At 33.2% G+C, this 137,204-nt stretch overlaps 15 protein-coding genes across 18 annotated transcripts; 6 read left to right on the forward strand and 9 right to left on the reverse strand.

The window, feature by feature from the left end:
• Positions 1–465: 465 nt before the first annotated feature.
• Positions 466–3,741, reverse strand: LOC108198859 (7-deoxyloganetic acid glucosyltransferase-like). Its single transcript, XM_017366634.2, has 2 exons — positions 3,177–3,741; positions 466–1,727 (listed from the first exon to the last, which is right to left on the reverse strand). The coding sequence occupies exons 1-2, from the start codon at positions 3,685–3,687 to the stop codon at positions 787–789; spliced, it is 1,452 nt and encodes a 483-aa protein (XP_017222123.1). The 5' UTR covers positions 3,688–3,741; the 3' UTR covers positions 466–786.
• A 12,564-nt stretch (positions 3,742–16,305) lies between these two features.
• LOC108198385 (uncharacterized) lies at positions 16,306–17,310 on the reverse strand. Its single transcript, XM_017366136.2, has one exon. It carries the CDS (start codon positions 17,308–17,310, stop codon positions 16,306–16,308), a length of 1,005 nt encoding a protein of 334 aa, XP_017221625.2.
• Positions 17,311–20,426: 3,116 nt separating this feature from the next.
• On the reverse strand, positions 20,427–22,382 carry LOC108197767 (7-deoxyloganetic acid glucosyltransferase-like). Its single transcript, XM_017365463.2, has 2 exons — positions 21,799–22,382; positions 20,427–21,627 (listed from the first exon to the last, which is right to left on the reverse strand). The coding sequence occupies exons 1-2, from the start codon at positions 22,379–22,381 to the stop codon at positions 20,684–20,686; spliced, it is 1,527 nt and encodes a 508-aa protein (XP_017220952.2). The 5' UTR covers position 22,382; the 3' UTR covers positions 20,427–20,683.
• An 11,713-nt stretch (positions 22,383–34,095) lies between these two features.
• On the reverse strand, positions 34,096–36,578 carry LOC108197849 (uncharacterized). Its single transcript, XM_017365569.2, has 2 exons — positions 36,075–36,578; positions 34,096–34,459 (listed from the first exon to the last, which is right to left on the reverse strand). The coding sequence occupies exons 1-2, from the start codon at positions 36,428–36,430 to the stop codon at positions 34,231–34,233; spliced, it is 585 nt and encodes a 194-aa protein (XP_017221058.1). The 5' UTR covers positions 36,431–36,578; the 3' UTR covers positions 34,096–34,230.
• A 961-nt stretch (positions 36,579–37,539) lies between these two features.
• On the reverse strand, positions 37,540–40,763 carry LOC108198843 (transcription factor MYB1). Its single transcript, XM_017366623.2, has 2 exons — positions 40,435–40,763; positions 37,540–38,695 (listed from the first exon to the last, which is right to left on the reverse strand). The coding sequence occupies exons 1-2, from the start codon at positions 40,673–40,675 to the stop codon at positions 37,935–37,937; spliced, it is 1,002 nt and encodes a 333-aa protein (XP_017222112.1). The 5' UTR covers positions 40,676–40,763; the 3' UTR covers positions 37,540–37,934.
• Positions 40,764–41,497: 734 nt separating this feature from the next.
• On the reverse strand, positions 41,498–45,645 carry LOC108197347 (uncharacterized). 2 transcript variants are annotated; one of them, XM_017364935.2, is made up of 3 exons: positions 45,526–45,645; positions 42,716–42,962; positions 41,498–41,733 (listed from the first exon to the last, which is right to left on the reverse strand). In XM_017364935.2, the coding sequence occupies exon 2, from the start codon at positions 42,957–42,959 to the stop codon at positions 42,726–42,728; it is 234 nt and encodes a 77-aa protein (XP_017220424.1). In that variant the 5' UTR covers positions 42,960–42,962; positions 45,526–45,645; the 3' UTR covers positions 41,498–41,733; positions 42,716–42,725. The 2 variants fall into 2 exon arrangements, with proteins under 2 accessions (XP_017220424.1, XP_017220425.1); XM_017364936.2 differs by having other exon boundaries at positions 41,652–41,733; positions 42,698–42,962.
• Positions 45,646–47,681: 2,036 nt separating this feature from the next.
• Positions 47,682–50,848, reverse strand: LOC108198386 (O-fucosyltransferase 19-like). The gene is made up of 8 exons (XM_017366138.2): positions 50,098–50,848; positions 49,846–49,918; positions 49,662–49,735; positions 49,369–49,457; positions 49,052–49,184; positions 48,713–48,945; positions 48,078–48,554; positions 47,682–47,994 (listed from the first exon to the last, which is right to left on the reverse strand). Exons 1-8 carry the CDS (start codon positions 50,704–50,706, stop codon positions 47,790–47,792), a joined length of 1,893 nt encoding a protein of 630 aa, XP_017221627.1. The 5' UTR covers positions 50,707–50,848; the 3' UTR covers positions 47,682–47,789.
• A 4,779-nt stretch (positions 50,849–55,627) lies between these two features.
• LOC108199851 (large ribosomal subunit protein eL33w) lies at positions 55,628–57,693 on the forward strand. The gene is made up of 4 exons (XM_017367849.2): positions 55,628–55,797; positions 55,982–56,246; positions 56,337–56,379; positions 57,464–57,693. The coding sequence occupies exons 1-3, from the start codon at positions 55,766–55,768 to the stop codon at positions 56,376–56,378; spliced, it is 339 nt and encodes a 112-aa protein (XP_017223338.1). The 5' UTR covers positions 55,628–55,765; the 3' UTR covers position 56,379; positions 57,464–57,693.
• Positions 57,694–57,832: 139 nt separating this feature from the next.
• LOC108199849 (probable sugar phosphate/phosphate translocator At3g11320) lies at positions 57,833–60,146 on the forward strand. The gene is made up of 4 exons (XM_017367848.2): positions 57,833–58,981; positions 59,065–59,168; positions 59,300–59,528; positions 59,675–60,146. Exons 1-4 carry the CDS (start codon positions 58,535–58,537, stop codon positions 59,819–59,821), a joined length of 927 nt encoding a protein of 308 aa, XP_017223337.1. The 5' UTR covers positions 57,833–58,534; the 3' UTR covers positions 59,822–60,146.
• A 947-nt stretch (positions 60,147–61,093) lies between these two features.
• On the forward strand, positions 61,094–62,769 carry LOC108199039 (probable sugar phosphate/phosphate translocator At5g05820). Its single transcript, XM_017366799.2, has 4 exons — positions 61,094–61,602; positions 61,699–61,802; positions 61,919–62,147; positions 62,420–62,769. The coding sequence occupies exons 1-4, from the start codon at positions 61,156–61,158 to the stop codon at positions 62,564–62,566; spliced, it is 927 nt and encodes a 308-aa protein (XP_017222288.1). The 5' UTR covers positions 61,094–61,155; the 3' UTR covers positions 62,567–62,769.
• A 2,659-nt stretch (positions 62,770–65,428) lies between these two features.
• LOC108199512 (LIM domain-containing protein WLIM2b) lies at positions 65,429–68,793 on the forward strand. Of its 2 annotated transcripts, none has more exons than XM_017367346.2 (6): positions 65,429–65,585; positions 66,034–66,196; positions 67,033–67,132; positions 67,220–67,254; positions 67,361–67,450; positions 68,332–68,793. In XM_017367346.2, the coding sequence occupies exons 2-6, from the start codon at positions 66,062–66,064 to the stop codon at positions 68,539–68,541; spliced, it is 570 nt and encodes a 189-aa protein (XP_017222835.2). In that variant the 5' UTR covers positions 65,429–65,585; positions 66,034–66,061; the 3' UTR covers positions 68,542–68,793. The 2 variants fall into 2 exon arrangements, with proteins under 2 accessions (XP_017222835.2, XP_017222838.1); XM_017367349.2 differs by having other exon boundaries at positions 65,447–65,585; positions 66,027–66,196.
• A 1,748-nt stretch (positions 68,794–70,541) lies between these two features.
• LOC108199511 (transcription factor DIVARICATA) lies at positions 70,542–72,909 on the forward strand. 2 transcript variants are annotated; one of them, XM_017367344.2, is made up of 3 exons: positions 70,542–70,836; positions 71,181–71,586; positions 71,914–72,909. In XM_017367344.2, exons 2-3 carry the CDS (start codon positions 71,201–71,203, stop codon positions 72,356–72,358), a joined length of 831 nt encoding a protein of 276 aa, XP_017222833.1. In that variant the 5' UTR covers positions 70,542–70,836; positions 71,181–71,200; the 3' UTR covers positions 72,359–72,909. The 2 variants fall into 2 exon arrangements, with proteins under 2 accessions (XP_017222833.1, XP_017222834.1); XM_017367345.2 differs by having other exon boundaries at positions 70,542–70,973; positions 71,914–72,484.
• A 2,237-nt stretch (positions 72,910–75,146) lies between these two features.
• On the reverse strand, positions 75,147–78,728 carry LOC108200034 (coronatine-insensitive protein 1). The gene is made up of 3 exons (XM_017368093.2): positions 78,134–78,728; positions 76,656–77,127; positions 75,147–76,223 (listed from the first exon to the last, which is right to left on the reverse strand). Exons 1-3 carry the CDS (start codon positions 78,613–78,615, stop codon positions 75,408–75,410), a joined length of 1,770 nt encoding a protein of 589 aa, XP_017223582.1. The 5' UTR covers positions 78,616–78,728; the 3' UTR covers positions 75,147–75,407.
• A 6,252-nt stretch (positions 78,729–84,980) lies between these two features.
• On the forward strand, positions 84,981–92,089 carry LOC108197196 (hypothetical protein). Its single transcript, XM_064082397.1, has 12 exons — positions 84,981–85,060; positions 86,727–86,806; positions 87,797–88,113; positions 88,494–88,925; positions 89,514–89,783; positions 89,869–90,185; positions 90,270–90,449; positions 90,535–90,639; positions 90,727–90,805; positions 90,892–90,993; positions 91,078–91,168; positions 91,828–92,089. Exons 3-11 carry the CDS (start codon positions 88,111–88,113, stop codon positions 91,162–91,164), a joined length of 1,575 nt encoding a protein of 524 aa, XP_063938467.1. The 5' UTR covers positions 84,981–85,060; positions 86,727–86,806; positions 87,797–88,110; the 3' UTR covers positions 91,165–91,168; positions 91,828–92,089.
• An 8,429-nt stretch (positions 92,090–100,518) lies between these two features.
• On the reverse strand, positions 100,519–106,713 carry LOC108199381 (uncharacterized). The gene is made up of 4 exons (XM_017367167.2): positions 106,228–106,713; positions 105,231–105,346; positions 102,116–102,359; positions 100,519–102,018 (listed from the first exon to the last, which is right to left on the reverse strand). Exons 1-4 carry the CDS (start codon positions 106,570–106,572, stop codon positions 100,687–100,689), a joined length of 2,037 nt encoding a protein of 678 aa, XP_017222656.1. The 5' UTR covers positions 106,573–106,713; the 3' UTR covers positions 100,519–100,686.
• Positions 106,714–137,204: the final 30,491 nt, after the last annotated feature.

The following is a 137,204-nucleotide window of genomic DNA, read 5'->3' on the forward strand; positions in this document are numbered from 1 at the left end:
GTATGTATTAGTATGTGGAAAACTAATTATAATTATTCTTATCAACAAAATAGAAATATTTCCTACAACCTCTCTAAAAGTAATATATTCATCTGTTGAACATTGGTTTGGAGGTTCTACTATAGTATAGACAATCCTGTTTACAACCCTACCAAACGTGACAAACAAATTATTTTTAATTTCTGTTAACAAATATCTCATGGGTTAATATCTCATAGGGAATATAATGCTAGGATATTCCAAAGGCTTTTGCAGAGTGAACAAATGAAGATGATAGATTGACAGGACCTTTGAAGAGTTCTCCAAAGTAACAGAAGTTGAGATGCTTGGACCTCGTCAAGCTACCAGTACTCAACTACCAGGATAGTTTAAGACATACTTTATTTTTCAGGGGTGGATTTGAAGTTCATAAAGTTGTTTGATTGACAATAATAAAGAAGATGTAAGTCTTCGGGGGAATTGTGAATACCCTTAAAATATGAGAAGTTGCTTACTCACGCCTCCCTTGGTAACTTACAATTACTCCAAGGAGTGACCTCTCACACGGCTACCAAACACAATTTTATACTTCCTGTTAATTGCAACTTTCCTACCATAAACCGAACAAGCACTAAATCCTGATATAAAAGGAAAGAGATTCCAGAACTTTTATAACATTCAACACAGTGTTTTGATGAATTTTAAGCTTAACATTGCACCACATCTAAAGATATCTGAACCTAAGTAAGATATTCCAATCTATATATAATCTCCCACATGAATGAGTTCTCCTTTGCTTCCTTGTGTTTATTGCTGCTCCTTGTGCACCACGCCTGCTGTCGCCTTAATGTCTTTCACCAGACGTTCCAAGTTGGAACAAGAAGACCCGCCTTCACTCAGACTCTTCTTTGCCAACATAGCCATCCGATCAGCTGATTTTGTGAACTCATCTTTCCTCTCGATCATCAGTTCTTTGACCATCCTTTCAACAATAACTCTGTCACAAGTATCCTTCATATCAAGGCCAAGCTTCCAAACCTCACTCACAAACCTACTATTCACTTGCTGATCCATAAAATAAGGCCAGCATATCATAGGCACGCCTTCAATAACACTCTCCAACGTCGAGTTCCATCCACTGTGAGTCAAAAACCCTCCCACTGCATTGTGAGCAAGGACCTCCTCTTGGGGTGCCCACCCTACAATATACCCTCGCTCCTTCGTTCCCTCCAGAACCTCAGCCGGAATCTCCCCATCTCCTGATATAGAATCCGGCCTAATGACCCACAAGAATTTGCATCCACTTTTAACAAGGCCATACCAAAATTCCATTAACTGGTCCCTAGTCACAGTTGCTATACTTCCAAAACTAACATAAATCACAGACTTATAAGCCTGGGAATCCAGCCAACTCATGCAACTCCTGTCTTCTTTTCTCAAACTGTTTGATGAGGCTGTCCTGTAATAAGATGTTCCAGCTAGCTTCTTTTTGAGATGGGCATGAAGTGGTCCAATGGTGTAGATATTTGGACAGGAAGCATGTATGTGATCGAGAACAGGTCCTTCTAGATCATCAAATGCATTGAGTATTAGGCCTTGTGTGCGTGCATTTTCTTGACTCTCATTTTTGAAGAGCTGAATGCTTGGATTGGACAGAGTATTGGACCTGCAGAAGCTAGGAAGATCGCGGCGCCGGAGAAAGTTCTCCATTCCAGGCACACTTTTGATTGGAGTGTCCAGATCATCTCCTGAGAAGACATGTAGAGATCTTGATTAATAAGATGGTAAATATACCCTGCAGCTGCAATACTGTTGCATATGTCTTGAGGACTAATATTTGCTCCCCTCCAAAATACTAAGTACTCTCGTGTCTTTTTTTTTTTTTTTTTTTTTTGAAACCAAGTACTCTCGTGTCTTGAAATATAGAATATTTTTGCACATTCTAAGTTATTTGAATGTATATTATTAAATAACGATTATAACCGCATTGTTAAAAAATTTAGAAATGCGTGTTAAAAAGTTAAGGTGACCTGTATAATTGAATTTCGAAAGGAAAGAATAATAATTCACATATCACCCTGTTTTTAGAAATTGAGATCGAAATTAATCGGTTGACCTATCCATTCACGATTTATCCGATATTCAAATAGGAGTGTAATCCTTAAATTGGTAAAATACATTTTAAAAATTATTCAGAGATCAATCAGAAATAATTTAATAAATCGAGAATTTTTAGATAAGCATATGTCCATTGATATGTTAGAGCATCTCCAACCATCAAAAACCCTTAGCTAAAAGATGAGTTGACATACTTAAAATAAAAAAATTTAGCCAACAGCTCGAAAAACTCAACTCCAACCATGCTCAGCTGTTGTCTATAAATTTAGCCAACCTCCTATAAATACAGGTATGTAAGAAATCTGCAGGAAGATTGCACATCATTTATTACCATATTGAACTGATATATTCTATTTTAACAATCTAAAATATTAATAACATACTATTTTTAAATTATAGCCAACCAATATAGCCAACACCGTTGAAGCAAAATGTGTTACAGGTTCAGTAGGTTCGACAAATTTAGCCATCCATAGAAGGTTGGACAACAGCTGAGCATGGTTGGAGTTGAGTTTTTGAAGCTGTTGGCTAAATTTTTTTATTTTAAGTATGTCAACTCACCTTTTAGCCAAGTGTTTTAGATGGTTGGAGATGCTCTTATAATCTGAAAAAATTCTTATTAGGAATAAAATCTCCGGAATCATAATATTACCATCCTAGAACACGCGATCCTAAAAATATAACGGTACATATTTAGTAAAACAGGTATAATATACAAGATATATCAAAAAATGACTTTATTTCTAATATAGTAATAGTCTGATCCATATGTACCAGAGAATAATGAACCTGAGATTAAAACAAAATATTCGAGAATAGTGAATACACCTAAAAAGTATAACAAAATATACCGGTTTGGTTAACTTTTTAATTTTTCAGTTTTAAGAAATAATGAAAATACCATATACTTGCATCGTTTTCCATTTTTACTATGACTCTACAAGCTTTTAGAAATGATGACTATTCCGAATTTTGTCTCAAAATTTTTTTAAGAACTCAAAAATTTACGAAGAAAGCCTTGTATGGAATATCGAAAAAACCCGAAAATAATGGTAGAACATCAAGGAAAAATGACATACCAGTAAAAGGAAGCTCTCCTGATTGAATCATCTGAGGCATCGAAAAGAAGATAGACAGAGAGCTCGGACTGAGCGTGCGCATAGAAAACATCGAAATGTTAATTTCCTTAGCCACATCAAAAACAAAGCTCATTAGTCCATCCGCAATAACACACGTAACCGGTCCACGTCCCCCTTGCTCCAACTCGCCACAAGTCAAAAGCTCTTTCAGAAGAGCCTTGGAATTATATTTCATGGAATCGAACATTTCCATGTACCTGGCTCCGCTGCGCTCGTGTCCGTCTGGCAAGCCATCGGATATCGAGCGCAGCACGAAGCCAGGGTACCGCGACATGACATTGGTGTGGCGAATGAGGCGGGAATAAATGTGTTCGGTCACCAAAAATGTTATATTAATTTCTGAAATACAGAGGAGTTCCGCGAGTTTTAGCATCGAGTTTACAGCACCTTGCAGGGGTAATGGGAAAATGAGAACATGAGGGGAGGCTGAGGCGATGTTTTGCGATGGCATTTTGGTGATTTTGGGTTGACACTGAAATATTTTTTGTGTTGTCGTGTTGAATTAGTTGATTACAGCCAGTTTATATAGGGAATTGTGGGCTTAATATTTTTTTCATTCGTCATTTTTTTCGTCATTATGTGACGTCGTCGTGGCGGTGGTCTACCTTAAGAGGTGATTGCACATAAAATATTACGGCTCTTTTTGGGATCTTCAAAGGAGATAAAATATTTGTTCCTTTTAGTATCTTCCAAAAGAGCAGCAGAAGATTTTCTTAAAATCTTTTGTTATCTTTACCAAATATTTTAAATATATTCTAAATCGTATTAGTATCAAAAAATTTCCGTGCCATCATTCTATAGAAATAATTGTGAAGGTGAATACACGAATAAAATCATATGTCTAAACTTTTTCTTTTTTTTTAAGATATCATATGTCTAAACTTGCTATTATACTACTCCCCTTCCCTCTCATCCAAATATAGAAAAATGAGGACTCGGAGTTTATACAAATTATATGAAACAGCGAAAAAGAAAGAAAAATGATAAAGTATAATTGGAATTTACTAGTATAATGTTGGAGAGGGTAAAGAACAAATCTTATACTCCCTATGTCCCTCTCATTTCTTTACATTACCATAAATAGTAAGTTTTTTCAATCATTACACCCACTATCTTCCCCCACTATCTCATATTTAACAATAAAAACTACTATTACACCCACTACCTTCCTCCACTATCTCAAATCTATTATTAAATATTGACGGGTCCCACCATTTTACCCACTTTTCATCTAACTTTACTCATTTTTCATACATTGTCTTGGTCTCCGTGTCCCCCTCCAATGTAAACAATTGAGGGGGACGGAGGGAGTACAAGATTAGAGCATGCTTGTTTGGTTTTGATTAGGAAGATATTTTCGACTTTAAATTAAAAAATTTATAAGTCAAAACTCGGCTTAAAGTTAGAAACAAATCAGAAACTGATTTAAAATCAGAAGTTAGTTGATATACTTTTTCGGTGAATAAAAATTCTTATATTTTTTATTTGATCAAAATTATTCTTAAAGCATAAATTACCATAAATCACTTTTATTTTTATAATTATATTTTTGATAATTCATAGGTCAAGTTAAAATCATCCCAACATTTTAAACTCACACCTTATTACCGTAAGTACATAAACTCAGTCACACATCACAGCATTTAGATATGACAATTACATATGTTGCTGTTGCATTAAGTCGTTTCTTTTACATCACTGGATAACGTAGCTAAACATGACAATGGCTTCTGATGTCAGCTTAACAAACATATATGATATATTAATGATGATGTGCGCCATGACAATGGCAAATATACATCTATATATTTTTGCCCAGTTGAACGATAATCTACCAATCGTTTAAGTTGCTTTCATACATGACATGTACTAAGAATAGCACATGGATTTGTTTAAACTTAGCAGTGAATGTAACAAACAGAATTTGATTAGGTGCGCGTATGTACACTCTAATTTTAGATATAAAATAATCTTTGTTTATTAAGTAAGACTTACTATTAGCTCTTCATGGTCTTATAATATTGATCGCGTGTTACATGTACAAATCCCGGTTTATAGGCATAGTTTGGGAAGACTCTGGGGTAAAATTGCAGGCGGGCGATTTTGAGTTCATAACAAATTGAAGACTTGAATATTGAGTTGATAAATATTATGTGAAATGAATAATCTTGTACACAATCCATAAAGATTTATAATCTTATGATAGTTTGAACTTTGAACCCATATGATTTACTAACTTATTGTTCATTTATGTAGTTATAAACTTTTTTGTTTAGGAACCAAGTCCTCAGAGAAGATGAGCACCAAGAGTATAACAATACATGGCGTCAAAAAATTATATCAATTTAATAAAATTATGGATGTAACTAAAAGATGTGGGGCCGTTTGACTTCTCTTATTTTTGAGATAAGGACTTATTTTTGAAGAAAAGTACACAAAATATTACTTTTTTCGGCAACAAGCCATTATCTTTTCTCTCAAATAAGGAATATGAAACACCTCTTTAATATTATAGCCGAAAAACACATTTTTTTTAAAAAAAAAATAAGGACTTGTTTTTCATTATTAAGTATGGCCTACCAAGTACTCCCTCCGTCCTAAAATAAGTTTCATTTTGACTTTTTTCACATAATTTGAGGTGCAAAAAAATAAACTTCTACATATTATTTTTCAAAATTTTCTTTTCTGAATAAAATTTTAATAATTATATTTTTATTCAGAAAATAAAAATTTGAAAAATAATGTGTAGAACTATGTTTTTTTTACAACTTAAATTACGTGCAAAAAGTCAAAAGCGACACTTATTTTGGGACGGGAGTACGTAACAAGATATTCACAAACAATCAATATACTTATATAAAGGAGAAGCGAGGGGCGTGTAGGTGGCGCCTCTCAGATAACTCCGTTCTATTTTTCTAATTTTTTAGAATTTTTGGATGAAAGATATCAAAAATAAAAACTATTTTTTTTGTTTCAAATTAATTGATATGGTATATATCTTGGCATAAATTAATCTGCATCTGTTTCAGATTATTTATGAAATATAATTGCTTGCAAGTAGTAATCTGATTTCGTTTCAGATTATTTATGGAATATAGTAGCTTGCAAGTTTTTTAATCTGATTCTGTTTCAAATTATATAATTATGGAAAAGAATAGCACACAAGTCTCTCTGCACCTATAAATACCTTTATAGGTTGTCGGGATTGGGATCATCTAAACGCAACATACACTCTCCCACTACCACAATGATATATGTTTGTTAGTTATTCTTTTATAATATTTGTTTTGTTCATCGGACGTATTTGTTGTTGTTTGCGAGCTTACTGTGTGTTTTATTGGACGATCGATGTATATGGCTAGATGTCATTAATCAGTTCGGTTAAAGAGCCGTATGCTTTTTATATGCAGGGAGTGTTGTATATGTCTATGAAGTAGTATTTGGAAAAGTTAATGACAATGTTAGTCAAGAACATGATTACTTTTCAAAAAAAAAAATACACAATTAAAATTAAGATTTGTCGTGCTTTAAATCGTTAATTACATGTTAGAAATTTATTATTTTTTTTGAAGGAATGTTAGAAATTTATTATTATTTTTTCACTCATGAATTATAGTCCAATTTGGCAATTTTAAATATTAATATTTGTATTGCATCGAGATGTTTATAATATAAATATATGTTTGTTGGTTATTGTTTTTTAATATTTGTTTTGTTCATCGGACGTATTTGTTGTTTGCAAGCTTACTATCTGTTTTATTGGGCGATCGATGTATATAGCTAGATATTTATATGCAGGAAGTGGTGTATATGTCTAAGAAGCCGTGTTTGGAAAAATTAATGATAATGTTAGTCAAGAACATGATTACTTTTCAAAAAAAAAAAGAACACAATTAAAATTAAGATTCGTCGTGCTTTAAATCGTTAATTACATGTAGAAATTTATTATCATTTTTTCACTAACGAATTATAGTCCAATTCTACAATTTTAAATATTAATACTTGGTATTGCATCGAGATGTTTATAGTATAAAATTTATTTTATTCTATAAATATTAATTTTAAACCATTAATATGATTTTTACAAGTCGCCGCAAATTGATTTTATTCTACAAATATTAATTTTAAATCATTAATATAATTTTTATAGGCCACCGCAACGCTTGACAAGAATGGACGGAGTACTCGAGTTCCGCGACTTTCATGAATTTCGGGGGATTTATGTTATGTGTAATACTTTCTTCGTCCTCTTTTACATGTATATTTTGATTTACTTTCTTCGTCCTCTTTTACATATATATTTTGATTTTCAAAAAAAATCAAATTAACCATTTTTTAACTAAATATTACAAATTATCTATTCATTATTTTTAAAATCTGAAAGTTGCATAGTAAAATAGACTAAATATACTCTCTAATGATATAATTTATTTATTTTCAATTATATGATATATATGTAAATTTCAGTCAAAATATGATCAATTTGATTGGTCAAAAATCAAAATAAACATATAAAAAAAGACGTAGAGATATGAAACACGGGTTTAATAATTTATTCCGATACATCGAAATTTAAACTTACACCGATTAGGCGATTATTATAAAACTAGCATAAAAGCCCGTGCGAGGCACGGGGCTCTAGTTTTTGCTGTATTTTAAATAATATTCATATGTCATTATATTGTTCTTGTACGGACCTTGAGTTTGTATTATGTTTTAAATAATATCCGTGTGTCATCATATTGTTTCGAGCGTAACTATTACGTTTTACTTTTTGACAAAATATGTAAACATGAAAAATGTAATATATGCAAGCTAATATCATTAATAGTAATAATAAGTACTATTCCCTCCATTCCATTTTATATGACTCTTATTCTTTTTTGAGACATCTCTAAAATAATGAACTTACTATACTTACTATTTTTAAACACTACTTATCACTATTACACACACTACTTCTCTATTTTATACTCTTTTATATTAAATAAACACTATTACACTCACTACTTACCATCACTATCTCAAATCTATTATTAAATTTTGATATATTCCACCACTTTACCCACTTTCCAACTAAATTTCCTCTTTTTTACTACTTTTTTCTTAATCTCCGTGAAAGTCAAATAAGGTCACCTAAGATAGGACGAAGGAAGTATATTTTTAAAAAAAATTATAGATCAAAAACTACATTTGAACTGATATTTCTATATTCAAATTCGTTAGGATATAGAGACCATCATCATATTATCAATGTTCAAAATTATATTCGAAATTAATACTGAAATTTTAAATTTTAAATATATTATACCTCATTAAAAGAATCTGTAATTTATTGTTGAAATTATTAAATTATTTCAACTAATATACCATGATTTTGATAAAAACCTGTTTTTGATATGTGAATTACGATATCCTAAATCATGATTAAATGAAGATGTGTGGTCCGCGTTGCCCTACATTTATTTCTTCTTTTTTGAGCGTACGTTTGCATAATTATTAAAGTGATACATGGTGGAGCAGATCATCAACACATTCTTTTTAGCATATGTTGCACACATTTTGTATAAATAAAAATTGAAACATGTGTTGTACGTAAAAAGACACGTACCTTATTTTATTATAAAAGTATCAATTGAACTACTAACCATATAATTGCACCCCAAAAATTTCTGACACCTTTGATGTGTCTTATCCTTTTATTTTTCATATCAATTATATAGTACTTCAATGTATTATATTTTTATTGTTAATTTAAAAATATTTGATGAATATTACTTTGATACAGTATGTTATAACATTATCTCGTTATAAAATTTTAATTTTCTATAATTAGTTTTTTGAGCTTGTCTATTAAGATTTTTAATGTAATCGTTATAAAACAGATCTCAAACAAATGATTTTATGGAATTTCAAATAGCAAAAAGAGAGTAGATATGAGTTAGGCATCATGAAGTTCATAAAACCATAAAATATTTAGTTCAATTAGTCGTGTAGTTACTTTTTTAGCTTTGTGCAAACTCACATTTTTAATATTTTGATACTCGTATTTATTAGGAGTGATCAATATGGCATATCATGTTCAATTGTTAAAGATCAAGTTATATATTCGATATTTTGAATCATGAAAAAACTATTCTTGTTCTAGTCCCGTTTAACCAGATATTAGTTTCACCGTATCGCATCAGATTATCCGGTTCAGAATTAATTATATTTTATTAGTTTAATTTGTAAATGATTAATTTAACTGTAGTTTGAATCATTTTATTTAACTGGTATGTTATATATTGGATGATGGCATATTAAAAATTATAGTTTTAAGACTTTAATATATATAACTTATTTCTCTGTGTTATTTTATTTAACAAAGTAAAATTTATAACTCAAATATTTTTAGTAGTTCTCGTAAACGCGTTTTATTATTATGTGGTTGACTTTTGATGAACAATATAAAATTTCCTTAAATTCACCTTCATATCACAAGTTATAGTATTTCAAATACATATATCATCAAAATTATATCATTTAGATATATTTTCCGACACCAAATTTGATGTATTGTCACTATCCTTATATCTATAATTTTTTTAAAAAAAGATTTAGTTACACATCAAATTCTGAATTCATAAGTTTAAAATAAAAAAAATATTCTACATAGGAATATTCTTTCAGTCACCTTATTTCGTGTTCTCCAAAATATTGTAATCTCTTTGTAAATTGCCTTTTATAATAAAAGAAATTAATATGACATATCCCATGTTGAAAGCCCATCAATTTTTCCTTTCAAAGATGCTCGCTTAAACCTCAGTTTTTGTACTTATTTCTCACATTCATGACTTAAAATTTCTATAATATTGTATTGGTGCTCGTTTAAACTATTAAGTTAGATTTGAATTCGAATACGAATTATATGTATTTTTTGAAATCTGAATCATGGCACGAACCCGATTATTCATATTTTTTTTAATTTTAAATTTATTTATGCAAATAATTAATTTATAGATATTAATCTATCATGTAAACAATATATGAGACTTAACTGAAATAATAACTCATCTCAAATAAATAAGATATTGAGACGAATATAAATACAAAAGTTTTAAAGTATGTGATTAATGCTTTTGAGTAATAAACTAATTGTTTATGTAGCTCAAGTGGTTTGAGTGATGTATTTGTATTGGAGAGATCCCGAGTTCGAGACTCATGAATAACATTTTTTTTTTATATATATGAGAAGATGTTAGGTTCGGAGTTAGGCTCAGGTTCGGAGCTAGGTAATTTATTTGCTCAGGAGGGAGGCTTGACACGAACCTGTTGGGCTACTATTATATACTTATATATAATAAGCGTAAGGGAGATAATTTGGTCGCATGGTCACATAGTCCAAAAGTTTATGATCCGTTGGATCGTATACTGAACAAATAAGTACCGTTAGATTAGAACAAAATTAACTTCTATTTCTATAAGGCAACTGATATGCATGTTTATAATTCCTTTTCTGAATCCAAAACAAATTCTGTCTTTCACATGTTTATGATTTTTTTAATCCAAGATAAATATTTTCTATTAGCTTTAATTGTAGAATCATATAAATTGCAACGTCACAAAATTATTTTTATCTAATATATTTTAAAATTAATAAGCCGGATATTTTAATTCAAAATAAATATTTCCTACCAGTTTTAATTGTAGAATCATATAAATCGCACTGTCACAAAATTATTTTTATCAAATATATTTTAAAATTAGTAAGCCAAATTTAAATCATATTATAATAATTCTTATATAAAATACATTTATAAATATAATCTAATGGAAGTTGATGTCACATATTCTTCTCAATATATATTAAAATTTGATAGAAAAAATATAATACTTTGGCATGATACATAAGAGAAAAGTAATGGCTTGATTACAATAGTTTACTTGAAGCCATTAATGAGTGTGACGGTGTATTTTATACCGCATCGTCGGATGATCCAACATTTGTAATCAGTTTTTTTTACAGAAACAAGTAGAACCTATATATTTTTACAATAGTTCTGACTTACAAACAAATCATAATTTCAAATTTTATTTAAATGAAAATTTTAATTTATTATTTATAAATTAAATTCTTTCACACCACTTACAATATATTTAAAAAGTTTATAAATAATTAAAAAGTTCCCGTGCCTTGCACGGGCTATAAGCTTATATATATAAGTAGATTAAGTTAAATATTTCATGAGACTCGGTGCAAATAGCCAAATACTGCCACCAACCACAGACCTGTCACCTCCTGTACAGATAGATGCAAAGCTCAAAGCTGGTTAACATTTGCTCCTTGACCCTTGTCCATCTCATATTTTTTTTCCTTTTTTTATAGTATTATTAAAAAAATATTTTAAGACACATATAAAATATATTTAATTTATTTTTAAATTCGTTTTTCATAAAAATTTGAATATTAGATTTTTATTCAGAAAAAAATTAAATATAATTTATCAAATTATATTTTGTGAGAGAATTAACATATGTACCGAATCACTCATCCTCATTGTAAATAATTAAGATGGAAGAAATATTTTGTATCCTAAAAAGAGCCTCTGGATAATCGAGATACACGTTCAGAGAAAAGTTATACTCGAAAATATAACCCTACAATGTATATGACCTACGACCATCACCGTCTAACAAGGTTTTTGGCGCAATATACTTTTTTTTTCCCAATCATTTCTTTATGATTTCATTTCTTTACGTCTGTCCAGTAAATAACTCATTTGATTCAGTTTTATAATTAGTGACTCGATACATTTGAATCATATGTCTCTTTATTGTGTCTTCTTATATGTTCTTTTTTTTTTATTGGTCAATTTTTTTACTTTTTACGTGATCTCTCTCTTTCAAAAATTTATTAATTTTAATTAATATATATTTAAAATATTGATGCATAATACAAATAAACTACTTGGAGAACATGTGTATATCTCAAACTCTAGTATATCAGGACTACTGTTTCTCAAGTATCGCCACTTGAATTTTGAGGATTATTTTTTGAATGATCAAAATAGTCCGCACTGTTGTAATATACTAGCTATAATAATATCAGAGAGCAGCTATTTAACAGAGACAGAGAGAGAAGGAAGAAGAGCAGAAGTAGTATTGCTCGGTGCAAGTTTACATTCATCTTTGGCAATCTATTTATAGCCAAGTGAAAGCACTGCAACAGACAAGTGAATCAAGGCATGACAAACATTTCTACTCCTATATCTATAGCCATACTATTTAACATTTGACCACATGATAAATGGCAATCAACTTATAACACTCCCCTTTGATTGTCATTATCGTATGGATCATAGACTGCCTCGTTAAAATCTTGTCAAAGAAAAATCCAATGGGATAAAAACTTTGACGAAGGAAAAAGAGTACAATCTCCCCTTGGAAGAAAAACATTAATCACTGAAATTTTGTTGCAGCATATTCTTGAGTCGACGCATTCCAATGTTGTGTCGCAGCTTTGTAAATATTGAATTCGGTAATGATTTTGTGAATAAGTCTGCAAGGTTGTCACATGATTGAATTTGTTGTACATCATTTTCACCATTCTTTTGAAGCTCATGGGCATAGAAGAATTTCGGTGAAATGTGCTTCGTCCTGTCTCCTTTGATATATCCCTCTTTGAGTTGATCTATGCATGCAGTGTTATCCTCAAACATAACAGTAGGACTTCTCGTGATGTCCGACAATCCACACGATTCTTGAATGTTCTTGATAATAGATCGCAACCAAACACATTCTCTACTGGCTTCGTGAAATGCAATTAGTTCTGAGTGATTTGTTGAGGTAGCCACTGTAGTTTGCTTCGTGGATTTCCAGGAAATGGCTGTACCACAATATGTGAATACATATCCAGTTTGTGATTTGCCAAAATGAGGATCTAACAGATATCCAGCGTCTGCATATCCAATCAACTAAGATGTCGAGTTCTCTGGAAAGAATAACCCAAAATCAATTGTTCCACGAAGATAACAGAATATATGCTTGATCCCATTCCAATGTCTGGCCATTGGAGCAGAGCTAAATCTAGCCAATAGATTCACAGCAAAGGCAATATCTGGCCTTGTATTATTCGCAAGATACATAAGTGCACCAATTGCTCCCAGATATGTGATTTCAGGACCAAGAACCTCTTCATTATCTTCTCGTGGTCGAAATAGATCTTTATCTGGTTCCAAAGATCTAACCACCATTGGAGTAGTCAACGGATGAGATTTATCCATGTAGAATCTGCTTAAAACTTTTTCTGTATATGTAGATTGGTGGAGGAAAATTCCTGATGACAAGTGCTCGACTTGTATACCAAGACAATACTTTGTCTTCCCAAGATCTTTCATTTCAAACTCTGTCTTTAGATATATGACAGCTTCATCAACCTCTGTAGCTGTTCCTACAAGATTTAAATCATCCACATATACAGCAATAATCACAAAACCAGATTGTGATTTTTTGATAAAAACGAAATTTGATTACTAATATACCCATTCTTTTGTAAATAACGACTAAGTCTGTTATACCACATACGACCAGATTGTTTCAATCCATACAATGATCGTTGAAGTTTAATGGAGTATATATGACGAGGTTTCTTGAACTCATCCATTTTTAATCCTTCTGGGATTTTCATAAAAATATCACTATCAAGTGATCCATATAGGTATGCAGTAACAACGTCCATAAGACGTGTTTCTAATTTTTCTTTAGATGCCATACCTAATATAAAACGAAAAGTAATTCCATCCATTACTGGCGAGTATGTCTCGTGATAATCAATGCCAGGCCTTTGAGAAAACCCTTGTGCAACAATTCGGGCTTTATATCTCACAATTTCATTCTTTTCATTTCATTTTCTTATGAATACCCATTTATTCCCAACAGGGTTCACACCGATTGGTGTTTGGACAACAGGTCCAAATACTTCTCTTTTGCGCAATGAATTTAATTCTGTTTGAATTGCGTCTTTCCATTTTAGCCAGTCTTTTCTTCGACGGCATTCATCCACACTCTGTGGTTCAGGATCAGAATTTATGTCGACATCCAATGCCGCTGAATACACAAATACATCATCGATTATGGCTTTACTTCGATCCCATAATTTCATATCATGCACATAATTTATTGAAATTTCATGATTGTTTAATCCCGAATCTTCAGGGACGGGAATCTCTTCAGGAGATAATACCACTTCAGGGGTATTTGCTTCTTCTTGAGCATGTGCCACTTCAGGGGCAATTTTCTTTGTCTTTCTTTTTCTTGGTGCAACATCTTTTGCACCGACCGGTCTACCACGCTTCAGGCGTGGCTTTGAATCTGTAACCAATTCATTTGTACTTGATTTTTCAATTAGTATATCTACTCTAGCTGGAGTATTTACTGCAGGTATATGAGATTTAATTACATTTCTAGAATCGTTAAATGCGTCAGGCATTTGGTTTGCGATATTTTGCATATGGATGATTCTTTTAACTTCAAGTTCACATTGACCGGTACGTGGATCTAGAAAATGTAACCCCGATGCATTCCATGTTATGTCAGGATTAATCTTATTCACATGTTTATCTCCCCCTAAGGGAGGAAACAAAGATTCGTCAAAATGACAATCTGCATATCGTGCAGTAAATAAGTCTCCAGTTAGTGGTTCAAGATATCTGATTATTGATATCGAATCAAAACCAACGTAGATACCTATTCTTCTTTGAGCTCCCATCTTCGATCTCTGTGGTGGAGCAATAGGTACATATACAGCACTTCCGAAGATTTTGAAGTGAGAAATATTAGGAATTTGACCAAGTACCAGCTGTAGTGGAGAATGTTGGTTATAGGCAGTTGGTCTAATCCTAATAAGATTAGCAGCATGAAGTATTGCATGACCCCATATAGAGGTAGGTAATTTTGCTTTCAATAACAACGGTCTTGCAATAAGTTGAAGCCTTTTGATAAAGGACTCGGCTAACCCATTTTGTGTATGTACATGAGGAACTGGGTGCTCAACTGAAATTCCTACAGACATGCAATAGTCGACAAAGGTTGCAGATGTAAACTCGCCGGCATTATCTAAACGAATTGACTTAATACAATGGTCTGGGAATTGAGCTCGCAACTTGATTATCTGGGCAAGTAATTTTGCAAAAGCATCATTACGAGTTGAGAGAAGACAAACATGAGACCATCTAGTTGAGGCATCTATTAGTACCATGAAGTACCTAAATGGACCCGATGATGGGTGGATCGGTCCACATATGTCGCCCTGTATCCTTTCTAGAAAACTTGGACTTTCAAGCTTAACTTTAGTAGGAGATGGCCGAGTAATCAATTTTCCTAATAAACATGCTGAACATGGAAGGTCATTTTTAAAAAGAACTTTAAGATCTCTAAGAGGATGTCCGGTAGAATTCTCTATAATACGACGCATCATAGAGACTCCAGGATGACCTAATCTTTCATGCCAAAGGGTAAATGATTTTGGATCTATGAGTTTGGAAGCAATAACATTGTGTGACTCAATGGTTCTGATTTTCATCATATATAATCCCGAGGAAAGTGACTGAAACTTTTCTAAGATTTTCTTGTTGCTAGAATTAGCAGAAGTAATAAGGAGATATTCTTTACCAGACTCAGAAGTGGTTTCGATGTGAAAATTGTTAAATCTGATATCCTTAAAACTAAGAAGATTTCTAGTGGACTTACTAGAAAATAATGCACTTGGAATATGTATGTGTGTACCATTAGGTAAAACGAAACTAGCTTTTCCAAAACCTTCGATTATATTAGATACGCCAGAAATCGTTCCAACTTGAGCTTCAGTTTTGGTTATATGGGTAAAGTATTTTTGATATTGTAGAATCGTATGAGTTGTACCACAATCAGCAATGCATATATCTTCAGAATCCATTCTGTATATAATTAAGAAACATGATTTATTTGATAAGAACATAACACATCAAATAAAGCACACAGTACACACTAGTAACTATAGTAATTCGGACCATTAATGCTCATTCCTTCGGTTGCTAATAATGTTATGAAACTAATCCTCAGCCTCCCACATGGGAGTTTCGTTAGTCTCATTAGGACCATTAACGCTTATTCCCCCGGTTGATATTATAAGAGAATCATCTAAGTTGTTGGCGAAATTGGTTTCCACCATTTTCCCTTTTGATCTTTTAGATGACTGATATAAATCAACAAGATGTTGTGGGATATAACAATTACGTGACCAATGTCCTTCCATTCCACATTTGTGACATAAATTGTCAGTTTTCCCTCCTTGTGGTGCCTTTCTTTTGCTCTGTGTTTCAGGTTGCCACTTCTGGTGACCAGAGCTATTATAAGGACGAAAATGCCCACGACCACGGCCTCGTCCATGGTAGCGACCATGGCCTCGTCCACCTCTATGCCCTTTTCCACGTACATTCTGCTGGAATGTCGTATTATTTACTTCTGGTAAAGGGGCAGATCCCGTTGGACGGGATTGATGATTCTTAATCACCAATTCATGATTCTGCTCGGCAACAAGGAGGGTTGAAAGGAGATCCCCAAACTTGATAAACTTGCGCTCCCTGTACATCTCGGCTAAGTTGATATTATTGGGATGAAAGGTGGATAATGTTTTGTCGATCTTTCTTTTCTCAGTAACAATCTCACCACACATAATGAGCCTAGAACTTATTTTGAATAGTGCTGAGCTATATGCCCGAACACTCTTAAAATCTTGAAGCCTTAGATTAGCCCAATCATTTTCAGCCGCAGGTAGATAAACTAGTTTCTGATGATCGAACCTATACTTTAGATTTTCCCATAAAATAAAGGGATCCTCAACTTCTAGGTACTCAGATTTTAAATCTTCATGCATGTGGTGTCTGAGAAAAATAATAGAGGTAAAATTTTCTTCAACAGTGGATGTGTTTTCTGCCTTTATTGTGTTGCTTAATTTCTTTGAACCCAAGTGCAACTTTACATCTTGTACCCACGATATATAATTCTCCCCAGAATTGTCCAACGCAACGAACGACAAGTTTGTAAGATTTGTCATTATAATCTGAATTTAACACCAAAATTATTAACTTAAACTATCAATGTAAATATTACATAAAATCCTACTGAATCGGATGCGTTAACAAGTAAGCAATAATAAATATGTACATCATTATTATCATCGATATTATGAATAGATCTATATATAAAATGACAAATGGATTTTCACCCGCCATACGGACGTCTGCGTATACAGGTTATCTCCAACCAATAATATATTTAAGTGGAAAATCCTGCATAAGTTAGTTAGGCACAAAAGAATTATTATCCGATAGGCAGGTAATTTATAAATTAAGGTTCCCACTATATTTCGGTTTTACCCAAAATTATATGGTACCGTAAATAGGCGGTGCTCCGGCCATATGTAGTTAAAATATTAGTAGAGGGTATAACCACGTCTATTCCGGTTATATATATATATATATATATATATATATATATATATATATATATATATATATATATATATATATTATTAGTAGAGGGTATAACCACGTCTACTCCGGTCACATATATTTAAAATATTTGTAGAGGGTATAACCACGTCTACTTATATATATGTACATTTAAATAAAATTATACCTTCTCAGTTCCGGCAGGGCTTCGTGCTGATAACGTGTTGTAATATACTAGTTATAATAATATCAGAGAACATAATAATATCAGAGAACAGCTATTTAACAGAGACAGAGAGAGAAGGAAGAAGAGCAGAAGTAGTATTGCTCGGTGCAAGTTTACATTCATCTTTGGCAATCTATTTATAGCCAAGTGAAAGCACTGCAACAGACAAGTGAATCAATGCATGACAAACATTTCTACTCCTATATCTATAGCCATACTATTTAACATTTGACCACATGGTAAATGGCAATCAACTTATAACACGCACTTCTTTCTTTGTGGAGTTTAGATATTCTACCTCATTACAAACGAGTACTTGAACAAGAAAGAATTTGAAACAGAAGAAAAATATATTTGCTTTTCGGAAAAAATTCATTATTTAGAATTTAATTTTAGTATATTAAATATTATAAAATAAAACATTTTAATATTTGAATATAATTTTAGTCAAAAATAAACTATTTTTTGTTATTTCAAAAAAAACTATTTTTAATTTAATAATTTTTTTGGTTGATTATGTACTATATAAGAAAAATATTTTAATAAAGAAAATGTCCGTTAAATAAATTTGAAAAATTTTAACAATGAAAAACTATGCGAGAAAGAATAAAGAGAAACCAAAAATCACGTGCAAAAGTAAGAAACCGGTCAATAGAAAATAGAGTACAGAGCTATTGCACACCGATAAAAGTCGGTAACTAACGTTCAGTTAAATCGTATTTTTTATATTTGACTAGTTAGTCAAGAAATAACCAGTAATATATACCAAGTGCTAATTACTTGTCTTATATGTAGTTCTCTTTTATATCTCATACATAATAATAAATGATTTTAACACAAGATTTATTTAATTTAATATTTATTATATTTAAATAATCATATAACAATTATTTGTTTTAAGTTTTAGAATACCGCCAACACAGTATAAGAATAAATGAATCATGACATTTAGTCATTGAATAAAGGCAACCACGTCAGAGTGTACATATTATTTTTATTGTTTAATTCACAGAAATGATATGTGATTGAGGGCTGTTTGGGTAAACTTAAAAAAAAAAAGTACTTCTTATCTAAAGTAAAAAAGTAGACTATGAGGCTGTTTGAATTAACTTAAAATAAATGAGTTATTGCTTATAGTAAAGAAGTGAAGTAGAAGTGAGAAATAAATAATTTAATAAGGTGTTGGGAGAGAAGCTAGCATTCTCAAAATTTTAAAAGTGATTCTACTTCTTTACACAGACAGGGTCAAGAAAAGCATAAGCTAGGAGTAGTCTCTGCTTCTTACAAACAAACACCAACTTTAACTGATTAAACTGTTTCGGAAAAAAAGCAGAAATCCACAAACAAAAGGTAACACTCTTAATATTTTTTTATAAGTATTTCTGTCTTTTTACATAACCGAGTAAAAAAAAAGTAGAAAACTGACTTTTTATCAGAAAAAACTATAATTACTTGTGCCCAGCATTTAGGGGGTGTTTGGCTCGGCGTAAAAGCTCAATTTATGTAATATTTCACTTCTATGTTTTAGCAAAAAATCATTTCATTTAAACTCACTCAAACGGCCCCAAATAAGATAACATGGACAAAGACCAGATTTTTTAGCTTCTTAATATCAACCCCCATATGTATTATTTATAATGCTTATACTTTTCTATAACTAAAGTATTATGTAAAAAGAATAAATTTTTTAAACATAGGATCGCATTCTATGAATTTGTGAGAACAGTGATAACACTATTGATATACTGCACAATAATATTACTTTGAAAAAAACTGCAAAATAATTGTTATGCGCTTTTTAAAAAATGCAGAACAATTACTCTCATCATTTGCACGAACAAAATGTTCTCGCTTGAATCACTGTATTTAAACATATATTAATTTTATAGCTTAATATATGATCAACTTATTTAAACAGCTTTTAAGTCATAAGCAATTTCTTAAAGATTATTCAAAGGGCCGCTTAATCTGATTCATCATACTGGAAATGCTGCAGGAAACAAACTTCTCATTTTCCATTGCAGTTTGGTGGCTAACGAGAGTTTTGAAAGTTCTTGTTTCTGTAGAGCAAGTTTATTTAAAAATAAAGAGCAAACTTCAAAGTTGTTACCAAAGTCTACACCGATTTTTAAAAAGTTGGTCAAAGTTTCAAATTCTCAAAAAGATAGCCAAATTTTGGCTCCGATTTTTAAAAGCGTGGTTCCCGTTAAATGTATTAACGGAAGCCTAACGGGAACCACATTTTTGAAAATCGGACCAAACTTTGGCCACTTTTTTGACCAAACTTTGGTTTGCTTTTCAAAAATGTGGCTGCCGTTAGGCTCCCGTTAGTGACATTTAACGGGAGCCACACTTAAAAAACCGAAGCCAAAGTTTGGCCATATTTTTGAGAATTTGAAACTCTAGCCAACATTTTGAAAATCGATTTAAATTTTGACCACAACTCTGAAGTTTACTCCTGTAAACGTGAGCCCAGATGTTTCAACCAATACTGAAGGCTGAAACCATTTCTCTGCAAATAGCCAAATATGCTTAAATTTAAATAACCATAGCTAGAGATGATGATTAATTATGCAGACATGTGACTTTAACTACAAGTCTTTCTAGTACGTGCTAATGAATACACACTCACGACTACTTTTGAATTTTGATTAAGACGGAGGATATTGATTGGCGGAGACTTTCTGGTGTGGTGTGTATGATCATGGACGCACATTAGAAAATCCGTTAATTATATCATTCCCTAATTCCTACTGTTGTTTCTTTGCCTCCTTATGCACCACACTTATTGTCTTAATATCCTGGATCAGACGTTCCAGGTTGGAATAAGAAGAACCACCCTCACTCAAGCTCTTCATTGCCAAATTAGCCATCCGATCAGCGGACTTCAAGAACTCATCCTTCCTCTTCACCATCAGATCCTTGACCATCCTCTCCACAATAACCCTGTCACAAGTATCCTTCATATCAAGACCAAGCTTCCAAACCTCACTCACAAACCTACTATTCACTTGCTGATCCATAAAATAAGGCCAGCATATCATAGGCACCCCTTCCACCACACTCTCCAACGTCGAATTCCAGCCGCTGTGAGTCAAAAATCCCCCCACAGATTGATGCCCAAGGACCTCCTCTTGAGGTGCCCACCCCACAATATATCCCCTCTCTTTCGTTCCTTCCAAAACCTCCTCAGGAATCTCCCCGTCTCCCGCGATCAAATCAGGCCTAATGACCCACAAGAATTTGCACTCACTGTTAACAAGGCCACACCAAAACTCCATAAGCTGGTCCTTTGTCATAGTTGCTATACTTCCGAAACTAACATAAATCACAGACTTACAAGCCTGTGAATCCAGCCAACTCATGCAACTCCTATCTTCTTTTCTCAAACTGTTTGATGAGGCTGTGTAACAAGATTTTGCGGCTAATTTCATTTTGAGATGGGCGTGAAGTGGTCCAATTGTGTATAGGTTCGGACAAAAAGCACGTATGTTTTCTAGAACTGGTCCTTCTATGTCTTCAAAGGTATTGAGTATCAGGCCTTGAGCGCGCGCATTTTCTTGATTCTCGTTTTTGAAGAGCTGAATGCTTGGACCGGAAAGAGTATCCGAGCGGCAGAAGCTGGGAAGATCTCGACGCCGAAGAAATTTCTCCATTGCTGGTACACTTTTGATTGGGGTGTCCAAATCACCTCCTGCAAATATTATAACACGGTTGTAAGAATACAATATGATTCTGGTATGCAAGTGGAAGTAAATATAATGAAATACTCCGATACATTTCGGGTTTATAAAAGGTAGACTGAAACTATTTTTATTAATGTGCTCCCGAGTTAGAAACAAGAAGACTGAAAAATATGACATACCTGTAAAGGGGAGCTCCCCTGCTTCAATGAGTTTAGGAAGCGAAAAGAAAATAGAAAGAGAGCAAGCACTGAGAGTGCGAGTACAAAAAATATTGACTCCGATGTCATTAGCAACATCACAAACAAAGCTCATGACTCCATCAGCTATAATACATGTAACAGGCCCGCGTCCACGGTCCAGCCAGCCAGAAGTGAGGAGCTCTTTCAAGAGTGGCTTGCTGTTGAGCTTCATGGACTCGAACATCTCTATGTACCGCGAGCCACCGCGCGGGTGCTCTTTCGGGAGTCCGTCGGATATCGATTGGAGAACAAAGCCGGGGTACTTGCTGAAACGCGAGACCACGTTGCTGTTTCGGAGCAGGCGAGAGTGGATGTGATCCGTGACCACAAAGGTGACGTTGATGTCGGAGATACAGAGGATTTCCGCGAGTTTTAGCATGGAGTTTACGGTGCCTTGGAGGGGTAATGGGAAGATGAGGACATGAGGGGAGGCTGGGGCTGAGGAGGAGTTGGTTTGCATTGGCATTTTTGTTGTGTGTTTTTTGGTTGATGCAACCTGCTGAGATATTTGAGTGTCTGGCATTGCTGGCTGGTTAGGCACCTTATATAGAGAATCCTGAGTCTAAAACGGGAGGTCGGATTTAGGTGCCGTTTGAGTGAGTTTAAAATAAGTGCTTATTGTTTAAAATAAATAATGCTTATTGTTTAAAATAAATAAGTGGGGTAGAAGTTAGAAGCAAGATATGACTTATAAATGATTAAAGTGTTTGGAAAATAAGTAGAAGCCCTCAAACAAAAGCTAGCGTTCCTAGCTTTTTTTATAAGTGCTTCTTGACTTATTACACAAACGGTACGAATAAGTGCTTCTAACTTATAATCCCAGAAACTGGACTTATAAGTGTTAAACAAACACCCACTTAGTAAGAGATCTGGGGCATATGTTTTATTTTTTTAATTTATACTTTTTTTATTATTCAAATTTTTAAGAAATTTTTAAATTGATTTTAAGAGATTTGAAAATTTATAATTATATTTTGAAATTTTGTTTGATGTCTACTAAAAAAAATCAATTCTAAATCCATCCCGCACTGTCATATTTTTTTTGGTTCTTTTTTTGCTTTCATCATATACGGTAGGTCGGTGTGTCATACTGTCATGTGTAAGTTGTGTTCTTGACATATTGAAAAAATTGTGAAAGTGATATGCAGGAACATTGAGATGCTAATCCAGGCGCAACAGGACAATAGTCTATTTATGGGACAGAAATTGCGTTCTTTCCTGTCAATGTTCAGTGACACCGATGTTTTTGAGATTAATAAAATAAATATACTCCTCTGTCTCTTCTAGTCATTCATTTTTTATTTTTAATATTTTAATTAATTATTTTTAATCAAAATTTAAGAATAATTTTTTATTTTAGAAGCTGAAAATTATATTTTAAAATAGATTGTATTTTCTAGTTCCGCCTCTCTCGTCAGCAACTTATAATTTAGAAATACGCAAGCTCAATTACATGCGTCTTAAATCCTTCCGTTCATATTTCTAGTTGTTTCCATCAATCCGAACGCTCTAATAGATGATACTGTACTACGTATTGGACACGGGCTGGCCGTTCATCTTTGGACGAACACGTCCCCTTGCGACAACTGAATATCGACCCATGTTTGTGTGGACAAGTACAAGTTGTGAACATTGTCTCTGACATTTTTAACGTGTCATGTTTCAGAATATTTTTTTATTACATGTGACTCTGAGTTTCACAACAGCACATGTATATCTTGCCCTTCCGTGACATGTAGGTGAGATGAGATTATGATGTTTGCCATGACGATTTCATTTGCTCCATCGCAAATCACACTCATTGTGTCGTTGACGTTTCTACGTGCGTAGCACTGCTCCCATCATTCAATCACGTCAGACTTGAGTTTACTGTAAAATTAGTTAACGATATTCCATAATTAAGGATTTTTAGATTAAGATGGGGAATTAGAACGAAGAGTATGCATGCAGAAGTAAAATCAAGAGATACGAAGATGTAATCAAACTAAAACGAGTAGAACACTGTCAAGTCTTGGCTCGAACTCCGATTAAAAAAATTTGGAACCCGACTGCGAGTTCGACTAAGTTTTTAATTTTAAATTCGATACGTTGCTGATACACAATTCCATAGGCTTCAGTTTGGCTCGAAAGTTCGAATCGTGTCACCTAATATTGATAAAAACTCGTAATATAACCGGTTCAGCTTGAGTTCGATTCGATTCAATTAAATATAAAATATAAATAAGCTATTAAATATTTTTATGAAATTATATTTATAATAAAAAATTAAAAAATAATAGAGACTTAATAAGGCTTGCGAATATTATGAGCCGAATAATTTGAAGTTCCAACTCGAGTCGGTAAAACATTTAGATAACTCGAGCTCAACTCAATTATTATCCAACCAAATTCTCATTTTTAGTGTCAACAGAACGAAGATCTTAGAAGGGTGCATGTCTTCTCGAAAGCACTCCCGGGCATAGTAGCCAAGACTCTCCACGGCTGCTCTTTCAGCCAGCTCTGGGCAGGGCGCATATACACGAACCCACTTTTAGTCGGATCCGAGGCAAAGATAGGTGAGTGACACCAAGGTAATTCCAGCACGAAAGAAAGTCTTTATGTTACTTCTAATATTTTTTTGCATGAGATATATGTCGTTCATGCCATCGTGAATGAATGGACATATGGTGTTGATGGTCAAATGGTTAGTATTGGAAGGGAGATGTGGGCGAAGTTTAACAAGTATTGGGGAGTTCCAACCAAAATGAACAATCTTTTATTCATTGCGGTGGTATTTGATCCAAGGCACAAGTTACAATTTGTGGTGTATATGCTAAAGCACATGTATGGAGAAGAGGTAGGGGGAATGATTGGAAAGTCTTTGGAAGAAACATCGTATAAAATGTTTAATGAGTACAAATCTAAAATGTCTAAGAACAACGAAAGAGATGGGGCTAGAGAGAAAAGAAGAGATGACAACATTGGCCAAGTGCATCCATCTCAATTGTTGAGGATGCAATTTGAGAAAGATATTGGAATGATATCAAGTGATGAGAGTGCATCGGATTTGGAAGAATATTTGAGTGAAAAACCAAAGACATTTGTGGCTTCCGATGGGTTTGATATTTTAGAGTGGTGGAAAAACAATTCGGCAAGATTTTCCGTTTTATCTCAAATGGCTCGGGATGTTTTAGCTTTTCCAATATCCACAGTAGCTTCGGAATCGGCATTTAGCACGGGTGGTAGAGTTCTTAATGATTTTAGGAGTTCTCTAACACCTAAAATGATTGAAGCACTTATTTGTGCTCAAGATTGGATGATACACGCCGTAAAAGCTATAAGTGTTGAAGAGGATCCCGAGGAAATGAAACAACTTGATGAAGGTAAATTTTTATGATTTCTAGATACTAATATTTGTTGGTTATTTTAGTGTAAATTGAATTAACTAGTTGATCAATGTAATCATAATATTACATCGAACAAGTCAGGAGAGTACGGAGTGTATGCTTAGTTCGAGTTTATTATGATTATTAGTGCTTATGAGGCATGTTCATTGGCATTAGACACATCTATTGGAAGAGAAGTGTCTATTGGCATTAGATTTATCCATTGACATTAGACACATCTATTGGGATAAGATGTGTTTATTGCCATTAGACAAATCTATTTGGTTGAAGGTGTGTCTATTGTCAAAAGACACATCCGTTGACATCTATATATAGATGTTGCATTGATCATTTCAAGAGATATGGTTCATTTGAAATACACAACAAAACACATTCTCTCTTCTTGCAGAATTTCTGATTTTATCCGATTGAATTATTTGGTGAACCACAAATAACTTCAATCTGAAAGTGTTCACACGACTTCAGAAAAATCCAAGTTACTACCAAATCATACAACAAAGATTGAAGTTATTATATTCTGAAGATGACGAATGGAGAATCTGCAAAAGACATGACAAGTAAGTTTGCAAAATTGGACAAGTTTGAGGGTCAAGATTTTCGAAGATGGCAAAAGAAGATGCATTTTTTGTTGACCACGCTAAAGGTTGTGTATATTCTAAGTACTCCCATGCCCGAAGAGATTGAGAATGAAACTATTGAACAAACAAGGCAACGCTGCAAATGGGAAAACGATAACTACATCTGTCGCGGTCACATCCTAAACGGTATGTCTGATTCCCTCTTCGATGTATATCAAAATGTTGAGTCAGCGAAAGAATTGTGGGATTCTCTTGAATCCATGTACATGGCAGAAGATGCTTCTAGTAAGAAGTTTCTTGTCAGTAATTTTATGAACTATAAAATGGTCGATTCTAGACCGGTGATGGGACAATACAATGAATTGTTAAGGATTCTGGGACAGTTTGTTCAACACAATTTGAAGATGGATGAATCTATCTCTGTTTATGGTGTTATTGACAAACTGCCACCATCATGGAAGGATTTTAAACACACCTTGAAACATAATAAAGAAGATATGACATTGGTTGAACTTGGAAGTCACTTCCGAATTGAAGAGGCTTTGAGGACTCAAGAAAATGAGAATAATCCTAAGGGCAAGAACCAAGTCGGTAATTCTCCTGTGAATATGGTTGAAGATGGTGGATCTTATAAGAATCCTAAAACCAGCAAGGGTGATAAACGGAAATTCAAAGGAAACAACAACAACTTTTCCAACAAGAGGCCTAAGATTGCATGTTGGAAGTGTGGCAAACCTGGACATTTCAAGAAGGATTGTCGGGTTGGTAAAAGTAAGCAAGAAAGGCTTAATGCTGGTCCAAGTGGATCCAAGGATCCAGAAAAGCAACAATGTCGGATTTTGATCAAAAATTGTAATTCTGGTCAGAATTATGTATCATTGATATCTGATGCATTTTATGTGCAGGATGATAATGTTGCTTGGTGGATTGATTCTGGAGCAACAAGTCATGTATGTAAAGATCTTCGTTGGTACACGGAATTTCAACCAATTGAAGATGGATCTATCTTAAATATGGGAAATGTTGCAACTGAACCGATCAAAGGGCTAGGAAATGTTAAGCTAGTGTTTACTTCTGGAAAATGTATATATTTGAATAATGTGTTGTATGTTCCTGGGATTCGAAAGAATCTCTTGTCTGGTGTTGTATTAAATAATTGTGGATATAAGCAAGTCTATGAAAGTGACAAGTATATCTTGTCAAAACATGGCACTTTTGTTGGCTTTGGTTACTTATGTAATGGCATGTTTATGTTGAATGTAAATACTCCATTTAATGATGAATCTTCTTGCATGGCTTCTACTAGTACTAGCCTAAATTTGAATAAATCAGAATTATGGCATGCTAGACTAGGACATGTACATTATAAAAGAATAAAGGATATGTCTAAAATGAGCCTCATACCTGCTATTGATTTAAACAATGAAAAATGTAAAACATGCATGTTAACAAAGATAACTAGAAAGCCCTTTAAAGTTGCTAATAGGGTGTCTGATGTATTAGAATTGGTACACAGTGATTTGTGTGATTTTCATTCTACACCATCATTAGGAAATAAAAAATATGTGGTTACTTTTATTGATGATGCTTCTAGATATTGTAATGTATATTTGTTGCATGCGAAAGATGAAGCTCTTGACTCCTTTAAAATATATAAAGAAGAAGTAGAGCTACATCATCATGGTACCTTGATTAAAAATCTACGTACCGATAGAGGAGGTGAGTATTATGATCCGGTATATTTTCAATCTACTGGTATAATACATCAAACCACGGCTCCTTATACACCACAACAAAATGGTGTGGCAGAAAGAAAAAATAGGACTTTGAAAGAAATGGTTAATTCCTTGTTGTCCTACTCGGGTTTGAGTGAGGGTTTTTGGGGTGAGGCTATGTTGACAGCCTGTTATTTATTGAATCGAATTTCTAGTAAGAGGAATAAAATTACCCCTTATGAACTCTGGTATAAAGAGTCACCAAAATTGAGTTTTCTGAGAGTTTGGGGATGTAGAGCAGTTGTAAGACTCACTGAACCCAAAAGAAGAAACTTGGGTGAACGAGGTATAGATTGTATCTTTGTTGGTTATGCTGAGCATTCCATCGCATATAGATTCTATGTGTTAGAATCTAATGACTATGTGCCTGTGAACTCGATTATCGAGTCAAGAGATGCGATCTTTGATGAAACAAGATTTACATCTATACCTAGACCGAGGGACATGCTTCAATCTTCTTCTAGTAGGAACTCAGTTTCTACTGAAGATGTTCATCAACCGTCTGAACCAAGGAGAAGCACTAGAGCTAGAAAAGCAAAGTCTTTTGGAGATAAATTTCATCTTTATCTAGTTGAGGGTTCTAGAGATGAAATTAAAGATCAATACCAATATTGTTTTATTATTGAGGAGGATCCAAAAATTTTTACCGAAGCTATGACATCGAGAGATGTTGTATTTTGGAAGGAAGCTATCCAGGATGAAATGGATCCTATCATGAATAATAATACATGGGAATTGAGTGATTTGCCCCCTGGCTGTAAAGCATTGGGGAATAGATGGATCTTCAAAAGGAAAATAAAGGTGGACGGTTCGATAGATAAGTTTAAAGCCAGATTGGTAATCCAAGGCTTTAGACAAAAGGAAGGGATTGATTATTTTGATACTTATGCTCCTGTTGCTAGGACTTCAACTATTAGGTTGTTAATAGCACTTGCTGCTATACACAACCTTGTCATTCATCAAATGGATGTAAAAACTGCATTCTTGAATGGTGAATTAGATGAAGAGATTTATATGAAACAACCTGAAGGGTTTGTTGTGCCTGGTTGTGAGAACAAGGTGTGTAAATTGAAGAAATCAATTTATGGTCTAAAGCAAGCACCTAAGGATTGGCACGATAAATTTGATAAAGTGGTCTTGTGTAATGGTTATGTTATTAACCAAGCAGACAAGTGTGTATATAGCAAATTTGATTCTTCTGGTAAAGGAGTTATAATTTGTTTATATGTGGATGACATGTTGATTTTTGGTACAGACCAAAATCAAGTGGATAAAACCAAGAAGTTCTTGTCATCTAATTTTGATATGAAAGACATGGGGGAGGCTGAAGTGATTCTTGGTATAAGGATCAAGCGTGAGAATAATGGTATTTCAATTTCTCAATCTCATTATATTGAGAAGATTTTGAAAAGATTTAATTTTAAGGATTGTTCTCCAGTTAGCACTCCTCTTGATCCTAGTATTAAACTCCTACCAAATAAAGGTGTTTCAGTATCTCAACTTGAGTACTCAAGGGCTATAAGTAGTCTTATGTATGCCATGATAAGCACTAGGCCAGATATTGCCTATGCTGTTGGAAAGCTTAGTAGGTACACTAGCAAACCAAGTTCACATCATTGGCAAGCCTTAAGCCGAGTATTTAAGTACTTGAAAGGAACCATGGATTATGGTTTGGCGTATACTGGATTTCCTTCGGTTATTGAAGGTCATTCAGATGCAAGTTGGATTTCCAATGAGGAAGATCATTCTTCCACAAGTGGATGAGTATTCCTCCTTGGGGGAGGTGCTATCTCTTGGTCATCAAAGAAACAGAGTTGCATTACCGACTCAACAATGGAATCTGAATTTGTGGCATTATCAGCTGCTGGTAAAGAAGCTGAATGGCTAAGAAATCTGATATATGAAATTCCATTGTGGCCAAAACCTATATCACCCATATCAATAAGGTGTGATAGTCAATCTGCCTTGTCTAATGCTTATAGAGAAGTGTTTAAAGGCACATCTAGACACATAGGTGTTAGACATAGTATGATTCGTGAGCTTATCACTCACGGTGTTATATCAGTGGAGTTTATAAGAACTCAACATAATTTAGCCGATCATCTTACCAAAGGATTGAGTAGAGATCTTGTGCACAAGTCGGCTGTGGGGATGGGATTAAAGTCCGTTTAAAAGTCTCTCATGTTGAGAAACCCAATTCTCACCTAAGATTAAATCAGGTGTTGAATTCAATGTGGAAACTTAACATCTAGAGACTGGAACACATTAAAGCATCATCCCAAGTTATGTGTTCAGACCTGCAAGATAAGGAGGTTGAAGTCTATCTTCTTAATAGTTCTTTTGAAAAATCGCATATGAAGGTGCGAGAATAAAAGAACTACCTATTTGAGCATGAAGTTTAGCCGCTTCAAGAAGCTTGGACTTGGCTTTGATATGCTTAAGAAGGATTGGGACACAAGGCTAGTCAAATATAGTGTCAAGTAAGAAAATTTGAGAATGTAAAGTTATGTGTATATTATCTTCATGTATTCATTATGAATAGTAGAGGTTCAATCCATCGCGATACCTTGATATTCGAATATTTGAAATGTGTATTTCATTTATGCATAACTTTGTTATTTGTTGTGATTTTGTTTAGTTGATTATGGATTACACTAAAATGGGGGAGGATTGTTGGTTATTTTAGTGTAAATTGAATTAACTAGTTGATCAATGTAATCATAATATTACATCGAACAAGTCAGAAGAGTACGGAGTGTATGTTTAGTTCGAGTTTATTATGATTATTAGTGCTTATGAGGCATGTTCATTGGCATTAGACACATCTATTGGAAGAGAAGTGTCTATTGGCATTAGATTTATCCATTGACATTAGACACATCTATTGGGATAAGATGTGTTTATTGCCATTAGACAAATCTATTTGGTTGAAGGTGTGTCTATTGTCAAAAGACACATCCGTTGACATCTATATATAGATGTTGCATTGATCATTTCAAGAGATATGGTTCATTTGAAATACACAACAAAACACATTCTCTCTTCTTGCAGAATTTCTGATTTTATACGATTGAATTATTTGGTGAACCACAAATAACTTCAATCTGAAAGTGTTCACACGACTTCAGAAAAATCCAAGTTACTACCAAATTATACAACAATATTCTGATATTCTGCATTAATTTCTATGATTTCTAGATACTAAATTAGAAATGTATTTATAGAGATTAATGATGTTTTTTTTTCATGTGTAGCACTAGAGGAAATGAATGTTGATGCAAGTTCAACAGCGGCATCAACCACTGGAGCAAGTCAGGCAACTTAAATGGTACATTTCTGCCTCTCTGTCACTCTGTGCAAGAATTTCATAACTAATGTATACTGCTGTGTCACTACTGTATCCAACTGACCAGTTTTTTGATTTACCACACTTAATTTTTACAATAGTTGATTACATCCTATATATGAAAAACACAAATTGGTAGTCTGGTAGTTTAAATGGTTATTTCAAACTGACTTGGTAGTATTTTACTTTTTTATATGTGTTTGTTTCATGTCTGTACTTGGTATTTGGGTGTAAAATGATTCACTTCAGTTTAGCACTTGATCCTTATGAGACTTGAAGTGTTTGTTTTTTAAAAAGTCGCAGGCAATTAATTAAGTCAGGACAGTATACTTTATTTGGCTTTGGACGTAACTAGTGCAGGAAGGCTAAATGGTACTCCCTCCGTCTCTTATTACTTTTCTCATTTGCCTTGGACACGTTTGCCAATGCACACTTTCTATCGTTAATATCTTTAGTTTCATATTAGTGTTGAATATAAAAACTTCATCGTATTAAAATACTCATAAATACGAATCCAACAAGATCACTCATGACTATATTTGGTCTCATAGATTTGGCGTAAACTAATCATTTGTCTCATGTTATGAACAGTCCCGACATCTCAAACGAGCAAAGTAAAAAGAAACGGAGGGAGTACTTTTTTTGCAACTAGCTCTGAGCCTCTGACTTAGTATGTCAGAAACAAAGGGAAGCTGTATCTTGTAATTTTTATATATTAGGATGCCTTCTCTGTAAAATACTTAAAAGTAGTATATATAGGATATCTATATAGCAATGAATGGTATTATAATTTATTACTGTTTTTAGTTTTATGTTCATTTAGGCTACTGCAATTTGCTTTGTTTTTGTTTGGATTTTGGATTGGTCAGTAGAGTTTTACTAAAATTTGATTTGAAACATGATTTCATTCTACATGACTAAGATTGGGAGAACAGAATTGACTGCTTTCAGTCTGACCAAGACTTGATTTTGTTAAACAACGAGCTGTGTCTAGAACTCATCAGAATTCAATGTATTTTAGTTGATAACATAACAGAAATTCTTTCGTACTAATTCAGTGCTTGTTTTTTAATTTCAATGCAGCCTTCTCCGACCTCCTTTGTCAAGCAAGTAAAGCAACTTAGCAAGCAGAGCCTCTGGAGTCTGTACTGGAGCCTGGACTTGGTTGAAGGACTTTGAAGTTGGAAACTTGGAGTTGGAGGCAGATTAGCATTGGCCTCTCAACAAATTTAAAAATTTTATTTCTATATTTAAATGCAACTTCTGGTGGATGAATGTTTATTGGATGTTTTTGGATTGTTAAGTTTCTGGATTGTTAGTTTGTAACTCGTGATAAACTTAAATTCTGAATATTTTTCTGCAATGCAAGCTATTTTTATTAAATTTCGGTTTAAAATTTCGGTTTTCGGTAAAAACTGAAAATAAAAGTTCGGTTCGGTTAATAACCGAATAATTTTCGGTTCGGTTAATAACCGAATAATTTTCGGTTCGGTTTTCGGTAGTGGTTTTTACAATATTTCGGTTTCGGTTAACCGGAAAAAATCTCGATTTCGGTTTCGGTTGACCGAATGCCCAGGCCTAGTTGTTATCACGCGCCCGGTACTGTCTTATTGATTCACCTATTGTCAACCAGATTGAGAAAAAAATTGGAAACAATTTTTGAATATCTATTATTTTTTAAAATAAATGTTATGATTTCTATGAAGTATAATTCTATGATTTATTTTTTAAGATACTATTTTAAAATTTTTTAAAAAGAAATTTAAACATTATAGAATTTTTTTGAATTATTTTAAAAATTAATTAAACCATATTTTATAAAACTTTAAAATTTAAATTTAAACAAATTTAAGATTTATTTTTTTCAATAATCCTCATCGCTGCGTAATTTTTTTTCTTTTTTTAGTTAGTTGTTTGATTTATTAAATCTTTTTTAATATGTCTTGTTCCCAATTCATTTAAATTCTATTTTATCTTCTTGATATGTTGGTATAATACATAATCAAATCCAACAAATCAATTAATTTTTGTTAACTAATTTCACACATTTGTTAACTTATGAACTACACAATATTAAGAGAAAAAGCCATGTACGGAAAAATTCTTGTTGTAAATTATACACTCCTAATTAGTAATAAGTAATTGTTGGGCCTTAGCCTGAAAGTGAAAGGAGCATTGGACTTGAGCCTACAAGAGTACAAGGAGCAAAGCCCTCGAGTCAGTCTAAAAGAGAGTCCTATGAGTAAACGAAGAGAGAGCTGAGCAAAAGCTTGGAAAATCCGAATAAGAACACTACTCGTATGAGCGGAAAATATGAAGCAAGAATCAATCCCGCTCGTATTTCTCAATTAATTAATAAATATTGGCCCTGTTTGGGAATTAGCATTTCTCCGGAGATCCGGGTTCGACTCTGGCTCATCCGAATAAGCCTCCATTGTCAAAAAAAAAAAAATAGCAGTTGAGAGGATTAAATTAGATGTTTTGACTAACTGAAGGGTCATGTTCAAGAGAGAACCATTAGAGAGAGAACCTATAGAACCCTTACCTTATTTCTAGTATTAGTTAGGGTTCTACAGCAGAACTTCACATGCAAAAAATGTCAATATCTATGTATTATATTTTAAAATTATTTTTGAACACACACAACGATTGAAAAAACATATATTTAGATTTAGATCCTAAAAATCTATTTAAAATTTAGGGTTCTGCAGCAGAACCATAGTGGTTCTATGGTTTTATTTTAAGGACCGGTTCTCTCTTGAGCGCGACCCTTGAAATATATGTTTTGACTAGCGGATTGAATTAGCGGTTTCTTATAACACTGTTTGGTAAATATCTCTTTGATTAGCTTTTCATGACACATCCAAAACCTCTAACTCAAAAAACTCCTTAAACTAGCTTTTTGAAAATTAGCTTTTTGAGCCCAAACATCTCTTTCAATCCACTAACTAACAAACACTCACATTAGCCGATATTAGCGGATTGAAATGATCAAACCTTTAAAACACTCCAAACCTCTAATTTTATCCCAAACCACTACCTTCCAAACACCCAGTTATAATTAGATATTAATTTCTCAAGATTTTTCAAGATGACATTCCAAATCCAAATTGCAATGCACCGATCGGTAAAGCGAGTATAGTACACAAAAATTCAGGCATGAAAACTAAAGGGCAATACTACTAAAGCATGTAAACAAACAGGATGAAACAACTATAAACAAAACACAAGTAGCTACGGCCAACAAATACAGAATAACATATTTCTAGAAGCCAAACTTATAGAAATCATGAAGGAACATTAAAATGAAACAACCATGAGATGACAAACGCAAACACCATACAGGCCAGCAAGAAGTTGAGAAAACGATGGCCTTGCCAGAAGTTTCGAGTCTCTGTGGAGGACAATGGTAGAGCTATGGTAGCAACATCATTAGCTTCATTCCACTGCTCTAGCAACTCTGCCTCATTTGCGCAGGAGACGTTTTCTGCAACTGATCCACAAATTTCACAAGTTCTGCAGTTGAGAAGAGTGTAGTAAAATTAGGATGACAGACATAATTTAAAAAAGTAATTGTGGAAGTAGTAATTACTGAAATATTTATATTTATGTTGTTTTCTTTTCTGGATTCAAGATGTTTCGATCTGTGTTTACATAAGTAGATTTGATCTTATATAAAATGCAAGGAAAAATGCAAATCGCTGAAATAAATTGCTCAAATTAGTAAGACATAGTTCAGAGCTAGAAACTTTGCAGATTGCTACAATGAACAAGACCATGGAAAGAATATATAATGAGTATGATATGTAGTATCGTATTAATATAAAGATGCAACACAGCAACAGTAATCAAAAGCATTGGATATGGAGTTTTAGTAATTAGTGTATAATGAAAGGCTGGAATTGAAGAGATAGTCCAGAATTGACGCCTACCTAATATTATCATAACTCATATACTACAACAGCAATAAGAAACTGGGGATTTACTGAATCAGTCAAAATGTCAAATTCACATCCTTCCTATGGTTTGATACACTAAACAAGATTTACCCATTTGACAAAAAACATGCACTTTCTAAATTCAAAACAAACAACCCGAGTTGTGGAGTTTGAGCTGAGTTATAAATAGGAGATATGCCCGGGGTGCACTTAAGGAAGCTTTAAACAATGAATAGGCTAAATTTTGACACCAGATGGATACTAATCGATCCCCAATACTCAATTCCTGAAACAACAGCCAGGAGAAAATGTCGGTTACTGTAGTAGAGGAGTTTCGGGCACTGTCGTCCACTTCATATAAAATGATCCAACTTATCATCTTAAGCTTAGGTGAATCCAATTTGTTAAACGCCCAGTAAAATCCACCATTACAGAAACTATAGTTATGTCAACAGAAGACAGAGACATTATTATTCCAGGGGAAAGATAAATCAAGGAATCATTATAATCATGTCTATATGACTTCAGATGAACAGCAACAAGTGCCATACACAGTATACTTTAATCAAAAAAGCAGCAAAAGTAGTGGAGTGAGGCAACTTAAATTAAGAAAGTGGAAAGTGAAAGAGACCAAACAAGATTCACATGAAGCTAGAAATGTAGAAGAATTTTCAATATGGTTGGCTATAGATGCAGGGTTGCCTGATTATAAATGTTTTCCTCATTTGATTCTTGAAATTTTGTATAATCTGCTTTTCAACTTCCATGGTTGAGTTATTCTTTCCCACATCAAAGCAATTTGATTCTAATATATAATGTTTATACTATTAAGTGTCATATACATTGAACCTAACCCAACTTCAGATACATAGGTTGGACAATTCAGCCATCATTATTAGATATAAATACACAATAGAACTACTTGAACAAGAAACTCTATTAAATTCACATTTAAAATACAAATTAATATGAGAAAGAAAAAACAAGTCTTGAATCCACATATTAACTTTAAAAGCCAGAACAGGATAAATAATGAATCTCAACATTCTCTATATGTGATCACACATTCTGACCTGAAATTCGATAAATTAACAAAAGGGCCACTAAAATTAACACTAACAAGTAAATGGCTACCTTCAAAATCAAGAAAAACTAAAAACCAATAAAAATCTGAACTTTAACAAAAAACTTACTTGTTGCCCTTAATCTTGAACCAGGTTTCAGCACAGTGTTTATGTGCAACAGCCAGATCATCTTTACAACAACATCCCAATTCCATAGGCACTCCAGATTCTTGATAAGAAGAATCTAAAGTCATATGACAAATCCTACAATCCCTCTCACATTTTGACAAATGCAGCTTGGTATCATGGACCCCACTTTCCAGATCCACAAGCTCAACTGAACACTCTGAAACACAAGATTCTCTCCTCTTATCTGCAGCCCCCAGAATCTCAGAAGCAGAAAAGCTTGAAGCTCTGTGAACCTCTTGAGCAATAATGTTGGATTCTTGAAGATCAACATGAGGAGTGTTGCTCAAAGTTGTCATTACAATCTACAAGGATATAGACAGAGACAGTGAGATAGATGAAGAGGAGAGGATGTGTCATGAGTTCATGGATGTTGTTAATAAAGTACTCTAGTAGGTGATTTGTATGTTTGCTTTGTTGTTTGTCAGTCCAAAGGGCATGGACAGTACTTAAAAGAACTGTAAAATATGAATATTTATATGTGTAGGACTAGGAGTCTAGGACTAGGACCAGAACTGTGGTAGTTTTTACAGTGAAGGTATTATGATAAATAATGCATGTAGTATGATACAGGAGCAATATTCTATACACAAAGAAACAAGTAGATAGAACTAGAAGTCTATAAATCTGCAATGGCAGATTTATTGCTTGTCACTGCAGTTTCTGGATTCAAGAAAGATTTTTCATTTTTCCCGCTCAAATATTTATCCTTTACTTCTGCTGCTTTCTTCACGGTTCCAACTTCCACCAGAGCATCTCAAAAAAAATTTCTTAAATATAGTATAAAATATATGTTTTTACTAAACTTCAGACTCCAACTATAACTCTTTATTTATTATATTATATTAATAGGTCTTTCTAACAACAACTAATATTTATTATTAGTTGACCGATTTTTTTATTGCGCGGAATATTAATTAATGAGATCGAAGTCAATAAAATTACAAATATGATTGTTAGTATGTCTCCTACAGTCATTAACTAAATTTCAGCGTCAAATATTCTTTTATACAAGTATGTCTGTTAGGCTGCAGTCTGCCGAGGCCTTGTGATATTAAACTACTCTCACACAGTCTTTAAACAAATGCAGGCACAGATTACATTTCTGATTAAAAATTAAAAGAGTAAATTACAAAGTGATGGCCGAGCTTTACTCCCTTTTGCATTTTGGTGGCTAAAATTTCAGATTTGCAATAAGGTGGCCAAATATTACTTTAACTCTTCGAAAAGGTGGCTAAGAGCCACTTTTTAAAGAAAAAATTAGTTTTTTTTCCTCAAAAAAGTGGTCCTTAGCCACCTTTTTGAAATTTAAAAGCAATGTCCAGACACTATATTGCAAATTTGAAATTTTGGCCACTAAAATGTAAAAGCGGGTAAATTTCAGTCACAACTCTATAACTTTATCGGATAACCCAACCTAAATGTAACTTACGGTAAATTGAATACTTTAAGTGCTGTTTGAACAAATAGCAGCTTCCTGTAATGAGACATCTGATAAATCATTATCACAAAAATATATTATACTTGCAGAATTTATAGTAGTCTCATACAATGAGTTGAACTCAGTTTTGTTAAATCTTGCCACTCATTGATGAGACCCCCTGTGCTTTGAGTATTTGACTGAACTTTCAACTCGAGCCCATAGTAAAAGAATTGGATGTGCATCTGCGTGTCTCTACTTGTACCCGTTATTTAATTTCAGCCGTGCAAGAGATGATGCCTAGTTTCTATGCTATGTTCAGAGTTACCCTTTTCTATAGCATGATATTGATGTTACCTAAGTGTTTTGACAATGTTCAGCGCTTAAGCAGTAGTCCCGACGCCACTCTTAATCCAGGCGATGTTGTTCAGATCAGTGACTAGAGCTGCCAACTCTTGATTGGTAGAGGAGGGAATTTCCTGGTAATCAACAAATTCAGGTCCCAGCAATGAGCTTTGACAATTGGCCTCGCCATGAGATGCACAGCAACCGTAACCACATAAGCGTGGAACAACAGGATCACCACAAGAATAGTTAAGAACTTTGCTGATACCGAACTCTGGTCTGGAGGCTTGGAGCAAACTCCTCTGCCCTGGGGTTGTCTTTGTAATCATGGAACCAAGAGTGTTGTATACAGCAAATGCACCAACATTAGCTACCGGACGATAAAGTGTAGAATCACTGTTAGGATTGTCTTTCTCAGGATTATGACGACACTCGTCTTTCTCTTTCTCTGGAACATGATGATGCTCCTCCATTTCAGGAATAACCGTGTCATGAACATTTTCAAAATCAACAAGTCCACTAGGCGTCATGCTTGCCTTTCTCACCTCAGGAGGTTTGATAAAATTAGGGTGTCCATACGAAGCTTGTGAGGATGCTCTGGACGTCTCTAGCAAGCCATCGACCAGTGTGTTGTGAGATGCTGGTCCAGGCTTACTGAGACCCAAGCATCTTCGCTTTAGCGTAGCATTCCAGTGGTTCTTGACTGCATTATCAGTTCTCCCTGGTAGTAATTTTGCGATTACAGACCATTTGCTTCCATGTCTTTTGTGAGCTGAGATAATAAGCTGATCTTCTTCCTCTGCAGGAAAGTGATGCTACTAATGACATTAAGAAACAAGATACAGGTATAGCAACAGAATAGTCTCCCTAAATAAGAATAAATTCTTTTAAAGATATGCGCACATTTTTGCAACCAACTTTTGATTACAGAACATTCACACAACACTACAGATAAAGACAATCAGAAAGACATTAACATAAGAAAAACACATTCAAGAAGAATGTTAACCATAACAATATGATTGGCAAGCATTAATGCATTACAACATCAGCAACAATACTACACTCCAAACTTCCTTTCAGCTCATTCAGTGATTCAGGTAGTTGTATTGGATATGGTAGGGTTCAAGTGCTCAGAGGTAATAACATATTATCTATACACAAGTGCACAACTGAACAGAAAGTGCATATGTTTAAATTAACCGTGATTGGTGTGTCTAATACATCTTGCAAGAAAATAGGTATATTGTAGCACATGCACAAATATTACCCCTTGCATGTATCTCATTTTCCAAGTTCCAACAGGTGTTCCTACAAAACCAAAACACAGGGCCCTTACTGTATGACCCTTAATGCATATAGAATCAGATATTAACATACTTTCTAGGAGCATCATCCCATTGACGAGGCGTAAACTACTGTTTCCGTAAACACATAGGTTATAGAATTATAGTTAGATACAAAGATTTTTGGGTTAACACTCACACTTTGAAGAAAGGCACAACCAAATACACAAAATGAATTTCTGACAAAGATCAGATTATATTATGCTTGATTGTGTATAAAATGTTATAATGCGGTTGCAAAAGAGCATTGTACTAGTTTGTGAAAAAAGATGCATTTTAAGCCGAGTATTTTCCTAATATAACAGCAGGTGACGGAATAGTTACGGGGCCAAAAGGATGTCTATCTCAATGATCAGGCAAGCAAAAGCAGACTTTAGAAACAGAGGTTGCAGGGAAAAAGAATGGCAGTAATTAACAACTGGAAATGATGAAGGGGGATATAAGAGAAGAGCACCAAGTCTATCTCATCCTTCACATTATTACATAACTCGTACCAATTCTTATAGAGGTACTCGTATAGGCGTATGCCATTTCCATCAATAAGCATTCAGTGATCGATTAATCCTTCAAATCTCTTACCTTTCCATATCATGATACAACATCTAACAATCAACTCACAAAAACTATATTTTTCAATAGAAACTGTGAGTCTGTGACATTACTCGCTACTCATTCCGTATACAACTTCAGAAGACAGGAATTACAAATGTAACTAATGCCAATTCATTTTACATGATACACCTCAAGCAACAATGGAGCTATCAAAGACCTTTAAAAACATCATTTAGATTCAATAACCTTACTTCCTAGCTGTTTAATGACTTAAAACTGAGATAGAAAAAGAAAAATCTGAATATGCCATAGAAGTTCAAAAATGGTATAGTTGAAATTTCAAAGGATACCTATATAGTATATACCATAGAAGGTTACATTTCTTTCCAATTTTCACAGAGGATAGTTCAATTAGATTTTATTTTTTTTATAAAAAAAAAATCACTAAGGAAACATCTTAGGTTAAGTACCAAACATCAAAAAACAAGAAAGAAAAACACAACTTCAATATCATCAAAAGCGTAACCACTAAACGCAAATATCATACGCAGCAATATCAGACACAACCCGAAACCCGACAAAAAAAAATGCAACTGCATAGGATGACAGGGGTATTATGAGAAAGGCAGACAGGACTAACCAGTAAAAGGGATGCGTTTAAGACCAGGGTCAAGCTGATTACACCACCTAAGACGACACGACTTGCCAGACCTACCGGGAACGCCTTGGGCCAACACACTCCAGTTCCTAGGCCCAAACTTAGTAACTAAGTCTGTCAAAGCCGCGTCTTCTTCATTCGACCAACTTCCCCGAACTGATCGCATTTCACCAGCCCTGTCTTCGTCGGCGACAACCGCCGCCTCGCCGCCGTAGGGGATCATGCTGTTTGTTATTACCAGAAGTAGTTTGAAACAAAAGACTGATGAAACTTTTTAACTTCCTGGCAGAGGTTGTTACTTATGCTGATGACCCCACCACTCCCACAAAGTGTATGTAACAAGTTTTTGTTTTAACTGCATAGATATTTTGATAATAAATTATTGTAAAAATCGAAAAGATTAATTATAATTAATGAATGTGCATAAAATTCTATGGCAACCGCTTTTCATCATTATAAAATTTATAACTTTACGATCATATTTTATAAAAATTATTATTTAATTAAAAAATTTTAAAATCATACATATTTTATAAACTAAACATTACTAAATACTGTTCTGCAAAATATGTTCACTTAGATTTTCGATCAAATTTGACATGATTTGTAAAGTAATAATTTTTTAATATTTTGATCGTAAAATATGTATGATCTTGGATTAAAAAAACAGTCTTTATATATCTTAAATATATACGCACACACGAAATTATCACAAAACTCTTTTTTATTAGTCTATATAGATGTTTAATCAAGTGAAAAGAGATAACTTTTTGAGTTTGTACATTTATATTTAATAACCTTTTTTATTAGTCTGTTTAAATTTTGAAATAAGCAAAAAGAATTAAGTTTTTTTTTGAGTTTGTACTTTTATATTTAATCCCCCTTTTAAATTAAATTTGTCTCTTGACTAAAATTTAAAGTTTTTCTCTATTTGTTCAAAAACACATTTCTTAATTGACATCAAACAAATGATTATATGTTTTCTGAGTACATGAAGCCCCAATCTAAGAGGGCTCATTGCATACCATACATCTCAAAAATAAGCTGCAGCAACCTAAATCAAATGGAACTCTAAATAAGGTTGGTTCAACAACACACAAGCAATCTCTGTATTCATGACATTTTCACATTCCTACAGCTTGGGAACCTGATGATAATCTTACAATGATAACCAAACGTAATCTTCTATAACATCCTGCTGTGCGGACAAGTATGTTCTGGTGCTTTCTAAAGTATCCTTTTTTGCAGACTCCTGGTATAAAGAGTCAAACATCACGAAACCTGCAACAATTCAACAGATGTATAATACATAAGCATGTAGATATAGTTCATGACGCTGAAACAGTGACAGCAGTCAGCTTGAAGGCTTAATATACAATAGAAGTGGAGAAACAGGTTTATCAATGCATTTGCAAATCGTACAACAGAATCCCAACAAGAGAGAACGGGATTTAGTTACTGGCTTCGTTATTTTAATTGTTAATAGGCATAAACTTGCATATGGATTCAGGGTCCGCCTGAGCTAGTTATTCACTTCCAAGTTCCAAGAGAGGTGAAGTACTAGAGCAGGGACAAAAGATCGCATTTTAATTTCAAGCATTTCTTATGGGACAAAATATGAGTTCTACCAAATATTATAAACTAAAAAGTACACATTAGCAAATAATAATCAACAAACAGTAATGTGCTAAAAAGAAAGATGTTTTTTCTATAAGCAAAATAAAGATTTTTTTCTATCCAGCAACTAAACCTAGCCACCTGACTATTAGTATATACTACTTTATCCACGATCTTGATTTCACAGTGTAAATACCTTTACTACTAGCAATATGCTTTATTCAACTTCTAAAACAGAGCAGCAAATCTAATCATGTAAACTCGGCCAATTCTCACACAGGATTTCTAAATCTGCTCTCATCTTAGAGCCTTGCAATCAACAACAAAATTGAGTTTGTTTACACAAATGACGGGGAAAGTATTCCCTGTGAACTGCAGGTCTAACTATGTAAAATTGTCCAGATATCAAACAGGCTTTCAAACGTTTTTGCTCCCAGAGCCTTGTAATCAACAACAAAATTATGTTTGCTTAAACAAAAGACAGGGAAAGTAGTCCCTGTTTTATTCATATGCTATAAATCTGCTGCTTATATTTTTTTTGTGAATAGATATTTAGAACTAGGTACATAACTTCTTAACAATTTTCACTTCAGCATCTTATCTTAAAAAGAAAATATAAAGTCGTTACCAGGTCAATGACACTTACGCCAGGATGATCATCCAGAAACTAGCTTCACAACAATGCAAAGGGAGTTGAGCATAATTAGTAGAACTCTCAAGTATTGGGTTGCGTATATGAGACCAATTAGCTGTCCTTTAAATGAATTTCTCTTGACCCCTGAAAATTCCTGGAAGCTCCACCCTCTAGGTGCAAGAAAGCGGTCCTCATTCAATATTGCCAGTGCATTTGCAAGAAGCAGACAGCCTTCTAGCAATGTCCACAAACCCATCACCTGCATGATTAGGAAACTAGCCAATCAAATTTGCTCGAGGATAAGTACAGCACATTAGGAAGTTCATCATCATTCTTTTAACAGCAGTAGGTGGGTTGAAAAATTCTTGAAAAGCTATATATTTAACTAGGTGCACTCAACTGTTTCATAACAGACCATCATATTCAGTTCCTTAAAATGCCTAATTGCCCACTGGCCGCAAGCCCGTCACAAGAATGGCAAAATATAATGAAGACGAGTAGCATTAGAACCAAAATCATATCCTAAAACAATGTCATCGCGACAACGAGAACAGGACTGAGAATAGCAGCATGACTGACTAGTAATTGATAGATCAAAAAGTGACCTACATGCAGTTACTAGTAAGCATATAAGATCTTACGTTATTACTTAATACCAAACAATATACTCAATACATCCCATTTGTCCGTGGGGTCTGCAAAAGTTAGACTATTTGCACCCCACCCCTACTCCAGGGAGTGAAGGTGAAGACCCCCATATTATATCACCACCTGGCTAAGTGGTTGGGCCCAAATATCTAAAGTGGCCCCAAATATCAAGGTCACAAAGAATACAAGTACAAGTGGAGAATGGAGAACTAGTAAAACACAGTTAGTCAGGTCGACGTCATGGCTGAAAATATTGACTAGGAGACAACATAGACAAATACTTGTATCGTCTTCAATAACGGTTTCTTCAAATTCCTCACCTCTCAAAATAAATCCTTGATCCCTAAGCATATTTTTTGGGGGGGTTAAACTGTTTTCATAAGCTAAATTCTCAAAGCCCCGTGACCACCATGTCCAACTCATCGTGTGTGTATCTATAGAAGCTCTATGTTTTGTGCTCACCTTGAACTCTGGTTTAGTTTTTAAGTGGTCAGAAAGGGCATTGAAATGGTCTTTGCACCAAAGCATTCAGATACACAATCAGAACTGGAGCTTAAAAGTGTGGTAATTTCCAGAGAAAACAAGTAAATCTCGTGAGGTGCAATCGAAAGTAATGGCTAAGAAATGATCCATTAATTTAAGGGCAAAGATGAAAATTCTGTATTAAGAGAATGCTTTTGAGCTGCATGAGAGCGAGGTAGAAAATATGGCACGCTGATGAAGGGTCTCAAGAGTAAAATGAATCGAAGGCTGAGCTTGCCTGGATGGTGGTGGAAGGAAGGGTATGGGTAAACAAGGGTTCCAAATGCAAGACCAATTTCTAGAATAAATTCAATGAACACATAGTAAGTGAGGTATGCTTGAAAAGTCTGAGAGATACAAGTTTGAAAACAAAAAAAAATTAAAAAAATTATTAATCGCCAACAATACACCCAAAAAGATGAAATGAGAGTTTTTATTTCATAACATAATATGTTGATTCTACTTTTTTCCTATCAAAGCCACTGCACTTTTTCATTACCACATAAAAAAAAATATCCATCTATTGAACCACAACCGGTTTAGTTGTGTGTGCATTAATGAAAATTTACTTATCTCCTGTTTGAGGAGTGATGCGAGACTCCAAAATAAAACAGTAAGCTATTTGAAATATTGAGTCCCAACCTATGAAGCAAATAAAATTAACCCTTTTAAATTTTTTATTATTATACAAATCTAAAAATAGCATTACATTAAGATACAAAGGACAATGAGGACAAAAATATGTGTAAAAAATATACACTACCCAGAAGAGTAATGTACAAAAGAACAAAGTGATCTTATGTTTCTAGTTTCTACACACTGCGCCGATACCATTTCGGCTTCTACTTCCCGGCTTCATAAGGAATGTGTTCGCTATGCAGGTATTTTTCATCCAAAAATTCACACTACTATAATCAATATCGGAAAAACGTATTATATTCACAATTAATTTAATTGTAAAATAAGCATATTTGCATCATTTACATTAAGAAGCCTTATTGGCTTTCCAGGATAGAAACCTAAACCCTTGCCAGTTTATAACCTTCTGAATTACTAAATATGAAGTTAAAGAAGATAATTAGGACAAAACAATGAGCAGAACATATGCATTACACAAGACAAGAGAGTAGTGCACAAATGAAGACAGTATCTTATATAGCTACATGGGCTTCCACCTTCTTGCCTGATCAGCAACATATTCTTAACGTAGTGTGATCTCATCACAAATTTGACCCTACTACAATCAATCTCGAGAAAATGCATCACACCGATCTATTAGTTTAAGCGTAAACTAGCCAACTGTATATCACTGCAATCAAGTCTTACATTTCTGCCGAGAACCTAAAACCCTGTCAGTTTACCCTCAACCCAATTCCATAAATCAACTAACAATCTAACTTGCAAATCCCATCCAAGAACCAACTTGGATCTGCAAAATAAAGCAAATTTTCACACAAAAACAAGAACCCATATAATTACATGATCAAACTAGAAACAAAACAACCCCGCAAAGAAAAATCAACACTTTAGTTCAACGACACATGTAAGTTGCAAAGTTATAGTCCATGCCAAAATTAAAGATTTCTTACAGATTAACAAACACAGATCTACAAAATGGAAAAACCAACAAGAAGATATGTATTGTATGTTACCTAGCAAAGATATGAACCCCCTTAAGGATGAATCGAAGCAAAGCTTGGTACAACACAAAAAGGGAGCGCTCCGATTGTGATTTTTGCGAACCAAGAGAATGCGGTACAGGAAGATGGGAATTGGGATCCTTCAGTTATGTTATACAGGGGTATAATTGTAATTTTAATATGTATAAGCCACATTTAATTATTTTTTTTGTAAGGAAGCCACATTTTATTTGAATATTGATAATTTACGGGGTTTTTTTTTGAAAATACTGCATAGTTGATGTTCCAAAAAAAAAAGTTGATGTTTGAGTTAACCGACTAATCTTTATTCATTTAATCAATTTTGATTTGAGGGAGCTGATCACAGAATTTTCCTTTGACAGTTGATTAACTGATTTTTTGTATTGATTTAGGTTCATCTACTTGTTAATTTTGAGTGAATAACTAATCAAGATTTGATTAAATTTTATATATATTATAATCAAAAAAATATTAAAAAATTATATCAATATAAAATACATACAATCTATTTTTAAATATATTTTTACTTTTTACAAATAATAAAAAAAATGGTTATAAATTTTGATGGGAAAATGTCAATTTAATCATAATAAATAGATTAAATAGTTGATTCTTGATGCATAATGCAATTTGTAAAAAATATTTGTAATTATTATATTTTATTGTAAGGTTGTTTTACAATTTTATTGGTTTGGTAAAAACATTAAAAACAACGTAATTTTTCTAGCTGTAAAAAATATGATGAAGGTCAAGCTAGGCCTGTCAATGGAGCAAATAACCGATCCGATCCGATCCGATTCGGGGTCATTTTAGCGGATATGGATTTAACAAAAAAAAAATCCGATCCGAAAAATGATCCGATAAAAAAATTCCGATAATAAATGGGTTGGATATGAATTTAGTGTGATCCGATCCGTTTATAACCCGATCCGGTTAATAATTAATTATTTAATTAAATATATATATTATATTATATAATAATATATTTTATTCCCGATGGTATTTACAGAATGAGAGTTATTAGTTAGTTATATTTAATTCAATTACTACTGATTAACATAAACACTTACAATGAGGCTAATATACAGCAATGCAGTGATAAAGATTCTTGTGTAAGCTTGCTGGTCCATGATATAGTCTCTTATGTCTCCTGCCACTCGCTAGTGTCTTCTTTATATATTTTTGATGTTTACCTTCTTTATATATTTTTTCTGGTATTTATCTTCCAATTTTGGTATTGTTTTTTAAGATTAGACAACTAGACTTGGCCTTTCATTTTTCCTTATTTCGTTTAATGCATTGTTTAATCTTGTATATAATAAATTCATTTTTATATGATTTAACATGGAAATAAATTCATTTCTACATGATAAATTCATTTTTTAGCATTTATTTCTACATATAGTAAATGGATCGGAAATCGATCCGAGATCCGTGATCCTAATGGATATGGATATGGATCGGCTTAAAAAAAATCCGGTCCCGATCCGATCCGAATCCGAATCCGATGAAATAAACGGATATGGATATATGGATTTAGATTGATCCGATCCGAACCCGATCCATTGACAGGCCTAGGTCAAGCTGCCTGTACTAGGATAAACTTGATTTGTCAAGGTTGTGTTCACTTGACGTGAATGGAATGTAGGAAGAATGGAATAAATTTTATACTAAAAAATGGTGTTGGATCAAAGAAAATATATACAACTTTCATTCCTTCAATCATTTCATTCCTACTATTTTAATTATAATTCTTTTTTTTTTTGTCATTATTTTAACTATAATTCTAACCCAATGCTCATTCCATTTCTACATCATGTTTTCTCACAATCTTTCTCACAAAAAATTTGAATACATTCATATTTTGTTACTATTATCTCATACTTTATTCCTTCTCCTTAAAATTTCTATATAACTTTTCATTCCATTCCCCCTCATTCTATTCCAAAATTACTATATGAGAAAATGATATAGGGATTTTTCGGTTCAGGGTTCATCATTAATACTTCAAAGTGTTGCAATATTTGTGATTCGGATCCATTAGGTTCTTGCAATCCTGTGCAGAGCTTGTTCAGAGATGGTTGTACAGATAGTTGTAGTGAATGTGATCATCATAGTGACAGTTCTATGCATGCTAAAAAATGGAGCAAACTGGTATGTTTGAACACATGTCTGTGTTTTTACACAAAAATGGATTATCTTTGATCTGAATTCTATGAAGATAGTTATTATGCATGCGGATTTTTCTAGTCTTGCTATTGAGCTTTCGAGGGCACTTTACAGATGCAGCCCGGCAAAGGATTTGCATAAAAACTTTGTTCACGTTTAGGCGTCACGCCTGCTACTCTATACTTGGGTGCTGCAGTCCTATTTGCATGAATGTTCTTAATCTGTGTCGAAAAACCTTCCCAAGATAGCTTACCCTCATCCAATGCATCCACAAGTTTTGCAAAACTGCGTCTGCAAGAATTTCAAAAGACATTTAGATATATGAAATGCTACAATAGAAGGGTTGCTGAATTTGCTGTGATGTTTTGCATTACCTGTCAGGATCAATGGTTTTGCGAAAGCCTTCAAACATTCTGTGGCCACGCACTGCCTTGGCCATATTTCCGTCGTAAGTGTACACAAATACATCACTCTCCACCGCGACCATGTAGTCTAATGCTGCAAGCTTATTGTGCCTGCCTATAAAAGGTTTCAGCTCCTCTTCTGTAGCTAATGTTGAGTGATCAAACAGTTTTGGGTACTTTTCGATGAGTGCATTTAAGCTGTTTTCCCCATAAATCTTGCCTGCAGCTATGTAAATTTTAGTCTCTGAAGGATATCCCATTGCTTCAAGAAACAGAGCTGCCTCTCTTGGTGTCATGGGACAGCCACCTTTTAGTCGCCGCTGTTTACTTTTAATGTGTTTTTCTTTCCAATGCTTTACTTCGTATCTCATCTTCTTAAGCTCCGCGGACTCCTTTGATGTCAGATTGTGGTTGCAGCCTGTGAAGGCTAGCATATCCTTCTCATATCTACAATGTTACTTTCTATGATAAGAAAAGCAAGACTTGCATATTTTAAGAAGGATTAACTGTCAGTCGCAGGAAAAAATTAATACTGAAGAAGATGGTTTTTGGCTAGGTAAATCAAGAATTACTTGCAAATTATAATTAGAAATGAAATAATTTACCTTAAATGTAGAGCAACATAAGGGTCTCTGTCGAATTTAATTCTGTTAACTAGTTTATTTCCTAGCTCAGTAATATCATCCGCGAATTGAAGAGCTTCATACATTGCGCGGCATCTCAGCCTCTGGATTGAGTTTGGGACTTGATTATTAGCAAGGCGTGAATTGGTATGTGTAAATTCTATCACTTTGTTCGTTTTCAATAACGGAAGTATCTGCTTTTTATAATAACTGGGCTGTAAACGAAAAAGAAGAAGAAGAAGCAGATTGTTAGGAATTTCCTCCCAGCACATTTTACTTCTAATATCTTGACAGAATTTCATAGTCACGTCACCTACATACCTTAGACCAAGAAACCGGGGATTTCACAAGAGGCTTAACAGCTGCTAAGTCCGGAGGAAGAGATTCCACTACATCCACATCCTTTAACAGAACTGTCTTGAAGACCAACCAGTCAAAAATATCCTTAAAATCACTGAGAAAAATCAGTCTTAGATCAACTATGTTATTCAAAGTACATAAATGATGAGTTTACTTTGTTTTTTACCCATCTTGAGTATTTGTTTGAAGCATGATTAAACATTCTTTCATTACATATTGTACGTGGCAAGATCATCTGGGAAAAAAAATCATGCAGTAGGATAGAGAATCAGAGGTACCTCGGGTCAGTCCAGAAGGATGAGTGATCCAAGGAAGGAATAACCAGGGTAGCATTCATTATTTTAGCGATTGCAACCATATCACTTATCTACAAGAACCCAAAAATGGAGATTATTACACCAAAAACTACAATAATTTATTTATTGAAAGGCAAGCAAGTGATCTCAGACACACATGCCTCAGACGAGGCTCTAACCCCAATTTGCTTATACAAGAAAAGGAGGATATCCGCTAGGCTATAAGTGCTGGAAATTCAAAAGGAACATATAGATCGAGATTTGTTTATGCTTACTCCAGTTTTCATCTGATTCAGCCCCCCGTTTGAATGAACTAGTATGTAGCCATTTGTGGCGGCATTTTCATTAGCTGAAAACATAATATAACAGCAAGGACATAAAAGATTTGATATATTAGAACAATTAGACAAAATTACAATCGTAGCTCCTATTACTTTAAGCTGGGAAGCAGAAACATACCGATTTCTTTACTTGACCTATCTATGCATGGGTAGTAGTCATCAGTTCTGGGATTCTTCCAAATTTCTGGAACCTGAGATAAAAGATAGGCCAAATTAAAAGCTAACTGATACTGAAATTAAAAAAATAGTTATTATCTTGTCATGGTCTAAATTTCTTAATCAAATTACAATTAGAAAATACATATTGGAAACTAATCAAATGTGACAATTGTTTCAAAACAGTCTGCTAAAATGAGAGAGGGATTCTGACCAGAAAGTCCCTCATAGCTTGTCGAACTTCATTACTATTTTCTTCTGATTCCTCCTCTGCAATGTACTCCTGACTATTGTTCACTAAATCGGTATTCAACAAGAAATCTTTTTTCTTCACAGGATGAATCAGAAAATCATTTCTCTTCATTGGATGTATCAAGTGATTTCTTTTCTTGGGATGTATCAAAAAATCATTCCTGTTCAGGGGGTATATCAGGAAATCATTTCTCTTCAATTCTGCAGTTTTTGAATTTAAGCTATGCATTAGCATCATTTTCAAAATTATAGTTGTCACAATCAAAAAAGTTAAAGCGCCAGAAATCCAGCTTCTTATGTTCTTCTTCTTCGGCCTCAAATTCAATAAAGACCTCATTTTCCTCCTCAACACGACACCACCATCCACCACAAGCAACCCTGAGCGGTGGTGTATCGGATGGCTGTGGAGGTGGTTACGACTGCTGCCTGCATCACTAGTGCCCCCTCCACCGCCATCTTCATCATCATCTTCCTCCGTAGATTCAATGGAATCTTTTGGCCTTCTTCTTGATCTCGACGAAGATAGGGGCAGGAGTGTATGCACCGAGCTAGCTTCAGCAATAGGTGACATTTAACGTGGAATTGGAGCTTCTTGTGTGAGATAAAATCAAAAAGTTTGCTTTAATTGATTATCTTGCTCATTCTTTTGTTGTATGTTCATGCACTACGTGAAAATTGCCTACTTGTTTTTTGTATGGCTTTTCTGATTATGTGTCCTAAAATTAAGGATTAACACCCATCTATCTAGAACCCTGTCTTTCTTGCTCTAATTGAAGAATTTTTATTCAGCTAAGACTAAATTAATTTCTAATTTTAGCTTAAATTCAACTAATTTTCAGGCTACTTGTAATAACATAAATCATGTCAAACCGCAGATTTCCTTTCACCAAAAAAACAATTAGCAACCAGTCTTAAGGCATAAAAGTACTGTAAAATTGTATCTTGGTTTCGAATCTTGATCTCACTTCATCTGCATAATCATTAGAAATCGAACAAGAACTAAGATAATCATGTACTCCCATTCCTCTCATTCTTAGTATTTATGTCTGTTTCCTGCCCACTGCTGAATTTAAGCTCTACTATAGCCTCATCACAAGTCTGTCATAAAATCAGATTTTGTATCTACTCTTGCAACTAGAGCTTCATATAAAATGCCAGACCAAAACTGACACACTGGATTATACACTAATTTAATAAAATAATATAAACTGGGCATTTGCCTTATTTGCTGTGGAAACAACTAGTTCCAAATTGCTACAAGTTTTTATAACTTGCACCATTAGTATCTAATTATCTGCATAAAATATATGTTATATAAATTAAGACAATGTTCTACTACTTGTTAGTAGTAGTAGAAGATGTGACCCTTTTCAGTGTTACAGTATATACAAGCAGGGAGCAGCATAATGCTAATACAATCCACACATTTGCCTGGCTGACATGAAACTTATTATTTTAGTTGGACCATCTTGTGTAAACTACTTTAGGATAAAATGGCATTCTGGAACTGTGCTGGAAATTGATATACAAACAGCGGGATTAAATCAGAATGATGCTGACTTTCAGCTGCTGATATCAAAGTATCTTGGATCCTCTGGAAAATGATATTCCACATTCAGCTGCATTGAGTAAACAATATATCTTTAGTTAAACATCTTTTGAGTGACACGTATTAAGAAATTCAAAAATTTACACTAGTGACTAGTCTTTTCATCCCAAAAAAAGTTGTCATCCAGAGCCCTAACTGAAAAAAGAAAAAAAGAGTTTTTAAGACCGATTTCAGAGGAATGTTCCAATACAACTTCTGTTATCATCTAATATTCTATATATATTCTAATTAGACGGTGCAAGAGTTAAGTTTCACTCTGATTTGGCCATTTTTGCACCCTGTGATAGTTTCTAGCAGGAGTTAACCTATTGAAACTGCCACTGGTTAATTATAAACTAATAAAATCCAGCTGTACTAATAGCACACAAGGACAAGGCACTTTTGAAATGAAGGCTTGTGATCAGCAACTTACATAGACCGTCATAATCATGCAATTAACGCCACAATCAGAATGACAATCACAGTAACATTAATAAGGGACTATGATTCCCCTAACAGGCAACTTCATGTGAGCATATAACTTAATAGGCAACTTGACACAAGCATATACTAATGCCCAAGAAAAAAACTACACCATGTCAAAGAACTAAGATAATTGAATGCACTTGGAACTATGAAACGAACACAACGCACCTTTCCTCATCAGCGACAGAATGGCGCTGAGAGAAAACCACCCTCAGATCGTTGTACAGATAGATTTTCCTCTCTTCGTTATCTATTTTACTTCGCAGCTGTGACAGAAATTTAAATTTGCCTTTCTCAACTGATCTTGAACACTTTCTAGGAGAAGGGCATAGAAACCGGATATGAAGAGCATACCGCAGTGCACCTACACTGCCAGGATTCCAATTGACCTTGGAACAAACATGAGCAGATTTCAGGTCAGGTAGATGTCACCGATCCAACCAGTCAAAATCCTTGCCACCAGTCCTCTGTTCTACATCAGTTTTACTGCTGGTCCCAAAACCTTCACTAACTCTGACAACTTCATCAGATTAATACATCTCCGAAACTTGCAGATTTTCATTCTTCATGTCTAAAGTTTACCAATGCTCTTTCTTGTTGCTTTTTGCAGTCATGATATGATCATCACGATATAAGCCGGTTTACACTTGTTTATACCATGTAAAACTTCATCTTAGACTTCTCTAGCGTCAATGTACTTCAAGCTTAAAATCAAGCACAGTTTCCGGCAGATCCACTTGCAAATGGTTTGTGCTTTACATTGTCTATAGTAGTGAACTATATATATCATGCAAATTCTCAGTAGTCAGTACAGTTGAACCAGAGTAATAAAGTAGACAAAAGATCAGATCACATCAGTTACTACATTATATGTTGAAGACGCAGGGTGAATGAGGACTATAACTGCATGGCTGTAAAAAAAACTGTCAGGACTGACAGAGTGACAGGGAGATGTTGTACCTCGTTCCAATAAATTCTAGCTAAAATGGCTGTCTTTTGACGATTACATAAACGTTAAAACAATAAATAGTCACAGATAAATAAATGATTGGTGATACTTGTACACATGCCAAAACCCAATATCCAGTCATCACTTTGGCATTACATTTCTAGTAGAACTACAGAAGAGGAAGACACAAGTTAAGCCTAGAGTACGAAGTATTGGCAGGAAAATCATCTAGCACAGCAATGCACAGAAAATCATTAGTTAAAGGAGTTGGTTAAAATGTTAGGCAAAGGATCAAGATTGAATTTTTCATGACAGCGTATAAGTTATAATAGAACTTTGGCACTATAAAGAACAAAATACTAACAATGGGCTGATTATCAGTGTATTTCACAAACTACACACAAACATATACCATATTGCCAATGGTCATACACTTAATACTTCAACTCCGTAAAATAAACATAATACTTCAACTCAGTAAAATTTACTGTTGCTTGTCTTGGTTACTGATAATTGACGAACTAACCTCTAGACATCCATTATCCCAACAATCCAACACCTCATAAATAAACTAATAAAGACTGATGAGATAATAAAGGTTACAAAAAAAATAATTATCCCTGTAATCATCTATTTAAATTTAAGTTATCAGCAAACTCAAAAATCATACTTCACACATTTTCTAAGGACATTATCTAGTACCATTGTCTCTTCCAGTTGATTTGCTCCATTATCATTTCTGGTGTGACTTGGCGCACCATCACCGTCTTTCTCTTCATTCTTGCTTAAAAGAGCTTCAAGAAGCATACTACAAGAACCATCTTCAATAATTTAGTCAAAAAAAAAACCATCTTCAATAAGAGGCCAAGCGTCAGATTCACCACATACCTAAAATCGGACATAATCAAGGATGATAATGTGTCCTAAAGCTAAGGATTAACACCCATCTATCTAGAACCCTGTCTTTCTTGCTCTAGTATCAAGAATTTTATTCAGCTAAGACTAAATTAATTTCTAATTTTAGCTCAAATTCAACTAATCTTCACGCTACTATGTAATAACATAAATTATGTCAAACTGTAGATTTCCTTTCACTAAAAAAACAATCTGCAACCAATTAAGGCATAAAAGTACTGTAAAGTTGTATCTTGGTTTCGAATCTTTATCTCATTTCATCCGAATAATCATTAGAAATCGAACAAGAACTAAGATTATCACATAGATGAAACAGAAACTTTATTCACATATAATTATTGACTACAAAAATAAGGAGTTTTTATCCCATCAAAGGAGCTAGAGCATGAGACATATTTATAGTGACATTGCCGGTGTGCGGAGGAGAGGTGACACTAGAGTTGGATGCATCACAATAGCCGCGAAGAATGTCACCCTCTTCAGAGGTGAACCCGAGTGAGCCAAGCATCGAAGGCCAGCAATCATGTCCAATAATCCTTATGGCACGACAGCAACTCGGGCCTAGGTAGGCCTCTCCATTGAGGAAGAAAAGAATGACTTCCCCGGTGCAGGACTGGAGCTTGAACAAAGAGTCCCAACAAGTAGATGAGCCGTCTTGGTCGAGTTTTAGCCGGGTTGCTAAAGATGAATTTGAGATCAACAATGGCCGGGGCATTACAATGGTGAATATGTAGCATGATGCAATGAACATGCAGAGAACTAGCTTGGAAGAGTTGGCCATAGTTTGGAGAAGAGGAAAACAAAATATTTTGGGAGATCTTTGTAGCTCATTTTATAGGCAGATGAAGATAACTGAAGTTTTAAGAGGGCAAGCCAAAGTTCACAAAACTTAATTGCTTCATCAAGTTTTTTAAGAGGGCAAACCAAAGTTTACAAAAATTAATATTTAAATATTAATTGGTTGATTAATGTTTCAAAATATCTCAAAAGTCCTATTATCTATTCTCTCATTTTTTTAGACTCTGCTTCATACTTTTTGCCTATAAACATATACCAAGTTATTTGATGAATAAATAATTATGGCCTTGTTCGACTATTAGTATTTTAAAAAAATAAGTTACTTACTTTATTAAATAAGTAAATAATGTTTAATATTTAATATTTATTTAATATTTGATATTTAAGCAAGGTCTAGGATCACTAGAAAAAACATCTCTTACAATAAGTTAACATAATGAAAAAAATTCAATTATTTAGAGTGGCTTTCAAAACAAATTTTACCGAAGGTCTCATTATTACTAATTTTATAAAAAAACACCCGTTTAAACAAATCAATTTAATACGAAAAGCTTGGTTATTTTAAACGGATTTCAAAATATTAGGTAACTTTGATTTTGATGTGAAGAATGATTTAAACTATCTGTAAAGAAAACAATTCAACATTGCTTATATCAAAACGATTTTTTTTTTAAACCATAATCCCAGCCCAATAACTTAAACACCCAATATGGGCCTATCCATAAATCTTTAGAACAACTAAAAATCCCGAGAACAGGAAAAACCAGCTATTCAGCCCATACATATACACACACATTCTATATAACCAACATATGAATTAGGGTTTCTTACTTCTTCTCCGCCAGCATCCTCTCAGAGTATCAGGTAAGCGGCACCTTCTCAATTCAACCAAAAATGGTCAAGGGCAGGCAAGGCGAGCGTGTCAGGTAACATCCATATCTCTCTCTCTCTCTCTCTCTCTCCCCCTCTCCCTCTCCCTCCCTCTCTCCCTCTCTCCCTCTCCCTCCATCTCTCCCCTTATTCTCTCCCTCCTCTCTCTCTCTCTCTCTCTCTCTATCTCTCTCTCTCCCTCTCTCTCTCTCCTGAACTGATAATGTTTGTGCTTGGCAGGCTCTATGTGCGAGGAACAATCTTGGGCTACAAGAGATCGAAATCAAACCAGTACCCCAACACATCTTTAGTTCAGATTGAAGGAGTGAACACAAAGGAAGAGGTCTCATGGTACCAAGGCAAGCGCGTGGCTTACATTTACAAGGCCAAAGTTAAGGTTAAGGGGTCCCATTATCGTTGCATTTGGGGCAAGGTCATTAGGCCTCATGGTAACACCGGTATTGTTCGTGCTAAGTTCACCTCCAATCTCCCACCCAAATCCATGGTAATGTATAGATACAAGCTGCTTGTATGCATAAGCTGTTGAAATGTGAATAAGTATTGATTTTTTGTTGTTGGTGTTGTTTCGGTGTAGGGATCGAGGGTGAGGGTCATGATGTTCCCGAGCAATATATGAGGTACTACTCAGCTCATTGTGTTTCGTAATCTTGAATGGTTGTTTGAATTTATTTGATTTAATTGGCTGTTAGTTGATGAAGTTAAGTTGTGTTGTTGCATGTATGTTCACAATTGCTAATGTACTGCACACATTAATTTTTTTAATATTGTATTGTAAAAGGTTTTTTTTTGTTGGTTGCAAATGTTGATCCTTGACTATATACTGCACCCCCCTCCCCACCCCCTAAATTTTGGTATAACAATAAGTCTGTAATAGGATTAGAAGGTTAAATTGTGTTTTACTGTGGAATTTGTTAAATTGTGTTGTAAATAATGGTTTGTTGGCAAGTCTAATATATTTAAATAAGGATACTTGAATGTGGAGGCTTTTATACATTGTTCTTGACAAGCCACCGTTATGCTCTACTATGTTGATTGGAAGCATTTGGAATTTACTTGCATTTGTGGGGAAGAACCTATTAGAGCCGATAAATAAATCATGTTCTATTACTTGTATCATGTTTGTCATAGTAATACAGCAGGGAAACCAACTGCTTAAAACAAATATGTACCCACTGAATTTGTCAGTACATGTCCTTGATATGTAACCTTGCTCTCTGGTTTTAGGTAACAGTTTTCCCCGGTAAGGGGGATGTCCTGGTGCTTTAGAGCATTTTTTTTATTCAAATGTTGTGTTTGGTCCAATTTCAATGGAAGTAGGGAGAAGGGAATGAAATATGAGATACATTCTTGATTTTTTTTTTCCTTCCTCCCTTTCATTCCTAGCAAATTGAATTAGAGCTTAAACTTACTGAATTAAGGAGAAAAGCTCCGATTTCTATATTACTCACTTTTTTCATACATCAACTTAATAAAATTGACCTCGTTAAGTCGTTATATTTACTCTTCCTTCATACCTCAATTTTTTCTCTTATAGTTTTGTTCACAATTCCCATCTCATTCCATTTCAATTTATCTCCCTGAACTAACAGAGCATTAATGTTTCATACTGCATGTGTTTTTTTGGTTCTTATATGCACATGCACATACGTATTTGTTTGATGAATTTATTATAACTCACTGTAATTTTGTCTCTCATATCAGGATCACTGTACTGGTGGAAACATGTCATTGCTTGCTTTGGAAGGGTTTTGCTGACCAGGTCGAAGCCAGTGATGTATTAGATAGATTTTTTTCCGGTGCAAACTTAGAATCTAAGACTTTGGTTTTATGTAATTTCTGGGTGTTGAGAAAGACTAGTATTTGGCATAATTTTTGTTCATTTAAATTGCGATACTTGAAATCTTTGGATGAGAATGACCATTTTATTATAACTTTGTGGATTCTTATCCTCTACTGCTTTTTAAAACCAAATTAGACTGAATAGCCAGTGAATTAGCCTAAGAGATATGGTAATAGTGGTTTTGGTTTGCTTCGTGTCTGCCTTGCAGAAGTTGCTACAGATTGTTTTTTGTAGTAGATTGTTTATACTTCCTATTTCTGTAAGTTGATTAAGAGGTTTTTTTCCGTAAAAATTAGAAGTTTGTTGAGTCGCTCATCAGGTCTGGATTGGTATTTCATTTTTACCTAAAATCCTGTATGATCGTTGTTTTGATTCTAGTAATACTTTTTCCCCAAGACCTTGAGATTCAGTTCGAGAACACACACTCTTTTAGTTTGTGTTGATGCATTCGAACATAATAACAACCGTTTTTCAAGTCTAATGATTTAGTTTTTCTGTTTTGTGGTTGCTCATATGATCAATAGTTAATGTATGCTGACTGTTTTGCCGTGTTGATTCAATTGCTTAAGACTCTCTACGAGCCCCATTTTCAGGCTAAAGCACGCTTTGCTTGTAATTGAGTTCTATATTTTTCTGTAAAATGCGTTCTTAAATCACATGTCAGTCACCTTTTATACAGGAATTCCCTCAGAAATGTGGAATATCTAAGAATCAAAGTCTGTGATTACATAATATAATTCAACTAAAAGTCTTATGATCACTTTGCGTATATCAGAATGGTCAACACACCCTCCATTCCAAATTCAGATCTTTTCGTCTTGGAAGAACACACACATTGAGTTCTATTACATAGTAATGTATATTCTACAGCATCAATAGTTCTTTGCATCGTCTTCAAGTTCAATCTCCTTATTTGAACTGAATCAAACTCGATGTTGGCAATAACGGGGAACCGATTCTATACAGTAGGACTCATATCAGCCTGGTACTCATCAAACATTGGGATTTTATTGTTGAACAAATATCTGTTAAGCGACTATGGATTCAAGTACCCGATTTTTTTAACTATGTGTCACATGACAGCTTGTTCATTGCTGAGCTATGTTGCTGTTGTGCGGATGGAGCTGGTTCCTATGCAAATGCTCCGATCACAGAATCAGTTCTTTAAGATTTGTGTACTCAGTTTTGTCTTCTGTGCCTCTGTTATGAGTGGAAACATTTCGCTCAAGTATCTGCCAGTGTCGTTGAATCGGGCTATTGGAGCTACCACGCCATTTTTTACTGCTGTGTTTGCGTATTTGATCACCATGAACACAGAGACTTTGCTCGTGTATGCTACTCTTGTTCCAGTAGTCATTGGAGTCGTAATTGCTAGCGGGGTACGAAAAAGATGAAAACTTGTTTCATGTGTTATATATTCTGTTTCGTTTCTCATTCTGTTTGATGTTCACTGATACCTCAGGAGGAGCCAAGTTTCCATCTCTTTGGATTTATAATGTGTGTTGGAGCTACGGCAGCTAGAGCACTCAAAACAGTGCTTCAAGGAGTTTTGCTTTCTTCAGAAGGGTAAAATTTCTTTCATATTCGTTTTACTATCCCTGAATAACATATGGTCATGCCAACTAGCCAAGTACCAAATTCTACTTCATTTGTTTGGATTTCTGTTGAATCTTTTTTATCTCTATATATAATTCAAGGGAGAAGATGAATTCTATGAATCTCCTCCTATACATGGCTCCGGTAGCTGTTGTGCTACTACTTCCTGTAACACTTTATATGGAAGGAAATGTGGTAGAAATCACATTAGCTCTCTCCAGAGTAGATTTCAGGATCGTGTGGTACCTGCTATTCAACTCCGTGCTTGCATATTTTGTGAATTTGGCAAACTTTTTAGTTACGAAGCACACCAGCGCTCTCACTGTCCAGGTATCCTATCTTCCTTTCATTTTCTCAAAGTTAACCAACTGATTGTATAATATCAGAGAAAGTGTAGCTTAATTGAGTTAGAATGTGGCTTCATTAAGTTAGCCTTATTATTCACTATCCAGTAACAGAATCGTTTGTTCTTCCAGGTCTTAGGAAATGCTAAAGGAGCAGTTGCTGTGGTTGTCTCCATTTTTATTTTCAAAAATCCTTTATCAGTAGTAGGAATGTTTGGTCACGCACTTACAGTTCTTGGGGTTATCCTCTACAGTGAAGCCAAGAAGCGTAGCAAATGAGACATCGCTTTAACATTTGTACACTGCACCTTATGAAAAAAACTTCTTTTAACCGGAATGTAGGGGGTCAGAATCCTGAATGAGATGCTGTATGTACTGTTCTACAGCTCTACCACCACAGAAGTAAAGATGAACATCTCTTTTTTTTTTTTTTTTTTTTTCCGTTGTCATTTATTTAGAAAGATTTTTTTCTGAGCAAGGTGTAAAGTTGTCACACTTGCGCTTGACCCAGAATACGAGGGACTCAGGGAATGAATGTCAGACGAATTTATTAAGCATAATTTATCATCAATTCATCATAAATCATAATATTCATTGTTTGTTACTAAGTCACATTGAATCTCTGCACTGGATAGTAATGGCAAAACATATTTGTATTATGCTGCAGTTAATCCAAGGACAAGTGAATTCCTAGATACTGTAGCTTTATATTCAGATCAAGTTTAATCTAATTAAGATTCAAGGTCTTCTGGACTTTCATGGTTAAGGGTTTGCATTTGAGCTTACCACACAACATGAGCTTTTAATCACTAGTTAAGACCCTGCAAATTAAGTTGACTTGATATCTACATGCTCTATGTGAGAACTTGCCCCTGATCTGTACAAGTATATCCACACTAAACCTCTTAATGACCTCTTTGGAAACATGCATTTTATTTGAAATAATGTATTCAATCAAATGACATGTATACATAAACAAAATAATCAGGATGCAGAATTTTGTTGGAATCTGTATCACTTGAATATTACCAGAATTTGAAATGAAACTCAAATAATGTCATTTGAAACGAACTTTAAAACAAATTTGGAATTTTTTTTGCCAAACTTGTACATTTGACTACCATGGACACTCAAAATCCGCAAAATTCATTCATATAACTCATGTACAGAGATATATTAGCCTCAGTAGACCACGAGGTTAATTATTTAAATTTTCAATCTTCCGGATGCTATACCATAAATATACAATGTATCAAGCTTGCTGCTTATTTTGATTCAATTCCTTCAAGCTCAAGCCACATTCAAACAACTTTCAAGCTAAAGCACGCTTCCCTTGCGATTTAATTATATATATTGCTGCAAAATGTGATCTTAATCACATGTATATCTAAGAATCAAAGTCCAAATCTGAGAACTGTCTGAGTGATTGCATTATCCCATCGAAAAAAGAGAGTAGAATTTGATTAAGCTACAAGTCTGTGATCACTTTGCGTATATTAGAATGGTCTACACGCCCTACATTCCAATTTCAGATCTTCCACTGAGTTTTATTACATAATATCTTGTTACAACATCAATAGTGCCTGCATTTTCTTCGAGTTCAACTTCAAACTATGTCAGCAATAACAGAGAGCCGATTCTATACAGTCGGACTCGTATTAGCATGGTACTCATCAAACATTGGGGTCTTATTGCTGAACAAATATCTGTTAAGCAACTATGGATTCAAGTACCCGATTTTTTTAACTATGTGTCACATGATAGCTTGTTCTTTGTTGAGCTACGTGGCTGTGGTGTGGATGGAGCTGGTTCCTATGCAAATGATCCGATCACAGAATCAGTTCTTTAAGATTTGTGTGCTCAGTTTTGTCTTCTGTGCCTCTGTGGTGAGTGGAAATATTTCGCTTAAGTATTTGCCAGTGTCGTTCAATCAGGCTATTGGGGCTACCACGCCATTTTTTACTGCTGTGTTTGCGTATTTGATCACCATGAACACGGAGGCTCTGCTCGTTTATGCCACTCTTATTCCAGTGGTCACTGGAGTCATCATTGCTAGCGGGGTATGAAAAAGATGAAAACTTTTTTCTTTTATTATAAAATTCAAGAATCCTCTACGACGTTTCTCATTCTGTTTCATGTTCACTTTGTTACCTCAGGGGGAGCCTAGTTTCCATCTCTTTGGATTTATAATGTGTGTTGGAGCTACGGCTGCTAGAGCACTCAAAACAGTGCTTCAAGGAGTTTTGCTTTCTTCAGAAGGGTAATTTCTTTCTCCTTTTCACTATCTTCAAAAATGCATATGGTAAAGCCAAGGACCAAAAACATTTTCCTATGTCTGGATATCTATTGAACCTTTTTATGTATATTTCATTCAAGGGAGAAGTTGAATTCCATGAATCTCCTCCTATACATGGCTCCTGTAGCTGTCGTGCTACTACTTCCTGTAACAATTTATATGGAAGGAAATGTGGTCGGCATCACATTAGCTCTATCTCAAGTTGATTTCAGGATTGTTTGGTACCTGCTATTCAACTCCGCGCTTGCCTATTTTGTAAATTTGGCCAATTTTATGGTCACGAAGCACACCAGTGCTCTGACTCTCCAGGTACATTATCTTGCTTTTATTTTCTCATTCTTTTTAAAAATAAAATAAAATTTAAGAATCATTATCAGGGTAATGGAAGGAACTAAAGTGGTTATGCATGAAAAGCTTAATTAGAAGTAGTGACAATGTAACTATGATACCGCCAAGCTACTTGTACTTGAAATAATAGCAGAGAGGTTGTTTCTGCAGAGACCCTGACTCGAATACAAAGTGGCTTCGTTAAGGGAGTCTTTTATCCGCTATCCGGTAACATAATCTTTTTGTTCTTCCAGGTCTTGGGAAATGCTAAAGGAGCAGTCGCTGTGGTTGTCTCCATATTGATTTTCAAAAATCCCGTATCAGTCATAGGAATGCTTGGTTACGCACTTACAGTTTTTGGGGTGATCCTCTACAGCGAAGCCAAGAAGCGTAGCAAATGAGACATCGCTTTAATATTTGTATACTGCACCTCGGATAAAAAGAAAATTCCTTCTAACGGGAATGAAGGGGATGAGAATGACGAAAGCCTTATACCAGCACCGAAGTAAAGAGGAACATGTATTCTTTTTGTTGTTCTTTAAGATTTGTTTAGAAAGAGATTTATAATGTGGAAAAATATCTGAATTCTTTTATGTCAATTACATTAACTAAATACTCAACATTTTTCCGTTTTGTGGTTGGATAGCCCAAGTGGTGGGTTTATCCTCTGTTGTTTTCGGAGACCGGGTTCGACTCTGGCTCATCCGAAAAATATAAGAACATATACTAAATTGTAAGGCATGAGCTTCTAGTGAAGATCCAAGATGCAAATCAAATTGGCTTGATACATAGATTTGCATTAGCCATTAGGAGAGCATGAGGTCGGGCACAATCTGCGTCACAACTCATGAGACGTGCAAATCACTGTTTTTAATTGCACTTGAGAGTTTTATAATTTGAAACATGACTAAAGTTAAAGTGCATGCCTACCTTCTTTTCGCATTCTATCGTGCATCTACCGCACGTTTGTGAGTCTAGCAATTTTCCACCCCTTCTATTGCGTCAGAGTATCTCCCTAGATCATTTTCCAAAAAAAAAAAAATATATTAAATATTGTCCAACACTAAGTTTTATATTTTTTATATATTGTTATTATTTGAAGAAAAAAAATTGGAGAGAGAATAGAAAAAAGAACGAATAAAATAAGAGATGAGTGAATAAAATGGAAGGAAATATTATATAATAATAATAATAATAATAATAATAATAATAATAATAATAATAATAATAATAATAATAATAATAATAATAATAATAAGTTAAGAGTACGATAGGGAATATAGAAATCATTGGAACACAAATTTATAACATTTTATTAAATTAAAAACGTTTCTTCTATGGTGCGTCCATAAACACATGTTAAGTACCAAATTTTATGTATTTGACTCGTTTTGATTGGCTACTACTTAACCCCGCAGCATATCCAATTGGTCCACCAACCAAAATAAGCTAAATACATCAAATTTAGCGTCAAATTTTATGTATTTAACTCATTCTGATTGGCTATTACTTACTCTTACCGCCTCTCAATTTATAAATCCTTTTTAAAAAAACACGCATACTAAGAAAAAGGTTGGTTATACTCCCTCCATCCCACAATACATGTCACTTTGACTTTTTTGCACATAATTTGATGTGCAAATAAAACATACTTCTATACATTATTTTTCAAATTTTCTTTTTCAGAATAAAAATATGGATGTTATACTTTTATTCAAAAAAAGAAAATTTGAAAAATAATGTATAGAAGTATGCTTTATTTGCACATCAAATTACGTGCAAAAAATCAAAGTGACATGTATTTTGGGACGGAGTGAGTATATAATTTTATCTTATCTAATGTGTGCATTGAAAATGAGAATAGAGTTGAGTTTCAAAAAATTACAATAAATATAGAGATTTTGTGCATCAAATTTAGCGTTTAGTATGGATACATGAGTATGACCACACAAGCCAAATTCAAAATTAAAAACTTGTAATGCTGGGCATTTTATAATAATTTTAAGGGCGCGTAGTTTCTAAAATTTATGGCTAGAATTTAAATGATTATACAAAATTTCATCAACTATAATGATATGTAATAACGAATTTGTACCTATAACAATAGATTCATATCTTAAAACTATAAAAAAAAAATAATTTTTTAATAAAAACATATTTGAAGGATAACATTTTAAGTTAGTAAAGATTGACGAATGCAATTATATTTGTTAAAGTAATTTTAATCGATAAAATTACGTTACATCCAAGGTTGCCTAACCTATGTATGGTAAGCCCAGTTGGATTTAGTCACTTTTAAGTGGCCGTCGGACAAACTTAAATGACAGACCCACCTCCTTTTAATAGGACCAATTTATGAAGATTAATGACATTTAAATACAAATTTATTATTATATATTTATATCTATATTTACATTCGATTCATTGTGCTGTATACCTGCGAACACGTGTTCATTATACGCAACTTTTATTTCTCTGTCTAACTCATTTATTTCATAGAGTGAACACGAAAATTAGTAAGAGAAATAAAAATTGCTAAAGTTTTGAGACTAATCATTCAAACAAAATTAATGGTAAAATTAGCTTTAAATTAATTAATTTATTATTTTCAAAAATATATATGATTTGATACGAATATTTAGAAAAAATATGTAAGAAATTAATTATTACATATCATATGCAATGTTCTAAAAATCCCCAATTAATCACCTGCAATGTTGTCGAGCGATTCGATTTTTGAAATCCGATTAATTCTTATAAGTTTTTCTTTATCAAAGTATATAAAATAATTTATTAAAATTAAAATAATGCATCATATTAAATATGAACAATTATAAAATTTATGATATAGTAAAAATTATGCTCTCTCCGTCCCGATGAATTGTATACATTCACTGTTTGTACGTATTTGAGACTCTTATAAATATAGTTTCATAATATTTTTACAATTTATTTTTCTAAATAATAATTCAAACATCAAACTTTTATTTTCAAAATTAATTTAAAAAATATATTATAAAACAATGTTTTAAAAAAAAAATTAAAAACGTATCAAAAATAAAGCATACAATTGAATGGGACGGTCGTAATATAATTTTAGCATATGATAACTTTTGCGAACTAGTTACGAGTTTGAACTTCCTACTGAATTATTATTTTTTTGCTGAAAACAATTTTCAATTTTCAAGAACAATTATCGGCTCAAATTAATCAAAACACACTTTTCGCTTTATTCTTTCCTTTCCATTTCTTTATAAAAATGTCACTCCTTTCATTCCATCCTACAGGCTACATATCTCTGAACGGCTCTCCGCGAAAAAGACTATCTTTTTCATATTCTCTGCATTCCCCACATACATATTTCTATATACACCAATTTGCAAAGCCTCATTCCTGGATTTTCAAGCTTCATCAACACTTGTGAGCTCAATTCTTCAACCCCTTAACTCTATCTAGCTTTTTGCTTCACTCTATGCGATCAAGATTCATATTTACACTTTCTTGCACATGGGCTTTGTGTAAAATTACTTGTTTTAACTATATACTCATTGATCATACTCATACATGGTACTTATCCAAAAACAATTCAGCAAGAATCTCGATAAATGAATAATCTCGTCTGATAGAATAATTTTTTCCGTCCCAACATAACTTAGATAGTAGTGTATTTTTAATCTCGTAGATAGTGTATTTTTAATCTCGTAAATGAAAAATCTGGAAGATTAAGGGATATTCATTTATTGAGGTTTTAGTGTGATTAGTAAAGACTAGACCTTTTGTGTTTGCATTACATGATTTTTATTAGTTAGTGTTTGTTGTTGTAGAAGCTTAAGATTGTTGTGTGTTGGCTTTGATTTTGAGGTACAAGAAGGGAAAGATCAGATCTAAGGAAAGAGATGTCTTTTACTGGAACCCAACAGAAGTGCAAGGTCTGTGAGAAAACTGTTTATCCAATGGAGCTTTTGTCTGCTGATGGAGTTGATTTTCACAAATCTTGCTTTAGGTGCACTCACTGCAAAGGCACCCTTAAGGTCATTATTTTTACTCCTAATTAGTCTGTTCTTGATTTGTTTCATTTTTCGGTTTTAGTGTTTTTGTGTTTGAATGATCTCTTTTCGGGTGATTTTTAGAATGGAACTTATGTTTAAGCATGCATTTCTTACAAATATGTGGGATACACTGTGGATATTGACATAGATCAGCCAAATGTGTGTACTTGCCATTTGGAAATGCTTTGATATAGAATAGAAAAGTTGAATTAACACTCACTTGAAAAAAATGAATTATGCAATCCTGGATTCTGCTTTCTGTAAATAGATTAAAGTACTAATTAGCTGGATAGTTCAACATGTAAGACCATTTCTCTCTATTAAAGTGTGTATTACTATCTTAAACGGAAATAAATTAAGAAGAATTGTTTCTGAATGCTGGTAATATTGGTTCTGTTGTAATTGTCTGGTGATGTGGTAAGCTTCCATTGGTGATAGGTTTATATTTGATGAAAGGCTTTTAACAAAGATAGAGGTTATTTCAGAAAAAAAACAAAGATAGAGGTTATTTGGCAGATGTTCTAGATCAGTGACAAGAACAATGGCAGTTGTATGATAGCCACCATAAGTTCTGCCTCGTGTGGTACTAATTTTTTTTAATTTTTTAGTACCTGAATCTTCAGTAGTTTTATGATGCGGCGATGCAGGGCTTTCTCTGGTTTCAGTAATATAGAAAGAACTCCAGTTGATTCCTTTACGAAGATACAAAAAGCTACTCTCTTCCTGTTTCATTTTCTAACTTACTTGATAAACAGAAATATTGTGACTATGATGCCTATGAAAAGATATGAATTGTTGTTTTTGTTACTATTCTGCAGCTGGGCAACTACTCGTCAATGGAAGGTGTTCTGTACTGTAAGCCTCACTTTGAACAACTCTTCAAGGAGTCAGGGAATTACAACAAAAACTTTCAGTCACGTAGGCTTTCTTCATCCATACAGTAAATACTATAATTGCATATCTGAAATAAATTATCAAGATCTAATTCATTATGTTTTCTTTCAGCTGCAAAATCAGCGGATAAGTTAACTCCAGAGCTGGTAAATTTTCATCTGCCGTTACTTATATCTGCAGAAAGACTATATGTCTGTACTGAACTTCTTGATTTACCCAAGCTTATGTCACCTTTACTCTATGGATTTTCAGACAAGGTCACCTAGCAAAGCTGCCGGAATGTTTTCGGGTACACAAGAAAAATGTGCAACTTGTGGTAAAACAGCATATCCACTAGAGAAGGTATTCAGCTATACTTTTATAAAAAAAGGGAAACCAGTTATACTAGTCTGCAAGGTCCATAATGTAATGCTCAAGTTTCCTAGTTAGGTAGTGTTTAATCAAGTACTTGCAGTAGACATAATTTTAGGCCATAGGTGTTATTGAAATACATTCTTCTCAACAATAACTACATAAAAGCTGGAGCAACCTAGATTCTTTGAGCTATAAGCCTGGCCTCCTCACATTCATCACACACTCTCTCATAATATGATCAGTTCATAGCAATTACAAGCAGCATGCGCCAATTGTTTTGGCCGAGTTACTTTTAGTGATTGAACTGTGCTTACAAGAAACAATGCTCAGAATACAGCAAAGAGCTTTATAGAACTCCGTCTTTCACTTTCGAATGTTCTTGTTTAATGTAGTTGCAGGCTTGCAGCCCTTCGCTGGGATAGATAATGCATGTAGAAACCAATATTATTGTGCATGACCTTTCACTTGCTCTCGTGGTATTGTTTGAGTTGCTGTAAGATCTGAAGCAGTAATTTGACATATAGACCATTATACTCGTTATCTACTTTTCTCTAGTCCCTTGTATATCAGGATCTACTTATTATCACAAGGTATACAGAAGATTCCAGATGTTGATAATGCACACGGTACTTAAAGGTAAGAAATTTTATAAGCCACTAGGAAACAGAAAAAGGAAAAAAGGGCATATTGTAGAAACATAAATGACTGTCCAAGTGCTGCCATAGTTAGGTGAGTTATCATGATATCCGCTTCAAGCCTGACATAGCTGTCTACCTGTCTGGTGAACTACTACTTGGATAATTACTCATGTGCAGGTGGGCCGGTAATATGTCTTATGTACTTGTTTCTGTTTGTGAATATAATGTCAGGTAACTGTAGAAAACCAATCTTATCATAAGACATGCTTCAAGTGCTCTCATGGTGGATGCTCCATCACTCCGTCAACTTATGCAGCCCTTGAAGGCATTCTGTATTGTAAACATCATTTTTCCCAGCTGTTCAAGGAGAAAGGCAGCTACAACCATCTGCTCAAGTCTGCGTCAATTAAGCGCCCTGTAGCCTCTGTTCCTGAAGCTTGAAGCTTCGCACTCCACTAACCTTTCTTCCACAGCCATGTGTACTTGCAACATGCGTTCTTCGAGTGTCTTTTCCTCTGGAGACCTTTTTATCATTAAATCGAAATATTTGTTCATTGAGGAAACTTGTTTGTCATGTTTTATATGGGATAACACAATCCCAAAAGTGTGAAATGACTCCATTTGGACTTGTGTGCTTGTTTTGTTTGTAGCAGTCATTGTCAGTCATTACACTGGTTTTATCTTGCTTGGACTTGCTCATAGTCAATCATAGATTTTTAGAGGGCGCATAATTGAAGTATTACCAATACGTCTGGTGATCACGACAAACTATCTTAACAAGGGCTGAACAAGGGACTTGGGGTGAATAGGTTTATTCAACCAAATTTTTAATTCTGTGAGGCCATCATATAACTTTTGAGGAAGTTCATCTATGAACTGGGAATTTCGTTTTCATAAGCTATATAACAAACGGTTTGTCTAGTGTGTGCTCATGAGCACATGCTAACTGCTAAGTACTAATTGCTTGTTTTGATTTCTGGATTATTTCTATTACAAAATTTCATGCAGATTTTATCGGAAGTCTTAAGTTGGATATTGAAGTGCCTTTTCAAGAACTGTTCGGTACCAAGCTACTCTATGAAGGAAAATGTTTCATGCACAAAATTGGGTTTCTAAGAAACGAGTCGAGTCAACTTGCACAGGTCATGGTAAGTGTACTGCTGCAGGAGATATAACCTAAGGTGTTGCTGGTTGTTGTGAATAGAAGGTTGGTGGCTATACCAAGAAGATGACCTGAGATGTTGTTAAGGCAGGGCAAAAATGAAGAATGTTGGGACACTTGCTTTACTGGAAGGTTGTGAACTGATGGTTCAATTGATTTTAACACATTTTGCGCAGACCTGGAACTGGAAGAGCTTTCATTTGTTATTGTGCTCAAGTCCAAACTATCTTATTCTAGCTTATGTCAGTGTATTTAGTACAGTCAATTCGAGCTTCAATCCTGAGTTGGAGCGGATTTGATTTTTGACGAGCAAAGTTTCCACAAATTTTTACATGCTTGATTCGACTCAAGCTCGATCTTGAACCCAAGCCTTTCCCTCGTGCACATGACTGATATAATTAGTTTATCTGTTGTAAAATCTACAGTAATGCCTGCCATTCTTTATGGGAATCAAGAAAGATAAGCATCATATAAGAAATGCATTTCAGGCAGCTTTGATAAAGTTTAGCAGATACTTTAAAACTGATGATTGGGGCTTAGCTCCAATAGGCGCGCAAACCTCTCGCAGAGAAGCTCAAGTATTTTATCAAATGAAAGCCAAAAGATGAAACATGTCTACAGAATGTGCGACCTTATCAACTCCTCACTCATTTCTTGCTTTCTCTGAAAGGCCATGTTAGCTGATTCATTATGCACTGGGATGCTATTCTGAAAATACCTTTCTTTTTCGCAACAATTTGAATCCTTTATTGAAGCCATGTTGAGTTATATATTCATCTGCACTACAACAAGTTGGCTTTCGAGCTAATGCAGAATCTCCATCTCACACTCCGCTCCACGTGTATTTCAATTATATGTCCTCCTATCCTCATGCATAGATTAATCTCCAGTAATAAAGGAATGTGATATTTTTAAGCACAGCTTTCACCATTTTCAGTAATAGACTATGGAGGACTCATTGGTAGTCTGATGACAGAACTCGGCAACTGAGGATCCGTTACAATTGATAGCCTCGGAGTTGGATTTAATTCTGCAGTTCTGTTCTTGAGTAAGAGAAGACCCTGCTGTTCTGAATCCAGTAAGAAATGTTCAAAATTTACCTTAAAAAAAAGGATGCCGACAGAAAAAAATCTAACAAGAAGTGAACAGTTTCATAATTGCCTTACTTTTCTTTGTGTATTGTTTACTTTTCAAAAGTTCTATTGCCAAAAGATTGTCCAATAGCAAGCTAAACTTTTATTTGCTGACAAAAAAGTATTTTGATTTCCTTAGATTACACATTGGAGCCAACCCTTCTTCCTTCACCACCCTATAATAAGTGAAAAGGCAAGTAAATATGCTTGTGCTGCAAAAACCATAAGTCCCAATCGAAATCAGCCACCTTCCGAATATTTAATGCCTCCCCCTATTTTTCTAAATCTCTAGTAATCTGGCTTCATCCATGACCAGAGTACAAAACTATGCACCAGCAGCTTCTTGATTTTCTGATATTCTATCTCCCAATATCTTTTTCGAAGCACGATCATTAACTTGCTTCTCCTGATTCTTTCAAATATATCCCTTCTCTCAATCTGGTTAGATCTTCTCGTATTCTTGTGATATAGTTTGAAGTGTTGAAATTGTTTTTTGGTCAGATAAAACAAGTTCTGCAGCATAGTTAGTTCAGATTTTGTAATTACATGGTTGGAGGAATTTTTGCATTGTTTTTCTAGTAAGACCTTTTGCTAATTTTTCAAGATTCTAAAACGGTTGTTTTTTTCTTCCAATTATTTTGTCAAAATTTCCAACTTATGCAGTACTAAAGACTATTTTGATTCCATTGTGTAGTTGTTTTTGAGGCCCTCTTGGTGTTTATAGACATCATCATATTTAAATCTGTTCCCTGAAAATCATACTAAATCTTGAAAGTTTTAAACAGGCTGCTTGAACTTTGCTGATATGGAGACTTTGAATCCTTCTTCTCATACTTTCACTTCAAGCTGGTTGAAGCAAGGGTTTCAAAGAGCAAAGTGGACAACAGAAGACAACAAGATGTTTGAGAGTTGTCTTGCATTTATCGATACAGAGACCCCTGATCGATGGTTAATGGTGGCATCCATGATTCCCGGGAAATCAGTCTTAGATGTGATTGAGCAGTACAAAAAACTGGAGGATGATATTAGTGATATTGAAGCTGGTCTGTTTCTAATTGAAGAAAACCTGCAAAACGACTCTTCCACGGCCAAAAATCTGGAGCTCAATGAATTTGGAAAGCGTCCTTTGGCTTGTAGATCTTCTGATCATGAGAAAAAGAAAGGTGTGCCTTGGACAGAAGAAGAACACAGGTGAATCTCCGTATAAGTGTTGTTTGAAGTTGATCAAATTATTAGCTTATGTTATTAGGTACTGCTATAGTCTGTCATAGTTCTGAGGATTCGTTGATAGTCTAGTGCCGAGATCATGAATTCTAATCTTTATTTACCCCTCCTAGATTAAAGAATCTTATATTGCATAGGAAAAAGATTAAAATTGGTACTATAAAGCCTAAAATCAGTATATGACAACTTTATTTCAGATTATCAGAGACTACTGTTTCATAATAATTTTAGAAATATACACACTCTTCATCTTTATTCTAATTGTACTAGTGTTTGTTTGATGGTAACCTATAGGCAGTTTCTGATGGGACTTCGAAAGCATGGCAAAGGAGACTGGAGGAACATCTCGCGAAATTTTGTGATCACCAAGACATCAACTCAAGTAGCAAGCCATGCTCAAAAGTACTACTTAAGACAGCTTTCAGAAGGAAAAGAGAAGAAGAGGCCTAGCATCCACGACATCACAACTGTCCATTTGACAAATGCCACTCAATCCGAAAAACACAAACTTTCTGCAGACAACAAATCCACAGTCGTTCCACAGCCAGAGAAGTCCATTAGCATGCCAAGATATACTCTAGACCGGAACAACACAGATTATGGATCGTCGATGATGTTTAATTCGATGCATACTAATGCATTCATGCCATTTAAGTATGAGTATGGTGGTCATGGTGCTGATATCAACCCTCTGAATTCAGGATTTCAGTTCCAAGCACCCAGACATCAAATTTGGTGAAAGCCCGATGGGAGCTAGGGATCCGAATTTCGATATGTTGTGGTTAGTTTGTTCAATGAATGCTATAAAAACATAGTTTACTAAGTCAGTATTTATGAAATGGTAATATCTGATAGTATGGCTTGTCAACATACCCGTGTCAGTAAGCCCTCTTCCTGACATCTCGAGATTTCAGGAGAACTGGTCACTTAACATGATATCGGAACTCAGGCACCCGAGATTTACAAGTTGGTTGAGAAGAATCGAATCCATGGTAGTGGAGTGCACTTTAAAGGTGCTAATGACACAGCACATTACCTGCCAGTTAAGTAGTGACATGGCCAAATGGGATAGTGAGCATATCAGCCGACTAACTCGCCATGCATGATAAATATTCAAAGTAATGGGGACGACTCGCTTTTGCTTATAAGGCTAGTTGACTCACCAGTCATCACCATTACCTCTGGTGTTGAGTCTGACTCTGCTTTCCACTCATTTATTTAAACATTAAGCATCTTATTATGCACTTGTTCACCACAATAATCCAACTTAAAATATGCTCGTCCTTGCCATCATTTCTCCTGTAATCTTTGTTTAGTGATGCAAATTAGAATAAGAGTCCAAGAGTACAGTCAAGAAATTTATATTTATGCATGAAGTGGACGGAAAATTAATTGTACAAGGTTTAACATTTGACTTTAGCATCCAAACCAAGCCTCTCAATTCATGGCATCAAAATTAACTCGACAATATCATAATGCAATAAATTCAAATCGTAATCATGACCAAGAATATTATTTGAGAAGTAGAATAATTTGTTTTCCCGTTGCTTAGGTCCGAATATTCTGATTTTTACGACAACTAGTACTTAACATGATACGAGAGGTCGGAGCTTTATCATCGACTTAAATTTCAAGGTACATTAATTGAACAAGAGAAAACTTTATTCTGCTTAAAGTAGAATAACTGCAGCCTCTTTTCTGTGTTTTAAAGAAGACTTCATCTTAGGTCTATTTTCTTTGCTTCACATAGATCCTCGATCAGCATTTTCCTTTCCAGTATAGTATTGCTTTTTACTGTTCATTTGAACAGATTTGAAGCAATGGGGCTGAGTGTTAAGATTGCCGATTGAAGTGAAGTGGTGAAATGCTGTGAATGTGAATATAGTAATTTCCCTGATCCTCGGGAAAATTTTCTGCAATGAAATTGTTGACACTTGCACCTGAGGATTAAGAATTTTGTGAATAATGCGCAACTGAGGCTTACTGATTAAGTATACCTATCTGATTAAGTGTGTAAGTAATGCTATCTGGCTCAGGTAAGAAACCGCAGGGCTGTAACATGTCTCAATTTTTGTTTATTTCCGAAAGTTGTACCTTTTTTTTTTTATCGGGTATCCGAACCAGCTTGCGCGCACCTCGACTCATCCGGATGGCACTAGCCCCGAGCATGGTATACTTCTTCTTGTTCTGTTAAGCATATAGCAGTATGGAGTTAGTTGAGGTGCCTAGGTTTATGCAAAGCGAGAAGCTGTGATTACATTTCTCAGCATAGATGCCAAGCTTTGATCCGTCTGTTGCCCTTGTCAATGTCACTATACTAGTGACAGTATCCGACAATAAGAACGGTGAATATAATCTGATTTTTATTAAAGATTAAATTCATAAAATTTAATAGTCAGATTTAACACAAACATAACTTTCATAATCTGACTATAAAAGTTATGAGTGGGGTCCCGTTTATTATTTAACTATTGTGGAAGATGCAAAAGGTGGGTACTTTGGGATAAATTGAATGGAGTTGGGTAGATTGGGAAAAGGGAATGGAAAATGCGGTAGTCAGGGAATGGATTCCACTTTTCCAACGCTTATTTACCATCTACAAACGATTAGTAGGTGCCGGACAAATCACATCAATTACACACTTTTCTGTAGCACCCATTTATCATTTACAAACGAGAGACTAGGTCGAGACACATCCATCGGATAGAATTGAAGAATTGGACAGAAACCCACCTTTCAAGATATAAACAAATGTTGCATTCTCTTTTTTTAAGAATTTTGTAAGAAATACTTGCTTTTATTCCAAAGTATCTATAAATAATGATAAAATAGAAAAGTTGGGCTACGAGAATTGAAGGTAATTGTTCAATATTTATACCCGAACACAACTTTTACTTAGATATATAGCGTTTCAGTTGCTCCAGATAGATCCGATCATCCGAAGTTTAGTGCAATACCAACAAGGATAAGACACAACTTTGGCACACTGAGGTTTTTGTAAAAGCATAAACATAGAGTCAATGATACATTACATTTTACTATATGCAAAACAATCTGCTTAATCAGCCAAAAAGAGACCTGCTTCTGGAATGACATGGATGAATCTGTTTGATCCCAACACATTGTCAGCGAGTGTTCTGTCATATTGCCACGAATATATGCTGTAAATACGGAATATAATCATATATCTGGCATCTGCATCCGAGAAATGCTGCTGGCAAGTCACTTGTTAAATATGATATAAAAGATTCACTTTTTAAATCCATCTTACACTTATACCTGGGGGCTGGGAATATGGGGGGAAAAAAAACATATCAACAACAGCACAGTAAAATTGATGACCAATCTTTTGTGTGAGCACATAAGCACAGGCAGAGGCTCAGATAGAATTACTGCAGGCTTGGTCGAAGCACCGAGCATATCCTACTAGGAAATGTTACTAAGTTAATGCAGCAATGGTCATCTAGCTTGCTTGATGGTGTTAAGAAGTGACAAGAATTTGACAGATTGTTCGGCAACTTTAACTGTTAGGGTAAAAGAAAACATTTACAGAACTGATAAAAATCTGCATCCGACGAACACATGCAGTACTGTACAACGCTTTTTAAAATAATCAATTCAATCAAACTTACATGTCGAAATCAATCTGAGATCGAACCATTACACTAAAGAGGGAAAACAGGGGGAAAAAATCTCTCATCAAACAGAAAATACACAAACCTATAAACAGGATACAAGCCCAGCGGTGAAAGGCAGGCTAACTCGTGGAAAGGATATACGCAGAGCTATTAGGCATTTGAAGAAACTGGACTTAAAGGGATGACTGAATCTGGAAAATCTGTTCTTTGTCCAGCTAAGGAATAATAAGCAAGTATATGTGCCGGTTGTTCAGTTTCGACAGGCTCTCCAAGGGCACCAGCATGAACGTCGCGTCTGGTAGGTATCAATTCAATATTCCAGAAAGGGCGAGCCATGGCTAAGAGAGCATTACTTGTTTGGGATCTTCTATATCCTTGCACCCATAAGTACCTTAACGAAGCTAGCTGCAATGCAGCACTGGCAATTGCACTTTCGCTGAAGGAACAGCCCCTCATTTCTAGCTTTTGCAACTTAGGGCACCCTCTAGATAATGCCAGAAGCCCAGCATCAGACTGTCCTACATAACCTAGAAGCATCCATCTCACATTTTGGCTGTATTGGCCTATAAAACCAAGACCGGCATCTGTCAATCCCCCAAGCCGAAGATATAAAGCAAACCTTCTAAGCTCATGGCAACCTCTTAATAGAGCTTGAACTCCGAAGTCAAGTGGTAAATCGGCTACGTTTTCTTGTTGATCAAGCAAGACCAATCGAAAATCACAAAGTTTTTTCAAATGTCTGCCCATGCACTCTAAAGATTCATTTGTAATATCAGTAACATATACAGCCAGGTACTCCAACTCGAGACATCCTTCTGCCAAAGATATTAATCCTCTCTGTGTCACAACGCCTTCCACGTCTTCCATTTCTTGTTCATCTGCACCTCGCTCAATCCTAAGCCTCCTTAGTTTCTTGCAAGAATTTGCAAGAACTCCCAATCCTCTATCACCAATAACGTTTCTGGTCTGTTTGATAGAAAAGAAGGGCAATGATGAAAAAGATAAAGACTAGTACTATATAAAGTATAATTGTACATCATCTTTATCCGTATTATATATGGTATATTGTTACATGAAATTAGTAGGCATATTCAAGGTCCAATCTCATGGATAAGTATCCGAGAAATCAGAACCGAAAGAGAGACATATAACTGTAAGAAACCAGGATCTGAGCTATTAGCCTAATGACCTTAAACATGTTCAAAGATTCAAACAAGTCAATACACGGAGGAAAAGCACACTTTTTCTTGACCTTTTTATTATGTATATGCATCTGTTTGTAAAAATAAGATGGCTAAAAGGAAACAAGTTCTATATATAGCCTCTTATCTAAATATCAAAGAAACAATATACAAATATGTGTCAATGCAGAGAACATGATAGAATTTATGAGTTTACCTCGAGAACTTCCAAGTTGGGACACCTTTGAATCAATAGGCAATGGTCCTCTGTGTCGAGCAGAGCATAGAGAAGATCTATTTTCTTTATTCGGGATGCAAAAGGAAATACATGGGGTAATTCATGCTTCCCCAAGTATGTTAGGCCCAAGATACATAATTTTGGGGGAACGGGTACACTTTTATACTTGTCTGGCTGGTCATTAAAGGAACCTCCACCAAATTCTTCCAGTGCAGATACTGCCCCGAAGAAGCCAACAAGGTCCAAAACTTCACAATCACTAATTTTGACAGAGACTAAAGATTTACAGTTCTTGGCTATGAGTTCAAGGTCGTGGTAGCTGACTTCAGAGAGCTCAGTCATATAAAAATTAAGAGTTTCAAGAACTGTGTTGTGCAATGCAAGCTCGTGCAGCCATTCTCCACTGTTTTCTACAATTGTGCTCTCTTCCATATATAAAGTTCGTATGTTTCTGAAAAGTTGGTAGTGCATCAAAGACATACGCATCAGACATCCATATTACGAAAAAGCTTAGAAACCAAATGATCACGCACTCTCAAGTAGTGCATAAAAACATCCTAGTTTGTTTGTGCTTAATTATAGTAGTTCAGAGCTTGACTTAGCATAGTAAAGCATTCCAACAATCACAGTCTAAGTAACACATAGATAAGAGTTTGCATACTTGGTTCTCTTTACTGTTAATTCCAGTAACATGGACCACAGTCTACTAATACTGTCAGTTAAAACTATTTATACCACTCTACATCTCCTGAAATGAATATCATAAATGACCAAGCTGGTAACCGGAGATAATTAGGACTTTCGAGGATTGAAGATCGGTGGGCCCCAAAAAAATTACCATAAGAGTACCAAATGTCCTAATCTTTCATTTTAATGAGTTGATTCTGCAAGTATATAGGAGTATCAAACAATGAAACTAAATAACTGATATTCCGAGGTTTCCAAGGTTTCCCAGACAATAAGCAAAGGTAATTCCAACTATCCAGATTTATCTCTCATTGGAGCCTGAAACTCATCTTATGTTTTCGTTAGGTGAGGCGATTCTACACATGTTTTAAACACTACAACTTTTCACATTAAACACTTTAAGCCTGCTTTGTAACAACCGTGCCAAGTTCTGATACATCCCCCCTTGTTAGGCTTTTGGCAAACCACTTTTCCCCCAAAACCACCGACCTATTTCCTCATCCCATCAAACACCTTATCTATTCCTTTCCATTCATGTAATCATATACATTATCTCAGATCATAAAAGTTCTCATTTAACTTTAAACATCAAAACTAACTAATATAAACTCAAAACAGGTACCATCTCCTCAAATTACAAGCCTACACATAAATTGCCCAAATGTCTCTCGCTCATTATTTATTTATCAGAACAGATACTAATTTGCAAAGCATATAACGCTAATTAATAAAAACAAAAGAAACAAACAAGCATAAAATCAGAAATAAACCTGCAAGAACGAGTGATATGCAACAATCCATCCGTAGAAAAGCCAGAGCACTTATCAAGTCTCAGGACCTGGAGCGTCCTGCCACGCGCCTTCGCAAGCAAGACCAGATCCTCATCCTTAACAATCATGCGCCTAAAGTGAAAAGACTTGAGACAAACAAAGCTCCTGGAGAACTCAAGCACCCAGGAGCTAACATAGCCTCCCCAGTCCTCAGGAATCAAGTTGAACATAGCCGCACGTGGCTTCCCCTTGAGCTTCACAGACTCTATGTGGCTGAATCTGTGGAGTAGCTGCTTGGGCGTGCATGTGTAGCAGAAGGCGATTGTGATGTGCTTTCTTGTGAGCGCGTCGAGATGGTACCATCGAGAGCAGACGAGAGAGACGGAGTCGCGGTCCTTTGGATCGGTTATGTAAGGGATGACGCACTCGAAGATTGTGTCTGACATGGTGGTGTGGGTTGGGTTTGTTGTACGCTCGTCCATGGCTGTAAGAAACAGAGAGAGATTAGAGAGAGAGAGAGAGAGAGAGACTCTGTGTGCAAGTTGTGCGGCGCAAACGTAAGAAAATCAAAAGGGGATATAACAAATCCAAAAGATAAACAGTGGGAGTGGGGAGATGCTGTCATAATATTATTGTAGCGCGGAGTCGGAATTAGATCGGAACTGATACATATTTTTCTATCGAGTATTTTATATAATATTTTTATATAAATGGTTTGAACTTTTAGCTAACGAAATTTGTTTGATTGGACGGATTGGTATTCAAGAGTTGAGAAAATGTTTAAAAATAATGGAGGAACAGAAGATATTATGGTAATAATTGTGGGAGGACTGGACAAATAGTTGTGGAGGACTATGATTAATGAAAAAACATTGTTACAGACTAGTAACAGGAGTGTATGGACGTAAAGGTAAAAAAGTACTGTTGATTGGTCTATGCAATAGTACAGTAACGCGGTAAAAAATTACTAATGTTGATGCTGAGTTGATTACTTGATTTGATGGAAGGATCTGGTTTCACTTTTATGATAACGGTAAATTATTGAGATCTGTACATGTTTGTTTTTATCTAGAGTCGACTTCACCATATTATACAGTGATATTCCTTAATTTTACTACTACCTCCGTCCCATTTTAAATGCTTTTGACTTTTTTACACGTATTTTAAGATGTTAAAAAAATCACATCTAAATATAATTATTTCTTATAAAATTTATATCAAATAAAAGTTTAGAATCTAAACTTTTATTTAATATAAGAATTGAATTTTTTTATTAAGTGTAGATATTGTTTTTTTACACCTCAATATACGTGTCAGAAAGTCAAACATCAGTTAAAATGGGACAGAGGGAGTATGTCGGTTTGACTCGTAAATTTTTAAAAACCCCCTTCGTATAATTTGGATAATCATTCCAATTTATACGATTTTTGTGACATTTTATATTATTGTTGTATGATATTTTTCTTACTCTTTTACGAGAGAAAGAGTGATTTGAAAATAAAGATTTATTTTGAGAAATTTGTTTACAAATATATTTTATTTTTCAATAAATAACAAGCAAGAAAATTTTAATATTCTTTATTTGAAATAGTTTATATTTTTAAAAAGTTATATTTATATATTTTTTAAAGTATAAGTAAATTATATAAATCAGATAAGTCAAACGGTCATTATCATCTTCCAAGTAAACATCAAGTTTTAGTTTTTTAATTAACGGTTCTCTTATGATGTGTTCATGTACACACGTTGATGCTGAATTTAAGTTTAATTTATTTTAATTGATTCATATTAATTTTTTCCCTCTCATTTTTAACACTTTATCTCAACTGCTTGATACGAATTATAAGGTGCATATAAAGTATAGATTTACAAAAAATTTTAAAAGTTTTATTGTTCCGTCTAAAAGTTCAAACATTAAATTTTTAATCAGAAGAAATTTTTTTAAATAATTTATTAAATTATGTTTTATATGAGACTTAAAATGAGTGATAAATGCTCGTCTTTCAATATTAAGAATTGAGAAGGACGAAAGTAATACTCTTTTGCGAATAAAAAACCATGCCAATCGATAAGTTATATAAATAAAATTTAGTATATGTATTCTTTAGTTAATTCGGTGTTAAACTTGGGTAACCGAAAATAACATGCCAATAGCCAAAGGAACTTCCCAACGCCTTCCCTCCTACTTGGATTCTTTTTGTAAAGTTACCGCATATTCTTGCTGTTTCATTTACTCCTATGTTAGTTGACATTTTGTGTACAAAGTTTTCTATATAGTTGCTCATCACTTTCCGGTATTCAAACTGCATTTATTTCTTTTAAATAAAATAAACAATTTATCTGCAATGTAGCCAAGAGAAAAGTTTAATTTCGGCAGTCTGTTCGAATCAAATATTGAAATAAATAATACATATGTACTATTCTTCCACCTGCATCTTAAGAGTTGAGACTGAAATAGTACCAACAGAATCGACATTTCGATATGATATATGCAAGAATAGTCTTGATTTTTGTAAAAGTAGATTATAAAGATTTTATTTTTTTAAAAAGAGGGTATCACCTTTTTTTGTCTTGATCATAAAAAAAATATGTTAAATAGTTGATCATATATTATGCTTAAAAATAATAGACTATTTGAGTTTATTTTATTTGTTAATACTTAAAAATAATTATATTTATACTCTCGCTCGGAAATGGATGAATGACAGAACCTTCAAATTGGAAATTGCAGCCATGATTGTGACTTGCACAATTAGTTTGCGTCCTTTCATCAATTTTATACTAAAAATTAATGGGTCTCCGGTGTGCCAATGAGCACACGTTCACACTAAATTTGATGAGTTTGGTAGATTTTAATTGGTGGACTTGGTGTAAATGCAGGGAATATGTTATTTATGATTGGATGACCTGCCCCAAACTCATAGAAGTTTGTGCTTATTGTGTGCTAATGGGTACACCATACTACCTCCATCCCAAATTAGATGAGCTCCTTGACTTCGGGCACTCACTTTAAAGTCCATTGACCGCATAACTACATTATTTATTTTTTAAATTTTATTTTTACAAATAAAAATTTAAATATGAAATTTTCGTTTACAAAAGAAATATTAAAAAAATAAATTTCGAAACTAAACGGTGAATGCACCTTAAGTTACGTGCCCAAAATCAACTAACTCATGGAGGGAGTAAAAAACTGAAAATTAATCATCATACACTTATAGTTAAACATATATATAGATATTTTAGAATTTTATATGCGAATGAATTTTTTCTACACCATATTTATGTCTTTATTGTAAAAAGAGCATTTCTTGCGGACACTAAATAAATTGAAACCTTATTTGATTTAATATGTCGATGTATATATATACTTAAATATATATTTATAAAGTTTTTAATTCTAATATGTAAACAAAACAAGTAATAAAATATAATATTTGAATATCTTTCATCAAATAAAACATTTGAATATCTAAATATATAGATTAGACACGATATTAGCTATTTAATATGCATTAAACATCATGTAAATAATGTTAATTGTTAATATAATTCTCAAAATTTGAATCTAACTTCTATAAATAAATTGAAGAAATTTCCACTCTTTTTGCCCCTCATTATTTTAATATATGTCTATATACAATATATAATTACGGACGAAACATATAATTACATATAGTGACGGATTTAGGAAATTTCATGTAGTGTACACAAATATCACTAGTACAGAAATGATTTTATGCGTCGCACTTTAGGCGTCGGTTTTACAGGGAGGCGATGCCTTAGACATCTTTATGCGTCGGGTGATAATTTAACCGACGCATATTGACAATTTCTCTGGACTTTCTGCGTCGGTTTCACAGTTAACCGACGCCTTAAACCATTTTATGCGTCGGGCTTCAGAATGCCGACGCCTTAGGGTAGTTATAGCGTCGGGTATTGAAACGCCGACGCTATAGAAGTGCAGTTGGACTGGAGCTTTTGCGTCGTGCTTCAGAATGCCGACGCCTAAAGTGCCAGCGTCGTCTTTGTGGAACGCCGACGCCTTAGGTAAAGTAAATAAAAAATATATAAATCTATATTATACTATAATAAGCCAACATAGGTATATTTTGTAGTCTAATCAGCCGACATGGGTATATTTTGTAGTCGTACAAAATTTTGGTTTGGTCATGTTGGTTTGGTGATTCACTTTATAACTAAAAGTCTGCTACACGTAGAGTTCTCATAGTCTTACATCTCTAAACAGTTTTATATACTACAAGATAAAAATTACACAATTATACTTTTAAATATAATTTATAATTAGTTAAAAAAATAAAAAAAGTAAATTTACTATCATTAATATATATTACTATGATATAATAATTATTAATAGATGCGTAACTTATAATAGAAAATATAAAAAAATATTGCAAAAGCACAATTTTAAAGTGAATATAACCAATTTGTTAATATAATTTAATAAAAATTTAAATTCATTAATATAAAAACACGAATAAAATGATGTTAAAATTTAAATTATATATGATACATTTAAAATTATATACTATACTATAATAATTAGCCAACATGGGTATATTTTGTAGTCGTACAAAATTTTGGTTTGGTCATGTTGGTTTGGTGATTCACTTTATAACTAAAAGTCTGCTACACGTAGAGTTCTCATAATCTTACATCTCTAAACAGTTTTATATACTACAAGATAAAAATTACACTATTATACTTTTAAATATAATTTATAATTAGTTAAAAAATAAAAAAGTAAATTTACTATCATTAATATATGTTACTATTATATAATAATTATTAATAGATGCGTAACTTATAATAGAAAATATAAAAAAATATTGCAAAACCTCAATTTTAAAGTGAATATGTCAATTTGTTAATATAATTTAATAAAAATTTAAATTCATTAATATAAAAGCATGAATAAAATGATGTTAAAATTTAAATTATACTAGCTTATAACCCGTGCAATGCACGGGCGGTTAACATATTTGTTATTTTATTGTATATATTTTAAATTTACCTAATTTTATTGTAAAAATAAAATTATGATAGAATAATGTAGTTAAATAAATGTTTTATTTAATAGTTGGAAAAATTCTTCATAGTTTAGTTCGTCAAATGGCTAATTAAAAATTAGGTCGAACATATATATTTTAATGAGAATGTTAAAATATTTTTTTTACATGTTATAATTTAAGGAGGCCTATAAACTCAGATATAAACTAACCAATCAACCTTTTAATATTTCATTATTAACAATTAATAATATGGTATAAAACATATTATAATTTAAAGAGACGCATGAAATCAAATACCAACCCTTCATACTATCCTAAATTTAATGGTTTGGTTTAATAGATAATAAAAAATATACTATAACATGTTATAAATTCAAGAGCTCCGTGGGTCGAATACCAACCGATTCACCAAACTCAACTAAGTAACCAACAATTTTTTATTTTCGACTTTAATAGTGTAATAATATATATAACATATAATAAATTTGTAATATTTTTTTTAATTTGAGATCATTAGAGTATTTAAAAACAATGTTATTAATGTATTTTGGCTGAATAATATCACATGTCATTTATCAATAATTATATATAATGATATTATATTTTTATATATATGGCGCCCGTGTAAATTGTAAAAGCTCGGTTTTTTAGTTAGAAAATCTAAAAATGAGTGCGTTTTGATTAAAAAAGCGATTACTATGTTGCTCGAAATTATTTTAGAAGATTGAGTTTTTTGAGCTAAAAAATATATAAAAGATAATTTATTTTAGTTAAAAAGAATAATTGGTTATAGACATAGATAGGCCCGTACTTCGGTCCAAGTACCGCCCGACCAATATAATAATACTCCCTCTATTTTTCATTATTTGACATTTAGACTTTTGGCACACATCTTTACGTATGAATATGTCGCCCATGTCTGTATTAATTGTAAAAGATTAATTTTTTAGTTAGAAAATTTATAAAAAGATAATATAATTTAGATAAAAAAGTAATTACCATGTTTCTCAGTGGTATATTAGAAGATTGAGTTTTTTAGTCAGAAATATAAAAAAGGTAATATATTTCAATTAAAAGGATTAATTGGTTATATAAATAGGCCCGCATGTTGGCCCAAATTAAAAAGAATAATTGATTATATAGATAACCCAGAATAATTGGTTATATAGATAGGCCCGTATTTTGGCCTAAGTACTAACCTACCAAACTTTTTATGTTTCGGTTTTAAAAAGATTATTATTAATTTGGTAAATAATAATTGGTTATATAGATAGGTCCAGAATAAATTGTTATATTGATATGCCCGTGTTTTGGTCCAAGCACTGGCCTACCAAACTTTTAATGTTTCGGCTTTAGAAGGATTATTAATTGGTTATATAGATAGCTGTACTTTGGCCCAAATTAAATAGAATAATTGGTTACATAGATAGGCCTAAACTAATTGATTATATAGATGGGCCCGTATTTTGGCCCAAGTACCGACCGACCGATCAAACTTTTAATGTTTCGGTTTTAATAGTATAGTATAGTTTGGCCCAAGTACTGGCCTATCAAACTTTTAATGTTTCGGCTTTAGAAGGATTGACACCAAACTTTTAATGTTTCGGCTTTAATAGTATAGTATAGATATGATAAATTTAAAATTAGATAACCGCTAGTACAGTTAATATCAAAATATAACCCAGAACATAAAAGGAAAAGAAAAGAAGTTGTGCGCGAAAAGCAGTTGTGCGCTTCCAAGACTCCGGACACGACTCTGGACTTCGTACTCGACTTCTCTTCCGTCTCGTTCGATTAATCATTGCAGGTGTCAATCTCACTTTCTCCCATCTCCATTCTCTTCTCACTTTTCCATTCTCGTCTCTTTTTCCTGTCTAGTTGTCGAGGGATCAAGGTCTCTTTCTTTTCCGTTTCGAGTTATTTGGGTGTATGATTTCTCGCTAGGTGTTGGGCTGGTTGTTGGGTACTGAATTTTCAGTAGAAAGCCTTTGCTGGGCACTTAAGTTTGTTACTACCCATATACTTAATTTTGTTACTGCATTCCAGGTGTTTGATTCATTGCTCGGTGATGGGTGTTTGAGTTATTTTGCTAGGTGTTGGGGGCTGGTTATTGGGTACATAATTTTGGTTGTGGGTACTTAATTTTGAGTACAAAGTCCTTGCCGGGTACTTAATTTGATGTCAATTTGATGTTTGTAGCTTTGTTTAGTCATGATGTGATTATATAAAATGTTTAGCTTTACATATTGCAGTGTTTTTTAGTATTAGTTTTTTGTTAGTATTTTGCGCCATTAGCTTCTTTCAGTTTTTTGTTGGTTTTTTGGTCTAGTATGTTCAGTTCTGTAACATCAATGCTGTGAATTTGAGTTGGTTTAAACTAGTACTGTAGTTGATGATGCACTTTTGATTTGACTGTACAGTAGCTATTGCTGCTATCAAAATTGTGAGTGTTTGATGAATCAAGTGATCCCAAGTTACAATATTCAACATATGATTGTGATTGCCTCTGTCAATTTGATGTTTGTAGATTTGTTTAGTCATGGTGTTATTATATAATATGTCTAGCGTTACATATCGTAGTGTTTTTAAGGATTTATATTTTGCGCCATTAGCTTCTTTCAATTGTTTCTGCCGTACTTGTAACTATATGACTTCTTGCAGCTCCTCGAGTTTTTATTTATTTTAAAGTTAAATATATTCTTTTATTTATTTATCTTTTTATTCACAAAGTCTTTGTGGAAACACTTTGTGCCTCAGTAAGGTAAGGTCGGCATGGATTCTACCTGACATGTATGTTATGTTTGCTTTATGATAATAAGATTAGTCATTTCTTGCAAAAATCTGTCAAATCTTAGTGTTTTAGGTGTACTAATGCTTTTGCTGAAGTCCAGGAAACTTCAGGGGTGTAGTTTATTATATGTATACCTATGTCGTGAAATCTAGGTGCTGATAATACCATGATATTTGTTTATTTTAACCCAGAGCCTCCTGGGCTGATTTCGGCCGATTTACAAATATATGTTGATTGTAGTTTTCTGCAAGCACATGCAAAATAATATGCCTTGGCTTGATATTGCTTTAGTGCAGAAGCTATATTCTTTCAAGAATGTCTAGAATTTAAGTACCGCGAAATCCTGATATACCTTAGACAGGATAACTTGGACAGCAGCATACTTATTGTAATCTTCCCTCTGTGTATATTGTTGTTGTGAGTGAATAATTGGAGAAGGCAACTGTGTGCACAAACATGGGCTAAATTAGTTGAAAGATGATGAGAGACTTCATACTAATTGGACATGTCCCATGTTGTTTGCACAAGAGATTTTGGTTTGTAATTGTCTTTTATTTTATCCCACTTGTGTAGCGCTTTAGGTCATTAGCTGAAGCATGTCAAAGTAGGTGTCATGTCACATGATCTCATTCTGAAATAACCAAGTTAAGAACTTGATAGCATATCAACTGATCTCATAAGCAGACGACGCATAAAATTGTCTTGTCTAGGTTCTCTTATGAAAGCATTAATGCTATACACTAAAATAAGTGCCAATTGTCTTGTTTAGGTTCTCAGAGGCAAATATTTCTGTGGGATTTTCTGCTCTGCTGCATCTTGACATCAATCCTGTAGCCAGACTACTGTCAGGTAAATATTGATATTTACAGTTCTATTTTTAGTTGCTGAAGAGTCTTATATTATCTATTGCTAGTTAGCTTCTTAAAGTCCCATGTAGCATTGCTCGAATTTCTATGGATTCTTGTTTGTTGTATATATAATATCTGTTTTTTTTTAGAGATAGGAATTACAAAATACCAAAAATACAAAAAAAAATAGAGTATAAGAAATATTATTAACATACGATCTGCTTCTCTCAGTCCCCTGTTAACAGGAGTTTAAGCAGCTTGTTCCTAGTTCCATCACACTAATTTAGTGTGATGGAAGAGACTTTAACTTTGATTGAGTTAACTGTAGGAAGAGTTCAAATACAAGTAATTATGTTACTAATCTGCGGATCTTAGCTTCAACTCCCTGATTCCAATTATTAATTTAAAGACTTAAGGTTGGTAAAAAAGCTGGAGTGCAAGTAAATAATAGGGTGTTCTAAACTTATAGATCGAAAAAAAACTTTGAATAACAATTTATAAGTTGATATTAAATTAATATAGGTTGGACATATTAGATTTTGTATGTATGCCATATTCTCTTGATTTTGTATGTAAAGATAATATCATAATACTATGTATATGTAGTATTTTTAAAGCTAAATAATATCAATAAAATTGTACTCTAGTCGAGACAAATGTGTGAGCAATTATTTTATTTATAGATACAGAATAAAAAAGTAAAGTTATATGTTTTGTTTTAAATATAAAAAATTGGAAGGAGTTATATTTAGCGCATCATTAATAAAAGTAAAAATAATTAGAGCATTTGGCGTAAAATTAGGTAGAAATAAAATTAGTATTTTATAAAAATATGTGGTTCTGCTTATTATATCTGATGTGAAAATCTTTCCTGCCTGGTTATTTACATTCTTATCAGCTACCATGTTAGAGTTATACTTAAAAATGGCACAGTAATATTGTTAAAGTTTTGCCAAGTCCTAATGAATTGTTTCTGGCAGCACAATTACAGCAGTGGAAATTATTCAAAGAAAAACTTGCTACTGGTTTTTTATTAAACAGAGAAAGAGTGAAAAAGCAAAGAAAAGTCAAAAATGTAATGAACATGTACATTACCTAGGGCCAGTTGGATATGCGGCAAAGAGGACTAAGTGGTCTGTTGATGACCCCATCAAATCTTTTACTGATTCCGAATCAGTTAACCCGTCAAATTTATCGAATGAGCGTACTGGGCGTAGTTATGATTGGGTGAGAGCACGTTCAAAACCAAAGGAGGATGGAGGTTATTACATTCCAAATGACAAGACAAAGGAGGTGTTTGAGAAAATGGTAAAAACATAACTGACTTTCTTTCTTTTACATCTTCGTTAATATTTGGATCAGGGCTGAAATTATACAACATTGAGCATACTGTCTAATCTGATATTAAGACCAGTGAATCTGATACATGGAGTGATTAAAAGTAAATGATCAGCATGACAATTTAGCACCATATTTATGTATATTTATGTATAGCAAAGAAAGTAGCCAAACTGTCTAAACATGCATATGCCATCTCACTGTCCACGTTCTGTTTAAATACTAAGAGATGAAACCAGCACATGATTAGCAATCAGAGAATAAGTGCATTAATATGTTATAGTGTGAATTTATCAAGGCTGTTAATATTTCTTATCAAGGCTGTTAATATTTCTTTCTGTTATGAACAGGAGGAGTTGCAGAGGCAAGTATCAGATGGGTCATGGACTCCAAAAGGCCACGATGACGTATTGACCCGTGCACTTGGCAGTAAAGAGCATGGAGGACGTGTCAGAGGGGTCGGTGGTGGAGCCAAACTTAAGGATGTATTTGGATCGGGAAAAAGCAAACATAGTGGCGTTGTTTCGGTGGATGAGTTGGCCACGATTACACAAGAAATCACTAAGAAAGTTCAGAAGGAGTGCGAGGAGAGGATGAATGAAATGGTGAGGAAGAATGAAATGGTGAATTTAAAGCTAGAAAGTATATTTAATCAGTTGAACCAGATGGGTGTGAAAATCCCTGATGCTCATTTTGTAAATGATGTTGGTACACCGAACAATGAAAATGTTCGAAGCAGTTGCCAGTCGGTATATCGGGAAGATCATTTCACAAATGTCAAGGTATATAACATAAAACTACTGTTTTTTGCACTACCTTTCTTACCCTACTGACATGTTATTGGTATACCTCTAGATGAATATGCTATTCAATCATCAATTCCTCATGTATGACTAGCCTAAAGGGTTCTTAGCTGTTATATATAAACTTGTAAATATGTAGACAAATGTTAAGATTTGATTTAAAACTTCATCATCAGCTATTTATTAAATAGCAATCATGAAGTATTCCAGCCTTTTGAAGTAGAACATTGTTCTGGTTACACCTTAATAGTCAGGGTAAATATCAGATTTAAGGCTGATGTATATTTCATAGTTTAATTCTGATGCATTTGTTTAGGATACAATACGTTAGCTTGTAAAAGCTTTGCTTTGACTCCTCTTTGTATAATAGTTATTACTCCATATATGAATACTTAGGCAGATAATGATGGTAAGCTAGTTTACTTTGTAACAATTCGTGAAACACATGTATGGTTGTACGGATGGTAAATGAAAATGGTATCCTGAATTGGTAACTCACTCTAACCTGCATATATATAAATATGTATATGGATTGTGAGTAATATCTTTGGCTTGAACTTAATGCAGAATCCAACACTTTGTTGTCTTTGGGTGATACACGTAGAGAAAGGAAGAGTTGTTGTGGCAAGGGGGACTGTATTTCCATCAAATAGTCAGGGTGTTAATATGATTCATAATATTCCGATGGCATCACACAATGTTAGAGTATCAATTGATGAAGTTGTACCTGAATATCAACTTACTCCACTTCCTGTGTCATGTGATGAACATGATAATATAGGAAATGCAACGGGCAGTTTTGTTCAATGGCCAAAGGACCTTGTGACATTAGGGCAGGTATTTCTTTTGAGGTTTGATGGAAGCTATATTTTCTTGCAATTTAACTGCAGTATATCAATCATTTATATATGTCTTTGACTAGGATCCTATATCATTGGAGAAGAAAAAAAGTCATAAGATGACACCAAAAGCAAAAGTACATGACTCAGAAAAGGTTGAAAGTAAAGGGTCTGTGACTCCCGTGAAGAAAAACCGGCCAGTAATTGTTGATGACATAAGTTTAAGTGAGCATTGTGCAGGTTTAAGTTTCTTGCTCAAAAAGAGGCCCCCTAATAAAAAAGGTGATGTCTTTACGTTTGAAGAAAATGGAGAAGATCCGATACACATTACACCCGAAGATGTTGATCAGTTTTTGAAAATGAGATGGTTAAATACTCCCATAATTGAAATTTTTCTGAAGTAAGACCAAGTCTCCTTTTTCTAATTAATTTACTTTAAAGCATGTTAAATACACATGTTTATTGTGATGAGTGATTTTTACAGGTACGTTAGCACGTTGTGTAAACAGTTGAAGGATGATACATTTGCATTCATGTTGCCATCCAGATTAGCCATGCCACATAAATGTCACCAGCAACGACAAGATGAAGCAATAGACTATTTGTCAGATTTTTTGGTTGCCAATAGAAATAAGCGTTATATTTTGGCACCGTACATCCAAGAGTAAGAATAAAATAAGTTTCTGTTAATAATTGTTTTGTTATAAATTATAATCTTTGCTATTAGTAATATGTCATTATTATTGTAGGGACCACTGGATGTTGCTCCTTTTTTGTCTCCATGAAAGTGCTATCTACGTGTTTGATCCATTGAAAAAAGATAGGACAATACGGTTAAAAACACCTGCAAGAATGTAAGTTAAATATGAATTCAAATTTCATGTGGTGTAATGTATCTATCCTAGTTTCGCAAGAGATGTTATGACATTTGCATCTTACAGGGCATTTAAATTATACGTATCTCAAGGTGGACAGAGGAATAACAAAAAAGAATTTCTTTGGCATCACACCGAGGTTAAGGTATACGTATAACTGACATGATTTTGCATTAATTTTTTGCTCGTTTATTTACTTATATTTAATACATCTTGTTGGGTTTTATGTAGTGTCCGCAACAAGGAGATATGGATTCTGGTTTTTTTGTTATGAGATACATGTATGATATAGTCATGCTTTCTCAGAAACAACCCGACATGAACTGGAAAGTGGTAAGAGATTTAACTAAAATATTGTTTTACAGTTATTATCGAACTAAATAATTATTTTTATATGTTGTCTTTTATATTCTTAAGGGTCTTGGTTCAAGAAACTATACAAGAAAGGAAATCAATGAGGTTCGAGAATTGTGGGCAAAATTTTTCTCTTTAGAATGTCTGTAATAAGGTAACTTTTTGAAACTTTTTGCTCCCCTTTTTGTGCTCTCAGTACTTGGTAGATAGTTTTATTATTTTATTGGTGTGTATTGTATAATGGGATAAATATCAAGTTGGTGACTCGTTTCGTCCAAATGTATCAATTGAGTGACTGATTCCTAAATTGACTCAAATGAGTCACTCATTAGAAAAATTTGTATCAAAAATATCATTCTATCATTAGTCGAAATTTTGAAAGTATTATATATTGAGTTTCGCACATTTTTTATGAATGATATTACATCTAAATGAAAGATTCTGAGTTCTAGTATTTTTGATAATATTTTTAGATTTTTAAAAATTTATCTCCTATTTATTTTTATTTAAATCAAATAAAACAATCAAAAAATTAAAAATAAATAGTTGATAAAATTTTAAAAATCTATAAATATGAGCAAAAATAGTAGGGCTCGGAATCTTTCATTTGGATGTAACACCATTCATAAAAAATGTGCGGAACTCAATATATAATATTTTCAAAATTTCGACTAACATTTTTGATACAAATTTTTCTAATGAGTGTCTCATTTGAGTCAATTTGGGAATCAGTCACTGAATTGATATATTTGGACGAAACGAGTCACCAATTTGATATTTATCCCATTGTATAATAGTGATGGGAATGTGTAGGTAATCTTGTCATCGGCCTTGTCGTTTGAAGTCCTAACAGTTCAAGCATTTAAGTTCTTGCCTGCTGCAGTACTGTGATATACAATCACTGGTCCTTGAAGATCTTGAACTTCTTGCTAGAGACAGTGTGTTTGGATTCATTTGTAACAATCTGATATCATGAAGTTTTTTTTGTGGCATTTAATGTGTAATGTTTCTTTCAAGTGTAAACTAGGACATAATTAATTCTTGATATAATTGTTTAAGTTGTTTTGGGATTTAATTGTTGGGTGTATTGTATTGGTATAATATTAGCTGTTTTAGTATAATGGAACAGGTGGCAAAGATATTTAAGAAATATTAAAAAAATATATATATAAGCAAAAGCGTCGGCATTTTATATGACCGACGCAAGAGGTCAGGATCTACAGCGTCGGCAGTTTTCATGACCGACGCTTTTGTATTACTTTAGGCGTCGGTGTTTTTGACCACCGACGCTAATTGTAATACTTTAAGCGTCGGCGTTGTTGACCACCGACGCTTTTTGTAGTACTTTAAGCGTCGGCGTTGTTGCCGCCAACGCTTTTGTAGTACTTTAAGCGTCGGCGTTGTTGACCGCGGACGCTAATGTAATACTTTCAGCGTCGGCGTTCTTGTGCAGCGATGCTAATATATGACCAAAAGCGTCGGTTGCTGGCCCTTTTGCATTGCTCTTTAACCGACGCTAGAGATGATTTGCGTCGCCAGTTTAACCGACACTATAGGCCTATACCTATAGCGTCTCCCACATTTGCTTCGCCATTTAACCGACGCCTTAGGGGTTATTTAACCGACGCTGAAAGTCCAGTTTGTAGTAGTGTATACAAGTTAACTTAGCAAAAAAAATAAAATATATACAAGTTAGTGTAAGGAGATGAAATCAAATGTACCCGTTCATAATTAACAAACAAAGATTTATGTTTTAAACATACATTTATCACAATAAGACACTTCTAATATGAATTGAGGTGTACATCTAAAATGAAAAGACAAGAGTTTAGTGCTCTGAGATATATACAGATATTTATATAAAAAAAAGTAATAACCAAAAATATGGGGTTATGTGCCCCAAGAGCTTATATATTTCTAATTTAGAAAATATAATTCATTATTGATATTAGATTTATAAAAATTATAAACGAAATTGAAAAGTGCATGATTATACCATATATCATCTAGAAGGTTTGCATGCATGTACACATGCAAGGGGCTATTATTTACACGGAGAATATCTGTGCTGCCCATTATGTCGCCAAGTTTTCCCATCCGCAGCATCTTTAACATATGAATTATGTTTAACGTGAAAAACTGTTTGGATTTGATTGTGATAGGATATGAATCTATCATTTGCCTGGGTTCACTGAACCAACCGGCCTGCAACACACTAAATCTACCCTAGCTAGTAGTATGAAGCTTCTCATTGTTTCCATCACTCAATTTTCAACCAACCGTGCAAGTTGCCAAATGCCAACTAGCTAGCTATCGGGTCAAAATCTGCGGTTGTTTCTGAAACTTTTATGCAAACCACAGAATTGTAGACAATGTAAGTTCATCAACTAAGATGAAATCAATTAACGTATTAACAAAACCTACATGAGTTTTTTTATCTGGGTGGATATCATGTCAATGATTATCTTCTACTTAAAATTTTATAATATAAAGATCATTTATCCCATTAATTTTATGCTACTTGTTTTGAATAGGATTCTGTTTGGAAATTTGAGGTTTTGGGTAAATTAGAGGTTTGAGGTGTTTTAAAAGTTTGACTATTAGAATCCACTAATGTTTGGTAGTTAGCGGATTCGAACAGAGTGGTTAGGATAAAAAAACTAATTTTGAAAAAACTAGTTTTAGGAGTCTTTTGAGTAAGAGTTTTTGATTTGTATTAGAAAAATAAGCTAATCTCAATCCGCTACATCTACTTATGTTATATTTTTACTCTTACTCTGCAAATTTTTTATTTATGTACCCAACTCAAATGTAAACATGGAGTAAAGTGCAGATGGAATTAAGTAAATAATAATTTATTAATAGTATAGGGTAAAATTTTAATTTTGATTTGCAGGAAAATTTTCATATCTTTGATATTAATTGCAGAATTAATTGCAGATACCCTACATTAGTTAATGATTTGTCTGATTTCAGCATTGAGCAGATGGATAAACGAAAATGTCTGTCCATTAATAATCGAATTACATGGAAATAGATAAAAGTCGAAACATCAGATGACCTGACTGGGCTTCATTGACAAAGTATTCCTATATCATTCGCTTTATTCTTAATTGTTAGATTAGATTCTTTATCAAGAGAAAATCTCCTGCGAATGAATTCTATTTCATCAAAAATCTTTAAAACCAGTTCATAAATTAAAAAAAAAAATGACTAGTCCACAAACTTATATAAAGACTCAATAAAATACTGTTAAATAATATTTTATTCAAACTCTCAAAGACATGGTAGTATGGTACTAATTCTAATATTTAATATGTATTTTGATTTAATTTTAGAGGTCAGTTTTTAATTATTATTGAAATAAGTAAGATGATTGATATGTATATGTTAGAGCATCTCCAGAGTCCTAACATGTTCCTAAATATATAATAAAATATGTATTTTTAAGAGATTATTATATTTTATAATTATATGAGAACTCCAACAGCATTTTTTATTTATATTCTCTATTATTATCATGACATTATATTCCACTTGTAATAATGAGAGAGAAAGTGGGAAAGAGTCGGAAAAATGAGAGAAATAAATATTTTATTCTTCAAATAACATGAAGAATGGTTCCACAATCTTTAAAAATGAGGAATAAAGTTGACATCCTAACTTTGTACGGAATTCTTAGGATTCTACCAGAGTTGTGTTTTGTGTCATATTCCTTATTATAATAGTTTAGGACATCATATAGCTCAGCTGCCGAAGATGCGGAGATGCTCTTAGAATTTATATATTTCTCATAAATATGTTAAAATAAATTTCTAAACAATTGAACTTGAAACCGATCAGGGGGTGTACATAACTGGGATTTTAATAGATTTTATATGGTCCATGAATTTTAATGGATCGTATTTGATTTTAGTTTTATGAGAATTTCATATTTTTATATTTCCTAAAATTAGTATCTGATTTTGATTTTAATGGATCGTATTTGATCATATCTTAACTAAAATTATTATCTTTTTTATATTTCCTAAGTAAAAAAATTTAATTTTCTAAAAATAACATTGAACAACATAAAAACTATCATTTTTAACTAAAACACATTATCTACACGGCCTCCTGTTTTGAGAGTCGACTCCCGTGATTAGGGTTTCAGTCGTTACTTCTCCGCGTTCCAGATCTTCATCTCCCTCACCAATTAACCACTTCGCGCTCTCATCTTTTTTTTTATTTTATTAGTTTTTTCAATAAAAACCAGATCTAATCTTTTTAGAGTAGATCTTGTTGATTACCTTGTTATCAAAGTTGTGCCCATCTTTTTAGAATGTCAGTGTGTGATGTTTTGTTATTCTTGTGTGTGTCTCTATATGTTTCGGTTATCATTCTAAAAAGAATTTATAAGGTATTTTGGAAAAACTATAAGACTCGAATCGATTTCGGGATGATGATGGATACCGCAAGAGATCAACTTTCACAACAAAAAATTATTCATATTTTGAGGACATTTGGTGCTACAGTATCAGTTGATTTGACTGATGGTTCTGAACATTGGGCTACAAATGATGCTTATGTGAAGGTCAATTACGATGCCACTAGTTTCATAACTGATGTAGGTTGGATTGCTCGAGATATCATTGTAAAACCTTTTAGAATAAGGAAAATAAATATTCTATGTGTTAAGCGATCTGAAAGCAAAACGACTATTTGTTTAGATCATTTTTTGTTTCACAATCAGATTGTAGTTGACAGTTCGGGGGTTTGTCCGGATGGGTTTTAGTATATGTCTTGCTAAGCGTTTCGTCGTAATAAAATCATTTGTTTGTCAAAAATAATACATTATCTTTTTCAGATTCTTGACTAGAAACTGATTTTCTAAAAATAACACATGCAACATACATATAAACAGATAATGTTATTATTTATAATTATTAATATACAACCGATGATATGTTTCAACTAAATAACATTATTTTTATTTTTAACTACTCCATGTTATCACTTTAAAAGTAATATCATAAATCTATACTATCTATTAATATTATACTATATTATATATTATTATTCTATTAAAAATGAAATATTAATAATTTTATTGGTCGGTCGATTTTTATCAGTCAATCCGTATCATTCAACGGGTCTCTTAATTATTATATAACGTGTTCTAATAAACCTCTTTATTAATAATGAAGTCAAAACATTTAGAAATTCAGTTAGTATGATTGGTTTGTATTTTAATTGAATTTAAAATATAGACGATAAAATTATAAATGTTATATATCACCCGTGCATGACACAAGTTATAACCTAGTATTATACTCTAAGTCAAGAATTAAATTTGATTTTCTGTATATATTTTTTTTGGTTAAACCGGTGTCTGGGCCGGTTTGCGCGTACCTCGACTAATCCGGTTAGGCTACTAGCACACTCATACCCCGAGTATAGTAGCCCACTTACTTCTGGAGTGCCCAGGGATTCAGGGAATCAAACTGGTGACCTCAAGGGAGCAAGTCTTACGCGTCACTGTCGAACCCGTGGGGTGATTTTCTGTATTTTATTAGACTGGAACACCAGCAAGCAAATAGAGGTAAACATTAGATCCTATTGCTACGTTAAAGCCGAGAATTAATTCATCAAAAACATTGATTGGCCAGCAATACTGTAAGTAGAGGTGGCAATATGGATGCAAAACCATTAAACCAATCCAAACCAAACCAAAATTCTGAATTTGGATCCATTTGAAATCACATTTAGAAAAATGGATTTGGTTTGGTTTTTAGTCTCACATTTCTCACAAAATATGGTTCTAACCACATTTGGTCTCACTTTTAAGATTTCTTGTAACTCTCCACACACACTATTATGTTCCTTTTCTTTTCTTTTTTTCTTTTTGCTAATTATCACACATGCACATCCCATGATTCGAACTCATTCGAACTCATGACCTTACTTGGAGAAGCCAAGAGCTTAAACCACTCCATCAACTCACACACTCACACATACTTTTGTTATATTTAGTATTCATTATATTGTGATTTGAGGGTATTAACTTTTGTTCATTATATAAAACTTATTTTTACTTACTAAACTAGTTACCCATAATTCAAACTAAAACCATAACCACATTTATTAATATATGGGTTGGAAATGGTTTTGGTTCATCTATCCAAACCAAATCCATTTTATAAGAACCAAAACCAAACCAAAACTACATTTTGCCACCTCTAACTGTAAAGAAACATTAACCCTAGTCCCACCAGTTCACCACAGCACCATGTTTCGTTGTCATACTCTCTCGTTAGTCATATCATACCCAACTTGATCCATTATAACTGTGCATTTATCGTACCTATAACAAAATAAAAATCGTAGGATAATAGTAGTAGTCAAGAAAATTAAAGCATTCAACACCACATAATATATATCATATTATTTATAGATATAATTACACACCTGTCGGCCTTGATCTAATTTAATTAAACATAATTATCTCCACACTGTATCTTTTACATGTATAGTGTTTCAGTGGTCCTCCAAGGAAACTTGTCTGTAGTTTGGTTTTAACTTTTAATTAACCGATTTTCTGCTACAACCTGAATTGTTGCAGACATCTGCAGTGTTAATCAAATTTTGTTCGAGCTTATTTAATAAATTATTTTACACAAAAAACGTTTTGCTAGTAAAACGATTAAGTCCTTAATTGATTTAAGATTCACTTTAACCATGACATCCCATTCATTTGATAAATTCGACAGTTTTTGAATTATTTATGAAAAAATTATGAAATTTTAATTTAATTCCAGGGATGAGTCTTGACAAGACTTTTGGGGGCGAAAACACCCATCTTGGGAAATTGGATTTTGCTAAGAAGAAGATGATTAGAGGACAGCCTGGTCTTTCAGTTAGTAGACAAGATATTGAGATATGGCCCCCCTACAATTTTACGTACGTTAGCCTCACTCTGCAGGAGATGGCGACACTTCGGCCTGTACGGGAATCTTCTCTTTTTGTGTTCCTTTTCAGCTCTTCTTTCCTCAAACATTATCACTATATATATCGGACCTGCTAGTAATATTCAGAACAATACTCATCAATTATATACTCCTCCTAGTCTCTAATTTCTTTACAATATTTTCAGAAACACATATAAAATATATGGTCGTTCTACTGAGTTCTATTTCAGAACCCTACATTTTACGGGATCTAAATCAAAATACATATTTTTTTCGTTGTTTGTTCAAAAATAAGTTTAAAATATAATACATAAATAAGACTTTTTTTCCATTTGCAATTCTGCTACCTAACTAATACTACTAGAAATAAAGTAAGGGTTCCAAGAGTTTTATGTCTAATGGTTCTACGTGGAACATGGCCCACAAAATATAATGCAAATAATTTATTTTAGAAAAAATCCTTTTTATATAAAAAATTAAATATTAAATTTTGTGTAAAAAATTAAATACTAAAATTTTATTCATAAGTAAGAAAATTAAAATAATTTATCAATTACATTTTATGTTGATATTAAAATGCATACATTATTCCGTGCATCAATGTAAACAATTAAAGCAAATGGAGAGATTAGTTTTTAGGCAAACAAGCTAACTTCTTTTTAAATAAAAGTATGTATTTTCATGTTTTTTTAGAAATAAATGTTAAGAAAATATTATATATTAATTATTATAATAAAGAAAATATTTCTTTTAAGATAATCTATTTACCTTCCTCGGAAATAAGTCTCTTTAGAAAAAAAAAACAAAATGCGCGCCTAAGAGCATTCACAGCCGGCCCCCAATCCCCAACCCCAAAAACTTACTAAAAATAGTAATCCCTCAAAAAAATTTACAAACTTTTAAAAATTTCTTCTATCTCATTCCCCATATTCAATCTCTATTTCCCATAAAACTATAAGATAACACATGAAATTAGTAAAATAATAATGAAATGGAAGGTGAATAGTGTATGGGAGATGAATAGTGTAACCCCAAATATGGGGATTTATATCTAATCCTCAAAACCAAACCCTATTTTGGGGTTCCGGATGTAGAGTACATTTTTGCAAAAATTAATAGATTTCTTTAAATTATAGGGTTGGGGTTGGGGTTGGGTTTGGGGAATGGGATGGGAATGCTCTAAGTGGGTTAATTATAGAAAAAAAGCTCAACATATATATTTACTCCCTCCGTCCCACCCAATTCTTTACATTGGGTTTGGGCACGGAGGTTAAGAAATATGTATAAAGTAGTAGAAAAGGGAAGAAAAAGTGGGTGAAGTGATGGGACCCACTGATTTTTAATATATAAAAAAGAGATAGTGGAGTAAAAGTAGTGTGAAAAGGAAGAAAAAGTGAGAAAGTGGTGGGACCCATTAACTATTTTAGGAAAGTTTTGTAATGTAAAGAAATGGATGGGACGGCCAAATAAGGAAACTGTAAAGAATCTGGTGGGACGGAGGGAGTATATTTTAAGGGAGCTCCTACCTCTGTCCTAGTAAGCTAGAATGGTCCAGGCTCACAACAAGAAAGAAAGGGCAAGCTACAATATAATTACTACTATATATATAGGTGACATCCAGCTGTCCCGCTATATAAGTGTCACTGCAGGCCCATATATAATAAATAAATCTGTTTTTTCACAGTCAGTATATACATCACCATGACACCATAAAAATAAATACTCCTATATGTGTAAATATCTGGATGTCGGCTAGTGATGATGTATTCTACTAGACTTCAAGCACTTTGCAAGTAGGGTTAGTTGTGCAATAATTTTTATTGGATTTAAATAGAGTTCAAAGGATCTAAAATATGCTTAGATTGAGTCCTTTACAGGATTTGACGATTTGTCATGATTTGGTTGAGGTAGGACATCCCTAATTCTTAACTAATTTCTGTCTCTGTTGTTTTGGTTTTTTCTGGCCTCACTGTTAATAGTTGACACTGATTTTATTTCGTTTATGTGTTAGAAAGCCTTTTACAGGTTGAAACTTTCAATAGATTCACTCAAGAAAATGATCAGCTTCGCTCCTTTTTGTCAATATGCATGCCCTTATGGTAACTGCACTCTGGATTTCTAGCAACTATTTATGTAGAAGAAGAACTACAGTATTTATATACGTGTCATATTCACAAATTTTGTAGAATTCCAAGTTTTGCGACTCGAGAGATAATATAAAAGACGTGGATATAATACGAGCATATTTTATTGCTTTCCAATCTCTTTTATTAATCATTTTGGATTACTGAAACCGAATATTAGGCCCAATTTCATTGATATAGGTTCAACTGCCAATTTAGTAACTAAAGCTTCAAAAGTTCTTGCACGTCCAAGCCATCCATTTCAGCCTGTTTGAGAAGTTATTCCACACTTTAAAAAATCATTTCTTTTCCCTCACGGTTTTCAATTTAAGTAGATAAATATAGTTCTTTCCTGCAAACTTTGATAACCAAGATGGAAAAGATTTATATGTAAACCGAATTCTATGTCATGAATGACTGAAGCTATTATATAATTGAGCAAAAGATTAACAGATATCATCAAATAGAGCAATTTTGGCTACTTTGGCAACAGTTTAGAGTTTAAGTACGAATACTTACAGTTCATTACAGCCATTCTACACATATATCTACACTTTCCATCACAAAAACTCACATCTAAAAACAAAGCAAAGATCTAGCATTCAATCAACTAGTCCTCTTCCTTCATCATCCAGACAAGTCCCACCGGATCCACCTCCCCCCTGTTTCTCCAGCTGATCAACCATGTCACCTTGGCTAAGGCATCTATTAAATACACTGCTGCTTCCGACAGGCCTCTCAGACAGCGAAACCAAACTCATTGCAGCAATGCTGTTAGCAATGTTGCCAACATCACTGCCTCCTTCATATATACCCCTACTACCGTGAGCAAGTATACTTTGAGCTTCACCATTACTTGTTAAAACAGAGGGAAATACTGACATCAACTGTGAGTTAGTCTGGCTAGAACGACTGATCAACAGCCTCAATGTTTCCCTAGCACTGCTCTCAATCATCGAGTCACTAGCAGGAATTAATGGATGAGTTGGGTGCAAAGATGGTATTGAGGTTGAAATAGTAGGACCAGCACTCACCAGGTAAACAGGGCCTGACGAGCAAATGTCAATAACTGGAATGTGGACAATGGGATCACACATCAAAGGTGTGAACGTTGCAATTTGCTGTGATGATGCCATAGACAATGGCAACCTAACCAGTGGGTCAGGAAGAAACGGTGGAAAATCTAAAGAGGGAATTTCAGACAGCTTCAGAGGAGACTCACATGACAACAGATTAGAGGGCATAGAGGTAGAGAGAAGGGAAGAAAGAGGTGGCAAACAGAAAGATTCAGTTGAGGAGATAGGCAACTGTATAGGTTCCACTGCACATTGCAGCGTTGATGTGACAGGAGGACACCAGCAATAATACGGAGAAATATAGGACAACGGAATGTTCGATGCTGCTGAGCTTAGAGAAGGAAGTTCAGTAGATTTTCCAAGTGAATCTAGAAAACTTGATGTGAGAGATGAAATATTTTCATTGAACTCTTTAAGATTGTTCTCTTGATTTGCACCAGTTTGGTCCGAGTTGGTTTGTGACGGAGAAGAAAGGTTGTCAACCAAAGAAAGATGGCTTTCTCCACGACGCCTGAATTTATCTTTAGAAGCAATTTTCAAAGAGGATAAATTTCTTGGTAGACCCTCTTTGAAACTATTAGACCTCGGACTAAGACTACCCATATAGAATGCATTTGCTTTTCCAGCTTGATTGCCATAATGCCGCGGGCGTGCATGCTTGGTTGACGAGGTTGTAAATTGAACATCTAGCACATCTGAGGGAAGAGTAGTAGCTAAGGCTAGTGAATTTGTGTGATTTTGAGTCATTGTTGCCCCACCAAGGGAGGAGCGGAGCCGTGTCGCAAAACAACCAAGGCGAGACTCACTAATACCAGTTAATTCAGCAAGAGAGGGCTTCTTTGTCAGCAAATTGTTCAGCTAAAACAAGACCCAAAAGTAAGTAACTATTAACCAAAGGTATCTCAGGCTTGTGTCAGAACAAAGTATACTTATTACTTGAATTAAAGAAACTTACCTTGTCAATTAACTCGTCTCCAAGTAGCTTTGACTTTTCTGAGCACCAAAAATAAAAATTATCACATGAAGCGATCCTCATCACAAAAGATCGGCCAGATCTGTCTGCTGGGATTGTTTCAATCTCTACAGAGGTGCAATTTGAGCTGCTACTCAGGGTTGCTAATCTTTCTATCTGACCTTCATCGCCAATGAAAGAAATCCGCAGATTCGAAGTAGGCAAAAGAGTAAGGGTTAAATTCCCTCTGCAAAAATAAATTAGATTCTGCTTAGTAGCAATAATTAAGTGTATAAATAATAGTCAAGCTAATTCAACTACGCACACTAGTAATAAAATATGAATGATGCAAGTAAAATGTTTTCTGACTAAGATAAGATATAGGTGCGCACACTACATATATAGATGTGTGCAGATTTTATTTCATTGCCAAGCACACCTTGATTTAACAAGTTCAATGGTTATTAATTATATTCAAAGTTTGCTACGGTTACCAAAGCAAACAAAAAACTAAAATAAACTACAAAAAAATTATAATGAGAAAAGAACAAAACAAAGTAATCTCCCCTGAACACATTTAAATCTATGCACACACTACATATTCATATGTGCAAATTGTTTGTGGCCATCCAGCGTCACTAATTCACAAGTCATGCTTGGTACTCTATTTTATATCCATCTCTGGTAACGAGCACAGGGTCAGGAACAAAGTGTACATATTAAACAAAGACTTCACAGGAGAGAAATGGAATTTGTTATAATGATGAAGTACTCTATAAATTTTTTATCTCAATTATTATATAGTAAACAATCAACAATGTGTGTGTGTGTGTGTGTGTATTATTAATCTTAGCTTCGATATGATAGGTAGAACCCAAGTATTAATCATCAGCTAATTACTATATCGCAGAACCATTTTTAAATGCTAACAACTATAATGCTAACATGCAGCTACAACTTCAACTAAAATTGGGTGCCGCAATGATTCAATGGCTGCAGAGCACACATACTCACTGCAGAAACTAGAAAGCCACAAAATAATTTGTGATCTGTTTTCACTTTTCAGCAAATAAAACTTTAAATAGCATAAATATACTCTGTAGTCAACTCTTGGCAAATATTACTTGCAACTCCATTCAGCACATAAGTTAACTACCAAAGAAATATCCATATCATGGGAGCATGAAACTACCTTTACTCTTCTTAATTCAGAGATCATAATAGTTAACGTCCACTTTTACCTACAAGTCAAAAGACATATTTACTTGGAAGCATGAACATATGGTGACATCGATAAGCTGTAAATTGTAATACAAAAACCTGCAATTTCTAATCATTATAATCTAAACAAGCCTTCCAGCCATATTCAAACAATTTAAGTGGCAAGTAATGAGTAATACGATAACAAAATTCTACAGCAAATACATATAAGAAACCAAAAAAAAGGAAGTTGCTACTGGAAGCTGACAGGTACTGTTTGGTAAAGCATGACACGAAGTTAACTATATTGTTAATAATGTCACATTATTTCAGCAAATTTAATTGCTCTTGCTGATCCAAATCCTCTTGACAGAGAAGAACTATATTGAATCCATCCCATAATGACACAATATGTTGACTACACCAACCTTCATGTGGCGCCTCGTGTCAATATGCCTCACCTAGACATGGAAGGTTTCATATGAAGACGCAGTGGTCAACAAACCAACCAGATAGATCCAGCATGAAGTACATATAGGTCTGCGATTCAAGTACAAGAAACTGAAATATTCACCCTAAAAAAGTTTGGGGATCAGAACAATGGGCTTCCCAAGTTTATGAATTATCAGCCGAAGACAAGAACACAAACTATTTAAGTAACAAAAACTTAAAATCTGAGAGTTACCAAAACTATGCCCAAAGAAAGTTACTAACAGATATAGCAACTTACCGCCATAAAAACTCCATATTAATAGACAAAAATGTTTTCATGCAATTCAGAGCAGCAATATGGTTGACACTTAATTGTAGACTATATAAACCTGCGACTTAAGGTTATACACAGAGAGAATATAGGAAACAACACAAAGTTACAAATTTGTAAATATGAGATCACACAAGTTTATACTGAATAGGGAGTCTTATCATATAACACGTAGCTTAGAGCAAAGAAAAAGTAACTCCACAAAAAGGATAAATATATGAAATTCAAAAGTATTAAGATGTTTTTTAAGAACTTCATATTTTAGTCAACAATTTAAAGTCAAATTGTTGCAAGTTTCATAGAACACATATATCCAAGTATTATATTTTGCCAAGCAAAAAAGAAAACAACCAACATACCAAATTCATTTCTTTAAATTATATTCACCATTGGCAAGTACATATTATAAACTCGTGTTGTATTAGTATATGTGCTTATCCGATATTAAGCCAACTTTTTCACTCTAATCATAATCAGATAGGACTACATGACTTGCCTATAAAGTCTGTGCAAATACTGTGCATTCACATACTAGGTGAGAGGGACAGCGCTTAAGCCCAAACTACGTAAGATGTATAGCAGAAGAGTTCAAAAAGACGAAATGGTATTTGCAACTTAAACTGGTTGTAAGCTGATAATATGTTCTGTGGTGTGTCTATAGTCTACCACCATCTAACATAGGAGCACAAACAAGACCTCAAAACCACATAAAAGCACAAATTAGGGACTAAGGCTCTTTTTGTTTGGATGGAACGGAACGGAAATTTGTAATATTTTTTAAGTAATCCTGGAAATATTTGTTTTTTTTCATTCCTGCGTCCATTTTAAAGCTACCGATTTAAACTTAAACCCATACCTACCAATTAAGAAAAACAAAGCTCCTTTCTACTTATTTTTTCTTACCTTCATTAGGAAATCTGAACTTTTACTTAGGAAAAAAGAAAAGAAACTTCCACTCTTTCATTAATTCACTCTTACACCTTTAATATTGTATAGAACAATTCATTCCCTTCCTCACAAACAACCAAAGTATAAGGGCCAAATACAACCTCTCTATATGACATATCGAAAAGTGAAAACAAAAGCAAACACTTGACAGTTGGCAAACCAACTGCTGCATTCATACAACAAATGGGTCATGGTAAACACAATTACCTTGTACTGGTGGGGCACAAACGAGTCCCTTGCTTATCGATCTTTCCAACACGAATAGAAACCAGCGGGATACACAAACACCTAGCGAGCATTGCAACTTCTGATGGCTCAAAGTGCTGAATGGTAACAACAACAAGAAATTACTATATTTTCAATTTCAAAAGCAGCAAACAACACTACTATTTAAAATGATGTAAGCAGCATTCAAATACCATAATTGTACTAGAATAAACGATACTATAAACTGGTAAAAGCAGTGATTCCTCTAATCAGTCGACCCAACCAGGTAAACACATTACAATAAATATAATTCAATTCTAACAAGCTATATGCTTCTATTTTAAGTTGAGCAACTTGATATGTTGTGATCATCAGACAAATCATACAGAACAGTCACAGCCTTCTTCTTTTATTATGATACTTGCATTCTTTTAAGGTTCATACAAAAGCTTAACATTCTTCTGCGATCGTAAACATTTTAACCTGCTATAAATTTAATTAAAATCGTGATACTAATCCTTCGAAAAGCAGTACCAAATCCTAACAACAGCTTCCTTTCATCAATCGCTTAATCCGCTTGTATGACTCTAAATCCAATCATCAACTTAATCAATTACAATGATGCGATCAAATCACAAAACCTTTGAATTCATTCACTAGTAACATAATTTCTCACAAAAACCAATCAAATATACTTCAACCTGCCACAAATTTCAATCAGCTTTTCAATTAATCCTAATACCTCAAAATATAACAGATTAACCCAATACAATTACATTAAACATAAATCAATTCACGATTAACATAATTTCACACAATTCTCAGCTATCAACATTAATCAATCAAACATACTTCAACCAGTCAGAATATCAATCAAATTTCCAATACCAAATCCTAATAACTCAAAATATTGAATTCATATCAATTAACCGATTAAACCGCTAGAACGACAAGAAACCGACAAGAAACCGAAAACACGAAAGATCAACATCCTCACCTGATTAAGCTGTGCAAGCAAACAATCATCCGCAACGCCGCCCGATCCATTCCGCTTCAACATCGGCTTCAATCGCTCATCCGCACGACACGCTCCCATAACCTGCATATCCAAAGCTTGTAGCCACTGTAAAACATTCTCCTCTCTAAACAACAAATCATCATCTCCTTCCTCAACCAACACATCATTCAATCGCTCAATCAATCCGTTCTCCTCGCCAGATCTCAAATCTCTCCTCGAATTCATCGAATCAATCGAATCATCAATCGATGATCCATTCAAATCGGTGTTAATCTGATCTCTTTTGTTATCATTCGATGATTTTTGTTCGTCTTTTCTGTCCATTTTGTGAATAGAAACCCTAGTTTTGAAGATTGTGCGTGTGTTGTTTTGTGGATATCAGAGAGATGAAAATGGAAAAGATAAGAGAATGATTATTATAGAAAGAAGGGAGAAAAAGATCTTGCGGATTTTAAAGATGCCTTTGAATTGGGTTTATTATTGGGTTGGGATCCGGGCGGTTTTGAACTGGACGATGGGCCCAATGACGCAGCCAATAGTGGTGCTGTTTGAGATGCTATTTTTGGTTGGATTGACATGTGGTAGTGATTGCTGATGTGTATACATGTGGATTTGTGGTCGAAGTTTAAAGAAGAAAACAATTGTGTACAGTGAAGAAAAAGACTATGCTACTCCCTTCGTCCCACCAGGTTCTTTACGTTACTTTTCGGCACGCATTTTAAGGCTCCTATAAAGTATACCTACATTATATATATATTTTTAAAAAAAATCTTGAAAAAAAGTTTGATGTCTAAACTTTTATTCAGAAAAAAAATAATTTTAAAAAATATTATTGACCTATTCTTTATAAGAGCCTCAAAATGCGTGCAAACAGTGAACGTAAACTACCTGGTGGGACGGAGGGAGTAATTATTTTTGGGTGATGGACTCGATTAATGTAAGGTATGGTTACTATTTTTACTAGCTTATAACCCGTGCAAGACACGATAGCTTTTTAATTATTTATAAATTTTTTAAATATATTTTTAATGTTGCAAAAAAATTTAATTTATAAATAATAAATCAAAACTTTCAATAAAATAAAATTTGAAATTATGATTTGTTTGTAAGTTAGAACTGTTGTAAATACATCATCATAATCATTAATGGGTTCAAATACACCATTGTAATCAAGTTTTACTCCTCTAGGGCTAATCAGTTAGCATGCGGTGGTTTAGCCTCTCTGTTTATGCTGTTCGAAGATTCTATCAGTTTGTTCTGCCGCGTGATTCTGATTTTTTCGGGTTTGATCTCGATCGGCTTTCTTGCCCTTCAATTAGCTCCAGTTCTGTGGAGGGTTGCCCTTCAATTAGATCCGATCGTGCATCATGATAATGGAACGGGAAGAGGAGTGCTGGTGATTCTTTTCCAACAAATATGATACACATGTATTCTAATCGTCGCGTTAGGGCTCATCTACGGATTGTACATGTCAAGATTTCGACATTCAAAAGCAAAGGTGTACTTTTTCCGATTCTCAATTTACATGTTTATGTGACTATTTGTTTTCTTAGTATATTCAATACTTTATGTTTTTGAAAGTTTTGATGTGATATTCGGATTTTCTCTTTAAGTTTGTATTTGTGCGCGATTATCAATTGTTGTACGTGTTGTTTTATGTCATAATTTTGTCTTTTTTATTTATCTGGTAGATGAGAATGTCGGTGAATTGTAGTCAAACTTATGATGTATATTAGGTGCTTAATATGTTGTTTTCTTATCAATTTTTTGAGTCAAGTTTTATTTGCAATTGTGTTTTATGATCTTCTAAGTTAGAATTTGTTCATCTTGTTAGTGACTTGATGAGATATGGGGATGGTTGGTGATGATAAGATGGCAGTATCAATCAGCGTGATTTTGAAAATATTTTCATTAATTTTATTGCATGATTAAAGGCTTTGCTTTGTAAAATTAGTAAGGTTTTTGGCCTCTTTTATTAAATTAAATTGGCTTTAATAGTAGTTATTGCAGTTTAAATTTTAGTTTTAAATGGTAAGTTGACTCACTTGATTGGTGTTAACTTTTGAATTTTATTTTTTCTTGAATAATTGCTTGTATTTATATGCTCTAAATGCTTTAATTCTCATTGATTGGAGTTTAATGCATTATGTTAACTGGTGTATATTGATTTGCAGTCTTTATTTGGTTTTTATTTGTACCATTTATTGGTGGCCATGATTGATGGCGTATATTCTTGGCCTAATAAACGGCAATTCAGTGCCATTTTGTTGGCTTGTTTATTACATTTTATTTAATTTGTTACTTAAAATTTTAGATATTTTTTGAAGATTGCAATTTTATATATTAATACTTTTATCATTAATTATTTATCTTGTGATATATCTAGCCAAAGGGTCCCCCTTGGTTAGATATTTTTTTTTCTGTTTTCTTTCTTATATTATCTTCTTTTTTTGTCGAATTATTTTTATATTTATCATTTCATTTACTTTTACCATCTTTTGATTTGATAAACTATATTGATTTTATTTATTTAATTTATTATAATTTCTTGTTATTAATGAATTGTATTTGTTTCAGGTAGCGTGGTCTTACAAGTTGGGACATTTCTTTTCGGACATTAAGGTCTTATTGTCTAAACTTCTGGAGACATTTTCATGTCTTTCGGTTAGATGATAAGCTTTTTTGAATGAAAGAAACTCCTCGGAGTATTGGCGTTTTATCGATACGAGCAAGTGTATTTTCTGTCAAAAAAAAAAAGTCATTCATTTTCTCGTATGTATCATGTCAAAGTATTAAATTATTTCTATCAAATTTTAATAAAATTTTGAGTTCAATATATGAGGCCAACTTTTATTAGATTATATTTATAAATGTATTTTATATTAAAATTATTATAATGTGATTTAAATATTTTTCTAAATTATGATTCTAAATTAAAATTGATAAACATAAGAAAAGGAATCATAAACATGCAATATTCTGTAGAATCTGTTTTGAATTAGGAAAAAGTTCTTGTATTCGTTTCTCACATAAATCCGACTTAATAATATATATTATATAAAAATTGTAACGATGCTATTTATATATATATATATATATATATATATATATATATATATATATATATATATATTTGAAACAAATGGTGCGATTTATATGATTCTACAAATAAAACTGGTAAGAAATATTTATTTTACTTAAAAAAATCATAAACACATGAAAAAAAAAAGAATTTGTTTTAGATTCGGAAAAGGAATCATATACATGTGCTTGTTTGGTATCAATGGGAAGTTATTTTTTATAGTAACTTCTACTTCCTATCTACATTAAATATCAGGGAAGTAACACAAACGTGTTTGGTTAGACATGTTGGATATTTTACTTCGCGCATATTATTTGTTTGTATTTTTCCCTTTTTGGATAATATATTTTCATAATCATAATGTCTTTTATTATAATTAAATAATAAATATCATTTTTTGATAAAAATAATAATCATACAAAATTTATATGACTTTTAAAAATTACTCCAAATTATTTAGCAATAGTCCATACTAATAATTACACAAAAAATTAAAATTAATTAATAGTATTTTTTATTTTATATAAAATTTGTATATAAAGTTATAAGCAAATTAATTATTCAAACTTATTCCTGACTCTAGATTGGATTATATTTTATAAATTTTTGACAAAATAGTATTATTAATATGTAACCGTTTTCCTATTTTTTTTAAATTAAAAGAACATATTCTATATTTTTAATGAATAAATATAATTCAACAATATAATTTTGAGTTACATATAATAATAATAATAATAAATAATAGTCTCTAAAAATTTTAATATTTAACTTTTTTACTATTATAGGTATAAATTTTAAAATTGTTTATATATTTTCACATGTATACATTAAAGTTAAATGAGTGATCAGGGGGAGTAGGTAAGTAACTTCCTAGGTTTTACAGGTATTACAACTTCCCAGCAAGTTGGACTTCCTGTGTTTTTGGTAAACCAAACAACCTGATGAATTGTCATTTCCCGACCATTTAGAATACCTCAAGAACTTCCTGTCAAGGAAACGAGCTCTAACTATCAGTTGACTTATTAGACAGAAGTTAATTTTCTTGATAAGCTTTTGGACAATAAAATCATACGACCAAATTATCTCTCTTACACTTATTATATATAAATAAATATATAATTGGAAACATTATGAATTCTCTGGGAACTTCTATGGTAAATGAAATATATAGAATTGTGATCAAAAAATATTACAAAGTCCCGGTAGGATCAGTTGGGTTATTGACATATCCAAATTCAAGTTATTTTTAAAATTCAAATCCAAATTTAATTGCTTTTCATAAATTAAATTCAAATTCAAATTTAGTTTTTTTCATAAATTAAATTCAAATCCAATCAGTTTTCATATATCAAATCCAAATCCAAAATCTTGAATTTTAAAAAAATAATTAGTATTATAGATATTTTATCTTTGATTTTCTCGCACTTGAATAACATTTAATTTATATTTAAATTACATTCATAGTAAAGTATTACACATTAATAAATCTCAAATCATATTTAATAATTTTTAAATAAAAATCTCCGGAGTCTAAATGTTAAAGTTACTCCCTCCATCCCAGCCAATTCTTTACGTTTGGTTTGGGCACAGAGGTTAAAAATATGTATAAAGTAGTGAAAAAGAAAAAGAAAAGTGGGTGAAGTGATATGACCAATTAATTTTTAATGTATAAAAAAGAGCTAATGGAGTAAAAGTACTGTGAAAATAGAGGAAAAGTTGGGTAGTGATGGGACCCATTGACTATTTTTGGTAAGTTTTGAAATGTAAAGAATTGGATGGTACATCTCAAAAAAAAACTGTAAAAAATCTGGTGAGACGGAGAGAGTATTCATTAATTTAATAAAAAGGACACCATCACCCAAAAATATACACATTCGCACCAATCTATATATATTATAAGCAAAATTATGTATATTTAAAATTGAAAAAAGTAAATTAGTATATTATAAGAAAAATAAAGTATATTTGAAATTCAAAAAAAAATACATTAATAATTCATAAATTTATCCCAAACTGCTATTATATTTTGAATAAGACAACTAAATGTATTATTTGGTCGGAGCTTTTTTCTTAACTTTTATTCTGTTTATAGGTCAAAATCAGTTTATTCATATTAAACGTAGAAATATGTTATAAGTCAATTTTTGACTTATAAACCAGAATATGAAAAATTAAAAATCATATTAATATATTAATATCTTTTAAATAATAAACATTTCTTTTAAATAAATAAAATCGTGCACACGATTGGATAGCACAAGGGTTCGACTCTGGCTCAGCCCGAAAATTATCAGAACATATACTAATCTGTAAGGCATATAAGCCCGCATTGTAAAAAAACAAAATCGTGCACATTTTCATATATTAATATCTCAACTAGCACTGTAGCCCGTGCAAGGCACGGGCCTGTGCTTATATGCGTGATGATTTTTATTGTTCCGACATTCGAGCGGTATGGACACGTTTCTAGTTTAAAGTAATGCATTATGAAGAACTAATTTATGTATTTTTTGTAATTATCATTTCATATTAAAACTTAAGATCACCATTCTGTGTCTTGTGGAGAAACTTTGGCATCCAGTCCAAACTTACTTTGTTTTATTGAAATTTTTTAGCGTAGTTCCATTTCAACTATTTGTTACTGTTCGAAGGTATAAATAAGTTATTTCTACACCCTTTAATCGACCTGAACAACATATACGGACCCCCACCCCCACCCCCAACCCCAACCCAACCCCAACCCCAACCCCAACCCCAACCCTCATTACTAATGGAATATCCTTCACTATTTTATTAAAAATGGAACGAAATGATTTTGTTTGATAATTTCAAACACGTAAGCTGAACAACTAATAATATCATATTTATCTTGTACATATCACTGCCAATCAAATTATTTTAACCAAAAATTTTGATCCCACTTCAAATATACCCCCCTTTCCAACTGATGGTCTGAACTTACGCCTGGGCATTATTCATCCTGTTGAAAAGATGCATCATAAATATCACACTGATATTCCTATATCATTGGAGTATCACCTAATATACAACTGGTTGTGACATATGATCATCATGATACTCCTCCTACAGTGGAGTATCCTGTGGTATTTAAGGCACTTATTACTTAATATTCATATTTTGGTCCAATATTGCTGAAAATTGGCTATTTTCACAAACATTGATCCAATAATTTAATTTGTCATATAAATATATATATATATATATATATATATATATATATATATATATATATATATATATATATATATATATATATATATATATATATATATATATGTTACTCCACTCCCAATAGGGTATCACACTGCTACTCTTCTACCCGTGGAGTATCACCATAATACGATATTTCTCTGGTTGTGACATATTATTATATGAATCCTCTTACAGACAAATATTTTATAGATATATTATCATCTTGCCTACAAGAAACCTTTTTTGTAAAAGATATGATTGACTGTATAAATGAAAAAAAAATATGATTTGATTACTTTACGCATCTAATTTGATAATTTCAAACACGTAAGCTGAACAACTAATAATATCATATTTATCTTGTACATATCACTGCCAATCAAATTATTTTAACCAATAATTTTGATCCCACTTCAAATATACCCCCCCTTTCCAACTGATGGTCTGAACTTACGCCTGGGCATTATTCATCCTGTTGAAAAGACGCACCATAAATATCACACTGATATTCCTATATCATTGGAGTATCACCTGATATACAACTGGTTGTGACATATGATCATCATGATACTCCTCCTACAGTGGAGTATCCTGTGGTATTTAAGGAACTTATTACTTAATATTCATATTTTGGTCAAATATTGCTGAAAATTGGCAGTTTCGCAAATATTTATCCAAGAATTTAAGTAATCTTATATATATATATATATATATATATATATATATGTGTGTGTGTGTGTGTGTGTGTGTGTGTGTGTGTGTGTGTGTTAATCCACTCCCAGTGGGATATCACACTGATACACCTCTACCCATGGAATATCACCATGATACGATACTCCACTAATTGTGGCGTATCTTCATGTGAATCTTCTTGTCGCCAAATATTTTATGGATATTTATGACCCTTTATATTGACTATTCATATTTTGGTTTGTTGAGGCAAGAGCTAGTATGATGGGTATTTAGGGCATTTGTTATTAAATTTTCATATTTTGGTTAAATGTTGTTGAAAATTGATTATTTTTTATGCAACCGACGTATTACTATGATATTACTCTACTAGCGGAGTATCATATTGATATTCAATTGGTTATATCGTATCATCATGAAACACCTCTAGCGATGAAGTATCTTGTCGGTATATAGGTACCTTATTATTAAATATTCATATTTTAGTCATATAATGTGTTTTTAAATATTATTAAAAATTTATATTTTGACTGTAAATTAATTATTCAGTTGTAAATGTTTGATGATAAATTAATTAATTAGCCATTAATAATCAACATATTATTTAGAAATCTGGGTCATGTTCAGCTTAGGACCCTTAGCCAAAAAACTCTTGGAACCCTTGGCCTTATTTCTGGTATTATTAACGTTCTATAGTAGAACTGCACATGCAAAAACGTCGTGTTTATGTATTATATTTCAAAATTATTTTTGAGCACACAATGATGCAAAAAAACATATATTTAGATTTAGATTCTGAAAATTCATTTAAAATTCAGGGTTCTGCAACAGAACTTTAATGGTTCTAAGTATCAACGCGACCCTAATATATTACTCCCTCTGTTTTTTATTATTTGACACTAAAGTAATGCATTATCAAGAACTAATTTATGTATTTTTTGTAATTATCATTTCAAATTAAAACTTAAGATCACCACTCTGTGGCTTGTGGAGAAACTTTGGCATCCAGTCCAAACTTACTTAGTTTTATTGAAATTTTTTAGCGTAGTTCCATTTCAACTATTTGTTACTGTTCGAAGGTATAAATAAGCTATTTCTGCACCCTTTAATCGACCTGAACAACATATACGGACCCCCCCCTCCCACCCCCACCCCCACCCCCACCCCAACCCCAACCCCAACCCTCATTACTAATGGAATATCCTTCACTATTTTATTAAAAATGGAACGAAATGATTTTGTTTGATAATTTCAAACACGTAAGCTGAACAACTAATAATATCATATTTATCTTGTACATATCACTACCAATCAAATTATTTTAATCAAAAATTTTGATCCCACTTCAAATATACCCCCCTTTCCAACTGATGGTCTGAACTTACGCCTGGGCATTATTCATCCTGTTGAAAAGATGCATCATAAATATCACACTGATATTCCTATATCATTGGAGTATCACCTGATATACAACTGGTTGTGACATATGATCGTCATGATACTCCTCCTACAGTGGAGTATCCTGTGGAATTTAAGGCGCTTATTACTTAATATTCATATTTTGGTCAAATATTGCTGAAAATTGGCTATTTTCACAAATATTGATCCAATAATTTAATTTGTCATATAAATATATATATGTTACTCCACTCCCAATAGGGTATCACACTGCTACTCCTCTACCCGTGGAGTATCACCATGATACGATATTTCTCTAGTTGTGACATATCATTATATGAATCCTCTTACAGACAAAAATTTTATTGATATATTATCATCTTGCCTACAAGAAACCTTTTTTGTAAAAGATATGATTGACTGTATAAATGAAAAAAACAAATCTGATTTGATTACTTTAAGCATCTAATTTGATAATTTCAAACATGTAAGCTGAACAACTAATAATATCATAATTATCTTGTGCATATCACTACCAACCAAACTACTTTACCCAATAATTGTGATTCCACTTCAAATATACCCCCCATTTCTAACTAACGGTCTGAACTTGCGCTTGGGACATTAGTCTTCCTATTGAGAAGAAACATCATAAAGTATCAAACTGATATTCTTCTATCATTGGAGCATCACCTTTACATACAACTTATTGTGACGTATCATCTTGATACTCCTCCAACAATGGAGTATTTTGTGGGTATTTAAGGCCCCTTCTTACTTAATATTTATATTTTGGTCAAATATTGCTGAAAATTGGCAGTTTCGCAAATATTTATCCAAGAATTTAATTAATCTTGTGTGTGTGTGTGTGTGTGTGTGAATCCACTCCCAGTGGGATATCACACTGATACTCCTCTACCCGTGGAGTATGACCATGATACGATACTCCACTGATTGTGACGTATCTTCATGTGAATCTTCTTGTAGCCAAATATTTTATGGATATTTATGACCCTTTATATTGACTATTCATATTTTGGTTTGTTGAGACAAAAGCTAGTATGATGGGTATTTAGGGCATTTCTTATTAAATTTTCATATTTTGGTCAAATGTTGTTGAAAATTGATTATTTTTTAATGCAACCGACGTATTACTATGATATTACTCTACTAGCGGAGTATCATATTGATATTCAATTGTTTATAGCGTATCATCATGAAACACCTCTAGCGGTGAAGTATCTTGTCGGTATATAGGTACCTTCTTATTAAATATTCATATTTTAGTCATATAATGTGTTTTTAAACATTATTAAAAATTTATATTTTGACTGTAAATTAATTATTCAGTTGTAAATGTTTGATGATATAATTAATTAATTAGCCATTAATAATCAACATATTATTTAGAAATCTGGGTCATGTTCAGCTTAGGACCCTTAGCCAAAAAACTCTTGGAACCCTTGGCCTTATTTATGGTATTATTAACGTTCTACAGCAGAACTGCACATGCAAAAACGTCGTGTTTATGTATTATATTTGAAAATTATTTTTGAGCACACAACGATGCAAAAAAACATATATTTAGATTTAGATTCTGAAAATTCATTTAAAATTTAGGGTTGTGCAACAGAACTTTAATGGTTCTAGGTATCAACGCGACCCTAATATATTACTCCCTCTGATTTTTATTATTTGACACTTTGGCTTTTGACACACACTTTTAAATCCTTTGATCGGGTAATTAAAACTATTATTTTTAATTACTTTATTCTGATTAAAAATATATAATCAAAATTTTAATTCACAAAAAAAAAATCAGTCAAAAATAATATTTTTAACTGCCCGGTCAAAACACTTGTATGTGTCAAAAGTCAAAATGTCAAATAAAAAAAAAACAGAGGGAGTAGATACTATATATATTAATCATATATACTAATCATAAGCTATTAATTATATATATTAATCATGCATATTAATTACAATCATTAAGTGCAAGCTATCAAATATTTGTTTTAATGAAATAGAGGGTTAAAAAGTAATTTCATATGAGGATTAAAATGTTGATGTTGGGCTATTATATATATAAAGATTCTGGGCCATGATTCAAATAATCAAAATACTACCGATAGACTTGTTCAGTTGCCTTTTTTTCTGAGGTCGCATTCCCTTGAGAGAAACCAATGTAGCTGGCACCCTGGTTGGTGGAGGAGTTGGGGCAAAAATCAGCTCTTCAGAACCCAATTTGCAAACACGATAACCTTTTATACCATTTGTATAGAAGTCATCAGCATAGACTAAGAAATCCTCCTCATTCCGTTGATATATCTGAGGAATCTGCTTCTTCACACGAGGAATCGCATTATTCAGATTAGGCAAGGGAATTAAGATGGTGTCAGCCCATGTCTGTGTCTTGTAATCTTCCAATATGCACACATTTAGTTTTTCTTCTGAAACAAACGATAATGCTGGCTTGCCTCGCCAAAGCTGTAAATTAATCTCGCGATACTCAAGACTTAAGGTGTGTGGCGCATTAAGAGTTGTACATGCCTGGTGGACTAGATCCACGCAGAGGATCACAGCGTTGCCTGACTCGACGTTATGTAAAGCAGGCATTAATAAGATACCAGCTTCTTCCATGACACAACGTTTGCCATCATATTCTTGCAGTCTGTTGGCCTCGTCGTATCCTGGAATGTCGAGTGTTCTCCAAGAGAGATTTTTATCAGGACATGGATCAGTACTCTGACATCCAAGATCAAGAATTTCAAAATTAACTTTCTTTTCTAATCTGTCAGAGTATAAGGAAACCACATTATAAGAGTTTGTAGCCGAATTGAGAAAGATCCTCATGACAATGACTCCCTCATGCGGAAGGGGAAGATCAAGTACACGCTTTATTGCTGGATTACATATTCGATATTTGGTTGCTGGCAACCAATAATTTATCCTCAAAGATGAGGCTCGGCATAATCCTTCCACTAGTAAGCCTCTACATGAAAAAGGAGATAGGTACCTGAACTTACGTTTTGCCATGCGCCTTTGAGGATCAAAACGCCTAATGGTGAAAATAATAGCGTCATGCTCAATGATGTGAAACCTCAATCCATTGTGTAGCCTAAATCCATTTTGTAGCGCAAGCATGTCTATGAATTCTCTGTTCTTAACTAATGCAGCATTCCATGCCTTGCACACAGATTCACATCTCAACAAATACTTAACTTCCAACCAACTTAAGATCATACACAAGATTTCTTCAGGAAGAAAGAGAGCAACATTCGTCTGGAAGAATAATTCTCTGTTTCCCATCCTTGCTGCTTTACTTTTCTTTTACTTTTTTAAATTTTAATTTTACCTTCCAAGAGCTGAAAACCTGATATGAACAAAAAAAGATAGGTAATGTTAAAAAAAAATCTATCGGTGTAGAAAATTACAGTCACATGCTTAAAGGTATTGAAATTTATGATCATCGAGAATTAACCTTAATGTTCTTTCTGAGTTTTTTTTTATGGAAAAGTAAAGAAAGTGATGATTTAAAATCTTTTCATGAGTTATTTATAATCTCTAGTATCAACTCTATGACAGACAGTCCATGATTCATTGTGAAACTCAGATAAAAGCGCAGAAAGGGTATAGCCTATGGGTAGGAATAAGATCCAAATAATATTTGCAAAACAGTTCATAACTTTATGTGCCTAGATTCGGCTATTTAATTTTGGGTCAGTTCATGTAAAATTGAAAAGAGAACCCTGAGCATGAGAACTATGCCTGAAACAAAAGTACAAACAAAGCATATGTATTACAAGGTAAAAACATGCACATCAAAACCTATAAATCTATAATGTATAAAATTCGACGACTGAAACACAGAAATTGACGTTTTAAGATCTGTACCTTAAGTTGCTGCGAGGAACTTTTTCTTTGATAATAGCAGCTGTGAGGAACTTGATACAAGGGAAATTTAGGTTCATCTGACGTCCTTATAAATATGTATTTATGGCAATAAATTAGGTATTGTCCGGAAAATTTTCAATAAAAGAAAATTTCCAAAAGGAAAACATATGCAATTGGTATGCTTCTCGATATATAATTTGGGCAGTTTGACATGTGTTATTTGTTGGATATAAGAACTTAATTATGGTTCCTAAAAAAAAAGAACTTATTTATGGTGAATTGGTGATTAGCATTTATATTACAATTTTTTATTATTAAAAATGTTCTAAAAATTAGGGTTTGCAGTTTTGAGAGTCGACTCCAAGTTCTAACCCCCACTTCTCCGCTTTTCATCCTTCATCCTCTCTGATTAATCATCTTCGTTCTTCCATCTTCTCTCGTATTTTTTAGTTTTATCAATAAAACCAAGATCTAATCCTTTTGGGTGAGTTCTTGTTGAGTACCTTGTCATCAAGGTCGTGCCCATCTTTTGGGATGTTTGTGTCTGTTTTGACGTTTCTGTGTGTTTTGTTATGGGTCTCGGTAATGTTTCCAAGAAGGAGTTACATGATATTTTGGGTAATCCGTGAGGCTTGTATCAGATATGGCACGGTGGTGAATATCGTAAGAGCTCCACTTTCACGACATAAAATTGTTCATCTTTTGGGGTCATTTGTTGATCCAATATCGGTTGATGTAACTGATAATTCTGAACATTGGGCTACAGATGCTGCTGCTTATGTGAAGGTCAATTGCGATGCTATTATGTTCACAACTGATATAGGTTGGATTGTTCGAGATTTGATTGTAATAATTTTTAGTATAAAGAATTTAAATATTCTATCTGTTAAACGATCTGAAAACAAAGCGGCTATATGTTTAGCTCGTTTTTTGTTTCTTAATCAGGTTGTAATTGACAGTTCGAGGGTTTGTCTCGGCTGAGTTTCAGTTATCTATTAAAATTTTTTGCTTTTCGTCAAAAAAAAAAAAAAATATTTAAAGGGTGTACTCGATTGAGATTTTAAAAGATTTTTTTTCATTCCTAAAATATGAGGATATTGAATTGGTATTGTTTAAAATCTATTAAAATCTTAGGTATTCAATTGGGATTTTAAATTATGCTACAAAATCTGATGGTATTCAATTAGGATTTTAAATTATACTTAAAAATCTGATATTGGTATTCAATTAGGATTGTTTAAATTAAATCCATTAAAATCTAATGGTATTCATAAATAAATACTAATAGATTTTTTTGACTTGGCAAAAAAAAAATAGATTTTTTTGAATTTATATAACAATAGATTTTTTAGGATTTTTTAGTGAAATCACAATCGAATACACCTTTTGATATGTTTTTAGTATTCATTATTCACCGAAAAAACACTTGTCTTCTTAAATTTATACAAACATATATCTTTTAGAATAGAAGAATTTCTTATAAAAAAAACGTTATGATTAACCTGTGACCTAAAGACACAAGATAAGTGGAGTAATTATTACTCCCTCCGTCGTCCCTATTTATCTGTCCTCTTTGTAAGTAAAAATTTGTCCTTATTTATCTGTCCATTTATATTTTCAAAACTAATTTAATGATAGTTTTTCAAATATATCTCCATAATTATTGGTATTGTCATTAAATAGACTTGTCATTATTGTTATTACGGATTTTTTAGTATATACATGTCTACGTACATACATTGACAACCACTTTTTGACTAAATGGAGAATATTTATTGGCTAAAATCTGATTAATAATCATGACTTGTGCATGCACAAAAATCATGAACAATAAAAACCCTACACCTCAACAAAAAGTATTCCACGTCCCGATTTCTGTCTTGTTTGTCGTTTTGTGATGAATTTGACCAAATTTTGATTGATAATTAATTATTATTCTTACATGATCTTGAAAATTGAAAAGTAACATTTTAAAGTAGAATAAATATAGATTCTAGTTATATATGTTTTATAATTTTTTTCAATTATTTTATATATATAAATTGCAGTTAAAATTTGATCAATTTGACCACAAAAATTCAAACAAGACAGATAAATTGGTATGGAAGAAGTAGTTGTCTGCTCATGGAAAAGAAAAGAACCTGTTATTATAATCTCATTAAAATAAATCAGATCTTTTGAAATCAAAGGTCCGATTGTGTTTTCCTGTCTCGCTTTTTGGCGTGTGTTGATTTAGTACTCAATTTCTGGGTGATTCCGCGTTGTTATATTTGTGGTTGTTATGACTTTCTGTGTTAGCAATGAGAATGATCTGAATGGAGTTTTGGGAGATCTGGCTTATCGCATCATTAATACTTTCGGTATGTCTATAGCTGGCTCCCGCTCCCGGAATGTAGATAGCTAGGGTATGATTGGAACGGTGGCGATCGCATGTGCTCACCTTTCACAAATTATAGTTGTTCATTATTCGAGGACTCTTGTTCCTCATTGCTTAGTTTTTACAACTGAATCGCCTGAACACCGCAACACCCATGGAACTATTGTGAAGGTCAATTGTGAAGCTACCATTTTCGGGATTGATGTAGGCTGAATTACTCAAGAAGTCTTTGTATGCCTTTTCAGTTTGAAGAATCCTTGGATTCAGTGTGTTAAGCATTCTGGAAACAATGCGGCTATTTGTTTAGCTCGTTTTATTGTGTATCAACCTGATTGCAATGTCAGTTGGGAATTTGTCCCGACTATACTTGTTTAATTTAGTGGAATGAATTTGCATTTTGAAAAAAAATAAAAATAAAGCGATTAGGAGCGGGTTTGTTGTAATTTCCTATAGGCTATAGCTAGTGCGTTGACCTTCTGGAGGGTTTCAATAATGTTTCCTAGCCGGAGAAACCCGGGTCGGTAGGAACTTCAAGCTCTACCCAAGATACACTGCCGGTTTGTTCCGCTTGTTTGTGTAAATAGGTATAAGCATTTTTTGAAGCTGAAAATATTAGCTTTTTTTTTAGAGTTTCGAATTATTTTTTTTGCTAATTAGAGGTTCCACTTCTTTTCCAAACACTTTATCAGCTTATTTACTTCTCATTTTCACTCCATTTCTTCACTTTAAGCAAGAAGTTGAGCTAACCCAAATGACCTCACAATATGAAAGTCGAGCTAACCCAAACAGCCCCACCACACGGATGAGAATAACCACAAACAAAAGGCAAACACACGCGTGAATCAACTTTACCACCATCATTGTACAATGCAACCACATAATATCACACGGTTATGTGAAAATATACTGATTTATAGCTGTTTTGATTTATAGCTGTTTTTACCTGTTTTGTAAAACTGACGTCCATCTCACATGCATGTCCCTATACCATAAATTATACTTGGGTTTTTGTCACTTACAATGACTTTTCTTAGGAGTACATTTTTTTCAACCAATGTAAGATGTCACCAAGGAAAAAAACAGAAAGTAAAAAAAAAAAAATTGAACTATTATTAATATTTTACATAACAAAACCCTTTTTATGACATAAAGTACATTTATTTAATTTATTTTTTAAACATGGCCTAATTTGTAAATTATATTAATTCAACTCGTTTTTAGAGGCTAACCTAACTTTTGGGATACGGATGTTTTGACTTTATTATGTAATTGACTTTATTTAAATATAATTTAATTTCATATGACTCATGTATTATATAAGTTATAGAGTAATATATAATATTATATTATTAGTTAAGCTCATAATCAAAATTGCTATTTTTTGTATATAAAATCAATATCTAACAGCTAACTACTCATATCGCCACACCCATTTAGATATTTGAATTATAAAGAATTAACAACATACAACATTTGCTAAAAAAAAAAAAAAAACTAACATACAACATCATACATCATACACATTGAATAATAGTATAATTCACTTACTCTATTACAGACTGATAATTAATATCACATGCATATAACAAAGAAACATACACCAGAAACATAAACTAAGTAACATAAGTATATAACTTGCCAACATCCATGATCCAACCAGTGATACAATATCATCATTCACTATTGGTCATTTCGTTATCATCTTCCGTCCCACCACACGTCATCACCAGCGTCCATCACCCACCTCCTCACCACCACCGCCCTCATCGCCGCGTCGTCATCATCATCATCACCGTCACTGCCATCATCTTCATCACTGCCATCATCTCCATCGTCGTTGTCATCGTCTTCATCGGTGTTGATGATCAAATTGTCATTCTCTAATCTGTAATGCTTGTAAAAATGTGAATGTATCTGCTCATAATTATCATCAAACTCAAAACCGTCTTCAAGGAAGGCGATATGTTGGTGCGGTGGCTGTGTTCGAAGTGCAGCAAGATCTATCATCTCATTTCCATGAGTATGATAATAATGAAAATGAGCATAATAATGGTGATGACAAAACTGTAGAGAATAATTCATTTCATCTTCATTGTTTTGGCCATTATCCGCATTTTGGTTATTTCCTTGAGGGTGAACATTGAAGTGATTAAAGAGAAACATATTTCCTGGAGGTATATCAGCTAAATTTGTTTGTAAGAGAAGTTGTCTATGCTCATGTATAATTTGAAGTGGTAGTTGCACTATACCAATAAGTTGTATATGAATATTGTAGTGATAGTGGTAATGGTGATGCACGGGAGGAGAATAACTAGGAGGAGCATTATGATTTTGATAGGGATGCATAATAGAGGAAGCAGGAAGATAGATGAGGATGAAGCAGGAAGATAGATGAAATGAACTGAAGCATGTTGCCAATACTATATATAGATGGATATAAAAATTTTGATTGGTGGGTAGGTATTTTCAAACTTTTAGTATTTTATTTATTGTTTTAGTTAATAATAATATTATATTTTATTAAATGGCTAATATTATAAACATGTATAAGCCAATAAATTAAAAATAAATATTAATAGTTTTAAACAAAATTTTATTATGACACATGCAAATTCATATTAACATATTCTTAAAAAACTATATATTAAAATATAAGTAATAATATAAAAAATCAAAATCAACCCATATATATGCATGGACAACAAAATTACTGTTATTTTCAAAATATTTCTGATTATTTTATAGCTATATTATAAACAAATACTATATCATACATTTTATTAATTTAAAGAAATTGTTGTTCTAGAAGCTCTAGATCTCGAGCAATAATAATTGATATTATAAATTCGAGGTAAAACTCCACGCTCCCCCAACAAGAGTTTACCAGCACAGAAAACCAAAATTTGATTTGCATGAAAATGGTATAGACCCTCAACGAGCCAAACAGGCCGAAGCAAATTTTTTGCATGAAAATGCATGCGGACCTGCGGAGTGCGTACATGGCCACATGGTACATCAGTACCTAACAATTAGGCCTGGCAATTTGACACGTAACACGCTAACACGAAACGAAACGACACGAAAAAAATGGATACGGGTTTTGATTTTCGATACACGAAACACGAAAGTACACGAACACGAAATTACACGATAGATTTCGTGTCGGATATGGGTTTTCATTTGGGGTACACGAAATACACGAAAGTACACGAAATATTTGTAGATTATATATATTATATATATGTAATGATATATTAAATATATAATTGAGTATAAAGTATATATTTATATGTATGTGTGGGTATATATTGTAGATACATTAACAAATTTATAAAGAATTGTATATAAGTATAATATATATTATTCACAATTAATAAATTAATAGAGGAAAATAAATATTAAATCCATTTTTTTATTAAAAAATATATTAATATTTATATATATAATATACACGAAAAGTACACGAAATATACACGAAACGATTCGAAACGGATACGGGTTTCAAATTAGGTACACGAAATTAATAACGGACGGATACGGGTTTCACCTTCGAGTACACGAAACACGAAAATACACGAAATGAAAGTACACGAAACGAAACGATTGCCACCTCTACTAACAATGATCCATACAATAATAATGACCGGGGTTCATGAAAAATTAAATGAAACTGAAAATTTCGGTTAATCGGATTGATTTCGAGTCGATTTCGGATCAAGCTAAAATCATTTAAAATTAAATGAAACAGAAAATTGAAGTTATTAGAAACGAAATTCTAATTTCGGATCATTCGGGTCCATTTCATGTCAAACGGGTGATTTTCGAATCACTTTTCTGATTTTATCTCAGTAAGTCGGATTCCGGATTCGGGTCGGGTTCGAGTTGGGTTCAGGTCATGTCTGATATGACCAAGACTCAAATATCTTATTTTATTTTGTTCTTCGCTCGAGTATGCATGTGTCATGTGTGTGATGGTATTACCGGGTCGCGCCCTTCTATTATTACTTGATTTCTGATTTATATCAGCTTTAGCCTATATATACATAAAAAATTTTGATACAATCACGATGACTCCCTTCCACAATATATTTTCTTACGATGACTCCTTTTAGGAAGGAGGAAGTATTTCTTAAACATCTTCAAGTATGTGTTTAAGTAATGTAAGAAAATTGAATACAAATGAGTAGGTATGAATATATTTCAAACATGTACCTCGTAACATCTTTATAAATTAGTGGTATTCTTTTAATTTATATAAAATTTTAATCCTATTTAAATGTTAAGTCATTAATATACCGATATTTTACTATAGCTAGAAAATCTCCACTGTGTTGTCTAAATTGGACCTGAAAAGAAATTCTGTAAAATTTGTTGAATCTGAAATATATTGTACTTCGATGGACGAAGATGGGCTAGTTATAATGGTTGATTATCTTTTTAAAATAATATAAATATAATTATTAATAATAAGATAAATTATTTAATATGATAATGGTTGGTATGTTATTTCACACTCCTATATATTCCATAAATATAAACAGCATCAAGAATTATAACTATAAACAAAAATTTCGTATCGCTACAATAATTTACACATATTATTTATAAATTTTATTATTGATATCGTAGCGTAAATTTTTAGTCAGGAAAAGGAATAGGTTGAAGATGATCTTCATTCTTCCTCCTAATTTCTCATGGAGCTCTAGCCTCTACGAACTAGATTAAAAGATTTAATAGTAATGAATAAACGACAAAACAATGTTACAAATTTTTTTTGCATAGTAATTCCACACTCCATCAGCAACAAAGTTTAACTGCACAGAAAATGAGAATATGTTTTGCATGAAAATGGGTATAGACCTTTAACGAGCCAAGAAAAACTTTTTTACATAAATATGAGCAGATTTCTGACAAAAAAATTTTGCATTGAAAGGAACACGAACTCTCAAGCAATTTTTTCAAAAAAAAATTGGACAAACTGGCATGGGATTGCATTGGAACGGGGTGTTCATCTCTTTAAAATACTAGGGAATTATGCCCGCGTTACGCGAGCTCCCGTACAAAAGCTGAAAATTTTACAAAATTTGCGTACTTAATACATTTGCGAAATGTATATTCTCCCATTAAAATTATTATTATTATGAATAGAACACTTACTTCGATTTTAGTTAAGAATTTGGAAGAAATAGAATGACATTTGCCAAATTTTTAGCAAATATGATTACTATTTTTACTATTGGTTATAAATGATTACATCAGTATTATAATCATTATTAAAATATGCTCAGCCATGAAATAAATGATTACTACTCTTACTATTGGTTATGGTTAAACTTAATGAAAATTTATGTTAGATAATATCCATGTTGGATCTACTGACAGCAAGCGCTTGGCGAGCTTCAATTATTTTTTTAAACTGACAATAACATAATGTTTAACTAAAATATGTTGATTATTGTATATGTTTCCGAAAAATGTTTAATAACAATTAAACTTATAATTGATAGTTTTCTAAATCATTATTGTTAATTCCCAGTACTTATAGGAAAGAACATGCGCTCGGTAATAAATTTAGGGACATAATGCAGTACAATAAGATATTAAAAGTTATACGAATTACAGTTATTACATTTTGACCGCGCCATGCGTGCTAAAATCTTGTTAATTCACGCATACCAATCCCAGTACATTTATTATCAAAAAAAAAATCCCAGCACATTAAATAGGATCTCCTTTAAAAAATTTATATTTTAACTGTATTAATTACTGCACTTATTTGTTTAAACTAAACACAATCTATAGCGTTGATAAAACTTGATAATTTAATATTTTCTCAACTTAACTACCATCAAGATAGAAGAGTCAAAATATACTCTTCTTAATAAATCAGCAGAACTAATGAAGCTGGCTGTGAGGAGGAACGGAAATCAGCACCTTAAATTTTATAAGTCACACATAATCTGAGTACTTTAAACACCCAGATCATAATTTTTAAACCAACAGAGAATCTAAAATCATATCTCCACCAATTGAAGGAGAGGGACCTTGTTTCATTATAGCATTTCCACAAACGGACATATTTTCTTAACATACTGAATATAGATATCATTCATATTCTGAAGTTCCAACCTGCAGGTACCTACTACGTTGCCCACGTCCTGCAGATTACAGACTTTAACGCCACAGGTCAAATGGACAATAAGGAGTCCGTCTCGACAATTACATTCTTATTTTGGAGAGAAGAAATCCAAGAAAATACCTCATTTATCCTGAATGTTATTTTGCTTCAAACACTGAGATTGTTCTCTTTTGAACTGTATGATTTTTTCCTCTCAGAAATGTTCCATCTTTATCTCTTAGTAGCATAACCACCAAAAAATAAAAAGACTTTTAGCATACGGAGGCGTCAACATTTATTCTGAGCTTGCCATGTGGAGGTGCTTGCCACCTTTGGTTGTTAACTTGAGGATCAGAGTTGTGTCCCGAAATGTTTTTCGAAATCTTTGCTCTTGCCTTTTGCCATTTCTGAGTTAGATTTGGGCTTCAACTCATCACCACCCTTGTATTAACATTTCTTGAGTTCCAGTTCATCGCCACCCCTGAATTAACACTCCTGCAGTATGTACTAACATGCCTCGAGTTATACCATTGAATTTGTCTAATAGCCAAGATGACGCGTCCTACACCATTCTCATGTCATAAGAAAGCCATGCAGCCTTCTTAAAAAAATTATAATTCAACTTAACAAAACAATACACTCTATAATTTATTTCTTATCTAAACACATGCTGAAGGGGTTTCTCGAGATTTTATACTATGCCCTAATTTTAAACAGTAATAAATTTTATTAATAAAAAAGTACAAATATTCTAACCAATTAAGCTTGACAATCCACTTATAACTAAACAACCAAAAATTACTGGAAAACAGGATATGTTAATACAAAATCATCTTACTACTTAATTGTCATAACTAAAATTAGTTGCCAGAGTATTTTACTTTCAATTTGAATCTCTATAGTATTTGAACACCTATATCAGATGACATAGTTATGTTAATGTTGTTGGATGATAATATAGTTTTGAAATTTCTATTATATGTGTCTAAGAAACTTGAGGAAAAAATTATAATTTTCAGACATAAATTATTGCACTCTTCAACCATAAATTACTGCATTCTTTTAGTCAGTATAATATATTAGAGAATATAACTTAACCTTCAAGTTGATAACTGCAAGAGGCTTCATAAGTTCATCTTCCTGACTCGCCATGTCCCATGTCATGGTTTAAATCTGGGCAAAGTACTCTGTTATGAATCAAGATCAAGATTTATCCAAACTCAGTGCATTGAGTACTCAAGGCTTGATAGAAATATTTTCAAAAGATCGGAACTTACCTGTACTTTCTTTCTGAATATCTTCCCGCCACTCACTGTGGAACTATTGCAAAAGAAGTGTAGTATTCTCATCAAATACATTTACTTTCTTCTTGCTAACTGCTTTAAAGGAGACATCTTTAGTGCTTCCTTTCTGATTATACCTTTCTGTTTCAGCTTCTTCCACGATTGATCCAAAGCCTATCCTGACATATTTCTTAATAAAGTTCCAGTAAGCCATCAAGTTTTGCATTCATGAGCTCCGTTATCATATTAAATTGAAGTTTTCTCGGCATATTTAGACTGAGCTCCAAGCTCATACCCAAAATTCTTGGTTGTGTATAAGCAACAGGCCTGCCTTGGACAGGCCTTAGCAATATCAACCATTTTAACAACATTAATTTGATGCATTTCCATGTCTGACAGCAACACATTGTACATTCCCATGTCCACATTATTAGGTACAAAATCTTGACCTATGATAGACTGAATATCATGAACTGCAATATAAATAGCACATCTAAATAGAAACTTGTCCACAATTATAAGTTTTCATTAAAATATTTTTCAAGATTTAAGAATAAAAAGTTTCAGGATTTGAGAAATTTAACACATTTTAATACAGAAATGTACATGCATTTTATTGCAAATACATTATGTATAAAAAAGTATGTCATTTAAACATATAAAAACTTGCTTGAACACATGTACACAAACATATATTTTTATTTGAGTTACCTATTTATTGCTTGAAAAAACCACAAAACATTTGCTCCCTGCTTCTCTTCCAGCAACTACAACAAAGAACAATAAAAGTTCCTGATTCTGCTGACATTATTTCTTTGTCTCGAATTGTGAAATACTCAAATTAGGTAGGCTGAGGAAAAAAAAAAACATATCATTTCTCTAAGAAAGGTCATATGTGATCCTTTTTAAATTAAAATACAGGCAATGTTGATAAGTCCACATGAATTCTGAAAAGTTCAACATACTTACATACACATTATATCACCTCTTGGGATCGCAAAGCAAATAGTCTGTCCACAAATATTTAGCACCAAGAATATCTTCAGCAGATATTCTCTACAGCTTTTGGGATGAGATGATGAGAAAATAATATAAAAGATTAAATTTACAACCGAAGAATAACTATATCAGATTTGACATATATCCTGGCAGTTAATAAGTACTATGGCAACAGTACATAACCATATTCTACGTAATTCCCTGGCTACACTTACAGCGTAGCTATCAGATAACTTAAAACATCTTTAGAATTACAATAAATAGACCATATAAAGTTTATATATATGCAAGGCATCATAATCCTAACCATAAAATGATTGTAATTATGTATTAAACATTTGTTACTCCATTCACAATAAAGTTTGTTGTGTGTACGTCATTTATATAGGAACATGAAATCATGTTGCTAGAACAGCCAAAACAAACATCGTTCTGAAAAAAGAAGACTGACTTAAAAAATGAAAAAACTTACCCAACATATGAATCATCAAGCCACTATACTGATTAGAGAGAATTACAATAGATCTCATCCTTCGACTTGATATCAATTTCGAGCCTTTTGATCTTGAACGTACCTACGTGCATCGTATAAAATTGTAGCAAAGTGGAGATGGTGGTGAGTTGGTCACCTAAGTTAATACAACGAAGTGGAGCATAAGCAGAACATCGATCCGTTCGCCATTTTGAGAAGCTAGAGGCCACTAACATGGTAAACTTGGAATTGTCGGACGATCCTGCCTGAATCTGCGTGCGCTAGATATAGAAAGCTTTTTTAAGTCAAGATTATCACATAGCAAGTCCCACAGCTCTTGTGCAAGTTCTTATATAACTTTTGGAAAATCATTCAGTTCTTTTTGGTAGTCATATCAAACAAAATATTGTCATGCTTCTCGACTTAACTTGTTTATGTGTGCATGCTCAAGTGTGTATTCTGTGCTTAGGATCTACGCACAAAATTGAAATCAATATGTAGTTCTAAATTTCAAGAGACACATATATTGATATATACCCGATAATATATTCAAGATAATACTACCATTTTCCATTGCAAAAGCAGAGAACAACCTAACTGGAGTTCACTTCCGGCCTAGAATAACCTGAAACTGAAGACCATAAGGATTAGAATCCTGATTCCAATGCCTGTACTACCAATAACTGTAGGACTTGTTGGACGTAGTCGATGTCTGTATACATGCTTCTCCGATGCATGTACACTACTATCAATAACTACAAAAACCATATGTCGGTAAACGTGATTATTTTGTACACTACTGAAATATATTGTGCAACTATAAAAATTGTATGTCATCCATACGTGATGTATGCTGAACTCAACTAAAATAGATTGGAACCCGTATTTTAATGGTTGGAAGGAGTGATTTTTTATGCAGGAAGTTCAAACTTTAAGAGACTGTTTGTAGAGCTCCCATGTCCTTAATTTGAATGATGAGAACGACCTGGATGACCAATACGTGAAGTTATTGTTGCCTGACTGAACTGAGATCCAACTTCTCCAGAAACATCCATAACATTGGCTTGTTTGTTCTCTTTCCCTTTGTTGACAGACGTCCCCCTTTTCAAGCATGGATCAATGCATCACAAACTACTCAAAGCTTGTCGTCTGCTGTCTATAAAATGGATAGGGAGATCAGATAAAAGAGCACATAATTTAACATAATAATATATTCAGAGCTAAAGTTAGACTATATTCTTCGTATCCATTGGTAAGATGAAAATTAAGTCTACTGTTGACAGGATTAATCGATCCCAATCTTGAACGATTAGAACCATTGGTAAGAACAACAAAAACCAAATAACTGTGACAACCGAATAAGAACCCAATAATTATATCTTGAATGATTACAACCATTGATAAGATCTCCAAAAACCAAAATAAATTCTGGAACAATAGAACATATATATGATGTTCATTACAAAAGATATAAGCAATAAACACACCAGTTGAAATGGGCGAAACACTGTTTGGAATACTGTGCACTCCTAGGAAAAGATACCTTTATTGTGACGCTTTTGAGGTAAACCTTTATTGTGAGGATTATCGTGTGGAAGTTGCAGTGATATGTTAGCGTCAAGTTTTTGTCCTGTTTATAATTACATACATTACATTGTAGAAGCTATAAATGTTTATTCAAGTATCAGATCACATAACCATCTGCTTGCAAAATATCAAAGAATTACCTGGTGTGCAGCCACTGGAATGGTCTTTTGTAGTATTTAAACTGTTTATCACATTGTTAACACCCGGTCCACGACCTCGGCGCTTTTGTTGTGTATCTTTACTTGCAGAGATATTGGCTGCAGAATGCTGGGATATGTTCACAGAAAGTTCAAGTCATGTTTATATAGCTAGTACATTGCAAAAGAAGATACTACCACTAAGCAAAACAAACACAACAATTCGCATTCTACTAAACTACTACAGCCTTCCTGAATGGAGCCAGGAAACAGTATGAGGTTCTGAAAAACGACACCTGAAGCAAAAGATGCAAATCAAACCTTCTGCGTAAAATATTAAGGTGTTTATAAGAAATATATTTCAAAGAGATCTCTTAAAAAAAGTAAAAAACATGTAGTCAATGGCTTGAGAAGGTACAAATAATAATATTTAGAAAATAAGATTATAAATAAGTACATGAATTCATAGAGTTATTAAGAGGATTCCATACATGGCAACTAATTCCCAGTTTATCTCCATATTATATTGCAGGACACAGATATGGACATATTGAAATAGAGGCACCATCAAGGACATGAGTTTAATGAATTCCTGTTAACACCTCGGACTGCAAAAATAGATGGTCTGCCGTTATAACACACATGTTACAGCATTGCTTACCACATGACAATACTAATTTTATTCAAACTGCAAATAGTTATAAGATGGCAGGTGTCTCTAGATACTGAAGACTGCGCTTCATAAAGCTGTGTCATCAAAATTATTTGTAGCAAGATATTCTTCTTACCGCATGCTAGATATTTTGTGTTGCTCTAACTTTCTCAAACCACGTAAGATTAGCACCACGTTAGGGTCGCTGAAGAAATAAGACTTCATGAAGTTCATTAATAATTATATCAATTTTTCGACGGAAGCACCGTGTAAATATGATTATGGTGGCACCACTGAGGCAAGTGCCTCAAGAACATCAGACCTGCACATATTTGCAAATCTAAAATGCCTGCAAACATTCAATAACATAACTAAATGCTCTAAAATGCGCAAGGATTACCTGGTGCGAAGCCACTGAGATGATCAGGAGTGGTCTGCAGATTGTTTATGAAATTGTTAACACCCGGACCTAAAAGGACACAAACAACACATATGTGACATTGGTTCCCTTGCACTCTGCAGCTTCAAAAAATTCTGCAACGTTTTCAACTTACCATAGGAATTTTTTGGAAGCTGGTAATTAGAACAGTGGGTTTTTAGCAGTGTGTGCTGATGTCCTATTTATAAGCCCTTAAACTGATACATGAGGACTTGGACCTAGACTTTGAGAAAACACCACATATATAGTCTGCACAAATAACACCCTATATCATACATTATATTCACACCAGATCATACAGATTAACACGACGTAGCCTTCTCTATGATGGCATAAGATACCTATAGTATTGCGACCAAATTTGAAACAGCCTGTGAAGTAGCAATGGAGAACACATGAAGTAGCTAAGACACAAATAAACACATGGATTAAAAATCAGGGCTCCATTTTGCATACTTTTGTTGTATTTTTATTTTTGAAGCCCGATTTTGTGTGTTAAATAGAAAGAGTTTTGTGTGTTAAATGGCTGCTTCCTATTCTCCTCATTGACACGGGATTCCTATATTCAGAGTATAGAGAGAGCAGAGAGCAAATATTAGAATATGGATAAGAAAAATGGAGAAACAAAACTATAATCAAGTCTTTGTGGCAATACATCAAACACTTAATGGGTTATATATCAAAGTCATAAATAATACAATAAAAAGTTGATTCTTTGATTTTATACACAATTGACATATATAGAATCATACAACGCAGGCAAGATGAAGCGTATATATGGGTATAGTTTTACCTACTTGTCGACGGGGGAGGATTACGTGGTGGAGAGGTCGCTTGTCCATTGATGGCTACGCAAAAACGAACACAGCCGCTCACCTAGTGTAGCCTGTCTTGGCAAGCACGACAACGACTGATCTTGGATAATCTGGAAATTGAGATTGAAGAATTTTTAACAAACTGTGTATAAGGGATGCATACAACAATCAACAAATACCTAAACCCGGTGATGCGGCATCATTGCCGTCAGTTTCCATGACTGGCTGAAGAAGAAGATGTGTATGTGACGGTAGAAGATCACAGAAATGATCCAAACGCTTGAAGATGGTTTTGACAGTACGACTCCGTGATTCGAAATTTGAATTAAGATGCAGAAATTAAGGAACAAACTGACATTGGCAGATGGGTTAACGGGTTTCGGGTCGGTGGAGCAGGCAAAAAAAATGGGTAAATTTAGGAGTATTTTTGGGGGCTTCACTAGCACCCATTAAGAATATATGGATAAAATTGAGTTAAATATATTCTCAACAGAAATGATCTCTGTAATCTCTTTTTCGATATAAACTAACAAGTAATCCTGAAAAATTCATTTCCATTTGACTTCAAACACTTAATTATTTCACAATTTTAATAGCAAAAAAAACTCGCTCAAATGTTGCGGTAGATGTATAAATAATCAAGATAAGTCGTAATAGTCTATAAAGCAAGTCTAATAGGTTATCTATCTCATTTTTTATTAATAATATAAAATAATGAGTTCTACTAAATTCTAGTGATTTAGAGAATACATTTTTAGTGTCAACTCCAATAACAATCCTTATTTTTTTTTCTATTATTATTTTAATAATAAATTTGAGGGAAAGAAGGTAGAAAAGAATGGGAAAGTTAAAGAAAGAAGGAGAAAGATAAATTTTTTTATTCAAGAATAATGAATAGGTAATGACTAAAGGTTACCTAAAAATATGTAATGGCTAGGAAATTTGAGAATGCGCTAGTGATTCAGGTAGTATTCACTAGAATGATGTTGGAGTGATATTTTTTGATACAATACCTAAATGTTAATTTAAAAGCATATTTAGATAAACTATTGGACTTACTCTAATGTGATAGTGAATACATGTTAACTTTTCCACTAATTATCAATTATCAATTCATGACATAAATCACCAACAATTGGATTGATTCTTCAAATTTGGATGAACATGAACATCTCACCCATATATAACGTTATTTTTTAGAAAAGCAAAGATATCATTGATAGGGAAAAGGTTACATCAAAGAGCCTAGAGGGACAAAGTCTGAACCCAGGCAATCAAATGACCATACAAAAGACAGCAGATAAACTAGAGAATCTATAGTTCACATTTTAGATGATCTTTTCATCATCCAAAATTCTAAAGTTTTGTCTAACCCATAATGTTGTCTTCACACTTTATTTTCTTTTTTAACAACAAATTTCAAAATTTTATGTTAAAATTTTGGGATTATTGCAAAGTTGACAAAACCAGAGCTTCTTTTGGTCGCCCTAGTTCCTTCCCTAGGGGATGCACCCATGCCCATCAAGCCGAGTCATGTATCCAGTTCGATTCTGTAGTGTGTTGATCTGTTACCAAAAGGAGTAGTAGAAAAAATTGTAGGAAAGAGTATGCGGGGATGTGAATATTTTATAATTAATTAAATAAGAAATGTGTCAGTCATTATCTATTCTCGATGAACGAAAAGTGAATTCTTAATGTTTTATTTATGATTAGGACTCTGCTCAAGTGGAATTTTTTAATATATTACTCCAAATTATAATTTAATATATCATATAGTTAATCTACTAAAAATACTCTAAGCCGTGTTTTTTGTTGTTTCGATTAGGAGTGAGTAAAATCAAGTCCGGACTGAAACTCTGAACCATGGAACTTTGGCCTGGTTCAGTCCTATCTTTAAAAAAAAAAAATCTTTTATATAATCCGGACTGTATAACTCGAAACAGAAATCGGTATGATTCAATTTTTAAAAAATATATCTGTCTGGACTAAATAGATTGAATAATATATATCATATATTTATTATATCATATATATCTATCTAATTGTAAATTTAATTATATATATATATATATATATATATATATATATATATATATATATATATATATATATATATATATATATATATATATATATATATATATATATATATATCTTGATGATGTGATGGTGCTTAAGGGGTCGTTTGGTTGACGTCTCTAGTATCAAATATGGGTTTCGTTCATTTCAAATCCATACTTGATGTTTGGTTAGATTTTCCTTACCTTCGAACTCATACCTCAAACGTACAAGATATGAGATTTTCATAACCAATAGAAGAGGTAGGTATGAAACATAAGTTTGAGGAATCAACTTTGTTTGTTTTATTTTTATTTTTATGTATGTCATTAAATTCAAAATAATATTACCAGATGAAGTTGATGCTCAAAGATATATAAAAAAATTATTTTAAGAATATTTTTAAATTAATTATAATTAATTACTTAAAATACTTAAATTAGATATGCTCATTTCAGCACTTAACCAAACACATGATATTAAAAATGCTACCTCGACCCCATACCACCTCAACCCGATTCCTCATTCCAATCCCATACTCTTCCTCCAGCCAAACGACCCCTAATTGGTTTTTGTTGGACAAGTCATGATTTTTAGCATTTTCCAAATATAATCTTTTGTTTGAAAAACAATTGGCTCTTTTAGACTGCAATCAAATTGAATAACTTCGGTTGATCAAGTTCTGTCCATAATACAACTTTGGTTCGGCAAAAAAAAAAAAATTGTTTTTCGGTCAATTTGTTTAAGTCCAGTTTTGTACAAAACCGACAGAATGATGGCCCTATGGCGATAACTCTGAGGCGTGCTATATGTTTAACATGTTATTTGCATATGTATAGTTACGTTTAAACTAAATTAAATAGTTTGTATATCATTTTCTTAAAAACAATCTCATACATAGCGGGTCATATTATACTTAGTACCTTTAGCTTAATAACTTATAACCATTAATCTTATTTCTAAGCTTGAGCGTAATTATTCGAAACCGATCCAAACCAGTCAATCTAAACAGTCCAAACCGAATATTTCGGTTTTTTAATGGTTTTGTTTGACTTTGGTTTTGGTAATTAGAAAACCGAAAATTTTCGATATGGTTTCGGTTTTCACTTTCAAACTGACCGAAATATCAAGCCCGAACTTGTAGCATATATATTATATAATTAATATATTTATATTTTAATTTAGGTATTTTAGTGTTCAAATGTTGATCAATATTTTAATGTTTCTTAGTTTAGAAATTATTTCCCCCCCTTTTCTCTATCTTTATTTTATTTACTCTTCATTAATAATCAATCTTTTTTCTTTCTCTCATTTGAATAAAATAATTTGTTTAGTTTTTAAAATAAAATGAATTTCTTATTTCATAACAACTAGCACCTAACATTATTTTAATTGAAGAGTTATACAAATTTCGTCTTTATCTTTTATTAAGTGTTTTGTTAAGTGGTGGCAAAAATGGAAGAACCTAAAATTGTTCATTTTAATTTAATAAAAATGTATAATTTTTTTAATACTTTTGTATTATACCGAAACCAAACCAAACTAATCTATTAAGAATCGGTTCAGTTTGGACTGGTTTTTATAAGAATCAGCTTAGGTACGATTTGTAAATTTTCGAAACCGAAAATTTGGGTTGGTTCGGTTTGGACCTCCATAATCGTCCAAACCGAACCGTGCTCAGCCCTACTTATTTCTAGTATTATTTAAAGTTTTGCAGCAAAACTACACATAAAAAAATG

Source organism: Daucus carota, chromosome 8 (assembly GCF_001625215.2).
Source record: "Daucus carota subsp. sativus chromosome 8, DH1 v3.0, whole genome shotgun sequence".
Lineage (NCBI taxonomy): Eukaryota > Viridiplantae > Streptophyta > Magnoliopsida > Apiales > Apiaceae > Daucus > Daucus carota.

Excerpts from the sequence above, each read along its gene's own strand:
- LOC108198859 (XM_017366634.2), bottom strand. The coding sequence starts at position 3,687 with ATGCCATCGCAAAACATCGCCTCAGCCTCCCCTCATGTTCTCATTTTC. Across the intron at positions 1,728-3,176 it reads AGGAGAGCTTCCTTTTACTG|GAGATGATCTGGACACTCCA; the intron begins GTATGTCATTTT and ends ATGTCTTCTCAG.
- LOC108198385 (XM_017366136.2), bottom strand. The coding sequence starts at position 17,310 with ATGACAAATCTTACAAACTTGTCGTTCGTTGCGTTGGACAATTCTGGG.
- LOC108197767 (XM_017365463.2), bottom strand. The coding sequence starts at position 22,381 with ATGCCAGACACTCAAATATCTCAGCAGGTTGCATCAACCAAAAAACAC. Across the intron at positions 21,628-21,798 it reads AGGGGAGCTCCCCTTTACAG|GAGGTGATTTGGACACCCCA; the intron begins GTATGTCATATT and ends TAATATTTGCAG.
- LOC108197849 (XM_017365569.2), bottom strand. The coding sequence starts at position 36,430 with ATGACAACTTTGAGCAACACTCCTCATGTTGATCTTCAAGAATCCAAC. Across the intron at positions 34,460-36,074 it reads TTCAAGATTAAGGGCAACAA|AACTTGTGAAATTTGTGGAT; the intron begins GTAAGTTTTTTG and ends TCTCAACTGCAG.
- LOC108198843 (XM_017366623.2), bottom strand. The coding sequence starts at position 40,675 with ATGATCCCCTACGGCGGCGAGGCGGCGGTTGTCGCCGACGAAGACAGG. Across the intron at positions 38,696-40,434 it reads TAAACGCATCCCTTTTACTG|AGGAAGAAGATCAGCTTATT; the intron begins GTTAGTCCTGTC and ends ACTTTCCTGCAG.
- LOC108197347 (XM_017364935.2), bottom strand. The coding sequence starts at position 42,959 with ATGGGTTTGTGGACATTGCTAGAAGGCTGTCTGCTTCTTGCAAATGCA.
- LOC108198386 (XM_017366138.2), bottom strand. The coding sequence starts at position 50,706 with ATGTCACCTATTGCTGAAGCTAGCTCGGTGCATACACTCCTGCCCCTA. Across the intron at positions 48,946-49,051 it reads CCCCGGTTTCTTGGTCTAAG|CCCAGTTATTATAAAAAGCA; the intron begins GTATGTAGGTGA and ends TTTCGTTTACAG. Across the intron at positions 48,555-48,712 it reads TATGTTGCTCTACATTTAAG|ATATGAGAAGGATATGCTAG; the intron begins GTAAATTATTTC and ends GTAACATTGTAG.
- LOC108199851 (XM_017367849.2), top strand. The coding sequence starts at position 55,766 with ATGGTCAAGGGCAGGCAAGGCGAGCGTGTCAG. Across the intron at positions 55,798-55,981 it reads AGGCAAGGCGAGCGTGTCAG|GCTCTATGTGCGAGGAACAA; the intron begins GTAACATCCATA and ends TGTGCTTGGCAG. Across the intron at positions 56,247-56,336 it reads ATCTCCCACCCAAATCCATG|GGATCGAGGGTGAGGGTCAT; the intron begins GTAATGTATAGA and ends GTTTCGGTGTAG.
- LOC108199849 (XM_017367848.2), top strand. The coding sequence starts at position 58,535 with ATGTTGGCAATAACGGGGAACCGATTCTATACAGTAGGACTCATATCA. Across the intron at positions 59,169-59,299 it reads GTTTTGCTTTCTTCAGAAGG|GGAGAAGATGAATTCTATGA; the intron begins GTAAAATTTCTT and ends ATATAATTCAAG. Across the intron at positions 59,529-59,674 it reads CCAGCGCTCTCACTGTCCAG|GTCTTAGGAAATGCTAAAGG; the intron begins GTATCCTATCTT and ends TTGTTCTTCCAG.
- LOC108199039 (XM_017366799.2), top strand. The coding sequence starts at position 61,156 with ATGTCAGCAATAACAGAGAGCCGATTCTATACAGTCGGACTCGTATTA. Across the intron at positions 61,803-61,918 it reads GTTTTGCTTTCTTCAGAAGG|GGAGAAGTTGAATTCCATGA; the intron begins GTAATTTCTTTC and ends ATTTCATTCAAG. Across the intron at positions 62,148-62,419 it reads CCAGTGCTCTGACTCTCCAG|GTCTTGGGAAATGCTAAAGG; the intron begins GTACATTATCTT and ends TTGTTCTTCCAG.
- LOC108199512 (XM_017367346.2), top strand. The coding sequence starts at position 66,062 with ATGTCTTTTACTGGAACCCAACAGAAGTGCAAGGTCTGTGAGAAAACT. Across the intron at positions 66,197-67,032 it reads ACTGCAAAGGCACCCTTAAG|CTGGGCAACTACTCGTCAAT; the intron begins GTCATTATTTTT and ends ACTATTCTGCAG. Across the intron at positions 67,255-67,360 it reads ATAAGTTAACTCCAGAGCTG|ACAAGGTCACCTAGCAAAGC; the intron begins GTAAATTTTCAT and ends ATGGATTTTCAG.
- LOC108199511 (XM_017367344.2), top strand. The coding sequence starts at position 71,201 with ATGGAGACTTTGAATCCTTCTTCTCATACTTTCACTTCAAGCTGGTTG. Across the intron at positions 71,587-71,913 it reads TGGACAGAAGAAGAACACAG|GCAGTTTCTGATGGGACTTC; the intron begins GTGAATCTCCGT and ends GGTAACCTATAG.
- LOC108200034 (XM_017368093.2), bottom strand. The coding sequence starts at position 78,615 with ATGGACGAGCGTACAACAAACCCAACCCACACCACCATGTCAGACACA. Across the intron at positions 77,128-78,133 it reads CATATCACTCGTTCTTGCAG|AAACATACGAACTTTATATA; the intron begins GTTTATTTCTGA and ends CCAACTTTTCAG. Across the intron at positions 76,224-76,655 it reads CCAACTTGGAAGTTCTCGAG|ACCAGAAACGTTATTGGTGA; the intron begins GTAAACTCATAA and ends TCTATCAAACAG.
- LOC108197196 (XM_064082397.1), top strand. Across the intron at positions 90,186-90,269 it reads ATAATTGAAATTTTTCTGAA|GTACGTTAGCACGTTGTGTA; the intron begins GTAAGACCAAGT and ends TGATTTTTACAG. Across the intron at positions 90,806-90,891 it reads GGCATCACACCGAGGTTAAG|TGTCCGCAACAAGGAGATAT; the intron begins GTATACGTATAA and ends GGTTTTATGTAG.
- LOC108199381 (XM_017367167.2), bottom strand. The coding sequence starts at position 106,572 with ATGGACAGAAAAGACGAACAAAAATCATCGAATGATAACAAAAGAGAT. Across the intron at positions 105,347-106,227 it reads TGCTTGCACAGCTTAATCAG|CACTTTGAGCCATCAGAAGT; the intron begins GTGAGGATGTTG and ends GTTACCATTCAG. Across the intron at positions 102,019-102,115 it reads GAGACGAGTTAATTGACAAG|CTGAACAATTTGCTGACAAA; the intron begins GTAAGTTTCTTT and ends GTCTTGTTTTAG.